General features: G+C 43.6%; 1 protein-coding gene across 1 annotated transcript; it reads left to right on the forward strand.

Annotated features, from left to right (window-relative positions):
- Positions 1-6,187: 6,187 nt before the first annotated feature.
- On the forward strand, positions 6,188-73,689 carry ttll12 (tubulin tyrosine ligase-like family, member 12). The gene is made up of 14 exons (XM_060839913.1): positions 6,188-6,351; positions 15,778-15,926; positions 21,943-22,141; positions 23,844-24,003; positions 25,474-25,607; positions 26,266-26,342; positions 28,935-29,051; positions 39,660-39,854; positions 43,077-43,188; positions 44,919-45,073; positions 53,569-53,650; positions 61,335-61,403; positions 66,890-67,028; positions 70,783-73,689. Exons 1-14 carry the CDS (start codon positions 6,232-6,234, stop codon positions 70,932-70,934), a joined length of 1,860 nt encoding a protein of 619 aa, XP_060695896.1. The 5' UTR covers positions 6,188-6,231; the 3' UTR covers positions 70,935-73,689.
- The last annotated feature ends 70,490 nt before the right edge of the window (positions 73,690-144,179 follow it).

The following is a 144,179-nucleotide window of genomic DNA, read 5'->3' on the forward strand; positions in this document are numbered from 1 at the left end:
CCCAACAAGTCCACACCAACCCGCCGAAGCACAGCCCACCCCCCTACATTTACCCCTTCACCTAACACTACGGGCAATTTAGCATGGCCAATTCACATTTTTGGACTGTGGGAGACACGGGGAGAATATGCAAACTCCACACAGTCAGTCGCCTGAGGTGGGAAATGAACCTGGGTCTCTGGAGCTGTGAGGCCGCACTGTGCCACCGTGCCGTGCTGTTCTGGCCTACATGTGACTCCAAAACCACACCAATGTGGCTGCCTCTTAACTGCCCTCTGAACAATTAGGGATAGGTCATAAATGCTGGTCTAGCCAGCGATGCCCTCATTCCCATGAACGAATAAAATAAGGTGAGGGCAACTCAGCTGTTTGATAACAAGGGACCTGGGAACAGCAGTGTAGAAGTCGGAGATTAGAATCGGACCACTCCATAGGAGCAAATGCAGTGTGAGGTGAATCAAGCAGGAAGTGCAGGCAGAAGATAAAGAGCCAGTGAGAACTGGGAATCTGACAAGTCATCTTAGTGATTTGTAAGAAAGAAAATTTCGAACTTTAGCTCTTTTATTATATTTTAACAAAGAAATGAAACAGGAATTCTAATAACCAATTTGTTTTTATCACTGTTGTGTTCAAGCAGATAGATCCAGAAAGCAATGTGACTATACTGTAGAAACTAGAAATATAGTTTTACATATTGGGAACATTAGAATACCACTAACCTGAACCTCAATGGCTGTGTTTTATTTCTGAGGTGCAACTGAGTCTAAGTAGACATGTGTCTGTGCAAGATCTTTGACAGAGCCCACTCCTTTCTCAATCACATCTCTGTGTGAAAGTTGTTCTTGACTCTGCTTCAGTTGTCTTTCATGTAGTGTTTTCTACTCACTTTGTGAACAAATTTCTTCTCATATCTCCACCCATCACATTTTTTTTTTGCCAGTGTCGAATCCTTGTACTAATAGGAATTTAGAATTGAATCAGTTGTGTCTTGTATGTTATAAATAGTACCCTCTCTAGAATAATGTCAACCCAAAACAGAACAGCTGCAGTTAACCCGTCACCTTGTCCCACGTGCACAGCCAACCAATTTTCGGCTTTCCTTTCTCCCTGGTATATCATCATCTATCTCTGTGTCTGCCGAACAGTTGCACTCTCTTTCTGGGCTCCATCCTCACTTATCTGCTTCCTCCTTTGTCCCGTCCCCACCCCCAAACAATGCTCTGTCAACATAGCATATATTCTTTATTCATTCACAGGATGTGGGCATCACTAGATGGGCAGCATTTGTTGTCCATAGGGCAGTTAAGAGTCAACCACATTGCTGTGGGTCTGGAGTCACATGTCGACCAGACCAGGTAAAGATGGCTGCTTCCTTCCCTAAGGGACCTGAGTGAGGTAGGTGGGTTTTTACAACAACCGACTCTTTATTCCAGATTTTTATTGGATTCAAACTTCACCATGTGCCATGACAGGATTTGAACCAAGGTACCCAGATCATTACCTGGGTCTCTGCATTAACAGTCCAGCAATAACACCACTGGGCCATCACTTCCCATCTTTCCCTGGCTACCAACAATTCTGAACAAGGGTCATTGGACTCGAAATGTTAACTCTGCTTCGCCTCCTCAGATGCTGAGTTTCTCTGTGTGTCATTTTTGTTTCATCTGTTGTTGTTTCAGATTTCCAGTTTCCATTGTTCTTTGTTTTAATATACAATTAGTTAGCTCATTGGTCTGAATGGTATAGAATGCAGATGAAACGGGAGAGTCTCCCAGCAGTTCAACAATTCCCCTGTAAAATTAATAGTGCAGTTGTTATAGGGCTTGACAGAGTAGATCATCATAGAAAACTCATAAAACCACTCCAATGTGGAAGCAGGCCATTCGGCCCTTCGTGTCCACACCACCCCTCTGAAGAGCATCCCACCAACCCAACCCCCTACTGTATCCCTATTGCTAATCCACCTAACCGACAGATCCCTGGACACATGAGGTCATAGTGTTACGATAAGGGTTAGCAAATTTAAAACAGAATGGAGGAGAAATTACTCCTCGCAAAGGGTTGTGAATCTGTGGAATTTGCTACCCTAAAGTGCAGGGGATGCTGGGACAGTGGGTAGATTTAAGAAGTTCGATCGATTTTGAATTGGTAATGGGTTGAAGAGTTATGGGGAGAAGGTAGCAACGTAGGGGTGGGGAGCATATCAGAGCTGAAAATGTATTGCTGGAAAAGCGCATCAGGAATTCCTGATGAAGGGCTTATGCCCAAAACGTCGAATTTCCTGTTCCTTGGATGCTGCCTGGCCTGCTGCGCTTTTCCAGCAACACATTTTCAGCTCTGAAACTCCAGCATCTGCAGACCTCACTTTCTCCTCCGTGAGGAGCATATCAGCCATGATCGAATGGTGGAGCAGACTCGATGGGCCAAATGGCCTAATTCCTCTATCTTATGAACTTATGAACGTCGGACAGTTTAGCACAACCAATCCACCTAACCTGCACATCTATGGACTGTGGGAAGGGACCAGATCACCTGAAGGAAACCCACGCAGACACAGGGAGAATGTGCAAACTCCACACAAACAGTTGCCCGTGTCACTGGTGCTGTGAGGCAGCAGTGCTAACCAGGGAGTGTGTGATGCATGTTGAGAAGATGTTTGTATTCTTGTGGGGAGTCTCAAACTAGGGGACATGGTTATAGAGTAACAGGGTGCACCTTTTAAACTGAGGTGTGAAGGAATTTTTTCTTCCAGACACTGGTGAATGTCTGCTATTCTCTATCCCAAACAATTGTGGAAGCTAGATTACTGAAAGCATTTAAAGAGGAGGTAGTTAGATTTTTGAGGTAAAAACAATGACTGCAGATGCTGGAAACCAGATTCTGGATTAGTGGTGCTGGAAGAGCACAGCAGTTCAGGCAGCATCCGAAAAGCAGCAAAATCGACATTTCGGGCAAAAGCCCTTCATCAGAAATACAGGCCGAGAGCCTGAAGCGTGGAGAGATAAGCTAGAGGAGGGTGGGGGTGGGGAAAAAGTAGCATAGAGTACAATAGATGAGTGGGAGAGGGGATGAAGGTGATAGGTCAGGGAGGAGGGTGGAGTGGATAGGTGGAAAAGAAGTTAGGCAGGTAGGACAAGTCATGGGGACAGTGCTGAGCTGGAAGTTTGGAACTAGGGTGAGATGGGGGAAGGGGAAATGAGGAAACTGTTGAAGTCCATATTGATGCCCTGGGGTTGAAGTGTTCCGAGACGGAAGATGAGGCGTTCTTCCTCCAGGCGTCTGGTGGTGAGGGAGCTGCGGTGAAGGAGGCCCAGGTCCTCCATATCCTCAGCAGAGTGGGATGGTGAGTTGAAATGTTGGGCCATAGGGCAGTGTGGTTGATTGGTGCAGGTGTCCCGGAGGTGTTCCCTAAAGCACTCTGCTAGGAGGCGTCCAGTCTCCCCAATGTAGAGGAGACCGCATCGGGAACAACGGATACAATAAATGATATTGGTGGATATGCAGGTAAAACTTTGATGGATGTGGAAGGCTCCTTCAGGGCCTTGGATGGAGGTGAGGGAGGAGGTGTGGGTGCAGATTTTGCAATTCCTGCTGGTGGCAGGGGAAGGTGCCAGGATGGGAGGGTGGGTTATAGGGGGGCGTGGACCTGACCACGTAGTAACAGAGGGAACGGTTTTTGCGAAAGGCGGAAAGGGGTGGGGAGGGAAATATATCCCTGGTGGTGGGGTCCATTTGGAGGTGGCAGAAATGTTGGCGGATGATTTGGTTTATGCGAAGGTTGGTAGGATGGAAGGTGAGTACCAGGGCATTGTTACGGTTGGAGGGGTGGGGTCTGAGGGCGGAGGTGCGGGATGTGGACGAAATGGGTTGGAGGGCATCTTTAACCATGTGGGAAGGGAAATTGCAGTCTCTAAAGAAGGAGGCCATCTGGTGTGTTCTGTGGTGGAACTGGTCCTCCTGGGAGTGGATACGGCGGAGGTGGAGGAATTGGGAATACGGGATGGCATTTTTGCAGGAGGTAGGGTGGGAAGAGATGTAATACAGGTAGCTGTGGGAGTCGGTGGGTTTGTAAAAAAATGTCGGTGTCAAGTTGGTTGTTATTAATGGAGATGGAGAGGTCCAGGAAGAGGAGGGAGGTGTCAGAGATGGTCCAGGTAAAGTTAAGGTCAGGGTGGAATATGTTGGTAAAGTTGATGAATTGCTCAACCTCCTCGCGGGAGCACAAGATGGCGCCAATGCAGTCATCAATGTAGCGGAGGAAGAGGTGGGGAGTGGTGCCGATGTAATTATGGAAGATCGACTGTTCTACGTAGCCAACAAAGACACAGGCATAGCTGGGGCCCATACGGGTGCCCATGGCTACTCCTTTGGTCTGGAGGAAGTGGGAGGATTCAAAGGAGAAATTGTTAAGGGTGAGGACCAGTTCGGCCAAACGAATGAGGGCGTTGGTGGAAGGGTACTGTTGGGGACGTCGGGAGAGGAAGAAACGGAGGGCTTGGAGGCCCTGGTCGTGGCGGATGGAGGTGTAGAGGGATTGGATATCCATGGTGAAGATGAGGCATTGGGGGCCAGGGAAACGGAAATCTTAGAGGGCATGGCTGGTGTCTCGAACGTATGTGGGGAGTTCCTGGATTAGGGGGGATAGGATAGGGTCGAGGTAGGTAGAAATGAGTTAGGTGGAGCAGGAGCATGCTGAGACAATGGGTCAGCCAGGGTGGTCAGGCTTGTGGATCTTGGGAACCGGGCAGTGAGGGGTTCCCGGACTATGAGGTTGGAAGCTGTGGGTGGGAGATCTCCTAAGGTGATGAAGTTCTGTATGGTCTGGGAGATGATGGTTTGGTGATGTGGGGTGGGGTCATGGTCAAGGGTTCAGTAGGAAGAGGTGTCCTCGAGTTGGTGTTTGGCTTCAGCGGTGTAGAGGTCAGTGCGCCAGACTACCACTGCGCCGCCTTTATCTGCTGGCTTGATGGTGAGGTCAGGATTTTTGAAATGTGTTGAGGGCTATGAGGAACGAGGAGTCACAGAGATGTACAGCACAGAAACACACCCTTTGGTCCCACTCATCCATGCCGACCAGATATCCTCAATAAATCTAGTCCCATTTGCCAGCACTTGGCCTATTTCCATCTAAACCCTTCCTATTCATGTACCCATCCAGATGCCTTTTAAATATTCTAATTGTACCAGCCTCCACCACATCCTCTGTTAGAGCTAAAAAAAAAGCAGATGCTGGAATTCAAGATAGACAGGCAGGAGGCTTGAAGAACAGAGCAAGCCAGGCAGCATCAGGAGTTGGAGAAGTCAACATATCAAGTGTAACCCTTCTTCAGGACTGGGGGTGGGTGTGGGGGTAGCTGCAGATACTTTCTCCCATTGACCAACCAGGTCGTACCGTCTACCAGTCTTCACCTACCCCACTTCACCATCCTGGACACCCTTTATTCGCAGCTCCCCCTCCACCCATCCCCAGTCCTGTAGAAGGGTTACACCCAAAATGTCGACTTCTCCACCTCCTGATGCTGCTTGGCTTGCTGTGCTCTTCCTTCCTCCTGCTTTGTCCACTGGCAGCTCATTCCACACACGCTCCACTCTCTGTGTGAAAAAAGTTGCCCCTTAAAATCTTTCTCACCTTAAACCTATGCCCTATGGATGGCATGGTGGCTCAATGGTTAGTACTGCTGTCTCACAGCGCGAGGAACCTGGGTTCGATTCCTGTCTCAGGTGACTGCACATTCTCTCTGTGTGAGTTTCCTCGCACAGACCAAAGATGTTAGGTGAACTGGCCATGCTAAAATTGCCTATAGTGTTCAGGGAAGTGCAGGTTAGGTGAACTGGCCATGCTAAAATTGCCCATAGTGTTCAGGGATGTGCAGGTTAGGTGCATTAGTCAGAGGCAAATATGGGCTAGGGGAATGGGTCTGGGTGGGGTACTTTTTGGAAGGGCTGACTTGTTGTGATGAGTGGCCTGTTTCCAGACTGTTGGGATTCAATGGTTCTGGATTCCCCCACCCCAGGGTGGCTATGCTCTTGTGAAAGGTTTGGGGTCAGGCTTGGGGGGGGGGGGCTGAATGTTTCTGCTAAGCTGATGATAGCAGTGCAAGTATTTGGTTGCGGGTGGTGGTTGACGTGTAGGGGAATCCTGCAGGCGGCGCCTGGACTCTGTCTTTACCCCCGGGAGGCTGGGCTGTGTGAGTGTGGGTAGTGGGTAGTGGAGCTGCTGGGGCTGTGAGGATGGAAGCGGACAGAGCTGCAGACCTGCAGCGTTTCACAGAGATTCACCGAGCGGCGCTGGAAACCTCGGGAGTGCCGCCGCTTTACTGGAAGAGTTTGCACCACAAACTCACCCACGAGGTCGGTGCCGTTCATTGCAGATGACAGATGTGGAGGGGGAGGGTGGATTATGTTTTACAAACTCTTCCGGTGCAATGTGCAAAAAAATGCTGAAAAAAAGCACTCAGCTGGAGGACCTGCCTTAAAACAAAAAAATATTTCAGTTCGTTTACATTGCTAAAACGTCAGTTCTCTGCGAGAGATTCTTAATGCATGGATTAGGAACAGTTGCATTTCATGTTAAAGAAAATACAAATCCAGTTTGTGTTTGATATCTCAGGCCGTTTGCAACAAACACTCCTGTTTCCGAGGAGGCCACTGCAGCTAGAAACTTAGCCCGGGCAAGAAAATTAACCTAGAATTTCAGAAGACATTAGCTTTCGGGGAGTACCAGCCTTTTTATGTATGTGTGTGTGTGTGTTGGGGGGGGGGGGGGCGCCTCTGAATGAATGGAGGACTTGCATTGATGTAGCGCCTGCCACATGTGCAGTAGTCCCCAAGGGTCCCATCTTCGGTTAGGAACCTTTCGAAATGCCGTTTATTTGTTCGGTGGCTTATGAGCACTATGAGATAAACGATTGTTTCATCAGCTGTTGGTGTTGGCAGCTGAGGGATAAATGTGGGCTGGAATACCGGGCATAGTGTTTGTGTCGTCCAACCGATTAACGTGCATTTGTATAGCGCCTTGATGTGTGTAAGACACTGAAAGGAACGAAGCAGGCTGACTGAGTTTTTATTTAAAAATGACACCCGCGCAACTTTGGGGTTCTAGAAGGCTAGAATTGCAAGAATGGGAGAAAACTTTTAAGTTGTACAGAAACTTGGTTAGACCACATGTTGGAGTACTTTAACAGCCTGGTCCCCATATTATAAAAAGCCACCAGAGTAATGGAAAAAAGATTTAACAATGATACATGACCTCTCAATTCTATCAGGCCAGAATATAAAGACTGGTGGAGATTAAATAAAAGGCTGGAGATAAAATAAAAAATAAAATAATTCAAGATTATGGCAGAGTTTAATGGGGTTACTATGTAGATGATTAGAATTAAGTCTCTGAATAAACTCACAGTGGTTCCCAAAGTAGGAACTCCTTTGTTAGGATGGTGTTTTCCTCTTAGGCAATGGCAGATTTTCTGGAATAAAAGCAAAAATTGACTTTCGCTCCTCCGCCCCCATAGTCCATGGGTTTCCACAGTCAAGTGGCTCTGGTGTTTGGGCTCATATGCCACTCATCTTTCTGCTGCTGCTCTAAATTGTGGTGGAACAATTTCACGACAGTGAAAAGGAGGGACAGGGTTTGGGAAGAGGGAACGGAGAGTGAGTGAGGGGAGGAAAGTTTGAGAAAATAGGACGTTCAGAGAGTGGAGGGGGTGTAGGGATTCGGAGGTGCTGAGAGATGGAGGCTGAGGGTTGGAAAGAGAGCTGAATGCATGGGGGTGAGGACTTGGAACGGGGTTGATGAGTGAGTTAGGGATTCAGGGAAAAGTTGGTTTATTGAGGACGGTGCAGTAGTTAGGGTAGCACGGTGGCTCAATGGTTAGCACCGCTGCCTTACAATGCCAGGAACCTAGGTTCGATTCTGTCCTTGGGTGGGGGGTTTGCACATTCTCCCCATGTCTGCTTGGTGTGTTGGTTTCCTCCCACAATCCAAAGATGTGCAGGTCAGGTGGAGTAGCCATGTTTTAAAAAAAAGTGTTACAGGGATGAATTGAATCTGGGTGGGATGCTCTTCAGCGTGTTGGTGCAGAGTGGATGGGCCAAATGGCCTCTTTCTGCACTGCAGGGATTCTATGGTATGGAGGGGATTTGGAAAAAGGTTCTGACTGACTGTGGGTTGGAGCAGTTGATATGTGAATTGGTGGGAAGGGGGTTAGGAAGTGGGGTTGGTGAATGAATGGGGGTGGATGTTGGAAAAGGGGGCTAATAAGTGATTCACTGGTGGGGTAGTGAAGAGTTCGTTGATGTATTTGAAGCTCGGAGAAATATTTGCCTCCAACAAACTGTTTATTACTGTAACCTGATTATACCGATTTGCAAAATGTGTAGTCTTTGGAGGGGTAGTTAAAAATAAAACTGCCTTTAATGGTAAGGAAAGTCGTCAATCTGAATGTGGTGCACAGCCTAAAAAGAAGGGAACTTTTGCCGTAATAAATTCAGAAGGAAATTTAGGAGAAGATTCTTCACCCAGAACCTGTATCCAAGTCACCGCAGGGAATGGTTGAGGTGAGTAGTGAATATCTGTTTAAAATGCTCACAAAGGAAAAAGGGATAGGAGGAGAGATTGGTAAATTTCAATGAAAAGGAATGGAACGAGGTTTGTGAAGCAAAAATACCAATATTGAATTGTTGGTCGGTTTCAGTGCTGTAAATGCTTTGCAATAACTTACTGCAATACAGGCCTGAGGGGCAACCAGATAGGAATATATAAATCTATTGAGAGGCATGGACAGGGTGGATAATCAGAATCTTGTTTCCAGAGTGGAAATGTCAAGTAATGGGGACATAGGTTTAACCTGAGAGGGGCAAAGACTTAAAAGGAGATGTGTGAAGATATACAAAGAGTGGTAGGTTCCTGGAGCTAGGGGAGGTGGTAGAAGCAACTAGACAGACATTGGAACAGGCAGTGAATAGAGGGATACAGTCCACATTGAGGCAGATGAATTTATTCAGAATGATCGGCACAGACATGATGAGCTGAAGGGCTGGTTCCTGTGTTGTTATGTTCGAAAACCTTACATGCACCTCATCAAAATGAAAAAGTACTGAACTAATTAAGGACCTGGAAGGGCAAGTGGCAGAAGATTTGTGAGGAATGGTTTTCAGCAACATCTTAAGGAGAAGAGGGGGCAGTTACTGAATCTTAGAACTGAGAGTCAAGATTGATGCGTGCAGAAATCTCAGGGTTTAAGAGTTGAAGGATGTTACTAATACATGGAGAGGTGAGGTCATGGAGGGATTTCAAAATGAGGGCATGTTTTAAAATTGGCGGGTTGTCTCCATTTGAGTTTTTTTAATACCATGTTTTCTGATTAATTGGGGACTTTGCCCTGAAATTCTCAAACATGTTTAATTTGAACTGAACACTTAATGATTCATATTGGAGTTATTTCCAGTAGTATTCTTTTGACAACAATTTCTTGCTATTTGGTCAAATGTATATTACAGTAAACAAATTATACCACAATCTAATTTCCATTTGGATCTTCACCCTTCTCCCTGTTGTCACATTATAAGTTGGTGACTTGCTGCATGGTGCATCCCTGCCTCATGGTAGTGGGACAACTGTTTGTGTGTGCGTAGTGCAGAATGATAGTTCAATTCTAGGACGTGAATGTTGTAGTTTAAAAAGATCTAATGTTACAACAGTATTTTTCAGAATTACTTTAAGATTATATAAAGCTGGTAGCTAGCAAAAAAAAAGTGACCATGAAACGTTTGGATCATTGTTATCCTTGATTTCTTATGTTTTCTAAATGTAATGTAAATGGGGTTGGGTTGGGAGATACCCAAGTTTGAGATACCAGCAATGCCATTAAGATAACTGCCATTCAAGGAATGTCCACATTTACTTAAAGGGGTGCAACAATAAACCACACATGATCTGCTCTTAGCTTTGCAATGGACCAAAGAATCCGATAAGATTGTAAACCTGATTGGAGGTATATTGAATTGAATTTATTGTCACATGTACCGAGTCACAGTGAAAGCTTTGTGTTGCGAGGAATACAGGCAGATGGCATAGTTAAATAGCATAGCTAATTAAATAATAGATACAGTGGCAATAACAAAAACACAGGTACAGGCCAATGCTAAGAGTTTGAGAGTCCATTCAGTATTCTAACTGCAGTAGGGTAGAAACTGTTTTGAAACCAGCTGGTTCGGGCTTCTGTACGTTTTCCCCAATGGTAGAGGTTATAGAAAAGCATTGCCAGGGTGGGATGGATCTTTAAGGCTGCTATCGGTCTTTCCTTGACAGTGGGCCTGGTAGATGGATTCTATAGATGGGAGGTTGGCCTTTGTGATTGTCCAGGCCGAGTTCATCACTCTCTGTAACCGTCTCCGATCTTGAATGGTACAGTTGCCATGCCAGGTAATGTTACTTCCAGACAGAATGCTCTCGATGGCGCACCTATAAAAGTTGGCAAGGGTATTCACCGTTATGTCAAATTTCCTCAGCTGCCTGAGGAAGAAGGGATGTTGTTGGGCCATTGTAACCAGTGCATCCACATGAAGAGTCCAAGAAAGTTTGTTGTGATTGACCACTCCCAGGAGCTTGACACTCTCCACTCATACCACCTCTGTGCTGTTAATGTGTAGGGGAGCATGAGTAACATCCCACCGAAAGTCAATAATGAGTTCCTTGGTTTTGCCGGCATTGAGAGCTAGGTGTTCTCAGCGCACAATTTTCCCAGATCTTCAACCTCCCATCTGTAGTCTGTTTTGTTACCATCTGAGATTTGACCAACGATGATGTTGTCATCAGCGAACTTGTAAGTGGCATTAGTCTGGCATTTGGCGATGCAGTCATGGGTATACAGTGAATACAGTAGGGGGCTGAGTATGCACCCCTTGGAGTTCCGGTGTTGAGTGTTAATGAGGATGAAATATTATCCCCAATCTTTACTGATTATGGCCTATGGATCAGGAGACTTAGGATCCAGTTGCAGAGAGTGGGGCTTAGTCCAAGATCAGTAAGTTTAGTAATCAGTCTTGCGGGGATAACAGTGTTGAAGGCTGATGAGTAGTCTGTAGTCAATGAGTAGGATTCTTACATAGCTGTTCTTGGTCTCAAGATGTTCTGGGGAGGAGTATGTAGGGCAAGTAATATGACATCTGTCGTGGATCTGTTTGTCCGATAGGCAAATTGGAGTGGGTCAAGAGTAGTGGGGAGGCTGGAATTGATTAATGTCATGACCAACCTTTCAAAGCACTTCACGACCACCGATGTTAGGGCCACTGGGCAGTAGTCATTGAGACAGGCTGCATGAGCCTTCTTAGGCACAGGGATGATGTTGGCCATCTTGAAACAGGCAGGGACAGTGGCCTGCTGCAGGAAGAGGTTGACGATGTTCAAGAAGACCTCTGCCAGTTGATCTGCGCATGGTCTGAGTGCACGGCCTGGTACTCCGTCTGGTCCCATCGTGTTCCTTGAATTCACACGAATGAAAATTGATCTGACCTCTGATGCAGTGGCTGTTGGGATAGGTTTGTCAGGACTTGTCGAAATAGGTGTTACCTTTCTGCCGAAATTCTGCTCAACGTGAGCATAGAAGGCATTGAGACGATGTGGGAGGGATGTGTCATCATCTGCTATTTTGCCCTATCTCTTTTTAGAACTTGTGATGTCTTTCAGTCCTTGTCATAGTTGCCGGGTGTCTGTCTGGGTCTCTAGTTTGGATCGGTATTGGTCCTTTGATGTTTTAATGGCTTTGCGAAGGTCATACTTGAAATCCTTATATTTGAGTGGGTCGCCTGATCTGAAGGCCTCATGCCTGGTTTTTAGCAGGCTCTGTATGTCCTGATTCATCCGGGTTTCCGGTTGGGGAACACCCGGATTGATTTCCTCAGTATGCCGTCCTCCACACACTTGCTGATAAAGTCTGTGACAGTGTTGTGCTTGTCCAAGATACCTGCAGAGTGTTTGAACATGGCCCAATCAGCCGATTCCAGACAGCACTGGAGTTGATCCTCTGCCTCCTCCGACCAACACTGGACCTGTATCCGTGAGGGCTTTTGCCTGTAAGCTGGAAGAAGGAACACAGCATTGTGGTTGGAGTTCCTGAAATGAGGTCAGGGGATATATTTTTAATCTCTTTCCTCGCCATCAAAAAGGTTGTAAACCAGGTTAACCAGGTAAATTTTTAAAGTATGATGTTAAAATTCCCGCCTCCTCTCATTGAGACTCACTATTGGATTATCCTCTACATACATTAATCCTCCTGCAGAAAGGTGGCTGCATTCCAATCATTAGCAGGTAGTGGTTGGTTTCACAACACATAGGAAACATTGCTGTGATTAATTCTGTCAAGCACAGAGGACAAACACGGCCATGGGCTTTTACAATGTTTATTTGCTCAGATGGATGGGTATCCCCCAATTCAATCACCATTTGTGGTTTAAACCTACTTTGATAAATATGTTGCCTAACTGATTTTTAAATTATCAATTTGAGATGAGAAGCCAAGCAAATTTTGAACAAACACACTCTGGGGCTTGTTTAAATAATGGAGCTGCCAGTTAGATTTGAGTCTGAATGTCAGTTATAAAAATCCAGATAAGCCATGGGAATTGATGGCTGAACAGATAATAAATAGAATAATAAAGATATAATTGTATGCGACATTGTAATATGAATAACTAATTTATTACTTGGGAAATTGAATGTAAAAGCAGGGACCTCCATGATACAGGACATTGGTGAGACTGTATTGGTCTCCTTTATTAAGGAAAGATGTAAATGTGATGGAGGCAGCTCAGAGGAGCTTTATCAGAATAATGCCTGGAATGAGTGACTTGTCTTATGAGGAAAGGTTTTGCAGATAGGCTTGTACCCACTGGAGTTTTGTGGTGACTTGATTGAAACATATAAAATCTTAATGGTGTTCATAAGATTGGTGAAGAGAGGATGCTGCCTGTTTTGGGAGCAGCTAGAACTGGGACTCATTATTTAGAAATCAGGAATCGCCCATTTGTAACTGGCATTAAGAGATTTTCTATCTCCAGAGGGTCATCTATGTGTGGAACTCCTTGAACTGCGTGGGTTTCCTCCGGGTGCTCCGGTTTCCTCCCACAATCCAAAGATGTGTGGGTCAGGTAAATTGGCAATACTAAATTGCCCGTAGTGTTAGGTAAGGGGTAAATGTGGGGGTATGGGTGGGTTGTGCTTCGGCAGGTTGGTGTGGACTTGTTGGGCCTGTTTCCACACTGTAAGTAATCTAAAAAAGTGGTGGAAGCGAAGTATTGAATGTTTTTAAGGTAGAGGTAGATAGATTCTTGTTAGCATGGGGGGTGAAAAGTGATCAAAGGTAGGTAGGAATGTGGATTTGAGGTTACGATTAGATCAGGTATGATCTCACTGAATGGCTGAGCAGACTTGAGGGCTGAAAGGCCTTCTCCTGCTCTTGATTCAAATGTAAATTAAGTTCGTGAAGGAATCAAATGTTTTCCATTTATTTTGTGCCATTTCCAGCCTTGAGTCACCCCAAAGCCCTTTCTAGCCAATGAAGTGATAGAAGAGGATAAGCCAGATCTAAAAGTTGAAGTTCTAAATTGGAGAAAGGCCAATTTTGACAGTATTAGGCCAAAACTTTCAAAAGCTGATTGGGGACAGATGTTCGCAGGTAAAGGGACGGCTGGAAAATGGGAAGCCTTCAGAAATGAGATAGCGAGAATCGAGAGAAAGTATATTGCTGTTAGGGTGAAAGGGAAGGCTGGTAGGTATAGGGAATGCTGGATGACTAAAGAAATTGAGAGTTTGGTTCAGAAAAAGAAGGAAGCATATGTCAGGTATAGACAGGATAGATCGAGTGAATCCTTAGAAGAGTATAAAGGAAGTAGGAGTATACTTAAGAGGGAAATCAGGAGGGCAAAAGAGGGCATGAGATAGTTTTGGCAAATAGAATTAAGGACAATCCAAAGGGTTTTTACAAATACATTAAGGACAAAAGGGTAACTAGGGAGAGAATAGGGCCCCTCAAAAATCAGCAAGGTGGCCTTTGTGTGGAGCAGCAGAAAATGGAGGAGGTACTAAACGTGTATTTTGCATCAGTATTTACTGTGGAAATGGACATGGAAGATATAGAATGTGGGTAAATAGATGGTGACATCTTTAAATATGTCCATATTACAGAGGAGGAAGTGCTGGCTGTCTTGAAACGCATAAAGGTAGATAAATCCCCAGGACCTGATCAGGTGTACCCTAGAACTCTGTGGGAAGCTAGGGAAGTGATTGCTGGGCCATCTGCTCAAATCATCAGTCGTCACAGGTGAGGTGCCGGAAGACTGGAGGTTGGCTAACTTGGTGCCACTCTTTAAACAGGGTAGTAAGGACTAGCCAGGGAACTATAGACCAGTAAACGTGACATCGGTGGTGGGCAAATTGTTGGAGGGAACCTTGAGGGACAGGATGTACATGTATTTGGAAAGGCAAGGACTGATTAGGGATAGTCAATAAGACTTTGTGCATGGGGAACCTTGTCGAATGCCTTACTGAAGTCCATATGGATCACCTCTACTGCTCTGCCCTCATTAATCCTCTTTGTTACTTCTTCAAATAACTCAATTAAGTTTGTGAGATATGATTCTCAAAGTTAGGTCTCACAGAGTACAGGGGGAACTAGCCATTTGGATACAGAACTGGCTCAAAGTTAGAAGACAGAGGGTGGTGGTGGAGGGTTGTTTTTCAGACTGGAGGCCTGTGACCAGTGGAGTGCCACAAGGATCGGTGCTGAGTCCTCTACTTTTTGTCATTTACATAAATGATTTGGGTACGAGCATAAGAGGTACAGTTAGTAAGTTTGCAGATGACACGAAAATTGGAGGTGTCGTGGACAGCAAAGAGGGTTACGTCAGATTACAACAGGATCTCGACCAGATGGGCTAATGGGCTGAGAAGTGGCAGGTGGAGTTTAATTCAGATAAATGCAAGGTGCTGCATTTTGGAAAAGCAAATCTTAGCAGGACTTAATGGTAAGGTCCGAGGGAGTGTTGCTGAACAAAGAGACCTTTGGAGTGCAGGTTGATAGCTCCTTGAAAGTGGAGTTGCAGGTACATAGGATAGTGAAGAAGGCATTTGGTATGTTTTCTTTTATTGGTCAGAATATTGAGTACAGGAGTTGGGAGGTCATGTTGCGGCTGTACAGGATATTGATTAGGCCACTGGTGGAATATTGCATGCAGTTCTGGTCTCCTTCCTATTGGAAAGTTGTTGTAAAACTTGAAAGGGTTCAGAAAAGATTTACAAGCATGTTGCCAGGGTTGGAGGAATTGAGCTATAAGGAGAGGCTGAACAGGCTGGGGCTGTTTTCCCTGGAGTGTCGGAGGCTGAGGGATGACTTTATAGAGATTTACAAAATTATGAGGGGCATGGATAGGGGGCCGGGTGCTGACAGGTGGGACTAGATTGGGTTGGAATTACTGGTCAAGTTGGACTGTTAGATGGGTTGGACTGAAGAGTCTGTTTCTGTGCTGTACACCCCTCTGACTCTATGACTCATAAGTACTTTTGAATTGCTCTTACTGTTGTAATATAGGAAATTTGCAGTAACCTGCAAACAACAATTGGATATATGACCAGATACTCTACTTCAATAATGTTCATTTTGGAGAATTGAAATGGAAAATAAAGCCAATCTCCCAGAATTTGATCAGAATAGCAACAGTCCCTTGGAAGTTTTACACCTGTGTACTTCTTTCTGCAGTGTTAATATAATGTTTTGTCTTTAGGTGTTCGATGCGGGTGATGTGTTTGGGATTATGCAGTTGGAAAATGAGGATGTTGATGATGCAGAGATAACACATAACCCTGGCACACCACCTGTTTACAAAGTCATTATCACCAAGGATGATGGCCTTCAGGTTGCAGATGCTAATAGGTAAGGGACTATTTCAAAGTACAGTGCATTGCATGAAAACCTGGCTTCATCCACACAAAACATCTACCATATCATGACTATTAAGGATTTTATATGTTTCAATCAAGTGACCTTTTACTCCTCTAAACTCCAGTCGATCGAAGCCTAGTCTGTGCAATCTTCCTCAAATCACCCATTCCAGGTCTTATTCTGATAACGTTCCTCTGACCTGCCCCCAATGTATTTACATCCTCCCTGCACTTCCCACACTGACCGCTGCTAAGAATGAAGTCACCTGTTTGGAGTAGTCTTAAAAGCAATCCAACTCAATCTTGTTACGATAAATGAAACAATAAATGCGTAAATAAAAAGTAATCTGTAAATTGCATCAAAGATCAATTACTTCGCATGACAAAATATCTTTCTGAGGAAAGAATCTGTCAGGTTGAAGTTTTACTGTATGTTTTGTCAGCATGTTGTTGAAAGGGCTCCTGCGAGACATCCTGCCCCTCTGTGCTTTCATGCCTTTCACTGTTACCACATTGTGATCATGTTGACTCAGCACTTGTTTACCTCGGTTTGAAGTACCAATTTTACTGCACTTTGTTTTAGGTCAGTTTGTTTCTATTCTTTTACTGAGATGGATGAGAGAAATTCCTCAATGTCGTGGTTTTGCTTGCTTTCTGTTTTTTGGCAGTATTTCCATCTGTAGTGAATTGTAATCCTAGCCCCATTTTTGAGACTATCCTGGATTAGGTGTAATTCTCCCTCAGATATTCACTCTGTTTAAGATTAAGAAAGCCAAATGCAAAAGACACAGAATTGCTCTAAACCTCTGGTCCAACTCTCCCTCGAGGTAAGGATAAGCTGTGAATATTACCTTCCTGCAGATGACATTCTGAAAAGATTTCAGACTGATTATAATGTGGATAACTCTAATGATCCTGGGATCTCTCATCAATAATGTGCTGTCCCCAAAGTATGTGTGGAGAAGGGACTCATGGGTTAGTAATACAGAAGTCTGTGTGAGACAATATAAATTCTCAACTACATGTAGAATTGGCAGCATCCGAGGAGCAGGAAAATTGATGCTTTGGGCAAAAACCCTTCATCAGGAATCTCTCTTTTGCGCGAAACGTTGATTTTCCTGCTCCTCGGATGCTGTCTGACCTTCTGTGCATTTCCAGAAACACTCTAATCTTGACTCTAGTCTCCAGCATTTGCAGTACCCACTTTCGCCTACATGTAGAATTCACTGCATGTAGTTGGTGAGGCAATCAGTTGTAACATCAATAGTTCGAGGAAAAGTTTTCTTCTAGTAATGAATCCAATTATTAAATCCAAATGTTACAGTAAAATATTTAAGTAGGATAGCCATCAACTACTTAAGTAACATTTGCCTTAAATGCCCAAATTAGTAGAAAATCATAGAGTTGTACAGGTGCCTGTGAACTAATTAAGGGAGCTTCATCATTTGACTACTTTAATACCTTTTAGCTTGAAAGACTCTGAAGCAAGAAAAGGGAATCTAAATTTCCAATGTGTCCTTACTTTTGATTTCTAAGCATGACCATGTCAGGAGAGGTGAACCCACTTTTCTCTTCTGAGCTGGTGACAACAGATTGTAAATCTGAAAAGAATTTGATTTGCCCAATTAATACAAAATTCACAATGTGTCACCGAGTGTGAGAAACTTGGCTGACTTATTTCTTAAGTTAACAAGGGCTATTATGATACAGTAGTATTGCTTCTACCAATGAGCTAGGAGACCAGGATTGGAGTCTGGGGTGTGTAATAATGTCTCTGAACAGATTGATTAGAAAATAGGTTTCAAAAATTGTCTTACATTAAAAAGTAAAAAGTGAGTTCTATTTTAAACTTGAACAATGTTGGAGAAGTTAACAAATGCTTTAAAAATCTAGATATTTCTCTAAGTACCCATGAATGCAAAAAAGAAACACGTGCACGCACGCATACTCAACGCCAGGCATACAAAAACGACAACGGAACTCTACAGAGTTTCAGATCTTAAAAACGTGGCCAAGTAAAGTTTAATGTCAGCAGTAATAATTCACAGATTGTCTGGAAACTATTTACATCTGATGGATCACTTAACACAGTAACTTCTCTGTCTTGAGACTTCCCACTGATCGTTATGTGGCAATTTAATTTCTTCCTTTTCTTTACCCTGGAGACAGTGGTGTTGGTTAAGAGTTATCCCTTTAAAAACTCTCAGCTTGCAGCAACGAAGGCTCCTCACGGGTTTTCAACTCACAGACTTAGAGAGATACTTCTGATAAAGAGAGGACAAATCTGTTGTTCCTGTGGTAGTCTGGCTTGGCCACTTCTTGCTTCAAATTCAGTATAATTTGACACATCCAAAATGGTTCATATACCCCAAGTCTCTAAATCATCACTTCCCAGCGGCCACTATGGACATTTTGTGGGTCTTGAATCGTCTTCCCTTGGATCCTGGTCAATTCCTAACTATCCCAGATTTTTTTTAATGTCTAGAAATTGTTACACTCATCTGAACGCTTTGTTAAAGCTCAAAGCTTTATTGACTCTAGGCCTCCATCAAAGCTGATGTTCTTCACATATGCAACATCTTAGTTGCTATTGGCAATATTATTTATTTTTTTCATTTTACATTGTTGAGGATATTTTAGAATCATCATAGAATCCCTATAGTGTGGAAACAGGCCAGTAGGCCCAACAAGTCCACACCGACCCTCTGAAGAGTAACCCACCCAGACCCAATCCCTAACCTATTCTACATTTACCCCTGACTAAATGCACCTAACCCACACATTCCTGAACACTATGGGCAATTTAGCATGGCCCATTCACCTAACCTGCACATCTTTGGATTGTGGGAGGAAACCGGAGCACCCGGAGGAAACCCACCCAGACACGGGGAGAATGTGGCAACTCCACACAGGCAGTGGTATGAGATGGGAATCGAACCTGAGTCCCTGGCACTATGAGGCAGCAGTGCTACCAGTGAACCACTGTGTTGCCCTAAATATGTACGTAAAAAATGAGGTCTGCAGATGCTGGAGATCACAGCTGAAAATGTGTTGCTGGTTAAAGCACAGCAGGTTAGGCAGCATCCAAGGAATAGGAAATTCGACGTTCCTGATGAAGGGCTTATGCCCGAAACGTCGAATTTCCTATTCCTTGGATGCTGCCTAACCTGCTGTGCTTTAACCAGCAACACATTTTCAGCTAAATATGTACGTACCCAGCTAATGACATGACAAATTAATATTTCAAATACACACCTTCATAACACAGTAAATGTACCAGTGAACTGCGAGCACTCATGGGTAGTTTTCATGATTCATCTAACTCAACTTCAGGATCGAGGAGTTGGTTATAAATTCAGTTTGAACTTCAATACTTTTGTCACAAATTCAGTTGACTGGTTTAGGGGGGACTGTTACAAAATGATTTTATCGTGTATTGTAGAGTTGTTGCCTTTATGGAAGTTTTGCAGAAATTGTTTTATTGTGGTAAGCCTCACGACTTTTGGAGTGAGACCATCTTTTCAGGAGTTACTCATTTAATTTTAAGATGTAGTAAAATTTTCCACTTAGGAGCCCATGTTCATTCAATATTGGAGTGATGGACTAGCTTAACTATCCAGGAAAATGATCTATTTTTAACAATTCAAATCCACATTCATTGGAATTATAGATCTTTTAATCTGATAAGCAGTCATTGTGGCCGTTTTCATTCACACATTCACGCTGATTCCTTGGCTTCACTCTCGTTTAACTTCTTGATCATCTTTGTTCTTCATTCTTGGGATTCAGTCCCATTGCTGCCTTGATTTTGTGCAAGACCAGAGACTCCATTACTGCAAATCATCACTTCCCAGAGGCCACTATTTATGGACCCTGAATCATCTTCCCTTGGATACTGGTCAATTTCCAACGATCCCAGTTTTTTTTATGTCTAGAAATTGTTACACGCATCTGAATGCTTTGTTTCCCCTTCACCAAATCACCCATGGTACATTTTCATCTATTAACCACCACCAGTAAATCACCATTTTTCTCCAATTCATTAATTTACACGCAAAGCCCATTAAAGGCAATGCAGATGATCAACTGTGAGGAGGAAAGTACTTAATCAAAATGGAGTTAGAAAAGTAGATAGAGAACTGTAAGCCCTACAGTGTCCACCTCTTTCAAAGCAGCAAATGTATTAGTGGATACCACATGGTCCTTCTCTAAGGACACTCAGTCATTATTCCAGATTTTTGAATCACCTGGGGAACCAACACCACCTGAATTCATATCTTGTGACACCAGTCCTGCTTCTGCCCGAAACGTCAATTCTCCTGCTCCTTGGATGCTGCCTGACCTGCTGTGCTTTTCCAGTGCTACACTTTTCGACCCTGACTTTCCAGCATCTGCAATCCTCACATTCTCCCAGTCTTGAACAGTGGCTGCTCCAAACTGACTCCACACTATCTACAAGATAGTGTCAGCATCTACAAGATTGTCTTCAATGCACCAGGATCTTGCATTCCATGTACAGTCCTTTTGGACTGATTCATACTGTTCCCTTTCTGTTTTCTGTGAGCACTACATGGTTCAGTTCATCTGTACTATGGCTGTAAAAAGCTGAATTTCCTTTGTGTCTATATACTTGTGCACCTGGGATCTGAACCTCTTGCTTTTAAGTCCATTTTAAATTTTAATCTCCACTTATACCTTTATGTTCTTCCCTTTCTCTCACTTCAGTCGGTCAGTTCTCAACTCTCCCCTCTCAGAAACTTTGCCATCACTGGTTATTTACTTTCTCTCCTGTCACACTCACTATTTTGAACTTGCTTTGTGAAATTACAGCATTTTGTTTGGAATTCTTTGTCTGACTCACTACCTCTTCTTCTCCTCTTTTTACAGTCTGCCTCCCTGGTTCAGCCTTTGGGCAGGACTTATCCCTTTGGTCCCCTTGTTGGTTGCTGGCACATCTCAGTCCAATTACCTTTGGTCTTGTTTCCTATTTTAAAGGCAGTATACAAATACATATTGCTGCTATCACAATGATGAGCAACAATCAGTTGACTACTATTCAGTTCATGTTACTTATTTGCACTATAGGTGTTCATTTAGTGCACTAATTTTGGGCTTGCTTGAAGGATTTAACCACAACTTGCAGTTGTAGAAACACCTTTCGCACAGTAAAATGTAACACGGTAGTTTCCAGGAGTTTTGTTGACATCAAGATACATTGGATGATGGTGGAATAGCTGACCAAATGTTTGGTCAAAGAATGAAGTTTTAAGGGGAATCTTAAGGTACTAGGGAGAAGGGAAGGTTCATGAAGAGAATTCCAGAGTTAGAAGACAATTGTTGAAGGCACGGTCACTAATGGTGGAACCATTAAAATCAGGATGTGCAAGGGGCCCGGAACAGCAAAGTATGGAGGTCTTGTGGAGTTGTAGGGCTGAAGCAAATTAGACACTTGGAGAGGTATAAGGCCATGGAAGGGTTTGAAAACAAATTGAGGTCTTCATAACTGAGCAGTTGTCAAGCTGGGAGTCAGTAGAGGTCATTGTATGTAGGAGTGATGGGTGAACAGGATTCGGTCTGAGTTACGATGCAGACAGTAGAGTTCTGGATGAGCTCAGGTTTCTAGTGGTTGCACAGTGACAAACTGAGGACAGTAGAACAATCAAGTCTAGAGTCAACAGTAGTGTTGATAGCATATTCATTGATGCTGGAGTGGATCATTTAAGAAAGAAATGAATATGCTCTTTATTTTGCTGTAAGTGGAAAGCCATTGCATTGAGACAAATTAATTTTACTTTGCGGGAACACAATGAATGAAATAAATATGTCAGGACAAGATCTTTATCAGTGAATTCCTTTCGGTGCCTCATTATAGATGTAAGCAAGTAGTCCATAACCTGTATATTAAACTGTTGTGGTTTTTTTGGCATGTTGGAAATTGATTTTACAAGGATAGTCTGTATTTTGCTGTATTACATTAAGTGTTTTCAATATTAATTTCTGTACTGCAGCATTTTCTTAATCGATCATGCATGGACATACCGAGTGGATCAAGCACGCCGGCAGTTATGGGAGATTCCTGGCTTACTCCACAGGATGGCCAACCTCACTGGCATCGAATTCCATGGTGAGGTTCCTGATGATGATATAATTGATGAGGTGATGGCAGAGTTGTGGAGGTTCAGCCACACATACCAGCTGTCCCAGGGGGTAAGTTTTGCCAGTGGCTTACAGAAATTATTTGTGTTGTAATTTATTTAATATAAGACCAGTCTGCTAAAGAAGCTGTGCGGCTGACTGACTGACTTCCTGTAGAGAACATTTTTGAACAATATGAGTTTTACCAGTGCACAGTGACCCTGAATTATGACACGAGAAGCTAATGGAGCAGAATGATATATGATAATACTCCTTTAACAATGCTCCTTTAGCAAGGTTATATTGTCCTTGGCTTTTCTTTCAGAGAGGTTATAAAAGACACCGGAAAATCTAGTTTTGAAGGGTTTTACGGTCAATTTGATAATAGCTAACAGATACTGCCTCAGGCAACAGGCTTTTAAGTTTAAAAACAACACTTGTCCAAAGAAAGGGGAGTGGCCAGTGCTCCCAGCTCAGCTCTTCTCTGGTTTGGTTTGGTTTTAGTACAGTAGAGTTGGAAAAGCTACCGGACCAAAGAAGCAAGTCCATGCTGATCTCTCTCTGACTTCTCTCCTGTGAGACTTTGTGTTTGATTTTACCGTTTGTGCCAAGGGGTATTTATGGGGATTGTTGCACTGCTGCCTCACAGTGCAAGAGACCTGGGTTCAATTCCTGCCTCAGGCGACTGACTGTGTGGAGTTTGCACATTCTCCCCGTGTCTGTGTGGGTTTCCTCCGGGTGCTCCGGTTTCCTCCCACAGTCCAAAAATAAAAATGTGTGGGTTAGGTAAATTGGCCATGCTAAATTGCCTGTAGTGTTAGGTGAAGCGGTAAATGTAGGGGAATGGGTCTGAGTGGGTTGCGCTTCGGCGGGTTGGTGTTGGGCCGAACGGCCCGTTTCCACACTGTAAGTAATCTAAATTGGGAACAGCATTATTAAGTTGGTATAATTTGTTGGATTTTTGGATAGTTTAAGTTATTTGGTATTCTGTTCTTTTTTGTTTGTGCTTCATTCGGTAATCTTGTAAATAAATTCTATTTTGTTTAAAACTACATGGTTTGACCAGCTGCATCTCTCCTGGACTATCTGTGTTACATCTGCTTAAAGCAACTAGTAAAGCTAGGGTCTATGTCTTTTCTTGAACTTTTTTTGAGGAGTTCTGGCCTGGTCCATAACAGATATTAAGCCCCATTGAACTAGTGAAGTCAAGAGTCAAGATTGATCTAAAGGTAAACCGTTCAGTTTGTTCACTTTGAAGGTTCTGATGGTCACAAGGTTCTTGCTGTTGAATTATTAAGACTGCTTCTTTGTTGAAAGGAGAACTGTCACGTATCATTTTATCACATCGATAATTCAGGAATAAGACATTTAGGATTTTAAGTGTTGTAGATTGATTTGCCATCTTTAGAGGGAGAAAGTCAGGCTTTTGTGATGCAATGGTAATGTCCCATCTGTTAGCCTGGGAGGCTTGGATTCAAGCCTCACCTGCACCAGAGCTGTGTCATAGCATCCTTGAACAAGTTGTTTAAAAATATCCAGAGAAAGTGGGGAATTAATGTCCCAATTGCAGATGAGTAGGAGTGCAATTTACTGTTAAAACACCGAAAGATCTGCGGTTGCTGTAAATCAGAACTCCAAGGAAGGGTCACTGGACCCAAATGTTAACTCTGATCTCTCTTCACAGATGCTGCCAGGCCTGCTGAGCTTTTCCAGCAGCTCCTGCTTTCGTCTGTAATTTACTGTTGTTCTTCTTCTCTCTGCGTTTTGTCTATAGTCTGCTGAAGAACAAGTGCCAATTTGGTACGTCATGGATGAATTTGGATCTCAAATCCAACACTCAGATGAACCAACTTTTCGGACTGTGCCATTCTTTTATGGACCAGGACAGACTGCCTTCAATTTGTTATGGCCATTGAGAGATCTTGAACACGGCGGTAAGTGACCAGGCTGACTATTGGTCATGGAAATGATTTGCGCCCACTTGCTGCTACATTGATGGGGTGACGTATGCAGTGGCTAGTCAGGAAGTGTACTAATTGAATTAAAATCCCCAGGTACTACTAATATAGTCACCAGGCTACAAGTAAGTTGTAATTCCTCATTATGAACTTATGCAAATTCTTCTGAGAAGTTTACTCACTGCAGAATTTTTTTGCTGGTCTTGGCTGGCCCATTTTCACTTGCAGTTTTGCCTCATTTGCCTACCTGATTTCTGGATTCCCTTAAGTGAGGTTGGACTACATTGTTACTGTGTCTATATCTGTACTAGCAGGGATCCATCTGAACAATGCCATACTTTGTTCGTCACCAAGAGTTTCTGAGGTTACTCCTGAACTTGTGACAGTATGCTTCAGGTGCCTTGGGAACACCGCCACCACCAGATTACCCTCCAGGCCACTCATTACCCTGTCTTGGAAAAGGTTTGCCATTCCTTTAGTGTCGCTGGATCAAAATGTTGGACCTTGCTCTCTAACAGCACTGTGGATGTGTCTACAGAAAACAGACTGCAACGACTCAAGAAGGCAGCTCACCGCCATCTTCTCAAGGGCAATTAGGGACAAATACTGGCTCAACCAGCCATGATCGAATCCCATCCCATGAATAAAAAGGATTAAAAGGATGAGGACTAGCTATTCCCTTCCCTCCCCTCCCCTCCGCCCCCCAAGTTATCAAACAATTTATTAACCAAATTGACCCATATAAGGTTTTTGGCCAGCCTCTATTTGCACTTCACATTACAAGAACCACACTCAGAAGAAGGCGGGGACAATATATTAGATTAGATTACTTACAGTGTGGAAACTGGCCCTTCGACCCAACAAATCCACACCGACCCGCCGAAGCGCAACCCACCCATACCCCTACATTTACCCCTTACCTAACACTACGGGCAATTTAACATGGCCAATTCACCTGACCCACACATCTTTGGACTGTGGGAGGAAACCGGAGCAAACCCACGCAGACACGGGGAGAGCGTGCAAACTCCACACAGTCAGTCGCCTGAGTCGGGAATTGAACCCGGGTGTCAGGCGCTGTGAGACAGCAGTGCTAACCATTGTGCCACCGTGCCACCCACAAATGACACCGGACATAGTCAAAAGTGAGGTTGAGGCTGTCAGAATCCACTATCAAGTCTTATACTGTTTTCTTGCCTATTGTTTGTCATCGTGTAAACTATGAGGGGACTTGGATAGGACTGTTAATGTAATTCAATTCCCCATTCAGTGTAAGTGTACAGCACATCTTGTGTCTATATTGTCCTTACTTGGTAAATAAGTATTTACATTGTGATGTTCTTTAAAAAGTCTGACAAACGTGTTGAAAATGAGATGTAAAAGGGATGGGTTGTATGTGACTCGGGTTGTGTCGCATTTGAATCCTTCTTTGAATATTTCTTGTAGAAGAGGTAACATGGGATCATGCCCATGGCGAACAAAATCCCCTCATCAGAAAATGCAGGCTCTTGCCATGGGAGCCAGCAAATTTGAGAGAAGTTAATGCCAGTATCAGTGAACCTCCAGATGCCTATTACACGGTAAGCATTGAATTAGTATGATTAACTGATCAATCAGTAAATCGAGAAATTATTCCTTTGGTATTTTGCTTCTTGGCAATCTGAACGCAGCGTCGTTGTGACACTGCATTTAATCTTTTACATATCGACTTCTCCAGGTTTTGCTGTGCTATTTAGCTGTTAGCAAACATATTATTGAATGTGATGGAAATCTTTGTCTCATATTTCCTCCCATTTCTGAAGTATTGGCCTCTTGCAGAGTATACTTTGCTCTTGTACCTTATCTACCGAGCCAAACCTGAGCCCTAAGAGTGACGTTTGAAGCTTATTTATTCACTCACTGGCTTGAAGAATCTATGATGTGGAGGTGCTGGTGTTTAAACGGGGTGGGTAAAGTCAGAAGTCACATGACACCAGGTTATGGTCCAGCAGGTTTACTTGAAATCACAAGCACTTCACCTGACAAAACTTGTGTTTTCAAATAAACCTGTTGGACTTTAAACTCGTGTTGTGTGGCTTCTAACTTTGAAAATTCTAACCATCCCAATTACTGTAGATTTAGCCTACTTCTGCTGAAGTATAACAGTTGATTCTTTGTAAATTGACTTTCAATATATTGTCAGTGGTGTTCACTGTTTATATTTCCAAAGCATAACATGGTGCACTTCCTGAATTTCAGACTGTTCTCGCGGACAATAAAGAAATTTTGCCACTTCCAATAGAACCTTCAGTTTATCAGAAAGATAAAATTTTCAAGTATGTATAAATATTTTTGTAGTTCTAAATTTTGCTGCAAGTTGATAATAACATTGTGATCCTATAGGTAACTTACTGAGATGATCTTGTGTGTTTTTTTTAACAACAGCAAGAACCTCCCTTCAGGGTGTTGGAAACTCCTCTATATTAATCCCTGCAGATAGCAAGACTCACTTATTCCATGTCCTTGACAGTTCTGTGTTCAGGTAGCTTGAGCCCATAATTGGAAATTGCTGCTAGTTCTAAGACCCTTGTTTATCTCTTGTCTGAGCTTTCCATTTTTAGTTTCCCGCACTCCAGTTGAGAAGCCACTTGAGAGATCACTTTATGGTCACCTGTTTTGAAAACGCCCTTTCTATCCCCAGGTGTAAGTGACACTACCCTTCATAAATGAGTTGGAGATGCTGGTGTGGCACTGGTGTGTACAAACTTTAAAATCACACAACACCAGGTTATAGTCCAACAGGTTTAATTGGAAGCACACTAGCTTTCGTAGCGCCGCTCCTTCATCAGGTGGTTGTGGAGTGCACGATTGTAAGACACAGAATTTATAGCAAAAGTTTACTGTGTGATGTATTTGAAATTATACATTGAAAAATACCTTGATTGTTTGTTAAGTTTCTTATCTGTGAGAATGACCGTGTTAGTTTCACTTGACAATGTAACTTTTAGAAAAAATATTTTGCAATTTACACATGAAAGAAATGAAACTAACACGGTCATTCTCACAGATGAGAAACTTAAACAATCAAAGTATTTCCAATGTATGATTTCAGTTACATCTCACTGTAAACTTTTGCTATAAATTCTGTGTCTTACAATTGTGTACTCCACAACAATCTATTGAAGGAGCAGTGCTCCGAAAGCTAGTGCTTGCAATTCAACCTGTTGGACTATAACCTGGTGTTGTGTGATTTGTACCTTCATAATTGAGAACAGAGTGCTTGGCAAAGCTGCAGATAATTGCAAGGCATCCCCTTCCCCTTCACCAATCAGACTCTTAGACTGGAGATACAGTGGTAGGCCATTTGGCCCTTTGAGCCTGCTCTGTCATTCAAAATGAACATGGCTGATTACCCTACTCAGTACCCTATTCCTGCTTTCTCCTCATACTCTTTGATCCCTGCAGTGCTAACAACTATACATAATGGTTTGAAAACCCTCAATGTTTCAGCATCCCCAATCCTGTAGAAGGGTTACACCCGAAATGTCGACTTCTCCACCTCCTGATGCTGCCTGGCTTGCTGTGTTCTTCCAGCTTCCTGCTTGTCAACCGCTTTGTGGCAGAGAATTAATTTCTCTCTGGGTGAAGGAAAAGAACCTCCAGTGTTAATGTTGTCTGCATGCTTTGGCTTCAATTACTTATCTATTAAACATGTCCCAGTGGTTGTAGTGACACACCTTTAAAGTAGTTTCTTAACCATTTGATTTTTCCTCAGACTATAGTATTGAGGGTTATGGAGTCGAGGTAGATGAAGTTGTGATACAGATCAACCTGAACTTACTGAATGGTGGAACAGGCTCATGTTGGATGACCTAGAGTCACAGAAACAGACCCTTCAGTCCAACCAGTCTATGCTGACCATAATTCCAAGCTAAACTAGTCCCACCTGCCTGCATTTGGCCCCTATCCCTCCCAACATTTCTTATTCTTATACCAGCCTAATGTCTTTTAAATGTTGTAACTGTACTCACATCCTCCATTTCCTCTGGAAATTCATTCCACTGTGTTTAATAAAAAAAGTTGCCACGCGTGGCCTTTTCAAATCCTTCTCCTTTCACCTTAAAATATGCCCCCTAGTCTGAAAATCCTCCTCCTTCAGGAAAAGGCATCTGCCATTCACCTCATCCATATCCCTCATGATTTTATAAACTTAGATAAGGTCACCCCTTAAGCTACTACACTCCAGTGGAAAAAGGTCCCAGCCTAACCAGCCTCTCCCCATAATTCAACCCTCCATTCCCAGCATCATTCCTGGTAAATCTCATCTGAGCCCTCTCCAGCTTAATAATAACAAAAGGTTCCACAGTGTGGAAACAGGCCCTTTGGCCCAACAAGTCCACATTGACCCTCCGAAGAGTAACCCACCCAGACCCATTTCCGTCTGACTAATGCACCCAACACGATGGGTAATTTAGCATGGTCGATTCACCTGGCCTACTCCTCTTTGGACTGTGGGAGGAAACCGGAGCACCCGGAGGAAACCTACGCAGACACGGGGAGAATGTGCAAACTCCACACAGACAGTCACCAGAGGCTAGAATCGAACCAGGGTCCCTGGTGCTGTGAGGTAGCATTGCTACCATTGTGCCACCCCACAAGTTATAGGAAGAATATTATTATAACGTCTTGAATTCCTAAGGATATGATAATGGGATTGATAGTTTGCAGGTAACAAATCAGGATCAAGTACATTAGGCCCTATACATGTTTCTTTTATCTTGATTTCAAATTTGTTAACCCTATCAAACATGTACATGGAAGTTGATTAGATTGATTCTCTTGTCTCAGTTTGAAACACATCGATCAGAGTCATTGAATCATTTCTGGTTTATATGTTTATGATATCTTTTCCACTTTTTTTTGTGCAGAGTGTATACAGAATTAAAGCAAGTGTTGGACAACTTGAATTCCCCAAGTTTTGTCTTCACAGAAAATGAAAGTGAGGCAGACATTCTTTACTTGTACCGCCACTTCAAAGATTACAGGTCAGTGTAATGTTCAAACAGAGGAGCATTTTCAACTAATGTCTTCCCAGTTTGTTTTTAGTTGCATGCTAAAACTAGCTTGGGTTTCCACATAATGGAGTAAGAAGACTAGTGTACTGGATTGTCTCACCTCTATATTAGCTGAAGGTTTGAATCCATCTCAGGTTGTTAGAGTGCAAATCTCCATTTACATCCTCGATTCTTCCATGAACGTTTGCAGAAAGACTGGGCTGAAATAAAGTTAACCATCTCCGGTACTCATCTTCACCTTTGCTGGAAGGGAGAATTCCTCCGCATGTTGTTAGAACAACCTCATATTGTGTGTTCTTGAGGGGTGGGATGGGGGAGGCAGGGAAAGAATCTCTTAAAGAAGTATGCGGTTCTGGTGTCCACATGATAGGAGGGATGTGATAGCACTGGAGAGAGTGCCGAGGAGATTTACCAGTTGTTCCCTGGTCTGGAGAGTTTTAGTTACAAAGAGAGGTTGAAGGGATTGGGTAAAAGCAAATTACTGCAGATGCTGGAATCTGAAACCAAAAGAGAAAATGCTGGAAAATCTCAGCAGGTCTGGCAGCATCTGTAAGGAGAGAAAAGAGCTAATGTTTCGAGTCTAACTGACCCCTTGTCAAAGCTTGCAGATTGAGATGTGTTACTTCAAGGAATCATAGAGTGTAAACAGGAAATAACATTTCTCCTTGGTGGAACGATCAGTGCCCAAGGGACACAGCTTTAAGGATAGGGGCATAAGATTTAGAAGAGATGAGAGATGACATTTTATTACCCAGAGACTAGTGGGAATCTAGACCTCTCTGCCTGTGAAGGTAATGGAGACAGAAAGTAGTATTTGCAAGTGGACTTGTGACTCCAAAGTATACAAGGTTACAGCCAAATGCTAGAAAATGAGATTTAAATAGTTATGTAGTTGTTTTTGACTGGTCATGGAGTCATAGAGATGTACAGTGCGGAAGCAGACTCTTTGGTCCAACTGGTCTATGCTGACCAGATATCCGAACCTAATTTAGTCCCATTTGCCAGCACCTGGCCCATACCTTCTAAATCCTTCCAATTCATATACCCATCCAGATGCCTTTTAAATTTTGTAATTGTACAAGTCTCCACCACTTCCATACATACACCACCTTCTACATGAAAAAGATGTCCCTTGGGTCCCTTTTAATTCTTTCCCCTCTACCCTAAACCTATGCTCTCTATTTCTGGACTCCCCACCCCAGGGAAAAGACCTTGACTATTTATCCTATCCAAGCCCCTCATGATTTTATAAACCTCTATAAGGTCATCTCTCAACCTCTAATGGTCCAGGGATAACAGCTCCAGTCTATTCAACATCTCCCTGTAGCTCAAATCCTCCAACCATGTAAATCTTTTCTGAACCCTTTCAAGTTTCACAACATCCTTCCAATAGGAAGGAGACCAGAATTGCACGCAATATTCCAACAGTGGCCTGACCAACGTCCTTTGCGGCCACAACATGACCTCCCAACTCCTGTACTCAATACTCTGACCAATAAAGGAAAGCATACCAAATGCCACCTTCATTAGCCTATCTACCTGTGACTCTACTTTCAAGGAGCTATGAACCTGCACTCCAAGGTCTCTTTGTTTAGCAACACTCCCTAGGATCTTACCATTAAGTGTATAAGTCCTGCTAAGATTTGCTTTCCCAAAATGCAGCACTTCGCATTTATCTAAACTAAACTCTATCTGCCAATCCTCAGCTCGTTGGCCCACCTGATCAAGATCCCATTGTAATCTGAGGTAACCCTCTTCGCTGGCCACTGCACCTCCAATTTTGGTGTCATCTGCAAACTTACTAACTGCACCTTCTATGTTCACATTCAAATCATTTCAATAAATGGCAAAAAGCAGTGAACCCAGCACTGATCCTTGTAGTACACCACTGGTCACAGGCCTCCAGTCTGAAAAACAACCCTCCACCACCACCCTCTGTCTTCTACCTTTCGATCCAGTTCTGTATTCCTGTATTCCATGAGATCTAACTGAAGCCCATATAGACCATGGCCACTGCTCTGCCCTCATCAAATCATAGTTGTTACTTGTTCAAGAAATTCAAGAAAATTTATGAGACATGACCTCCCATGCACAAAGCCACGTTGACTATCCCTAATCAGTCCTTGCCTTTCCAAATACATGTACGTCCTGTCCCTCAAGATTCCATCCAACAATTTGCCCACCACCGATGTCAGGGTCACTGGTCTATAGTTCCCTGGCTTTTCCTTACCACCTTTCTTAAATAGGGGCACCATGTTAGCCACACTCCAGTCTTCTGGCACCTCACCTGTGACTATCGATGATACAAATATCTCAGCAAAAGGCCCAGCAATCACTTCCCTAGTTTCCCATAGAATTCCAGGGTGCACGTGATCAGGTCCTGGGGGTTTATCTGCTTTTGTGCGTTTCAAGACATCCAGCACTACCTTCTCTGTAATATGGACATTTTTCAAGATGTCACCATCTATTTACCCACATTCTACACCTCCCATATCCTTCTCCACAGTAAACACTGATCTAAAATACTCATTTAGTATCTCCCACATCTCCTGTGACTCCACACACAGGCTGCCTTACTGATCTTTGAAGGGCCTTATTCTCTCTCTGGTTACCCTTTTGTCCTTAATATATTTATAAAAACCATTTGGATTCTCCTTAACTCTGTTTGCTAAAGCTATCTCATGTCCCTTTTTGCCCTCCTGATTTCCCTCTTAAGTACACTCCTACTTCCTTTATACTCTTCTAAGGATTCATTTGATCTATCCTGTCTATACCTGACATATGCTTCCTTCTTTTTCTTAACCAAACCTCAATTTCCCGAGTCAACCAGCATTCCCTATACCTACCAGCCTTTCCTTTTACCCTAACAGGAGCATACTGTCTCTGGCCTCTCGTTATTTCATTTCTGAAGGCTTCCCATTTTCCAACTGCCCCTTTACCTGCAAACATCTGCCCCCAATCAGCTTCTGAAAGATCTTAAACAATGTCAAAATTAGCCATCCTCCAATTCAGAACTTCAACTGTTAGATCTGGTTTATTTTTCTCCATCACTATTTTAAAACTAATAGAATTATGGTCGCTTGCCCCAAAGTGCGCCCCCACTGACACCTCAGTCACCTGCCCTGCCTTATTTCCCAAGAGTAGGTCAAGTTTTGCACCTTCTCTAGTAGGTACATCCACATACTGAATCAGAAAATTTTCTAGTATACAACTGAACAAATTCCTCTCCAGCTAAACCCTAAACACTATGTCAGTCCCAGTCTATGTTTGGAAAGTTAAAATCCCCTACCATAACTATCCTATTATTCTTACAGATAACTGAGATCTCCTTACAAGTTTGTTTCTCAATTTCCCACTGACTATTAGTGGGTCTGTAATACAATCCCGATAAGATGATCATCCCTTTTCTTATTTCTCATTTCCCCCCAAATAACTTCCCTGGATGTATTTCCAGGAATATCCTCCCTCAGCACATCTGTAATGCTATCCCTTATCAAAAACTCCACTTCCCCGCCTCTCTCGCCTCCCTTTCTATCTTTCCTGTAACATTTGTATCCTAGAACATTAGGCTGCCAGTCCTGTCCATCCCTGAGCCATGTTTCTGTAATTGCTTTGATATCCCAATCCCATGTTCCTAATCATGCCCTGAGTTCATCTGCCTTCTGTGTCAGGCCTCTTGCATTGAAATAAAAGGACTCGCTATTATCCCTCTTCGTCCACGCATCAATGAATTTAATACACGCCGTGACGTCGAACACTTCTTCTGCCGCCTCCGCCTCCGAGCTTACTTTCATAGTCAGGACTCCCGCCCACCTTCCGAGGACCCCTTCGCCCACCTCCAACACACTGCATCCACCTGGACACCCTGTGCTGGCCTATTACCCGACCTCGACCTCTTCATTTCCAACTGTCGCCGGGACATTAACCGTCTCAACCTGTCTACCCCCCTACCCCATTCCAACCTCTCACCCTCACAACGCGCAGCCCTCCAATCCCTCAGCTCCAATCCCAACCTCACCATCAAGCCAGCAGATAAAGGGGGCGCAGTGGTAATCTGGCGCACTGACCTCTACACCGCTGAAGCCAAATGCCAACTCAAGGACACCTTTTCCTACCGCCGCCTCGACCATGACCCCACCCCCCATCACCAAACCATCATCTCCCAGACCATACACAACCTCATCACTTCAGGAGATCTCCCACCCACAGCTTCCAACCTCATAGACCGGGAACCCCGCACTGCCCGGTTCTACCTCCTTCCTAAGATCTACAAGCCTGACCACCCTGGCCGACCCATTGTCTCAGCATGCTCCTGCTCCACTGAACTCATCTCTACCTACCTCGACACTGTCCTATCCCCCCTAGTCCAGGAACTCCCCACATACGTTCAAGACACCACCCACACCCTCCATCTCCTCCAAGACTTCCGTTTCCCCGGCCCCCAATGCCTCACCTTCACCATGGATATCCAATCCCTCTACACCTCCATCCGCCATGACCAGGCCTCCAAGCCCTCTGTTTTTTCCTCTCCCGACGTCCCCAATGGTGCCCTTCCACCGACACTATCATTCGTTTGGCTGAACTGGTCCTCACCCTTAACAATTTCTCCTTTGAATCTTCCCACTTCCTCCAGACCAAAGGGGTAGCCGTGGGCACACGTATGGGCCCCAGCTATGCCTGTCTCTTTATTGGAATTACACCGGCACCACTCCTCACCTCTTCCTCTGCTACATTGATGACTGCATTGGCGCCACCTCGTGCTCCCGCGAGGAGGTTGAGTAATTCATCAACTTCACCAACACATTCCACCCTGACCTTAAATTTACCTGGACCATCTCTGACACCTCCCTCCCCTTCCTGGACCTCTCCATCTCCATTAATGACGACCGACTTGACACTAACATTTTTTACAAACCCACCGACTCCCACAGCTACGTAGATTACACCTCTTCCCACCCTACCTCCTGCAAAAATGCCATCCCGCTTTCCCAATTCCTCCGCCTCTGCCGTTTCTGCTCCCAGAAGGACCAGTTCCACCACAGAACACACCAGATGGCCTTCTTCTTTAGAGACCGCACTTTCCCTTCCCACGTGGTTAAAGATGCCCTCCAATGCATCTCGTCCACATCCCGCACCTCCACCCTCAGACCCCATCCCTCCAACCGTAACAAGGACAGAATGCCCCTGGTACTCTCACCTTCCACCCTACCAACCTTCACATAAACCAAATCATCCGCCAACATTTCTGCCACCTCCAAACGGACCCCACCACCAGGGATATATTTCCCTCCCCACTCCTTTCCGCCTTCCGCAAAGACCGTTCCCTCCGTGACTACCTGGTCAGGTTCACGCCCCCCTACAACCCACCTTCCCATCCTGGCACCTTCCCCTGCCACCGCAGGAATTGCAAAACCTGCACCCACACCTCCTCCCTCACCTCCACCCAAGGCCCTAAAGGAGCCTTCCACATCCATCAAAGTTTTACTTGCACATCCACCAATATCATTTATTGTATCCGTTGCTCCCGATGCGGTCTCCTCTACATTGGGGAGACTGGGCGCCTCCTAGCAGAGCGCTTTAGGGAACATCTCCGGGACACCCACACCAATCAACCACACCGCCCTGTGGCCCAGCATTTCAACTCCCCCTCCCACTGTGCCAAGTACATGGAGGTCCTGGGCCGCCTTCACCACTGCTCCCTCACCACCAGACGCCTGGAGGAAGAACGCCTCATTTTCCACCTCGGAACATTTCAACCCAGGGCATCAATGTGGACTTCAACAGTTTCCTCAATTCCCCTTCCCTCACCTCACCCCAGTCCCAAACTTCCAGCTCAGCACTGTCCCCATGACTTGTCCGACCTGCCTATCTTCTTTTCCACCTATCCACTCCACCCTCCCCCCACCCCCGACCTATCACCTTCATCCCCTCCCCCACTCACCTATTGTACTCTATGCTACGTTCTCCCCACCCCCACCACCAATAATCTCACTTATCTCTCCACCCTTCAGGCTCTCTGCCTGTATTCCTGATGAAGGGCTTTTGCCCAAAACGTCGATTTTACAGCTCCTCGGATGCTGCCTGAACTGCTGTGCACTTATAGCACCACTAATCCAGAATCTGGTTTCCAGCATCTGCAGTCATTGTTTTTACCTAGTTTAATTTATCAGTCCTACCTTGTTCTCTGCTTTGGCCCTGCCTGCCTTGAATTTTAATACTCGCTTCTTTTTCCAACTGTACTTTCCTCACTATTTCCCTGGGTTCCTTCCCCCCACCTTACTCGTTTAAATCCTTCCAAGCAGCTCGAGCAAATCTCCCTGCCAGTATATTAGTCCCCTTCCAAATCAGGTGCAATCCATCTTTCTTGTACTGGTCAGTTCTACCCCAGAAGAGATTTCAATGATCCAAAAATGTGAAACCATCGCCCATAGGCCAGCTCCTCAGCCATGCATTTATCTGCTCTATCCTCCTATTCCTGTTCGTAGCATTAGCACCAGGAGTAATCCAAATATTACTCACCTCGAGGACCTCCTTTTTAAACTCCTGTTTAACTTTCTATGTTCTCCATTCAGAATCTCATCTATTTCCCTTCCTATGTCACTTGTTCCAATGTGTACAATGACCTCCTACTGGTCCCTCTTCCCCCTTGAGAACATTCTGCACCCTCTCTGAGATATCCTTCATCCTGGCACCAGGGAGGCAACACACCATTCTGGTTTTTCACTGCTGGCCACAGAAATGTCTGTCTGTGCCTCTGACTGGAGAGTAGCCTGTCACAATTAAGCGCTTGAGACCCAACATACCCCTCATTGCATTGGAGTGTGTCTTGATACCAGAAACTTGGCTGTTCATGCTACATTCCCCTGAGAGTCCATCACCCCCTACAATTTCCAAAACAGCATTCTTGTTTGAAATGGGGATAGCCACACAAGACTCCTGCACCACCTGCCTACCTCTCCTACCTTTCCTGGAGTTATCTTATCTACCTGACTGTATCTGCAGCTTTTCTCCGTTCCTATAACTACCATCCATCACACCCCCTCGCTCTTGTAAATTCCTCATTGCCTCCAACTGCGACTCCAACTGATCCATGCAATCTGAGAGGATTCATAACCAAAGATACTTCCTGCAGACATAATCATTGGTAACATGGAAACTCTCCCTAAACTCCTACATTCGACAGGACTAGTACACCACTCTACTGAAGGCCATCTTAGCTCCTTCACAATCCACAGACCCAGAAAATAACACCGTCTTATTGCCCTCAAAAACAGTGCTCCAGGCTAACCTAGTACCTACGGTTTATATTTTAAACATGTAATCAAAAGACAGATTTCAGTAAAACATATAATCAAGAAAGAAACGTGATGGATCAAAGGGCTTTTTCTGAATTCTACACTTCTATGACTCTGTAAGATTTGAGATGTCAGTGACCTGTTTGGGAGCAGCAGGTGACCTTTTATTTTCTCAACTGCAAGTTGTGTGCTGAACCTCATTGCTTCAGTTTCTCTGACAAGTAACGAAAAGTAGAAGACGGTGCAAGGAGTGAAAGGTTGGGAAGGAATCTGTTTTGGAGTAAGCGTCAAAGAAGAAAATTGAAGATTAGACTGCACACAGGTTTCTTCATCTTTCTGAGCATGCGTATTCCAGCTATTGTTGGAGATTGTCCAAGGAGCATTGAAGTTGGAAGGGAGAGAGGCTCTAGCAAGTGGAAAATTATCCTGACATTGATTATGAGCAAGCATGCCGAGTTCTAAACGATATATTTGATGATGTTGAGTGGATTCCCTAACGCTCACTTATTAACTGTTATTAATATGCATAGCTTAGCAAGCCCTAGGTACAACCCAAGTGAGTATTGCCGTTAAAATGGTAATTATTTTTAATAAGCCTATTTGGACATTTTATGGCATATGTTCGTGTGGGTGGGACTTGAATCTGGACTTTCTAGGGACACTGTCACTGTGCCAAAAGAGCCTAACTGACCGATTTGTTTGGTACAACTTGGCCACTGATTACGTGGAGTACTGTCACCCAACAAAACTTTTCAGAGACATAATATTGTTCATGAATGTTTTAAGGTACCGTGAGCATCTTGTGAAATGCACTTGACTAAAAGATTACAGATGCTTGTTTCTTCTATTTAAATAATTAGGAAATATTTGGCAACCATTTCAATTGGATCTTGTGTTGCATGGAAAGTCACTCCACACAAATTCACTGCAAATTGAATAAAGCAGCAGTTCATTGATCAGTCCAGGCATGTTTGCAGGGGAAAGTGCACTCTGATTGTTCCAAGAGGCATGTTGAAGTGGCACAGTTTCTCTCATAAATGTATACCATTCGTGTGATGTTATATCACGAGTCATATGCCCTTGTCTTTACTTTTAGTACTGCGTGTACAAAAATAAACCACACCCTGTCCTTATTGTTTCATCACTCTCTTCCTCACATCAAAACATCCTGTCTCGAACTTTACCTTGGCTTTTTCAACTTTCCATTTCCTTCTTGCAGCCCTTTTTGCTGTTTATCGAGGATTGTAAATTATCAAAAATAGCAAAGTCGTAATCCATCTAACCTTATACTTTGATTTCCAAAGCCACAATCTATCAAACCTGGTACTTTGGTTATCAGCAGAACTATCCCTCCTCAAATCACCATTGTTACTCTTACAGCTGCCTCTGGTCATCCACACCAAAAATTTTTTGTTGGTCTGAAATAGTTTCTGCAAGTTCAAGCACAATATGTAATCTCTCTGATCTGCAGGACCACACGGCCTATTCGTTCACATGAAGGATATTCGATTTGTCACCAAAGCTGGAATCTTACTTTGTAACCCAAATCAAAATTCTTAGTAGCCTGAATTTCCAGCTGAGAACATTGTGCACACAGGCCCAAGGAATTAGAATGAGAAAGTGAGAATCTGGGTTTCTTTACTCAGCGGGTTGTGAGTTCATGGAATGCCCTGCCAGTAGCAGTGGTGAACTCTCCCTCTTTATGGTCATTTAACCGGGCATTGGATAAGCATATGGAGATTATTGGGCTAGTGTAGGTTAGGTAGACTTTGGTCAGCGCAACATCGAGGGCCGAAGGGCCTGTACTGCACTGTATTTTTCTATGTTCTATGTTCTATGTTCTATGGACAGAATGAAAATCCTCTGAATTTTGAAACTGTGGGTTTTGTGGTTGTATTTCACACAAGAAAGTTGATTAAGGAAAGGCTGTTTTTTTTTAATGAGTCATGGGAACTGGATGACACTGGCCAGACCAGAATCCTGAGTGTCCCTTAATGGCTGATTTGTCACTGCATTAAATCATTAAACTCCTTGTGTACTGGTATACCCACAATGTTGTTAGAGTTCCAGGATCTTAACATACTGATGAGGTCGGAATCATAGAAGCCCTTGAATGTGGAAACAGGCTTTTTGGCCTATTAAGTCTGTACTGACCCTCTGAGGAGCATCCCATCCAGACCCAGCTCCCTACCCCATCTTTGTAACCCTGCATTTCCCATGGCTAATCCATCTACCTGTGCATCCGGGGCACTGTGGGCAATTTACCATGGCCAATCCACATAACCTGCACATCTTCTGGTTTGTGGGAGGAAACCGAAGCACTCTGAGGAAATCCACACAAACACTGGGAGAATGTGGAAATGTCACCCAGATAGTCGCCCGAGGATGGAATCGAACCCAGGTCCCTGGCCCTGTGAGGCAGCAATGCTAACCACTGAGCCACCGTACCACCTTGATTTCTGGATCTCTAACAATGAATAAAATTGGCTGAAGACTGGCATCTAGGGGAATCTTTGCCCTCCCGTTGGTTTGTACCACATTCTCCACAGAAAGAAATCAACTCAGGCTTATGATTTCTGATCGCCATCCCCTAATAGGAATGTGCTGGTGTGAGTATAAGTGAAGCCAGAGGCATGGAGATGTACAGCATGGAAACAAACCCTTTGATCCAACTCATCTATGCTGACTGGGTATCTTAACCACAGGTGCAAATGTGTTGCTGGTCAAAGCACAGCAGGCCAGGCAGCATCTCAGGAATGCTGCCTGGCCTGCTGTGCTTTGACCAGCAACACATTTGCAGCTGTGATCTCCAGCATCTGCAGACCTCATTTTTTACTATCTTAACCACAGGACTGTGTTTTAGTGTGATGGCCCCCATTCAGACAGCCTGACAAAACTGACCATGAGGCCATCACTTGGAAGTGATAGCCAATCAAAGTGCTATCAGTTGACGTGTTTTCCAATAACGGAGTCACAAAATAAAGCAGGGAAGGTACAAGAGGAGATGGAGAAATTAAAACAGTTTTACCAATAATCTAACCATAACACAGGATTTATTGCAAAGGAGAACAATTAATAAGACTCCAATAAATTGGCAACTGAAGTTTTTTTTGAAAGCTACAAATGTTTGTGTTTTTGTTTCTTCAGTGGTTATGACCTGGGAGTATGTCCAAGCTCAGGTACCAGCCTTAGAGTGGAACACTTCTGGATGAAATAGGTGATTTGCTGCTTATCTACCAACTCATCTATAATCTCTTTTATACATTTGTGTTGAAATTTGTAGGACTTTGAGTGAGCAGAGGCCCCATGTTATAGTGAATCAGTTTCCTTGTGAGAATCTGGTGACAGTGAAGGATTGCTTGGCTGCTGTTTCGAGGCGAGCTGGAGGAGCGAATGGCCCAAGATGGCTGCCCCTTACCTATAACCTTTGCACAGAGCTACCTCAATTTATTAGCTGCTACCAACAACGCAAAGACAGGTAAGAAATGCGGAGAACTTTGTTTTGTTGAATATACAACAATACTGGTAAGAATGTGGATGAGTCAGTGTTTACAGCCAATTACGTGAGACTTAGGATCCTTGGATTCACAGTTAAATTGTGACATAAAGGAAAAACAACTTATTGTTAAATTAAAACTTTTTCAGTAAGTTTCTTATTTTGTTTGCTTAGACTCTTAAGTCCTAGAGGTAAAAAGGGGAAACAGGACATCTACTCACAGAGCGCTTCAGAGAACCTCTCTAGGACATCCACACCAACCAGCCCTACCACCCTGTGACCAAACACTTCAACTCCCCCGCCCACTGCACCGAGGACATGCAGGTCCTGGGCTGCCTCCATCGCCGCTCCCTTACCACCCAACGCCTCATCTTCTGCCTCGGGTCCCTTCAACCCCATGGCACCAATGTGGATTTCACCAGTTTCCTCATTTCCCCTCCCCTGACCTTATCCTAGTTCCAGACTTCCAGCTCAGCACCGCTCTCATGACCTGTCCTACCTGTCCATCTTCCTTCCCACCTATCCGCTCCACCCTCCTCTCCAACCTATCACCATCACCCCCACCTCCAAACACCTATTGCACACTCAGCTACCGTTCCCCCCCCCCATAGCCCCTCCCCATTCCCCTCCCATTTATCTCTCCACCCCCGAGGCTCCCAGCCTCATTCCTTTTGCCCGAAATGTCGATTCTCCTGCTCCTCGGATGCTGTCTGACCTGCTGTGCTTTTCCAGTACCCCACACTCGACTCTAAATCCTAGAGGCGATGACTCTTCACAATCATTTGTTGTCATTTTGATATCTGTTGGCCATTTATTTCTATCTTAGACATTTGGGAAGGTGGATGTCTTCCATTTCTACCCTTTATGCGATCTTTAAACGCAGGCAAAATGCTTAAGGTTTCATTTTTGATATACGCTGTGACTGATGGGCTTCACATTTCTTCCGTTCCTGACCCAGAATCGTCACAGCTGGTTGTTGCAATCTGTGGGTTGCTGCATCAATTATCTCCATAAGCTTATCACATTGTATCTAGGACTTTTGTTATGACCAAATGCTTTGATGTGGATTTATTGATTAGTGTGTTGGAAGAGTGATTGCAAACTCTAAGCTACTATTATGATTCCAGTTGATATTGCTGCTGTACAAGTTGGATCTCAGAATGAATTCTAGCCTGACGGATCATATTCTCTTTCAACGTCAATGTGATGGTCTTTCACTGAAATATAAGCATACCAGGCTGCCGATTTGGTTTTAATGATAAAACAGAAATTTATTACACAAAATATATTTTTAAAAATAAACAAAGCTAAATAAAGCTTTTGGGTCCTGTCATCTATGTATAATACAGTTAAAGATTTCAAAATGCACAGCAAACTCAAAAATCCCATCAATTCTCCAACCCCATTAATTTACAGTTAACCAAAATCCAGACAGACACTCCTTTCCTGTAAGTCTGGGGTTTTATAGCATTTGCTCTGCTGTCAGCCATTAAGCCTTTCTTTAAATATTCACACAACTGACAGTTTTGATTTTCTCACTTTTTATAATCCACAGAGTTCTAAACAAACACTCTTGTTCTGGAAGGTATAATAACTATAAAAGTGTCTGCTGGATATTTAAAGTACAGGATTTAGTCAGTGCTAAAAGCAAGTCTCATTTCGGTGGTGATTTTCTGTGATGCTGGATTTGTGGGTTTCAAAACACATTTGTAAACAGGAGGTTCCTCCCCAGAAATAATTTCCGACTTTGATTATCAAGTTTGAGCCAAAATTTCTCTCATGCATTTATATGATCACAGACTTACTTTCTGACTATGGATTGTATGATTAAGATGCTCCCCATGCATCCAACGGACTGGTTGTCCCATTGCCTGTGGATGACCCAACTCAGTATCAAGTGGTGATGCTGAATATATTCAGTGAGGAATGAATATGTTCAAGAACATGGTAGAGAAGGCATCGAGAGATATGGGGAGACAGTGGGATATATGATATTGAGGTAGAGGATCAGCCATGATCATATTGGATAGTAGAGCAGGTTCAAACGCAGAGTAGTCTACTTTTCCGCTTCCTCATTTCTGTACTGAGTATCTAAAGATGCTCAATACTGTAAATTGAATCATGCTTCAGTTTACTGACCAAAGTAACTATGTCTACAAGGGAGAGCACCATCAGGTTGCTTGAAGATGCATCTTAGCACTACAAAGTATGCCATATACATTTAAAACATTCTTGTGACATCTCAATACTGGCCATAATTATATCATGTGTTCTTGCTTTCACTTCTGCGTTTAACATGGACATGTATAAATAAACCACACCCATTCCTTGCTCCTCCTCCCTCCTCCTCCTGTGTCCCACTTTTTTTCAACTTTCCATTTGCCTCCTTCAGTGCTCTTTCAATCAAGAATAGTAATTTATCAGAATTGCAGTGTCCCAATCCAATTAACATAATGCGTGTCAGGAAAACTAAGCTCATTAATATAACCCACCTCCACACCTTGAGTTGTGTCCAGTTACTTACACCCTAATTATTCTATTTTCCTAAAATGTTTCTGCAAATCCAGCAAGAAAATGCAAAATCTGGAATCTCGTGCTTTAACCCCTTCAGATCATGAGGGATTTGACAATTATAATTTTATGAAAACAGCTGTTTAGCTGAGAACATGAATAGCATCTTGGAATAATACCATGACCGGCATTACTTCTCTGAAGCACCTTAATGAATATCACTTATATATTACACATCACTACAAAAATCTAGTTGTTCATACCGTTGCAGTTTGTGTGTGTTTTTTTTAATTCATTCATGAGATGACTGTGTCACTGGATAGGCCAGCATTTGTTGCCCATCTCTAATTGCCCAGAGGCCAGTTGAGAGTCAACAATATTGGTGTAGGTCTGGAGTCACATGTAGGCCAGAATAGGTGAGGTCAGCAGTTTACTTGCCTTGAAGACATTAGTGAGCCAGAGGCTTTTTCCAATAATCAGCAACGGATTCATGGTCATTATTAGACTCTTAATTCCACATTGTTATTGAATTAAAATTCCATAATCTGTTGTGGTGGGACTCGAACCTGAGTCTCTGGATTAACAGAGGTCATTGCCTCCCCAATACCTGTACCTGACGTTGCTGCTATATTTTGCTCAAAAAAACTGAAAACTGGAAGATGTTTCTTCCATTTCCTGCATCTTGTTTCTTAGGGGAGAGGACAACCACTGGATATGCAAGCCTTGGAATCTTGCTCGAGGTCTCGACACACACATTACTGACAACCTCAACTACATCATTCGTCAAAGAGAGAGTACGCCAAAGGTATGCTCAGTTTTGGAACTGTGAGGTTATTTACACAACGTGAGCCTGCTTGAAAGGTCTAGATCAAGTTGGGTGATGCTCTGTCAAACACACCAAGCCATCATTTTGTTTCTGTGCTGTTTAAAATAGGGTAAGGATAGGAGTGTTGTGGTGGCCTCTGTTGACTGGGCAGGAGACGGGAAAAGTCAACATTGTACGTGCTGTTTCCTCATTATTTAATTATGGATGTGTTGACCAAGGGTAAGGTTTCAGCCATTGTTACAATCTCCATTCCTAACTCCATTGGGCAGCACGGTGGCACAGTGGTTAGCACTGCTGCCTGACAGCACCAGAGACCCCAATTCAATTCCTGCCTCAGGCAACTGTCTGTGTGGAGTTTGCACATTCTCGTCGTGGGTTTCCTCCGGGTGCTCTGCTTTCCTCCCACAGTCCAAACAAAATGTGCATTGTTAGGTGAATTGGCCATGCTAAATTGCCCGTAGTATTAGGTGAAGAGGTAAATGTAGGAGAATGTGTCTGGGTGGGTTGCTCTTCGGAGGGTCGGTGTGGACTTGTTGGGCTGAAGGGCCTGTTTCCACACTGTAAGAAATCTAAATCTAATCATGGACTCAATCCTTCTCCAAGCTCAAAGGTTATTGCAGAAAATAATAGGGTCACCTAGTAGGGTCAGACTAGGTTGGTTCCTGGGATGAGAGGGCAGACTAACAAGGAGAGGTTGGACAGACTGGGCTTATTTTCATTGGAGTTGAGAAAAGTGCGGGGTGACTACACTGAAGTGTGCAAGATCCTGAAGAGTCTTGACAAAGTGGACATGAAAGCGACATTTCCTATAGTGGGTGAGTCCAGGACTCGGGGCACTGTTTTAAAATTAGGGTTCGCCCTTTAAGATAACATGGAAGAGATTTATTTTCTTTGAGGGTTGTGCAATTTTGGAACTCTCTGCTTCAGAAGCTATGGAAAGGGGTCATTGATTATTTTTAAAGCAGGCGTAGATAGATTCTTGTTCGACAGGGAAATCAAAGGTTAGTGGGGTAGACAGGAACATATGAGCAGTTTCCCTGGTTACGATGGATAGCTTTTCTGAGGTTGTTTGTAAGTTGATTTGAGAGCAGGTTGGAACACAGTATTATACAATATAAAATATCCATTTGTAAGAACTGGCAAACGTTCACATGTCTGTTCCTTAAAATTAGTAGTACTATGTGACTTTGTTCGGAAGTGTAAGCATCCGTAAGTTGGACGTTCATAAGTTGGGGACCCCTGTAGAATTTAAAGCACAAACTGATCGACCATGAAGTTATGGGAAAAGTCAAACAGGCTCACAGGGTTGAATGGCTTAGTTATACTCCTGTTTTGTGTGTAGGCTCATATGTTCCCTCAGGTCATTTCTTCTAACCTATCTCTTGGTTTGTCACCTGTCCCAATATTCCTACATCTGCCCAGTGTCAGTTTTGTTTGAAGCATCTTGGGACGTCTCGTGACATTAAAATGAGTATCTAAAAGTAAGTTGACGTTGGATCACCAATCATTGGTTTGTCCTGGATAGTGCCTTTATGATATGCTTTGCAGTTCTCAGTTCATCAGTCAGCACTTGACCCCACTGGTTTCATGTATGGCCATTTCGGGAGATACTGAAGTGTGTGTGTTTCAGATTGAGCTAGCCAATTCCAAGATGGGAGAAGGAAACTGTTTTGGTAGTTTTACAGTAATGCAATATTCATTGTTCACAGGTGGTATGCAAGTACATTGAGAATCCAGTGCTGTTTGACAGAGAAGATTTGGAAGGATCGGTTAAATTTGACATCCGATACATTGTCCTACTTCGTTCAGTCCAGCCTCTGCAGCTGTATGCGTACAACGTATTCTGGCTTCGCTTTGCCAATAGGTATGAAAAGATGAAAGTACCTGTTCAATGTCTGAAAATTTTAAAAATTGAGGCAGTATTTCTTTTCCTATTTGTTTGTTAACTGTGGGCATTGTTCATAATACCAAGACATGTAGGCCTTGAGAAATATTGTAGTGAATTGTTTTCTTGAACCTGTGCAGTATATATGGCATGGGTCCATCTATTGTACTATTAGCGAGGGAGTTTCAGGAGTCCAGTCAAATACCAGTGGAGAAGCAGGGATGTATTCATCTGTAGGTTAACACTCACTTCCCTCCCTTGCGCCCACACCTCCACACTCACTTCCCTCCCTTGCGCCCACACCTCCACACTCACTTCCCTCCGAGGCCCCAAGGGATCCTTCCATATCCGCCACAAGTTCACCTGTACCTCCACACACATCATCTATTGCATCCGCTGCACCCGATGTGGCCTCCTCTATATTGGTGAGACAGGCCGCTTACTTGCGGAACGCTTCAGAGAACACCTCAGGGACGCCCGGACCAACCAACCCAACCACCCCGTGGCTCCCTCAACTCAGCACCGCCCTCCTAACCTGCAATCTTCTTCCTGACCTCTCCGCCCCCACCCCACTCCGGCCTATCACCCTCACCTTGACCTCCTTCCACCTATCCCACCTCCATCGCCCCTCCCACAAGTCCCTCCTCCCTACCTTTTATCTTAGCCTGCTTGGCTACTCTCTCTCATTCCTGATGAAGGGCTTATGCTCGAAATGTCGAATTCTCTATTCCTGAGATGCTGCCTGGCCTGCTGTGCTTTGACCAGCAACACATTTTCAGATGTATTCATCTGTGGCTAAAAAGTGGCAACTAACATTCATCTTGCACGAATGCCAAGCAATGACCATGTCCAATAAGAGACTATCTAACCACCACTCTTTGATATTCAATGGTGTTACCATCACTGAATCCCCCCACTATCGGCATCCTGGGACTTACCATTGACCAACAACTAATTGGACTGGCCACATGAACACAGTGGCTACAAGAGCAGGTCAGAGGCTCAGAATACTGTGGTGACTAACTTGCTTTCTGACTCCCCAAAGCCAGTTCAGAAGGCACAAGTCAGGACTCTGATAGAATACTCCCCACTTGCCTGGACAAGTGCAACTCCAACACTACTCGAGAAGCCAGACACCATCCCGGACAATGCATCCTGCTTGAGTGGCACCACATCCACAAACATCCATTCCCTCCACCACTGACGTTCAGTAGCAGCAGTGAAGACTATCTACAAGATGCACTGCAGAAATTCACCAAAGATCCTTAGACAGTACTTTCCAAACCCAAGACCACTTGCATCTAGAAGGACAAGGTCAGTAGATACATAGAAGATCACCCCCTGCAAGTTCCTCTCCAAGCCATTCATCGTCCTGACTTGGAAATATATCCCCGTTCCTTCACTGTCACTGGGTCAGAATTCTGATTTCCCTCCCTAATGGTTTTATGGGTCAACCTATAGTACACGGTCTGCAACAGTTCAACAAGGCAACTCACTACCAGCCTCTCAAGGGCACTAAATGCTGGTCACCCAGCCAACTTTCCACAACGGAATTAAAAACATTTCTAAGACAGGATGGTATCTGATTTGGAGAGGAGTGTGCAATTGATGGTGTGCTTGTGTTGTTGCTGCCTGTATCCTTCTAGCTGGTGGAGATCATGATTTGGGGATGTGCTGTCAAAGGAGCTAAGAGTATTACTGCAATGCATTTTGCTGCCACTGTGTCAGTTGTGGAGAGAGTGATTGTTGAGCTATTGGGTAAGGTGCAATCCAATGGGCTGCTTTATCCTTTATAGTGTTGATCTTATTGACAGTTGCTGGAGCTGCACCCATCTAAGTGAGTTCCGAGGAAGGGTCACCGTTCCCGAAGCGTTAACTCTGACTTCTCTGCACAGGTGCTGCCAGACCTGCTGAGCTTTTCCGGCAACTTCTGCCTTTATAAAAAGCTCTAACTTGATTCCCATTAACTTCCATTTTACTTGGGTTCCTTGATGCCACACTCACTCAAGGCCACCATACCTTTGGAATTCAGCTTTTGTCCATCTTTGGACTCAGGCTGTCACAGATCTGGAGCTGAGTGGTCCTGGTGGAACCCAAACTGCGAATCCGGACGCAGGCTGTTGTTCAGTAAATGCAACTTAGTTGCAGTAGTGACAACACTGTCCATCATTTTGTTGATGATGAAGGTGAGACCAATTGGGTGCAGTGGACAAGACATACCTTTCAGGTAGGGTTGTTGCTGTCCTGGAGCTGCACTGTACTAAATGATTCCTGTTTAGAGAGGCCATGAAAACTCTTCTTTTTCAATTGCTTTCCTTCTCACAACTGCATTTTCTTCAAAATGCACGAACAGACATGTTTCCGAATGAATTCACTACTTGTTAAACCTTAGCTTCTTACTGGCATGTTATTTTCATCCAAATTGAGTAAGACATTTAGGACAAAATATAATTTTACTTAACTTGTAGTTCTGTAATGTTTTCACTTGAATGGAATATTACTGACAAGTCACTAACTCAACATTACACAGTCTTAATACCTTAGCATGATGGAAAGTGGTGGGATGTGAATGGAAGCCAGGTGTTTTGGAGGGGATTGTTATGGACATTAAGACTAATATCCGAAATCTCGGAGCAGTGTTGCTGTCAGTAGTTGATCTACAATTAGCATCGGCACACGCATGTTCATAGACATTTTTGAGGAAGGGAGTGTGAATGGCAGGAAAGAATTAAGAAAGTGCAGGACCATGACTAGCACCAAAGTATGAAAGATGAGAGCAAAAGGAACAAAAATAAAATTAGTGTCATTTTACATGTTCAGTTTGACAAAATTGCAAATGGTGATCTTGACCTGAGCAATGCAATTCATCATAGAATCCCTACAGTGAGGACGCAGGCCATTCAGCACGCACGGATCCTTCAGAGAGCATCCCACCCTCCCCTACCCTAACCCTGGTACCCCTGCATTTCCCAGGGCCAATCCACCTAGCCTGCACATCTCTAGACTGTGGGAGGAAACCAGAGCACCTGGAGGAAACTCTCGCAGACACTGGGAGGATGTGCAGACCCCACACAGAGAGTCACCTGAGGACAGAATCGCGCTAGGGTCCCTGGTGCTGTGAGGCAGCAGTGCAACCACTGTGCCCCCATTTACAATTGAAATTTTCTGGGCTACTTACTGACCTTTATAAAAACATTAAACTGCCTGCTTGGTTACACCAGTAGCAGTTTGCGTTATAACCCTATTCTCCTGAGAGTTATCCTGTTTTAATTTGTGTAAGTATTTCTGCTCAAGTCCAATTTACCCCATGCGTAGCTGCCTGGAATCATCCTTGATTTTGATTGACCATTTGGTGGCATTATGCCATTAAATGCGTAAGGTGTGCACTATCCAGTTTTCAGTGTTACGTTGCTACTAAGTAAATAACAGGTTAATATTTGGTCAATTTTGCTGCTGTAATTTGAGAGGTGGTTGAGGTAATATAGAAGTCAATGAAAAGACCTCTCATTCCCTGGCTGTTATTTTTAGAGCTATAAATTCCTTTGTACTTCTGTTTGAAGCAGGTTATAAATTTATGTGTGATGCTTGAATTGTGGCATTTAGTTCTACTTTAATAATTTTTATACAGCTGTATTTCCTAGGTTTCTGAATAATGATATTTTTTAAATGGTTCAAATTTGTAAACCAATCATGCTGTGTAATCACGATATTATTCTGATGATACAGTTTTAATGTGTACTCCATTAAGGCTACAAATTTTAATGGATCAATCGCTCATTGAGTTGATGTAAAGGTCAAATAAAAATTGCAGACTGTCTGGCTATGGAGCATTATGTTACTGGAGAGTTTGTGCCTTTCAGTTTATTGTCTTTATACTTTTCCCTATCTCGGTTTCCAGATTTGCATGTCTGTGCCATGCAAATTGGTAAACCCAAGATATGAAAATATGTAAAGTGTTAATAGAAAAATGATTTATTACACTATTATGCATCAAACATGAGCATCTGATGCTACTCTGTCTTACAATGGCTGCCCCTCTCATTCCTCTTCTCATCTTTTTCCCTTCCTGCCTTTTCTTTGCTCCTCTTTTTTTATTTGGGTGGGAGGTGGTGACATCTTGATAGGAAAGGGAACCATCACAGGGTGAAAAGAACTCAGAGGATCCAACCAGCCTGAAAGCAGCAGAGGCAACAGACTGAGCAAGAACAGTAGTGCAGGTTGAATGGATATTGCTAAAGAGACCTTGGAATGCAGGTTCATAGTTCCTTGAAAGTGGATTTGCAGATAGATAGGATAGTGAAGAAGGTGTTTGGTATGCTTGCCTTTCAGTTATTGAGTATAGGAGTTGGGAGGTCATGTTTCAGCTGAACAGGACATTGGTAATGCCACTTTTGGAATATTGCGTGAAGTTCTGGTCTCCCTCCTGTCAGAAGGATGTTGTGAAACCTGAAAGGGTTCAGAAAAGCTTTACAAGATGTCGCTAGGGTTGGAGGATTTGAACTACAGGGAGAGGTTGAATAGGCTGGGACTGTTTTCCCTGGAGCGTCGGAGGCTGAGGGGTGACCTTTCTGATATTTATAAAATCATGAGGGTGTGGATAGGGTAAATAGACAAGGTCTTTCCCCTGGGGTGGGAGAGTCCAGTGCAAACGGGTGTATGTTCAGGATGAATGGGGAAAGATATAAAAAGGACCTCAGGGGCAATGTTTTCAAGCAGAGGGTGGTGCGTATATGGAATGAGCTGCCAGAAGAAGTGGTGGAGGCTCGTACAATTACAACATTTAAAAGGCATCTGGATGGATATATGAATATGAAGGGCTTAGAGAGATATGGGCCAAGTGCTGGCAGGTGGGACTAGATTTATTTAGGCTATATGGTCGGCATGGAAAAGTTGAACTGAAGGGTCTGTTTCTATACTGTAAACTTCTATGATTCTGTGTGCTTATGGAAGGTGACTACCTGTTTTCCTATACTCCCATTTCTTTCATTCCCCTTTCGTGTTCCAGCAAGTTCTACACTGCTTTGTCTTTATCAGTCTTCTTTGTCACTTCTTCAAAAGCTCATTCAAGTTATTGAGACAGGATTTCCCATGCACAAAGCTATGTTGACTATCCCTAATCAATTCTTACCTTTCCAAATGCATGTAAATCCTGATCCTCAGGATTCCTTCCAACATGTCGCCCACCACTGAGGTCAGGCTCACCAGTCTGTACTTCCTTGGTTTTTCCTTACCACCTTTCTTAAATAGTGGCACCACGTTAGCCAACCTCCAGTCTTCCGACACCTCACCTGTGGCTATCAATAATGCAAATATCTCAGCAAGGGGCCTAGCGATCACCTCCCCACCTTCCCACAGACTTCTAGGATACACCTGATCAGGTCCTGGGGATTTATCTACCTTTATACATTTTAAGACACTCAATACCATCTCTTCTGTAAATGTACACTTCTCAAGATGATGCAATTTATTTCCCCAAGTTGTCTAGCTTCCATACCCTTCTCCACTATAAACACTGATGTAAAACATTCATTTAGTATCTCACCATTCTCCTGTATTTCCACAAATAGGTGGCCTTGCTGATCTTCAAGGGGCCCTATTCTCTCCTTCGTTACCCTTTTGTCCTTAATGTATTTGTAGAAGCTCTTTGGATTCTCCTTAACCCTACTTACATGTCCCCTTTTTGTCCTCCTGTTTTCCCTCTTCAGTATACTCCTTTTGCCCTTATACTTTTCTAGGGATTAACCTCAATCCATGTAACCTATACGTGACATATACTTTTTTGCGTTTCTTGATCAGAGCCTCAATTTGTCTAGTCATTCGGCATTCCCTACACATATCAGTCTTGCTTTTCATACTAACAGCTACGTAGTGTCTCTGGGTTCTTGTTACCTCATTTTTGAAGGTTCCCAATTTCCATTTATCCCTTTGCCTGCAAATATCTGGTCACAATCAACTATCTTACCTAATACCATCAAAATTGGTCTTCCTCCAATTTAGAACTTTAACTTTTAGATCAGGTCTACCCTTTTCCATATCTTGCTTAAAAGTGAACTGAATTATGATCACTGATCCCAAAGTACTCCCCACTGACACCTCAGTCACCTGCCCTGCCATCTATCTAAGAGAAGCTCAGGGTTTGCTCCTTCTCTGGTAGGTACATGCACTTACTTAAGTGTTAGCCTGATCACACCTGTATGAAGGCTAACCTTTCACTTAGAGAAGCAATAACACTAGGGGTGTGAGAAGGGGTGAAAATGTGATGCTGGAAGATAAGAGGCAGCAAGGCATCATTAAGGTAATAATCCAGCCAGTTTTAATAGGCTGTGATGAAGAAAGTACAATGTTTTTTTAATGCATTTATAGGATGTGGGCATTAGTGGTAAGATCAACTTTATTGCCCACATGTAAATGCTGTCAGGAAGTTGGCGGTGAGCTGCCACTTTGAACTGCTGCAGTCCTTATAGGTAACACCCATAGTGCTGTTATGGAGGGAATGCTTCCAGGATTTTAACCAGCAACTCTGAAGAACAGCATTGTATTTTCAAGTCAGAGCGACCTGTGCTTTCGAAGGGTACTGGCTGGTGATACTGTTCTGATGTGCCTGATGCCTTTGTTCTTTTTCACAATTCGGGTTCAAAGTTTCAATGATGCTGTTGAAAACACTTTGGCAAGTTGCTACCATGCATCTTGTAAATGATGGACACCCGTCAAGGGAGTGAATGTTTACGGTGATGGTTGAGGTCCCAATTAAGCAGGTTGCTTTATCATAGATGGCGTTGAGTTCTAGAGTTCTGATGATGCTACACTCAGCCCTAAGCAAGTGACTTGAAGGGAGATCTGGTGAGGCACATTGAACTGGCATAGTAATAATGTTAGATGACAGACTGATGTGAAAAAGCATTTTGGATTTTTCACTGTTGATACAAATGTGAGACTTTGAGGTTTTTGTTTCTAGCTTGTTTCCTCTAATTTATGGTGAAATACAATGTCCTGAATAAGGGTTATTGAAATCATGCAAGACTGTACCAGGAGACAGGTCCATGTGATCTGGTTGCCATGGGGCAACAGATCCAGGTGGAACACTGTGGAAAATCAAGTGCCAATTTTCATACCTTGACACAAAAGAGATACAGCTGGAGAAGGAGATATAAACAACTGCAGCTCTGAAAAGAAAAGGTTTCTGTCTCTGAAACTTTTGCATTAGCTACCAAGCAGCATGTTGCTGAGAATGACTTTCTGTTCCTAAAGACAGGACTTGTGGAGATTTAAGGAGTTTGAGTATCAGACAGTATTATGTTGCTGGAAGCCAACTTGGTGATAGTCTGAAGACTGGGCAGAGTGACTTTAAAAGTACAGAAGAGTCACCCTGGAGGAGACAGGAACTTGCTAAAAAGTAAGGAGGAGTTGGGAGTTTAATCTTAAATTGAAGGAGCCAATTACTAAGGTTATTCAAGTGAAAGAAGAATTTTATTGCCTGTTAACCTAAGGAAAACAAAAATAACACAATGTCAGACAAATGCAGGTAATAAATGTAAATGAATTTTACAGACAAGGAGAAAAGAACCACGAAGTTTAAATGTTTGTGTATATTTCAAGAGTAAGAGTAAAATCCGAGTCCACAACTGTTTAGCAGGTAGAGTGGCCTGACCAAGGAGCCGTGCCCTGAAACCTTGTAATTTCAAATAAACCTATTGGACTAAAAGCTTGTGTCATGTGACTTTTGACTGCGTCCACTCCAGTCCAACACCAGCACCTCTACATCATTGCTGCTGAAAGGCAGTGAATGAAAAAGTCTATTCGCATATTCCTGAGTCTAGCTTCATTGTCCTTACTAGTTGAACATTTGCTGGCATATTTTCATCCAATATCCTGCACATGTGAATTAAAGCAGGAGATGCAAATTTCTAATACTGTCTTGTTTATATGATTTTGGATGAAAGGATAATTTCAATGCAGCAACTTTAGTGCATGTTTCAATCTAGAGCCAAGTGAACACATCATTTGATGAGTATTTATCCTTTCTTGTGTAATTGCTTCAGTCAGGAAAGACTTCAGTATTAATGTTAGATGATGGAAACTGCTCATTGAAACAGTCCATGCTTACTATTATCATAACAGGATTTTCTTTACTTAACATGCAACTAATACAAAACTAATATTTAGCAAATGTTGATTTTTTTTGTGTGTGAAAACTTGAAATGTGAAATTCCATCCTGATATTCTTTGATGTTTGCTGCAAAATTCATATCTATTCAAAAATTAATGGTTTTCACGAGGACTGCAGCAATGTTCAGTGTTATGGTGTAAATATAATGGACCGGTTCATTTTGAAGTACATGTCCATAGATAGCAGCACACAGTTTAAGACCTTACAGGCTGCACTTCAGTCACTGCTTGCAGCACAATTGAGCAATATGAAACCTATGAATTGTGTGAGATATTTTAATTATAAACAATCGTTTGTTAATTTCCAGGCCTTTCTCACTGCATCATTTTGATGATTATCAGAAGCACTTTACTGTGATGAACTATGTTGATGAAACTAAACTTAAACAGGCAAGTAAAACTCTTTTTTTGTATTTGATTATTCTATAGTTTTGATAATAAACACTAGCTTTGAGAATTTCTATGTTTCTCCCTCCCTGTCTTGTCGATGTTCTCCCTACTCATTGGAATTCTTCCCTTCTGGATTGAGAGGAGTCAGATCTACAAGGGAGTATGTCTCAGGAAGTTAGACTGAGCTTGAGAAAAAGGTCCAAGTTACCTTGCAGGAAAGTCAAGGATTGGTTGTTTTTGGGGACTGCATTTTAATTCTAGTAATTTTGAAACATGTAAATTTCTAAACAAAAGCAGTGAAAGTAAGAATTTCTAGTCACAAAAGAAGGAGCTGATTCTATGGACAAGGAATACAAGGCAACCTCAATTATCTGACCGACATGGGCAGGGCATATTTTGTTCGGATAATCGAATATTCGGTTAATACAGTTTACCCAAGCATCGGGACCTTGAGATCTTCTTCGGATAATCAAAGTTCGGATAATCGAGGTTGCCCTTCTACTTTAAAGTAGAACCTGAGAGTTAGTGCAAAATACAGGAATAATTTTAAAGTTACTTCAAAGGGTAAGGTCTGGCATGATAGCTCAGCCAAGTGGAATGCTTTCTTGTGGCATATAGGGAGTTATATAGACACTCATAAATTATATATAGACACTCACAGGCACTCATAATCCCCATCCCTGCACACACCCACATGTAAGTTTTTGGGGTGAATTTGTACTTGTAGAATTACGTTTTATTTTGCTCAAAAACTGCATAAATCCATGTAAGATTCTGTAAATCTGTTTTTTAGGTTATGATCAGTCTGAACACTGTGGCACAGACAGTCTCACAGAGGGAACCTCGCACCTTAAGTGCACTATCTGGGCCGACATGACATTAATTGTTAAAGTTCACTTGAGAATGTAACTTTAAAGAAGTTCTGCTATTTACATATGAAAGAACCAAAACTAACATGTTCATTCTAAAAGATGAGAGACTAAACAAACAATGCAGGTCTTTTTCATTTATATAATTTCAGTTACATCACACTGTAAACTTTTGCTATGAATTCTGTGTCTTATGATCATATACTCCACAACCACCTGATGAAGGAGCAGCGCTCTGAAAGCTAGTGCTTCCAATTAAACCTGTTAGACTATAACCTGGTGTTGTGTGATTTTTAGCTTCAAAGGGTAAGGTTTGGCAGGATAGCACAGCCAAACGAAATGCTTTCTTGTGGCATGTAGGAGTTGTGGGAACTTAGCATGACCAAGGGGAGCCGCTGTACATTAACTGTCAATAGTTGTACAAGACTGAACTCTGGATTTCAGATCTCAAGTCGTGGCAGGAGTCACTGAGGTCCATACATCTGTTAAAAAACTATGTGGACAGCATGTTTGAAGAGCTAATCACACCACAAGTTCAGGGCAAGCAAGCAGGCAGATAGGGAGAGTGATGGCCAGGCACACCAAGATGTTTCCCCAAAGACCGTAAGGTATAGGAACCGAATTAGATTATTCGTTCCATTGTGTCTGCTCCGCCATTCAGTCGTGCCTGATATGTTTCTCAACTGCATTAAACCTGCCTTCTCCCCATAATCCTTGATCCCCTGATTAATCAAGAACCTACCTAATGTACTCAATGACTTGGCCTCCACAGCCCTCTGCGGCAATGAGTTCCACAGATTAACCAGGTATCTGGCTGAAGGAATTCCTCCTCATCTCAGGTCTAATGAGTTGTCTCTTCACTCTAAGGCTGTGCCCTCAGGTCCTAGTCTCTCCTACTGGTGGAAACATCTTCTCCACCTCCACTCTATCTAGGCCTCTCAGTATTCTGTAAGTTTTAGTGAGATCCCCACTCAACGTCCTAAAGTCTTGTTCACTAACTGGATATCAATGAGGGCAACCAGTCTTGGGTGGCATGCGGCAAGAGCAAAGGCAAACTATGGGTGACCTGACTGCACAGCCAGGCGAAGAGTGGAAGGTCAATACTGATGAGGGATCCTTCAGTTAGGGGAACAATGGCCACAGTGTAACTCCAGGATGGTTTGTTGTCTGCCTGGTGCTGCAGTCAGGGATGTCACAGGCTGCTGGGCATTCTTCTGGGGAGAGTGAAACAGCCAGAATTCAAGGTGCACATTGATAGCCATGACATGGGTAGGAAAGGGGATTTGGTCCTGCAGTTGGAATTTAGGGAGCTAGGTAGAAATTAGCAAGCAGCATCTCCAAAACTGTAATGTCTGGATTACTCCCAGTGCCACATGCATGTGATGACAGAATTAGGACGATGAGACTGATGAATGCATGGCTTTAAAGTCAGTGCATGAGGGAGACGTTTAGATTCTTTGGATGCTGAGACTGGCTCTGGGAGTGATAGCTCCTGTACAGAACAAATTAAATCCATCTGAACAGAGCTAGAACTAAGTTTCTTGCAGAGTGTTTTGCTAATGCTGTGGGGAAGGATAAACTAACTCAGCAGAAATGTGGGAATCTGGTGGGAATGTTCGAAAGTAGTACAGGAGCGCACAAAATGCTGCAAGGGGTAGGTGGAGTCAGTATAAGGGGAAAGAAATTACCCTAAATCACCTGGGAGTACGTAGTGTTCAGTTCATAAAATTGGAGAGTTAACACAGGCCCAGATTGTGGGATTGTCATGTTGTGGTGACACTAAATACCAGGTTTACACATGGCAAGTCAGGGTGTTAAAGGTTCCTGGCCACAAGGTGTTCTGAAAAGATAGGGAGTGGCTCAGTGGTTAGCACTGCTGCCTCACAGCACCAGGGTCCCAGAATCGATTCCAACCTTGGACGACTGTGTGTGGAGTTTGCACATTCTCCCAGTGTCTGCGTGGGTTTCCTCCGGGTGCTCCGGTTTCCACGCACAGTCCAAAGATGTGCAGATCAGGTGAATTGGCTGTGCTAAATTGTCCATAATATTAGGTGCATTTGTCAGAGGGAAATCAGTCTGGGTAGGTTACCCTTCGGAGGGTCGGTGTGGACTGGTTGGGCTGAAAGGCCTGTTTCCACACTGTAAGGAATCTAATTTAATCTGATCTAAAAGGAATACAAGGAGGGGGTGATGTTTTTGTTATTGAAAGTGATTGCTTGACAAAAAGGATACTTCAGAGGGTTCAAGCACAGAATCAACTTGGCTAGGGATAAGCAATATCTCAGTGCAATCTATAGACCAATTAGACCATCCAGTAAATAAGAACAAATCTGCAAGGAAATTAGAGCGGTGTAAATATCATAGAGTAGTTATAATGGTGGGGGGGATCTTTAATTTCCTGACAGAAGAGGAAATGCCATCACCAGTAAACTTTCAAAGTGGCAAAGAGAACATATCGGAGAAGCTTCGGTATGTAAAATTGACAAGGAATGGGACTGGTATCTGCGGATATTAAAGGAAATAAGTGTGGAAATTGTGGAGGTGCTGGCAATCTTTCGACCTTCCCTGGATTTACGGGCTGGCAGATTGGAGCACTGTAAGCAATACGCCAGTATTCCAAAGAGATTGTATATAATGTCCCAGCAATTACTGAGCAGTCAGTTTAACTTCAGTGGTGGGGGATCTGCTAGAAACAATTATTTGGGATGGGATTAATATTTGCATGGAAAAATATGGATAGATTCAAATGGATTTGCTAAGGGACAATCATGTTTCACCAACATGGAGTTTTTTTGAATTGGTAAAAGTGAGTTGAAGGGGGGAAGGTTACCTTGTGGTGTACATAGCCTTCCAAAAGGTGTTTGATACAGGGCCACATAACAGACCTATGAGGGAGATTAGAAGTCATAGGGGAGAATAGTATTGTGAACACAAAATTGGCTGAGGGAAGGAAACAGAGAAAATTACTGGTTATTTTGCAGATAGGGAGAAATTTCTCCTGCTCATCAAAAAGTCTAAAACACGAGGGCATGGTTTTGTACAAGAAGCAAATACAAGGCGCGAAAAACGTTTTCATACAACAAGTGTGGGCCTCCATCCGATTGGAAAGGATGTTGTGAAACTTGAAAGGGTTCAGAAAAGATTTACAAGAATATTGTTAGGATTGGAGGGTTTGAGGTACAGGGAGAGGCTAAATAGGCTGGGACTGTTTCCCTGGAGTGTCTGAGGCTGAGGGGTGACCTTAACGGGGTTTATAAAATCATGAGGCACGTGGATAGGATAAATAGATAAGGTCTTTTCCCTGGGGTGGAAGAGTATGGAATGAGAGGGCATAGGTTTAGGGTGAGAAGGAAAAAATATAAAAGATATATAAGAAAGATATAACAGAGGGTGGAATGGGCTGCAAGAGGAAGTGTTGGGGCTGGTACAATTACAACATTTAAAAGGCATCTGAATGGGCATATGAATAGAAAGGGTTTAGAGGGATATAGGCCAAGTGCTGGCAAATGGAACTAGATTAATTTAGGATATCTGGTCAGCATGGACGAGTTGGAGCGAAGGGTCTGTTTCCATGCTACATCTTCATGACTTTGTGACACTAAATGGTTAGGGTCTGGAATGCAATGCATGGAAGTTTGGTGGAGCCAGGTTCAGTTGAAACATTCACAAGGTAATTGGATAATTATGTAAATATGCATAATTACAAGGAAGAGGGCGGAGATTAGTTGTAAATCAAAATGCTCGGAGAGCTAGTGCAGATACAACAGGCTGAGTGGCCTCCTCCAGCTCCGTGACAATTCATTCATTCGGAATATGGTTCCTGGTGTATGGGTTCTCAGTGTTCCGAATTTGGATTCAGGTTGGGTCTTGGCCCATAGGATCATTAATGTGAAATTTGACCTTCACAGTGAAGAAGCTATGTGACATTTATAAACTGCATCTGTTCCTATCGGTGCTGTAATACCACATCCTCTGCAACAAGTCAAGCAAGGACTGCAAGATGGCAGTGCTGAGCAGAAAACAGAATACCTGTACTTTTTTTTGCTGAACAATCACAGCCATCTTCTTTAGACTTGTTGTTTAGTTGAGTGTTGATTTGTAAAAAAAAAATACACCTTTTAATATTCTTTATTCTTTGCATAATCCAAGCAAATTTCTTTTAGTGGTGAATACTTTTTGTTGATCAAATACACTTCTGTTGCAACAATCATATCTTGTTTGACAATATGGATAATTGTTGCTTCATGAACTCTTGCCTCTGCTTATCCAAAATATCTTTATTATCATTTAATCTTCCTAAAGCATCAAAAGTAAGTCCAGTTTTTAATTTGATTTCTTAATCACACTTTGGGTTCTCTGATGTTCACTCACCAAGAAACACACATGTGCCCAGCTGTTAAACTGCATCCCTTCAACAGTGATATGTATGTCTTCCTGATGCTTCCAAAATTACATAATCGCTGCTGTCATTATGCTAATGTACACTTCAAAGGTTCTTCTTTCTGCATATTACCATGTCAGGCAGTCTTTGCAAATCTGTTGGATGTTCAATGCCATCAACAAATCTGAGATTGTTTAAAATCTTGCTATTTGCCTAACATATAATATCCTTTGGTGCAAGATTAATTACTAATTTCTATAATAAATAAATTAGGAAACAATCCTTCACTCACTGCATTAATATTTCAGCAATAAATTGAAAAGTGAAACTACTACTGCTGGTTGCTACAAACAATGATAAAGGAAACCACCAGTTTTCAAGTGATGTCTCGACCAATAGTATTCTGTACATGACTTCTCATGGAAGGTTCTGGAAAATTTCTGAATTAGCGACCTGACTGTTCCAGCCAAAATAGACAGCAAGTCTCCGTTTTACAGTTCACCTTACGAATTCATCAGAGAGTTGTGAGGGGATACAACGTGTTTGTGACTCGCATAAGGCTTTTATTTCTCCTGCATCTAAATGGTTTTATGTTGCCAGGAGTGAATACCTTGTTTCTACATAAAACTTTTATGTTTCAATCAGCTCAGATGCACTACATCTTAATTAGCTTGAAAGCTTGTGGTTTAACATAACATGTAAGCTATGCTTTTTCCATTATTCAGTTCAATGCCTGATCTTGAATGGTCAACTTTCAAGTTAAAACCCTATTTGCATACATTTAGGCAGTTTATGCAGTGTTTACCTTAAAGAATCTTGAAGGACCTGTCTGGTGATTTATGATGCACTTCTCCACCTGAGTACCTTGAACATCTTTCTTGGGACAGTCCCTCAATCCATCCCCCTTATCCCTACACCATGTTTCTCCATCTTTCTAACCTTTTCCTTGGATTCCATTTCCTTTCCAAATCAGTCCTGTTACTACTCACACTCAGATATACCAGTCTTCATAAGTTTATTCATCTTGTGCTTATTTCACTTAGGTCTTTTCCTGGACTTCTGTTTACTTCCACTGATTTTTGCGGTATTGCTTGTTTCAACTCTGTTTCTGAGAATCTCATTAAATTTACTTCCACTGCCTGTTGCTCTTTGACCTTCCTGAACTGTTGCTGTCCAAGACTGAAAGGTAGGCCTTCCACTAACATCTGCTGCAAATCCCGACCGCCAACTGACCCCTTCTTCACGTGCTCCCATGCACAATTTCTGCGCAGTCATCACCTTAAGCACCAGTCGTTCTGTGTGACACAGCAATTTATGTGGGTCATTTTTCACTTGCTGTACTACACTGGCTGTTTGTAGTGCAATTGCCTTTCAATTGAAAAACCAAACGTGCATTGGATGATTTGTAAAACACATGTACTGAAACGTCGATTCTGCCTGACCTGCTGCGCTTATCTAGCAACACATTTTTCAGCTCTGATCTCTAGCATCTGCAGTCCTCACTTTCTCCTACATGTACTGTGTTCGCTAGTACAGCCCTGAAGTCCCTATTAATTCATCAAACCCCTTTCTGTTTTCCACGCAAACATTCTTTTGTTCCAACAAAGTTCAACGTAGGAAATAATAATATATTTCTTTCTCCCACTCAATCTTGAAACCTGTGGATTGAAGACTGATTTCAGAAACATCCAGACTTTAACTACATTTTCTTGTTAAAAACTGGTATTACTCCACAACACATCACATTTTGTTGCCTTTTCCTAAGCCTCCTACACTTGGCTATTTGCATACCATTTATCTTTATCGGAATTATTTTTCAATTCTCAAGAAGAGACTGCGCTTTAAACCTTAACTTATCTGTTCTCTGTATAACTGTTGACTCAACTACTACATATTCCCAGCATTTCTGCTTTTGTTTTACATTTCTTGATGACCTAAAGTGATGCCTATGATCTTTTTTATGTGATGTGATCCGGTACATTTTAGGTTTGCGAGCTAATGGGGTGATAATGGGATTCAGAATTGCTTAACAACAGAATATGTGCAGTGCTCTGACAGCAGCAGGTTCTGTTGCAAAAATCATTGAGGATTTGGTCAAGCTGGTAGCTGTTGTTGACTACCAACGTTACTTTGTTGCTCTTATTACGAGACAAGAGGAGCTTTGAGGGGAAAGAAGTGAAACAAAAACAAGGTTTCTCATCAGTTGTTGATACTGCTATGCTGACAATGCTTCAATCTCCATAACGTCATGGTCAGAAAGTAGAAATATCGGAGACAAATTAACAATTATCTTTACATGTTTTCATTGGTTTTAAAGTGACACAATTCAGTAGAGGTTTCTACACACAAGTGTGATGCTGCCTTTACCTTTATTGCGTTAACACACTGCTTTTGAGTTGTTGGCTTTATTTACTGAATTGTTAATTATTCACAGGTCCACTATGATGAATTTATTCCAATGTTTGAGAAGCAATACCCCAACTATTCCTGGAAAAAAACAGAGGTGGGCTCCAGTGATTGCATTTGCTGTTGTTTTGATTACGGTTACACATTTTAAAAATGTATTCATTGGGATTTTTCAGGGAGCTTGTCAATAAAGTAGTCATCGCCATAGGGGTTTTGAACTTGTATATTGACTGGAAAATTCAGATAAGCAGAAAGAGCCAAGTGGAAGAATTCAGAAAATGTTTCCGAGATGGTTTCTTAGAATGGCATGTTCTTGAGTCAGCCAGAGAGTACTCTATACCAGATATCTATTGTACGTGAGACATAGTTAATGAATGACCTAATACCAAAGCTGCCTCTGGGTGGCAGCAATCATACCATGAATAAACTGTTTATTCCATTTCAACAAGAGAAGAGTGTTTGTAAGACTATCCTTTTAAACATAAATAAGGGCACTTACCAGGTCACGACATAAAGCTAGCTAAAGAGACTGGCAAGTTAAGTTAACCGAGGCTGGGACTTTTTTCACTGGAGCATAGGAAGTTGAGAGATGAGGAGTTTATAAAATAATGAGAGGTATAAATAGACGATGCTCGTTGTCTTTTCCCTAAAATGGGGAATTTCAAGCTTAGGGGGACGTTTTCAAGGTGAGAGAAGAGAGACCTTATAAAAAAAAGACATAAGAGCCACAGTTTTGTTTACACAGAGGGTGGTTCATGGGTGGAATGAACTTCCTGAGGAAGTTGTGGAATGGATACATTTACAATGTTTAAAAGACATTTGGATGGATACATGAATAGGAAAAAGTTAAAAATCACACCACACCAGGTTATAGTGAAGGTGCGTTGTTCCGAAAGCTAGTGTGCTTCCCATTAAACCTGTTGGACTATAACCTGGCGTTGTTTGATTTTTAACTTTGTACACCCCAGTCCAACACCGGCATCTCCAAATCATGAATAGGAAAGGATTGGAAGGATATGGGCCAGGAGCAGGCAGGTGAGGCTAGTTCACTTTTGGATTATGTTCGGCGTGGAACTGGTTGGACCAAAGGGTCTGTTTCCATGCTGTATGACTCTATGATAGGTCATTTGCTCTGCAGCAGCAGACATTTAACGGGATATTGCAGAAAAATACAGAATAGACAATTCCAACAAGAAATAAAAATTCCAAGAGGATTGCCCCCTTTTCGTGGATAACTTAAGAAAATTAAAAATTGTGTCCACTTAAAAAAACACGTTATTGCACAAAGATGGGTGCAGAAGATTTCCAGATGATTGGATCATGGTATTTTTAACAAAACATAGAATGACTTAAAGATTAATAAGAAGGCAAGGAATATGAGAGAAGATTAAAAACAGCTAGTCAGAGTTTCTGTGGACACACAGAATTAACAAAGTAAGTGATGATCCTATGGGAAGTTTGTCTGAGGCATTAATAGTGGAAAAAAAAGGAGGTGGCAAATGAATAGTTATTTTACCCACAAGCAAGAATTTTGCATTTGTACTCACTGTACAGGATATAATTGACATTCTGTATTACTGTGCACTGTACTTCTGTTGGTCTCCTTATTTATGGATAGATGTAAATTCAGAGAAGGTTCACTAGACCCTAGGTATCTGGAGTGGGTAGTTTGACTGATTACACAGGCTTGGCTTGTACCTGCTGGAGTTCAGAAAAAAAGGCAAGGTCATTAAAACATAAGACCATAAGATAAAGAAGCAGAAATTAGGCTATTCAGCCCATCAATTTTGCTCTGCCATTCAATCATGGCTAATAGGTTTTTCAACTCTATTTTCCTGCTTTCTCCCAGTAACCTTTGACCCCCTTGGCAATCAAGAACTTATCTGTTTCTGTTTTAAATATACTCAATGACCTGGCCTCCACTGCCTTCTGTGGCAATGAATTCCCCCCATAGATTCACCACTCTCTGGCTGTGGAAGTTTCACCTTCTAAAGGGTGTTCCCTTTACTCTACGGCTGTACCCTTGGGTCCTAATCTGCCCTAGTAATGGAAACATCTTCCCAACATCCACTCTGTCCAGGCCATTCAATATTCTGTAAGTTTCAATCAGATCCCACCCCCCCCCCCCACCCCCATCCTTCTAAACTTCATCAAGTGTAGTCCCAAAGTCTTCAAACGTTCCCCATATGTTAAGCCTTTCATTCCTGGGATCATTCTTGTGAACTTCGTCTGGACCCACTCCAGGGTTAGCACATCCTTCCTGAGGTATGGGGCCCAAATTGCTCACAATACTCTGAATGTGGTCTGACCAGAGCCTAATAAAGCCTCAGAAGTATATCCCTGCTTTTATATTCTAGTCCTCTTGAGATGAATGATAACATTGTATTTGCCTTCCTAACTACAGACTCAACCTGCAAGTTTACTTTGAGAGAAACCTGGACTAGGTTTCCCAAGTCTCTTTACGCTTGAGATTTCTGAATTTTCTCCCCATTTAGAAAATAGTCCATGCCTCTATTCTTTCTACCAAAATGCACGTGACCTCACACTTCATGTCTAAATCTTTCTGCAGCCTCCCTGCCTCCTAATAAGACCTGCCCCCTCCACCCACCTTTGTATCATCTACATTTAGGTACTGAGTGGACTTGATGGAAACATATAAGATACTGAAGGGTGTTGATAGGGTGGATGTGGATTCACAGTCCCTAGTGACATTGTGATTTTGCCTTCATCAAATGGATTGCAGCAGTAATGGATTGCAGCAGTTCAAGAAGATAGTTCACCATCTTCTCAAGAGCAACTTGAGATGATCAAAAAATGGTGGATAGACCAACATCTACATCCAAGAGTGATTTTTTTTTTAAAAAAGGATGTTTGTTCTTGTGGGAGATTTCAAAATGAAGTGGGGGGGGGGGGTGGGGGGGGCATCCACCATTTAAGGATTAGGGCTTGCCCATTTACGACCAGGATGGGAAGAAATTCTTTCCTCCAGAGGGAGTCTTGAGTCTTTGGAACATTCTTCCTGAAAAGTCGAAGCAAGGCAGAAGTGGATACATTCTTGGTAAGCAAGAGTGTGAGAAGTTATTGGCAGTAGAGAGGAATGTGGATTTAAGGTTAAAATCAGAGCCTGTATTTGTTTCAGAGCAGTTAATTCGACTACAGAAACAAAAGCAGGAGTGCTGGAAAGACTCAGCAGGCCTGGCGGCATCGGAGAGAAATCAGGGTTAACACTTTGGATCCAGTGACCCCTTCCTCAGAATTCCAGTATCTGTAGTTCTTTTAGTTTTTAATGCGACTAATAGGTTCAGTTAGTTCAGAAACCTCACCAACAAAGAGGTGAAAAGCTGTTTGTATCAGGACAGAAGACTTCAGATTCATGTGTTATTGGGACTAGCCCTGTATTAGCTGAAAAGGTCTGTCCCTTTTATCCTCACCTTTCATCAGTTTAGTGTCGGTTGAGGTATTGGGGGACCGGGACGTACGAGAAGAGGGGGCAGAGATTGGAGACAGGATGCACTGTAAACAAGGAGGGACAAGCAACAGAACAGAGAATAATGCATCCAGTGCAGGACTTAGTCTCAGGGATAAAACTAAGCCAACCAGCATGGCATTGGAAATATGTTTGTTAAGGGGAGAAATGTCACAGATAAAATTGACAATTTAGGTGCAAGATCCCACATGTGGGGCTGTGATATAATTGCTGAAATGGAGACCTGGTTTAAACACGACCTGGAATGAGAACTCAACATTCCCACCCACAAAATGTTTAGGTGGGATAGGCTGGTATTAATAAGGATAACTCAGGTCTACCAAGGAAGGCTATAACAGACAATTCAGAGATTAAACCTTGTTCGTTGCAAGGAAGAAACAGGAAAATATAACACTTGCTGATTGTCACCATAACCCTGCTCTCGCCTAACACACCCCCCTCCCCCCAAAAAAAGGTAGTGAGGCAGAGGAATATATCTGTAGGCAAATTTCAGAAATATGTAAAAATAAATATCATAGAACAATGATGGTTGGGGATTTCAATAGCTGAATATAGACAGGGGAAAATTGCACAAAACCAGCACTGCGACTCATGTAAAATGTCACATTTGTGTAATTGGCAGAACATGCTTTTGACTTGACAACAACATCCTGTTGGTGGAGGAAATCACTTGGGGGTTTGTTGCAAAGAAGCAACGTGATACAGCTAGCCACACCTGCTGTTCAAAATTATGAAACCCCGTCCCCTTGAAATAACTTAAATTGAGTTTGTTTTATTGTCATGTCTTTTCCTTGGGGTGGAGGAGTCCAGTTGGAGATTGTATGTGGGCTTGGTTTAGGGTGAGAGGGGAAAGATATGAAAGAGTCCTAAGTGGCAACTTTTTCACGCAGAGGGTGGTGTGTGTATGGAATGAGCTCCCAGAAGAATTGGTGGAGGCTGGTACAAATACAACATTTAAAAGGCATCTGGATGGGTATATGAATAGGAAGGGTTTAGAGGGTTATGGGCCAAGTGCTGGCAAGTGGGACTAGATTGGGTTGGGATATCTGGTCGGCATGGGATGAGTTCAACCGAAGGGTCTGTTTCCATGCTGTACATCTCTATGACTCTATGTACTCACTGGAAAATCTACAAGCAGCCACTTGGGGTGCTATCTTAGGTTCCGAGGTATAGATTCTTGAGTATAGAACCTTAGAGGGGAAAAAAACATTATAACAAAAGAAATAAAAAGCCCAGCATTACAGGACCTTCAAAAGTACAAAATTATCTTCATGAATCAGAAAAATAAAGAAATTAAAAGTTAAGATTAACAGTCGTTCCACGATAATATAACAAAGAAAAATAAAGAAATTAAAGAAAAAGAGAATTGAAGACAAGTCCACGTGGTCCATTTCATGGCTCTGAGCTCAAGGACCTGACCGGCCCCATGTTGAAATCCCAGACCAGACCCACCATGATGCCAAAGAAAACACCGGTTAGGACCAGAGATTTACAGAGTAGTCTGAGGTAGATTTGGTGCTTCTTAGAGCTGAAAGTGACAGCCTTGAAAGAGTCTGGCTTTATTTCTTCAGGCTAGAAATTTTAAACAAGTTACATTAGATTTTTAAAATTTTGGAATTTTTTTCCTTTGAACCCTCACCGTATTCCCCATCTTGTATCTGATTGATATTGAATGCAGCTATTCTCAATCACAGACCTATTTTCATTTTTTTTCTCTCTCGATCCTGTAAATTCATTAGTTAAGGTGGTATATACTGTTGACTGCATTATTCAGCATAGGTCACATACGATCTCTTATCTTTAACTCCCCCCTCCTCCCACCACCACCACCAACAGCAGGACAAAAATATTCCAGGCTGAAAGCTGAAGAAGAAACATCTTGCCAAGTGGGCACATCATGACAGTCTGAACTCCATCAAATTGTAACTCATTAAAATCTAACTGGTAATGCCCTTGTCATAAATTCAGGTAGCCTTTCACTTAGTATAGGCAAAATCATGGGAAATGCACTGTGATCCAGAAAATGTTTAGGCTTATTTTAAAGTTGAATTACTTTCCTTGTAGTTTTTACTTTGTGCATTTCATTTTGGTTACAGGAAGAAATACATAAATCGTTTGTTGAACTGTTTCAAGTGGCTACAGCCAAAGATGCCCCCTTTGGTATCTGCAATTATCCATCATCCCGGGCAATATATGCTATTGATCTCATGTTGAAATGGGACACAGATAGTGATGGTAAGTGTTTTATTCCTTTGAATTTCAACGGTCAGGATATATACAGCAACCAAGCCAGTTGTAAATCCACGGTGTGAATAAACATTATTTTTCATTGGAAGTCTTGATGTTGGCTAAAATTTGTTCCAGTGAGCAAAGGTTTCCAGAGAGACGACTGAGAACTTCACACAAGTGTTATGGACCAGGCCAGACTGTTTCAAAACATTGCAAGAAAGTAGGCGAGACCCTTACATTGCTCACTGCTTAATGCAGGTGTAAAGTGGATATTCCAGGAGAATTTATTTACAAGATTACCGAATGAAATACAAACAAAAGAAAACAGAATACAGAATAACTTAACCTATCCGAAAACCAAACAGGCTATCCAATCTTCATGATGCTGTTCCAAATACTTGCGATAATCCCCATAAACACCCCTTTGCAAAAAGAAAAATCCAACCCAAGGTCTTACTAGAGAGAAGTCAGAGAGAGGGAGGACCTGCATGGACCTGCTTCTTTGGGTCCAGCAGCTTCACAACTGACTGATTGCTTTCAGTGAACGGCCAGCCTGCTTATAACCAAACCAAACCGAACCAGAGAAAAGCTGAGCTGGGAGAACTGGCCACTTGCCTATTATTGTACAAATTTTTTCTATAAAGCTCGAAAGCCTATTGCCTGAGGCAGTATCTGTTAGCTCTAATCAATTTGGTCCTGAAAAACCCTTCCAATCTAGATTTTTCCAAATCGCTGCTTTTACAATCTCGCTGGAAAAAAATCGCCAAGCACAAGCAGAATCCTGTTAAAAGAGCAGCATCATCACACTAGTAAAGATGATTTTTTTTTTGTCCTGCACGCGAAAAGCAGATCGAAGGAAGTAGTGGATAAGGATGTCAGAAAAAGTGGAAGTTTGAAGATTGGAAGCAACTTAGAACCCAGTAAAGGAAAAACCAAAGAACTGATAAAGGGAAAAGAGAAAATGAATGTAAACTAGTAGGAGCTATAAGGATGGTTTGTAAAGGCTTCCTTAGATATGTGAAAGGAAAAGATTAACTGGGAAAAATATGAGCTCACTGCAAGTGGGAACAATAGAATTTGTAATAGAGAATGGGGAAAGGGCAGAGAAACTAAACAATTACTTTGTTCCTTTATTCATCCAAAAGATACAGAAAATCTCCCATAAGTACTAAATGATTGAGAGACTTAGGAAACTGAGGTACATCAAGAAGTTATTATTAGTAAAGATGTGGTAATTAAAACATTAACTGGATGAAACTTGGCACACTCTCTGGACCAGATGAGCTCTAGCCCAGAATGTTGAAGGAAGAAGCTGTAGATAGTGAATAAGTTGGTGGTTATCTTTCAAAATTCTTTAGGTTCTGTATACAGCCTGTGGATTCAGCATCCCTCTGGAAACGTGCTGCCTTGTTACCTTAAATTATGTGTTCCAGTTTCTCAGTTAGACCATGAACCCCACAACAGACACTGTAACCCCCATGCAGATCATGATGACACTTGACCACCACCATCCCCACCCCATCCAAGGGTTAAAATTCAAACCCACGTGTGGCCGTTTGCAAAGGTGAGTTAAAGCTGGTAATTAGTGAGCAGGCACTGGGGAACAGAATGACCGTGCGAGATTGTGGTAAAGTCACAAACTAGTATATACATGCCTCTGAAGATGCGATTAACGAAGAGAGAAGACTTTGGTGGAGAGCAGTGAGAAGTGCAAGTTATTCAGCAAAGCCGAGAATGATGAGCCTTGGTTTAATGGGAGTTATGAATATTATTGGCAGTTATGAATTTAAAATGTGATCATTTCTCTGTCAGGGAAGTTTTGAGAATGCAGAGAAAACGGGTGCAGTCTTGATGGAGTACATGTTCTGTTTCCATGATGTACTGTCCTATGATTTCACTTTCACATGTTTTCTTCCTCTGTGAAAGTACTTGAAAATCATCTTGCACAATGTTTGATGAATGCCAATTGTTTGTTAGAAATCGCACACAATGTCAAGAGGAAAGCTGCATGCAAATTTGGAAATGGAAGGTAGATTAGAGACCAAGTTACAATGATCCAGAAAGGGAAGAAAGGTCTGGGGAGTGGGGCGACATGGTAGCTCAGTGGTTAGCACTGCTGCCTCACAGCGCCAAGGACCTGGGTTCAATTCCCGACTTGGGTGGCGGTTTGTGTAGAGTTTGCATATTCTCCCCATGTCTGCCTGGGTTCCACCAGGTGCTCCGGTTTCCTCCTCCAATCCAGAGATGTGCAGAGTAAGTGAATTGGCCAAGCTAAATTGCCCATAATGTTCTGGGTTGTGTAGGGTAAATGAGTCAGGGGAAATGCAGAGTAATAAGGTAGCGGAAAGAGTCTGGGCAGGATACTCTTCAGAGAGTTGGTGTAGACTTTTTGAGTCAAATGGACTGTTTCCACACTAAGGATTCTGTGAATAGGTAGTCTCAGGGCCAGCAACCTGGATAGCAAGTAACATTTAAAAGTGGAGTCTCTTAGGAAGTGCAGTGCTGTTACTGAAATATCAATGATCATGATAAAGAAGGCAGAAGTTTCAACATTTGATACAGTATACGTTTTTTTAAAACGATTGAACCATCTCCATAAGTACAATTTGGTTTAATCAGTCAAGATTGAGAAACACAGTCATTCAGGACCCCTGTTTGGCAGCCTTCGATTAACTCAGTGCAAACCCATTTTGTCCCAAGCCATCTACTAAAACACACTGAATCCACCCCATTGTTACTCAGCTGAGTTCTGCCAGGTCTGTAAGATTATAGTGACAATTTGTGACAAGGAATTCCTTGTGTGATAAGCATAGGCACTGTAACGCTGCCCCTCACTGTAACTCAGGAGAAGATCTAAGCAAATGTACACCTGAGAAATGCTCCTTGGTACCTGAGGCTATGCTGCAATATTATCTTAGTTTTTGGAATGCAAACATCAAATTGTGGCATTTCACGATCAGCATCACTGGATCAAATAATGATAATATGCAGTTCTTGTCTGTATATTTCTGATTGGCCACTAAGTTGATTTGGAGCCTGGCTTATGTCTGATAACAGTTGCTTAATTAGATATTTTAAAACTTTATTGTAAGATTCAGATACCAAGTGTGATGGTTTTCTGATCTATCTTACACAAGGCAATGCAGCATTTTGTAAAGTGCTTCTGTTGAGGTGGATTGCTTGATGGTAGGGGAATGGAGGCAGAGGTAATGCTCTTGTAGTTGAACATAAGACTGTTGGTAGTGATGGCGGGCTGGGTACCAAAGAACAGAAAAAGTCATTGGTGTGGGACAAGATTCTTGAAAAGGGTTGCATTTATTACCTTTGACTTGTTTATGGAGTGGCTGATTTGGAGCAACTAGAATTTTTATTCCTCATGTAAAGTGACTTGCAGAATTATATTTCTCTTTTTGGTTCTGGGTTGGGCGAACAATTCCAATGAGGCTTTTGCATTCCATGGCTTTAAACAGGCCACACCTGCAATAAAATTTGTATTCACATTTCTTTTACACATGACAAATTTTATGCAGCTTTCCTTCCGAATGGGAAAGTTTGATTCTGTTCAAATCTTTGGGAGGAAGAAGAACTCTGTATTCAAAGAAGTACTTTTGCAATAATTCAACTAATTATGCCATAAATTTATTACGTGTCTCTGGTGTAAATCTAATAGCATCTCAAAATGGAGTGAGTTTTGAGTTGTACTCTAATCTGTACTCAAGCGTTTAAAATACTGCATCAATGTTTTTTTTTTTTTAAACAGGAAAACCAATCATGCAGCCCCAAATTTTGGAGGTGAATTTTAGCCCTGACTGTGCCAGAGCCTGCAAATATCACCCCAGCTTCTTTAATGACGTTTTCAGTGTACTTATCCTGGATGATGTGGCTGGATGCCCTGTCACTCGTTTGGTCTAATGCTGAGGAGTCTCATCTGTAAACATCTGGATTATTTGCAAAGGTTTTTGCAAATCTTGCAGGTGGAGAAAGATGGTCAAATTACTGAGAAAACTTGGAATATCTTGAGACATTAGCGTACAGATCTTTGAACAATTAAAGATATTCTGAATGCTACAATCCATCTGAGGTATCATGTTTTTGTTTCAAGTCTTGTTGAAAGGAAGACTTTCTCTTGGTTATTTTCTTTGACTTGCCTGGGAATGGTAGGTTTTTCAGTTGAGGTTGACTTGGGGTGGCTCAGTGGTTAGTACTGCTCCCTCACAGTGCCAGTTTGAGGAACAAAGCCCACATATCAATAAATTTCAATCCAAGTCAAATTCTGATGCAGCAAATTTTATTGAGATGGACGTCTAATGAGTAGGCACCTCGATCAGAGGGTCACATTCTGATTTACACAGTTCAGCTACGTCTCTCGGTCCTCCCCTTTCACCCCATTGGTTACTTTTGCTGTAGCTTATAGCTTATCACAAGCTCTAGCTTTCACTCTGCCTCTGTTTACTACTGTCATTACTCTAAGCCTGAGGCCCCTTACTCTTATTTATCTCATTCCTTATATGTGACTATCCTGGCATAGTTTGCTGTCTTCGTGCGATCATCCTGCCAAACTAAATTCCGTCCATTAGCCACATCCCTCCTGCGACTAGCACACTATTCTCCTGTTAATGGTTCATCCTACTCCACGGTTGCTCTGCCCTATTAGTCATAAATAATTCTACTTGTTTTTGCTTCTCCTACGCTCCTACACCTGGTACATCCTGCTCCATGATTGCTCTGCCTTATTAGTCATAGATAATTCTGTCTGTATTTGCTTCTCACCATTTAGCATTTGCATGCGCAGCCTAATTCTATCATGTAAGCTTTTGCAGAAACAACACCTATTCCCTTATTCTGCACAATTTTAACCCTCTACCTTAAACTAGGGACACTGGTTCGATTCCAGCCTCAGGTAACCGGTCTGTCTGGAAGTTGCACGTTCTCCCCATCGGTTTCCTCCAGGTGCTCCAATTTCCTCACACACGCCAAAGATGTGCAGGTTAGGTGGATTGACCAAGCTAAATTGCCCATAGTGTCCAGGGATGTGTAGGTTAGATGGATTAGCCATGGAAATACAAGGTTACAGGGATAGGAGTAAGGTTGAGGGTCAGAGTGGGATGCTCTTCGGAGAGTCGGTGTGGACTCAAGGCGCCAAGTGGCCTGCTTTCCCGCTGTAGGGATTCTACGATCATTGTTGCTTTTTTTGAAGTAGGATGTTGTAACATTGACTGTATTCAATTGGCCTTGAGTCGTCACAGCCATGATTGTGAGGACTGATCAGATTCTGTATGCAAGAGTGCCACATTTGAGGACTATGAGAAGTGACAGGAAGGTGGCCCAAAACTAGACACGAGCCACCAACACCAAATCCTGAAACAAGGGGAGGTGGAAATCACTTTTTCTCATGTTTGTGTTCCTCTTAATGCATTGGAAATGTAGTGGTGCAGATTATCTGCACACTAACCTTTCATATATGGGACCTATATTCAAATGCAACCAATATGGATTTGAATTCACTCTTTTAAATTTAAGGACATATATGAAAATAATCCTTGATGCACCTGAGGGCAGATTATTTAACGCTCCTTGATCTTCCATGGTCAGTTCAATTTCTCGAGTTTCATCCCTTTTTTTTGTTGGATGGTTAGTGTTGAAAATATTAGAAAGAGCTGTCACCTGTAATCAGGCAGCAGTGCTCTCTAACTATATTCAGGGTTAAGAACAGAGAACAGGAACAAGCCCCTTGGCCCACCAAGCCTGCTCCGACCCCTCATGCCTTTCTAAACCAAACATCTTTTCCCTTTATGCTGTCCGTATCCGTAAAGATGTCTCTTAAATCTTGCTGTTGTGTCTGCTTCTACCACCTCCTCTGCTGTACATTCCAAGCACTTACCACCCATTGCTCTTAAAAAACAACTTGTATCTCTCATCCCTTCTAAATGTACCCCCTTTTACCTTAAACCTATATCCCTTAGTAGTTTCTGCCCTGAGAAAACGCCTCTGACTATCCATGCCTCACATAATTTTGTAAACTTTTTAATCAGGTTGCTCCTATGGAAAATAAAGAGCATGAAAGCATGGGAAGGGTTAAAGCATGAAGATCACTGCCAACCTGTGTTCTGTAGAAGGCAGGATGGGATAACCATAGTGGAATATTCTTACACCAATTAGCAGCGTAAGGTTAAGGCTGAAAGGTCACTATGGCGAGATGAGATAACACAAGTAATAAAACAAGTTTCTCTGTTAAGTGTTATTATGACAGGATTACGACAATAAATATTTGGGACATGACATTAAAATATCTAATTAATAGTAGAGTCAGCTTGAGACAGGAGGCTATTGTAACAGATGGAATAGCTAAAAATCTATCATGACAGGTTCGTCTGCAATGGAAGATCACTGTAGCATAGTTAGCAATAAATATCTAACTGTGACATTACAATAATATTAAGTAGAATGTACAACTAAAAAGATAATGGGAACAAACATCACTGGTTTATTGTGTAGCTAGAGTGAGGTATTTTGATTAATATAGTTGGACATGCTGATAAGCTAACATGAAACATGATTAAAAAGATATAAACATCCACACACCCTGAGGTTCGGGGGCATTCGAGAATCTGCTTTCTCAGTGTCACGGTTTTTTTGTTTGCAAATAAAAGACCTACTTCTTGAAGAACTCTCTGCGTCTCCTGGTGATTCTCTCTATTTTCTCCACAACATTCCTTGGTTCCTGCTGCTTGTCCAATCTCTCCTCATGGCCAGTACACTCCAAACTAGGCAACATTGTGGGAAGCCATTTCTGTACCCTCTCTCAAGCCTCCATACTATTCTAGGATTGGCGACCAGAACTGCACGCAATATTCCAAATGTGGCCCAAGTAAAGTTCGAGACAGCTGCATCATGACTTGCCAATGTTTATACTCTGTGTCCCAACTGATGACGGCAGTATGCTATTACGCCTTCTGGACCATCTAATCCACGTGTGTTGCCAGTTTCAGGAAACTGTGGACCCTATGCCTGGATCCTGCTGTATATTAATAATTCTAAGGGTTCTGCCATTTACTGTATACTTCTCCCCTGCATTAACTCTTCCAAAATGTTTCATCTCTCATTTGTTTAGATTAACTCCATTACTAACTGAAGAAACAGCTAATGTTTGAATCCAGTTTGTAAATATGAAAATGTTTTGATGTAACTGGAAAAAAATGTGTCCAATTGTCAACTTTTTCACTGATTTTATAGCCATTTTTATTTGCTAATCCAATTTTCTCCTCTGAAGGCAGACTCTTGTGAGTCCTGATGGTGTCTTCTGCCTTCTGAGATTGCCCCTAAGTGGCCATCATTTTAGTTATGACCGAGGGAAAAGTGCTCACAAAGTGACTCTGCAGGTTATGGTGCAATGAAGGCAAAAGCAAATCCTCCCTTCAATTGTGTATGAACTTCCAGAGAAGATCCGGTTGCAAATCATGGGTCACTGCTTTGACAAGTATTCAATAGAGTCAAAGAGATCTTGTTGCCATGGTGGCACTCTTGCTTGAAACCAAAGCAAACAAAGGGCAGTCTGAGCTGTAATTGTTGAAGTACCTTACGGAACTGTGCAGCTCAGTTATCACGTGAGAAAATAATGTCTGACACAAAGAACTGAGATAGCATAGAGTTGGAAGGGGAGCTATGGTTGCCTGAAGCATAGCTGCAAGACACGTGTTGAGGGAAGAAACTAAACTCCCAAATCATAAAGAATAAATATTCACAGTGGCTATCTTCAAAGTACAACCCAAACCTCTCAAAGTTAATACAACTGCTCACAAACTGATTGCATTAACAGAGTGTGAACTTTCTGTGACCTCCCTGGCTAAGTCAACAGAAGAATGTTGTAAAACTGGAAAGGGTTCAGAAAAGAATTACAAGGATATTGCCAGGGTTGGAGGATTTGAACTATAAGTAGTGGATGAATAGGCTGAGGCTTTTTGCCCTGGAGTTTGGAGGCTGAGGAGTGACCTTATAGAGGTTTATAAAATCATGAGGGGCATGGATATGGTAAATAGATAAGGTCTTTTCCCTGGGGTAGGGGATGCCAGAACTAGAAGGTATAGGTTTAGGGTGAGAGGGGAAAAATTTAAAAAGGATCTAGTGGGGGATCTTTCCACAGAGGGTGGTGCAGGTATGGAATGAGCTGCTAGAGGAAGTGGTGGAGACTGGTACAGCATTAAAAAGGCATCTGGATGGATAAAGAGGAAGGGTTTAGAGGGCTATGGGCCAAGTGTTGGCAAATGGGACTAGATTAGGTTAGGGTATCTGGTCAGCTTGAACGAGTTGGACCGAAAGATCTGTTTCCGTGCTGTACATCTCTATGACTGTATACCTTGACAAAGACCTGGTGGTTGTGGTAACAAAGTGTGAGAAACAAAAATCACTGCCAAATAATTTTAGTCTGAATCAAATTCCGAAGCAGTCTTTATTCATACATTCTTGTAAGAGCGGGTGTCACACAAAAGTAGGCACACACCTGAATAATATTAGTGCACATTTATACAGTTTCTATGAGTGTCTCTCTACTTGCCCTTTTACCTCATGCGTGACAGTTGCATTGCTCTGTGCAGCTGCTAATCTAATCGGTTTATTATATCTGTCTGTGGCCTGTTGTTAGCGTGCAACTCCCCCTGAGTCTTATTACTTTTGCTGACGCAACACTGAGTCTTATCACTTCTGCACACCGAGTCTTTGTGAATTCTGAGTATGTGACTTCTGCAAAAGCAACACTTACACACGTTTTCCACAAAAGGTCCTGACAAATAATTGAATTTACTACCAAGGGGCCAGAATAAGATGCATAGAAAGTCTTTCTTAATTATATTAATGATTGATGTGCAAAATATGCTTCTTTACAAAACAAAGCTTGTCACACATGGTCCTGAAGGAATTATAAAACATCTGAATCCAGTCAGATGTATGTAGCAAAGTTTTTGCTCTGTTTGAACCTTAAAGTCTTTTTTTTCTCTTCTCCTGAACCATTATGGTGTGAATGATTTTGTAGGTGTGAAAGTGGGTCAACCTGTATGAAGTACTCAAGAGCAGCTAAAGTTCACAATTCTAATTCCCACTTCCTAGTCAATGCATCGAATCAGATGGGTAAAGCTTTGTCCCTTCATAGCCAGAACACCCTTCCTCTGAGCAGGAGACCAAAACTGCACAGAATACTCCAGGTGTGCTCTCAGCAAGACCTGTCCAATTGGAACAAGACATCCCTCCTCCTGTCATTGAATCATGTCATAGTGAAGGCCAACATTTCCACTTGCTACCTACACTACCCGTTGCACCTAAAGGTTTACTTTCAGCGATTCATTTACAAGCTCACCCAGGTCTCATTACATTTCCCCTTTTCCCAAATTATCGCCATTCTGGTAATAATCTGCCTTCCTGTTTCCGCTATCAAAATGGATGCCCTCACATTTATCCATTTATTCACTCACTCAACTTGTCCAAACCATCTGAAACATCTCTACATGCTGTTATGGACCAGGCCAGACCCCCTCAAAATGTATTAAGAAGATAACCTAAACCTTAATTTTTTTTTGCAGTTGTTTTAGGCAGATGTAAAGTAGATATTCCAGGAGTGATGCAGCTCGTCAGACCATCCAGTTTTAAACAAAATAGAATTTATTTACAGACTAATGAATGAGACATGAAGAAAAGAGAACAGAATATAGAATAACGTATCCTATCTGAAAAGCCAACTGGCTCAATCTCAACTTAATGATGCTGTTCCAATTTCCTGCAATATTCCCATAAACACATCCCTTAGCAAAAAAAAAGGTAAATCCAAACCCAGGTTCTTACAGGAGAGATATCAGAGAGAGGCCCAGCCAGGGATCATCTGCTGAAGCATGGAAACTCTTTTCACTATATCCCCAGCAATTTCTAACTGCTAAAACTAAACTAAACCAAAGAAAATCCCTGAACTGGGAGAACCGTCCACTCTCCTTTCATTATAGGTGGCTCAGTGCTTATCACTGCTGCCTCTCAGTGCCAGGGACCCGGGTTCAATCCCTGCCTCGGGTAACTGTCTGTGTGGAAGTTACACATTCTTCCCGTGTCTGCATGGGTTTCCTCCGGGTACTCTGGTTTCCTCCCACAGTCCAAAGATGTGCAGGTTAGGTGAATTGGCCAGGCTAAATTGCCCATAGTGTTAGGTGCATTAGTTAGGGGTAAATATAGGAGAGTGGGTGTGGGTGGGTTACTCTTTGGAGGGTTGGTGTGGGCCTGTTTCCATACTGTAGGGAATCTAATCTAATACAACTGTTTTAAAAGAAAAACCTAAAGGCGTTCTCTGATTGTTGACTTAGGCAGTCTCTGGTTTACACCTCTGCCTTGACCCCTCTCAAAAGAAAGGACAGAATAACCTTATTAAAGATGTAGCATCATCACAATACTCCTTGCGGTTCACCCTCCCACCCATTGGCAAACTTGGAGATGTTTCATCTAGTTCCCTCATCTAAATCATTATTTGACATTGTTGTTATTAATGTTCTTGCTTCCGAAGTTGCTGGAGCATTCTTCCTCTTCCAGTATTCTGTTGACCATCATCTACCTATGTCTTTGATGAGGTCTCTAATTCTCCTTCTTTATCTTTCTTAGTAGGCCCGCACCCTGCCATATTCAGCCGTAATTCACCTTAATACGATTGCAGTGAATTGGTGCCATGTTTAACATTGGGTGGAAACTCACAGGGATTTGATTCTGATGTGGATGATGGGAGGAAATGTGCCTGAATTGTGTGAGAAGCCCAGTAAAGCCAACTGGACAACACAGACAACTCCTACCTTTTAAGCATCAAGGTTAAATCATTACCAGGCAACAATTGCCTATTAAGGGGGACTATTGCTTCTTAATTAACTTCATATTCTGCCTCATAAATATGCAGCTTTCTATTGTACAACCCACTACAAGCAAACTGGACAATGAGAATTCTCGGCATGGAAGTCAGAACGAGCACCTGACAACTACAGCTTGTTGCTTGCTCTGAAGGTTCTCCATTTTGGACACCAGGCACCAACATCTCTGGGCATGCTCCATGGGCACCGGCCACATGCTAACCTGGGCAGCACGTTGGCTCAGTCGTTAGCACTACTCCCTCACGGCGCCAGGGATTCCGGTTCGATTCTATCCTTGGGCGACCGTGTGGAGTTTGCACGATTTCCCCGTGTCTGCGTGGATTTTCTCCGTGTACTCCCACAGTCCAAAGATCTGTAGGTTAGGTGGATTAGCCATGATAAATTGCTCATAGTGCCCATGGATATGCAGGTTAGGTGGTTTAGCCAAAGGAAATGCAGGGCTACAGGGATAAGGTAGGGAGATGGGTTTGGATGGGATTATCTTCAGAGGATTGTTATGAATTGATGGGCTGAATGGCCTGCATCCACAATGTAGGGATTCTATGATTCTTTATCCGTGGACATTGGCATCTGACATTTGGGAGGTTCTGAGAAACTTAGAGACACATCTCTGATCCACTGATAGGTTGCTATACCTTGGGGAACAATGGTGACTGTTATTTTGTGCTCAGGGACATGCACCCAGCGCATAGGCTAGACTAAGTCTCATCTCTGGCCTGTTTGCTTGCTCGCTTAGCGCTCGCTCACTTTGATTCTACTTGGATGCAAACAGCATTGCCTTGACTTACCTTGCGTTGCTTGGCCATTTCGTGCTGATGCAAAGGAGTGAAGCTTGTCATGCTGGTCAGCAGCCATCAGCCATGGCCAGGGAGGTGGCCTTTGCTTAGGGACTACCAGCACAGTAAGTGCAGGGCTGCCTTTAATATTAGGTCATTGGCTCAGGATCCAACCCTTGTAAAGGCTGAGGAGCTGAGCTTGAGGTACCATCCCCACTCTCCCCACACCACCACCACCCCCCCCCCCCACCTCCCCATGATGACTCTTTCTACCCAATTGGGGAGTGTGTTCCTCCTGGAATGAGCGAGAGCAGCGGGTATTATGGGAGATAAAGAGGATGGTACTTTTCCAGGACATGCTTGCAATGACAATGTTCTCCTGGTTTGGCAACTGGGCTAGAATCGGAGTGCCACAAGGAACAGGGTTAGTATGTAATGAGGCGAGTTCACTAAGATCTGTGGTGAAAGAACCTGGTAAGCCTGGTGGAGAAAAACACAACACTTGACTGAAAATAACAGTCGATAAATTGTAACATTCAGCCCACAGTCTCTTTCTCTCCCAACACGCACGTTGATCCTGTTTACCTCAACAAAGTTTTTGCAAAAGTCCCCTTTCAAATGTCTTACTTCAGACTTTGCTCACGGGGACCCAGTTACTGTAACCTTGTGGTTTTACCATTCCATTCTTTCTCATTTTGTAGATGTCAACGAACATCCCACCATTCACAATCTCTTGCAACAAAGTATGTTCATTTTATGAAAACCATAATTCATATAAGAGGTAGGGAGATTTAGAAAAATGCTTGGCATCAAATGTATAATAAAAGATGAAAATATTCACAAGCATAATTAAAACTTGTCTTAAAAACACCTCATCACATTCAGCAAGAAGCATTGTTTAAATTCTCTGTTCCCAAGGCTCTGACAGTCAGGCACTTGCTATACTCTGTCTGCCAACTACCTTCCACAGATGCTCCGGGATCAGTCCTGATGAAGGGTTATGCCCGAAATGTCAAGTCTGTTGTTCCTTGGATGCTACCTGACCTGCTGTGTTTTTTCCAGGCCAGAAATTTTAACATTACTTAATTTTAACAGGCTTCTGCCCTTATAGGCTAGCAGTCTCGATATGTTTTCTTCCTTTTATGGCTTCATGACCAATTTGAGTTATACACTGTATTGGTACATTTTAAGCAAGAGTAACCATTACACTTTGCAGCCAGACCTTAACACTAATACTATTACCATAATAAACGGTGACTGTTTTTATTCATTGATGGGATGTGGGTGTCACCCACATCTTGTGAACAAATTAAAAAAAAGCTTCTGTTTCTTACTGTTGTGGTGAAAATGTCCACTATTGTGTATATATGAGACAAAGAAGCAAAGCTTTTAGTTGAGCATATGAAGAGGAGAAGGTCTCAGTCACCAAAATAACTTGTGTATAATTCAGAAGATTCAGCTCATATTTATGATTCTCAATTTTACACAGTGCCCCACCCCCCGTTATCTCAACCTTCAGCCTTGGGTTTGCAAGTTTGCACAGTTACTGCCCGGCCTTCAGTTTCCTTTAAGCAATAAATAATATGCTTACATGGCAGGTCTTTTTTGGAACTGCAGAACTGATATTCCTAAAACCACCTTTGGAAAGTATTTATTATATCTTGAAAGAAAAATAGAGTATAATTGCAGTACTTAGTTCAAGATTAACATGCATTGTAATGTTAACTCTAATACAATTTGTCCCCTTATCCCTACATTGCTTACAGAAAGAATATTAAGTTATTCAAAATAGCAATCCATTAAAGTGCACTAACATCTACATATTTTCGATTTGTACATCCTGATTTAACCATTCTTGTGTTCTATAATATGGGTGGCACAGTGGTTAGTACTACTGCCTTATAGTGCTAGAGACCTGGGTTCAATTCCTCCCTCAGGCAACTGTCTGTGTGGAGTTTGCACATTCTCCCCGTGTCTGTGTGGGTTTCCTCCCACAGTCCAAAAATGTGCAGGTTAGGTGAATTGGCCAATGCTAAATTGCCTGTAGTGTTAGGGGAGTGGGTTGCTCTTTGGAGGGTTGATGTGCACTTGTTGGGCCAAAGGGCCTGTTTCCACACTGTAAATAATGTAATCTCATAATAAACAACGAGAAACAGTTGGCATTTATGTAAAGTATTTTAGCTCTGAATGTCTCACCGGCTTCAAAAACAATGAGGTGTTCTTGAATCATACTGACTCTTATAATGTCGACAAACATGTCAGCTGAGACTTATCTTTCTCTGACTGATAAATGTCAACTTGCTATCTGAATTCTTATCATTTTGGTCTCTTATGCATCTTCGATTGTAATAGTTTGACCACATGCAGCTGGAACTTCAGCTGCCAAAGTTCTAAGGTGTGGACTTTGCTTATCTGCTCCTCACATCTCCTTTCAGACACTTCTTAAAGCACACATCATTGGCCAAGCTTCTTTTATGGCTCAATGTGAAATTCTGAGTGATAACACTTTTTTCTGATAGCTTATTGCATTGAAAGTGCTATATAAATGCAAATCGTATTGTTACATACTTTTATCAATCATCGATTCACACTTGAAATCCATTGCTGATCTGTTTCCCCTCTTACATGAAGTTTTATATGAAGAATTTAACCAGATTATGAGTTGAAATCTCGGGAGTAGGACTTGAACGCAGCTCTGTCTTGACTCCTTATTTGCAAATTCATGTGAGTTCAACCAATATCCTGTTGAACAATCCATGCTGCATGCACTTCCTGCCTATATAAATATACTTCCTGTCCTTGCTTGGTTGTTTTGTTTATAAAAATAAAAACTGTATGAGAACCTGCATCCTGTCATTCTGTAATGGAAAGCCTTAGCCACCAGGTGGCACTGTGTTCACTCTTGCCTTCCTTTCAATACCGATGTTGGTACCTGAACAATTTGAGATGCCACTTTTTCACAGTAACTGAAATTTCTAAAATATAAAGTATCAGCATTCGAAATTCCCATTTCACAGCAACTTGTTAATTTTGTTTTAAAGTCTTCCTGCCATGATGAGGTTAGGATGTAGTTTGGATTTGGAGGTATTGGACTCAGGTGTACAAAGTTAAAAATCACACAACGAGGTAAAAACAATGACTGCAGATGCTGGAAACCAGATTCTGGATCAGTGGTGCTGGAAGAGCACAACAGTTCAGACAGCATCCAAGGAGCAGTAAAATCGATGTTTTGGGCAAAAGCCCTTCATCAGGAATAAAGGCAATGAGCCTGAAGTGTGGAGAGATAAGATAGAGGAGGGTGGGGGTGGGGAGAGAGTAGCATAGAGTACAATGGGTGAGTAGGGGAGGGGATGAAGGTGATAGGTCGGGGAGGAGAGGGTAGAGTGGATAGGTGGAAAAGGAGTCAGGCAGATAGGGCAAGTCATGGGGACGGTGCTGAGCTGGAAGTTAGGAACTGGGGTGAGGTGGGGGAAGGGGAAATGAGGAAACTGTTGAAGTCCACATTGATGCCCTGGGGTTGAAGTGTTCTGAGGCAGAAGATGAGGTGTTCTTCCTCCAGGCGTCTGGTGGTGAGGGAGCGGCGGTGAAGGAGGCCCAGGACCTCCATGTCCTCGGCAGAGTGGGAGGGGGAGTTGAAATGTTATCCCATGGGGCAGTGTGGCTGATTGGTGCGGGTGTCCCAGAGACTGTTCCCTAAAGCACTCTGCTAGGAGGCGTCCAGTCTCCCCAATGTAGAGGAGACCGCATCGGGAGCAACGGATACAATAAATGATATTAGTGGATGTGCAGGTAAAACTTTGATAGATGTGGAAGGCTCCTTTAGGGCCTTGGATAGAGGTGAGGGAGGAGGTGTGGGCACAGGTTTTAAAGTTCCTGCGGTGGCAGGGGAAAGTGCCAGGATGGGAGGGTGGGTTGCAGGGGGGCGTGGACCTGACCAGGTAGTCATGGAGGGAACAGTCTTTCCGGAAGGCGGAAAGGGGTGGGGATGGAAATATATCCCTGGTGGTGGGGTCTTTTTGGAGGTGGCAAAAATGTCGGCAGATGATTTGGTTTATGCCAAAGTTTGTCGGGTGGAAGGTGAGAACCAGGGACGTTCTGTCCTTGTTACAGTTGGAGGGCTGGGGTCTGAGGGCAGACGTGCGGGATGTGGACGAGATGCATTGGAGGGCATGTTCAACCACGTAGGAAGGGAAATTGCGGTCTCTAAAGAAGGAGGCATCTGGTGTGTTCTGTGGTGGAACTGGTCCTCCTGGGAGCAGATAAGGCGGAGGCGGAGGAATTGGGAATGCGGGATGGCATTTTTGCAAGAGCTAGGGTGGGAAGAGGTGTAATCCAGGTAGCTGTGGGAGTAGATGGGTTTGTAAAAAATGTTAGTGTCAAGTCAGTCGTCATTAATGGAGATGGAGAGGTCCAAGAAGGGGAGGGAGGTGTCAGAGATGGTCCAGGTAAATTTAAGGTCAGGGTGGAATGTGTTGGTGAAGTTGATGAATTGCTCAACCTCCTCGCGGGAGCACGAGGTGGCGCCAATGCAGTCATCAATGTAGCGGAGGAAGAGGTGGGGAGTGGTGCCGGTGCAATTACGGAAGATCAACTGTTCTACGTAGCCAACAACGAGACAGGCATAGCTGGGGCCCATATGTGTGCCCATGGCTACCCCTTTGGTCTGGAGGAAGTGGGAGAAATTGCTAAGGGTGAGGACCAGTTCGGCCAAACGAATGAGAGTGTCGGTGGAAGGGTACTGTTGGGGACGTCTGGAGAGGAAAAAATGGAGGGCTTGGAGGCCCTGGTCATGGCAGATGGAGGTGTAGAGGGATTGGATATCCATGGTGAAGATGAAGCATTGGGGGCCAGGGAAACGGAGGTCTTGGAGGAGGTGGAGGGCATGGGTGGTGTCTCGAACGTATGTGGGGAATTCCTGGACTAGGGGGGATAAGACAGTGTCGAGATAGGTAGAGATGAGTTCAGTGGGGCAGGAGCATGCTGAGACAATGGGTCGGCCAGGGTGGTCAGGTTTGTGGATCTTGAGAAGGAGGTAGAACCGGGCAGTGAGGGGTTCCCGGACTATGAGGTTGGAAGCTGTGGGTGGGAGATCTCCTGAGGTGATAAGGTTGTGTATGGTCTGGGAGATGATGGTTTGGTGATGGGGGGTAGGGTCATGGTCGAGGGGGTAGTAGGAAGAGGTGTCCTCGAGTTGGCGTTTGGATTCAGTGGTGTAGTTCGCCAGACTACCACTGCACCCCCTTTATCCACTGGCTTGACGGTGAGGTTGGGATTGGAGCAGAGGGATTGGAGGGCTGCGCGTTGTGAGGGTGAGAGGTTGGACTGGGGGAGGGGTAGACAGGTTGAGCAGTTAATGTCCCGGCGGCAGTTGGAAATAAAGAGGTCGAGGGTGGGTAATAGGCCTGTGCAAGGTGTCCAGGTGGATGCAGTGTGTTGGAGGTGGGCGAAGGGGTCCTCGGAAGGTGGGTGGGAATCCTGATTGTGAAAGTAAGCTCGGAGGCAGAGGCGGCGGAAGAATTGTTCAACATCACGGCGTGTATTAAATTCATTGATGCATGGACGGAGGGGGATCATTCGTCCTCAGTGAGAGGGAGGTCTGGAGGGATGGTGAAAACTCAGCAGGGCTGGGAGCTGGGATCTTGTGTGGGTATGGAGCTGGGATTGGGGGCGGAACCTGTAACTGGAGTGGGTGTGATGGTGGGGGGAATGGGGGTGGAGTCATGAGCAGGGGTAGTGTTCCCCTCGGGATTCTGGGGGGTGGGGATAGTGACAGTGGGGTCTGTGGGGGGGCGTGTCAGCAGAATGCAGGTGAGTGGCGCTGGGGGGGGGAGGAAGTGGTGGTGACCACAGCATTAGGGCTCGCGGAAGTCACTGAGCGTGTGGCATCAGTGATGATGTGAGGGACGGACGTGATGTCACGTGTGATGCATGAGGAATTGTGAGGGGTGGAGGTGATTGTGGGAGTGGCCATGATGGGGGCAGAAGTGACATCATCAATCAGCGTGGGGGTGGCAGCTGTATCAGCCACATGGCTAATGGTGTCTGAGTCGTTTCCAAGGCCAGGGGAATCTTCTGGAATGTTTGAGGAGCGCTGGTTATGGAGGTGGGTAGATAAAAGTTTGTTGTACTTACAGTTTTTGATGTTTGAGATGGAATTGAGATACTGTTTGTTGAGAATATGAATTCTCCTGAGGATGTAGTACAGAGTGGGTCCTTTGCAATTCTGAGACAGTGTGGTCCTCAGCTGAGGCAGGTCTGACTGTAGCGAGGTTAGGTGCCGGTGCATTACTGCCAGCATGGACAACACCAGGTTATAGTCCAACAGGTTTATTTGGAAGCACGAGCAATCGGAGCGCTGCTCCTTCATCAGGTGGTTGGGGAGTATAAGATTGTAAGACACAGAAATTAAAGCAAAAATTTACAGTGTGATGTAACTGAAATGATATATTGTAAAAGACCTGGATAGTTTGTTAAGTCTCTCCATCTTTTAGAATGAACATGTTGGTTTCAGTTCTTTCATATGTAAATTGCAGAACTTTTTAAAAGTTACATTCTCAAGTGAACTTTAACAATTGGTATCATGTCAGCCCAGATAATGCATTTAAGGTGTGAGGAGCCCTCTGTAAGACTGTCTGTACCATAATAGGCAGAAGTGAGGACTGCAGATGCTGTAAACCAGAGTTTAGATTAGAGTGGTGCTGGAAAAGCACAGTGGGCCAGGCAGCATCCGAGGAGCAGGAAAATTGACATTTCAGGCAAAAGCCCTTCATCAGGAATGGAGGCAAGAAGCCTCCAGGGTGGAGAGATAAATGGGGGGGGGGTTGCTGTGGAGAAGGTAGCAAAGAGTACAATAGGTAAATGGGGATGGGGATGGAGGTGATAGGTCAGAGGGGAGGGTGGAATGGATAGGTGGGAAAGGAGATTGGCAGGTAGGACAAGTCATGAGGACAGTGCTGAGCTGGAAGGTTGGAACTGGGATGAGATGGGGGAAGGGGAAATGAGGAAACTGGTGAAATCCACATTGATGCCCTGGGGTTGAAGTGTTCTGAGGCGGAAGGTGAGGCATTTTTCCTCGGGTGGTGAGGGAGCGGCGGTGGAGGAGGCCAGGACCTGCATGTCCTTGACAGAGTGGGAGGACGACTTGAAATGTTGGGCCACAGGGCTGTGGGGTTGATTGGTGCGGGTGTCCTGGAGATGTTCCCCGAAGGGAGGCGTCCAGCCTCCCCAGTGTAGAGGAGACCGCATCAGGAGCAACGGATACAATAAATGACATTGGTGGATGTGCAGGTGAAACTTTGATGGATGTGGAAAGCTCCTTTGGGGCCTTGGATGGAGGTGAGGGAGGAGGTGTGGGCATAGGTTTTACAGTTCCTGCGGTGGCAGGGGAAGGTGCCAGGATGGGAGGGTGGGTTGTAGGGGGGCATGGACCTGACCAGGTAGTCACGGAGGGAACGATCTTTGCGGAAGGTGGAAAGGGATGGGGAGGGAAATATATCCCTGGTGGTGGGGTCAGTTTGGAGGTGGCGGATATGTCGACAGATGATACGGTTTATGCGAAGGTTGGTAGGGTGAAGGTGAGGACCAGGGGGGTTCTGTCCTTGTTACGGTTGGAGGGGTGGGCTCTGAGGGTGGAGATGTGAGATGTGGATGAGATGTGTTGGAGGGCATCTTCAACCATGTGAGAAGGGAAATTGCAATCTCTAAAGAAGGAGTTCTGTGGTGGAACTGGTCCTCCTGGGAGCAAATATGGCGGAGGCAGAGGAATTAGGAATACTGGATGGCATTTTTCCAGGAGGTAGGGTGGGAAGAGGTGTAATCCAGGTAGCTGTGGGAGTCAGTGGGTTTGTAAAAAATGGCAGTGTCAAGTTGCTCGTCATTGATGGAGAGATCCAGGAAGGGGAGGGAGGTGTCAGAGATGGTCCAGGTGAATTTAAAGTCAGGGTGGAATGAGTTGGTGAAGTTGATGATCTGCTCAACCTCCTTGTGGGAGCACGAGGTGGTGCTGATGCAGTCATCAATGTAGCGGAGGAAAAGGTGGGGAGTGGTGCAGGTGTAATTATGGAAGATCGACTGTTCTACATAGCCGACAAAGAGACAGGCATAGCTGGGGCCCATATGGGTGCTCATGGCTACCCCTTTGGTCTGGAGGAAGTGAGAGGATTTGAAGGAGAAATTGTTAAGGGTGAGGATCAGTTCAGCCAAACGAATGAGAGTGTCAGTGGTAGGGTACTGTTGGGGACGTTGGGAGAGGAGGAAATGGAGGGCTTAGAGGCCCTGGTCATGGCGGATGGAGGTGTAGAGGGCTTGGATATCCATGGTGAAGATGAGGCATTGGGGGCCGGGGAAACGGAAGTCTTGGAGGAGATGGAGGGTGTGGGTGGTGTCTCGACGTGTGTGGGGAGTTCCTGGACTATGTGGGATAGGACAGTGTTGAGGTAGGTGGAGATGAGTTCGCTGGAGCATGCTGAGACAATGGGTCAGCCAGGGTGATATTGGGAAGGAGGTAGAATTGGGTGGTGCGGTGTTCCTGGACTATGAGGTTGGAAGCTGTGGGTAAGAGATCACCTGAGATTCTGTATGGTCTGGGAGATGACAGTTTGGTGATGGGGGTGGTAGGAGGAGGTGACTGTGAGTTGGCGTCTGGCTTCAGCGGTGTAGATTCTGGATTAGTGGTGTTGGAAGAGCACAGCAGTTCAGGCAGCATCCGAGGAGCAGTAAAATCGAAGTTTCGGGCAAAAGCCCTTCATCAAGAATAAAGGCAGAGAGCCTGAAGTGTGGAGAGATAAGCTAGAGAAGGGTGGGGGTGGGGAGAAAATAGCATAGAGTACAATGGGTGAGTGGGGGAGGGGATGAAGGTGATAGGTCAGGGAGGAGAGGGTGGAGTGGATAGTTGGTGAGTGTGAGCAGAGGATCTTGAAGGAGAACTGTTGCTGATGTTTTTGAATCTGTACAGTACAGATAAGCAGTACAGACTAAAAACAGATTCAAAAACATCAGCAACAGTTCTCCTTCAAGATCCTCCACTCCACACTCGCCAACTATCCACTCCACCCTCTCCTCCCTGACCTATCACCTTCATCCCCTCCCCCACTCACCTATTGTACTCTATGCTACTTTCTCCTCACCCCCACCCTCCTTTAACTTATCTCTTCACACTTCAGGCTCACTGCCTTTATTCCTGATGAAGGGCCTTTGCCCGAAACATCGATTTTGCTGCTCCTCGGATGCTGCCTGAACTGCTGTGCTCTTCCAGCACCACTGATCCAGAATCTGGTTTCCAGCATCTGCAGTCATTGTTTTTACCTTCAGCAGTGTAGAGATCAGTGCGCCGAGCTACCACTGCACACCCTTTAGCTGCTGGTCTGATAGTGAGGTCGGGATTGGAACAGAGGGATTGGAGGGCTGCGCGTTGTGAGGGCGAGAGGTTGGAGTGGGGCAGGGGGGTAGACAGGTTGAGGCAGTTAATGTCTCAGCAGCAGTTGGAAATGAAACGATTGAGGGCAGGTAATAGGCCAGTACGGGGTGTCCCGGTGGATGAGGTGTGTTGGAGGCGGGCAAAGGGGTCCTCGGAAGGTGGGTTGGAGTCTTGATTGTGAAAGTAAACTCGGAGGCGGAGGCAGCAAGGTCTGTGCCATAATGTTCAGACTAATTCTAACCTAAAAAACAGATTTACAGAATTTTACGTGGATTCATGTAGTTTTTGAGCTAAATACCAGGTAATTCTACAAGTACAAATGCACCCCACAAACTTATGTGCGTGTGTGTGCGTGCGTGTGTGTGTGGTGGGGGCGGCATGGAGGGTTAAGAGTGTCTGTAGGAGAATGTGTGTGAGTGTAAAGGGTTATAAATCTGAGAGAGTGCGTATGTGTGAGTGTATGGGAGAGTCATAGAGATGAACAGCACGGAAACAGACCCTGCAGTCCAACTTGTCCATGCTGAACAGATATCCCAACCCAATCTTGTCCCACCTGCCAGCACCCAGCCCATATCTCTCCAAACCCTTCCAATTCATATACTCAACCAGGTGCCTTTTAATTGTTGCAATTGTGCTAGCCTCCACTATACTTACTCCCCTCTGCATGAAAACGTTGCCCCTTAGGTCTCTTTTATATCTTTCCCCTCTCACCCTAAACCTAAGCCCTCGAGTTCTGGACTCCCCGACCCAAGAGAGACTTTGACTATTTATCCTATCCATGCCCCTCATGAATTTATAAACCTCTATAAGTCACCCGTCAGTCTCCGATGCTCCGGGAAAACAGCCCCAGTCTATTCAACTTCTCCCTATAGCACCCTGGCAACATCCTTGTAAATCTTTTCTGAACCCTTTCAAGTTTCACAACGTCCTTCCGACAGGAAGGAGATCAGAATTGCACACAATATTCCAGCAGTGGTCTAACCAATGTATTGGACAGCCACAACATGACCTCCCAACTCCTATACTCAATACTCTGACCAATAAAAGAAAGCATATCAAATGCCTTCTTCACTATCCTAACTACTTGCGACTCCACTTTCAAGGAGCTATGAACCCGCACTCCAAGGTGTCTTTGTTCAGTAACACCCCCGACTTCCTTACCATTAAGTGTACATATCCAGCTAAGATTTTCTTTCTCAAAATGCAACACCTCACATTTATCTGAATTAAAATCCATCTGCCACTTCTCAGCCTATTGGTCCATCTGATCAAGATCCCATTGTAATCTGAGGTAACGTTCTTCCATGTCCACTACACCTCCGATTTTGGTATCGTCTGCAAACTTAAGAACTATGCCTGTTATGCTCATAGCCAAATCATTTATATAAATGAAGGAAGGTAGTGGACCCAGGATCGATCCTTGTGGCACTCCACTGGACACAGACCTCCAGTCTGAAAAACAACCCTCTACCACACCCTCTGTCTTCTACCTTTGAGCCAGATGGCTAGTTCTTTCTGTATTCCATGAGACCTAACTTTGCTAACCAGTCTCACATGGGGAATCTTGTCGAACGCCTTACTGAAATCCATGTAAATCATGTCTACTGTTCTGTCATCATCAATCGTCTTTGTTATTTCTTCAAAAAGTTTGTCAGACATGATTTCCCTCCAACAGCTTGCCCACCACCGATGTCAGGCTCACTGGTGTATAGTTCCCTGGCTTGTCCTTACCACCTTTCTTAAACAGTGGCACCACGTTTGCCAACCTCCAGACTTCTGGCACTTCACCTATTGATGATACAATCATCTCAGCAAGAGGCCAAGCAAGCACTTCTCGAGCTTCCTACGGGGTTCTAGGGTACACCTAATCAGGTCCTGAGAATTTATTCACTTTCAGGTGTTTCAAGTAATCCAGTACTTCCTCCTCCGCAATATGGGCATTTTTCAAGATGTCACCATCTATTTCCCTACATCCTATATCTTACATGTCCTTTTGCACAGTAAGTACTGATGCAAAATATTCATTTAGTATCTCCCCCATCTCCTGCGGCTCCACACAAAAGTCGCCTTGCTGATCTTTGAGGGGCCCGATTCTCTCCCTAGTTACTTTTTGTCCTTAATGTATGGTAAAACAAACCCTTTGGATTCTCCTTAATTCTACTTGCCAAAGCTATCTCATGTCCCCATTTTGCCCTCCTGATTTCCCTCTTAAGTACACTCCTACTGCCTTTATACTCTTCTAAGGATTCATTTGATCGAGCTTGTCTGTACCTGACATATGCTTCCTTCTTTTTCTTCACCAAACCCTCAATTTCTTTAGTCATCCAGCATTCCCTATACCTACCAGCCTTTCCTTTCACATTAACAGGAATATACTGTCTCTGGACTCTCATTATCACATTTCTGAAGGCTTCCCATTTTCCAGCCATCCCTTTACCTGTGAACATCTGTCCCCAATCAGTTTTTGAAAGTTCTTGCCTAACGCCATCAAAATTAGCCTTCCTCCGATTTAGAATTTCAACTTTTAGAATTGGTCTATCCTTTTCCATCATGTTTTAAATTTAATAGAATTCTGGTTGCTGGTCCCAAAGTGCTCCCCCACTGATACCTCAGTCACCTGCCCTGCCTTATTTCTCAAGAGTAGGTCAGGTTTTGCACCTTCTCTAGTGGGTACATCCACATACTGAATCAGAAAATGTCCTTGTACACACTTAACAAATGCCTCTCCATCTAAACCCTTAACACTATGTCAGTCCCAGTCCATGATTAGAAAGTTAAAATCCCCTACCATAACCACCCTATTATTCTTACAGATAACTGAGATCTCCTTACAAGTTTGTTTCTCAATTTCCCACTGGCCATTAGTGGGTCTATAAAACAATTCTAATCAGGTGATCATCCCTTTCTTATTTGTCAGTTCCACCCAAATAACTTGCCTGGATATATTTCCGGGAATATTACAGCTGTAATGCTTTATCTTATCACTTCCCCCTCCTCTCTTGCCTCCCTTTCTATCCTTCCTGTAGCATTTGTTTCCTGGAACATTAAGCTACCAGTCCTGTCCATCCCTGAGCCACATTTCTGTGGTTGCTATGATATCCCAGTCTCATGTTCCTAACCATGCCCTGAGTTCATCTGCTTTCCGTGTTAGGCCCCTTGCATTGAAATAAATGCAATTTAATTTGCCAGTCCTACCTTGTTCTCTGCTTTGTCCCTGCCTGCTCTGATTGACTTTCTTTTCTCATTGTACCAGTCTCAGACTGATCTCTTTCCTCACTATTTCACTGGGCCCCATCATCCCCCCTCCCCCCACAACCGCCCCCCCCCCAGCGCCAACACCCCCCACCACCACCACCACCACCACCACCACCACTTTAATAGTTTTATCCTCCTGAGCATTTTGCATTCATGAAGCAGCATCTTGGAGCTAAATGGCTAAAGCCTGTTCATACTTAGTCATAGAGATGTACAGCACAGAAACAGTCCCTTCAGTACAACTTGTTCATGCCACCAGATATCCTAACCTAATCTAGTCCCAGTTGCCAGCACTTGGCCAATATCCCTTTAAACCCTTCCTATCCATATACCCATCCAGATGCTTTTTAAATGTTGTAATTGTATCAGCCTCCAACACTTCCTCCAACAGTTCATTCCATACATGCACCACCTTCTGCATCCCTTGGGTCTTTTTTAAATCTTTCCCCTTAACCTTAAACCTATGCCCTTTACTTTTTGGACTCCCTTACCCTGCAGAAAAGACCTTGGCTATTCACCCTCACCAAGCCCCTCATGATTTTATAAACTTTATAAGGTCACCCCTCAAACTTTGACAGTCCAGATAAAATAGCCCCATCTGATTCAGCCTCTTCCACTAGCTCAAACCCTTCGATCCTGGCAACATCCTTGTAAATCTTTTCTGAACCCTTTCAAGTTTCATAACATTTTTCCTATAGCAGGGAGACCAGAATTGAATGCAGTGTTCCAAAAGTGACCTAACCAATGTCCTGTACAGCTGCAACATCATCTTCCAATGACTTCTGTTCGAGATTTTACCCAGTCTCATCTCCAAGCTGCACTAACTGCTTCTAAGTTCAGTTTTGGCTAAATTGCTTTCTCAAAATTATGTGAACAAGAGCTGGAGGGACAACTTTCAAAAACTGTTCAGATAACGTTATGATGTGCAGGAGGCTGGTGTTGGACTCAGCTGAACAAAGTTAAAAATCACACAACACCGGGTTATCGTCCAACAGGTTTATTTGGAAGTACTAGCTTCTGAAGCGCCATTCTTTCATCAAATAAAGTTAATGCTTTTATTAAACAAACATCGAGAGCATGAGAGACAGAGGAGAAAAGATTCACTTTACTGATCAACTACCTGATGTATTTTGTGAGTCCCCTTTCTTCAACGTTTTGCTGCAAGGCAGTCCTCTGCTAATTGTGCCTCGATTTTCCACTGACACAGTCTTACCCTTTCTCCATCCATATGTTACTTCCTATTTTATTAACATTTCTAAAGATCCAGACATTACCTCATACAGGATCAGCATGTGACCAGTTCATGCTGGGCTGAATCCCTTCACGTGTGAGTGTTAACTTTTTCAGCTTGATTTCTTAGTTCACATTTTAGTTTCAATAGTATTCAATTTCACGATATCTAAAACCCAACTACAACAGACATATCCAGTGCCATGCATACTACATTCAGTGTCCAAAGTCCCAGCTGAAGAGGACACTTTGTTGGTTCAGAAAGAGCAGGTGGGCAGAAATGCCAACCTTATTCATTACATTAATCTGAAATGCTGTCTGGATTGACCAATATTTGAAGGGCAACGTTACTATATCTCAGTAAGAGAATCACAGCATGTTCAGGAGTTGGAAAAATGTTAAGAATTTCTACAATAATGTGACAAAAAAAATTGCGAAGCATTATATCAAACACATAGCGATGTCTCTCCAGTCTACGCAAACATAAACTTGGCCCTTCCTCGCTCCTGATAGACCAGTTGTTTTATAGGTGGAAACTAGTGTTCTCAATAATTTATTTCCAACTGTTTTGAACTCCAGTGCAGAGAGATTCTCAAATTCCAATGTCTGACGTATATGTTCATCTCCTTCCAGATTCTTCAGAAATTTCCCATTTCAGCAAAATCTTTCTTCACATTGCCAACTACACATCACCATCTGGTAACAATTTGTCCTCTATTCCAGAATTTTGACTATTGCATTTTTAATCTTAATCCAGAATCTCCTTTGCAAGCATCTTCAGTTAATCTAAAAACAACAAATGCTGGAGATCACAGCAGGTCAGGCAAAATCCGTGGAGAGAGAGCACATGAAGTGTGCAGGGGCCAGCATTAATGCAACACTGGGTGGGGGTGAGGTGGGGCGTTGGAGTGCTGGAGCAGAAAGGGTGGTGATAGAGCAGATTAAGTGATCAGAAGGTGAGAATGGCAGAACAATGGTGTGCCTAACTGCTAGTCTTCAAAGAACAGACAGTCCCACTGAGGAGAGAGAGGACATTGTGACAAAGAATGTAACAAGTAAAGCTAAAAGAAAGGAAAGGAATGTGAATGGATTCACAATCTGAATGTGTTGAACTCAATATGAAATTCAGAATAGTAATTTCTTCCTACTTTATTTAAACTAACATGGAAATTCAACCATTTCTAATTTAAACTTAGTTTTAATTTACATAGCACATCAATGCACAAAAATATTAAAACTTTCTAGTCAGAACAGACACATGAATTCAAATTAAATGTGAGAAAACTAAAAGCTTTTTTGTTGAAAGATATAATGGCCTTGAAGCATAAAGAGCAAACTCTCAGTCTGTGAGCCAACTTAACTCAGCTTGGCTCTTGATAGTGAAACTATAATTGCTGTCCTTGACTTGAATTCCTTTCCATTTCTATCTGATTTATGTACAGCAGTCCTTGCTGGATTTGACTGGAGACTGTAGATAAGGAAAGGATCATGCTTGGCTGTCAGTCAGCAAGCCTGCTGAAATCTCCTGTTAAATCTAACATTAATTACGGTTACCTTATATAACTGTCGGGTCTCACAGCAACCTGTTGCAGTGACTTTGGCTATTTATCCTATCCATGCCCCTCATGATTTTGTAAACTTCTATAAGGTCACCCCTCAACTTCCGATGCTGCAGGGAAAACAGCCTCAGCCTGTTCAACCTCTCCCTGTAGCTCAGATCCTCTAATCCTGGCAACATCCTTGTAAATCTTTTCTGAACCCTTTCAAGTTTCACAGCATCTTTCCGATAGGAAGGAGACCAGAATTGCACACACTATTCCTGTACAGCCACAACATGACCTCACAATTCCTGTACTCAATACTCTGACTAATAAAGGAAAGCATACCAAACGCCTTCTTCACTATCCTATCTACCTGCGACTCCACTTTCAAGGAGGTATGAACCTGCACTCCAAGGTCTCTTTGTTTAGCAACACACCCTAGGACCTTACCATTAAGTCCTGCTAAGATTTGCTTTCCTAAAATGCAACACCTCGCATTTATCTGAATTAAACTCCATCTGCCATTTCTTAGCCCATTGGTCCATCTGGTCCAGTTCCTGTTGTAATCTAAGGTAACCCACTTCACTGTCCACTACACCTCCAATTTTGGTGTCATCTGCAAACTTACTAACTGTACGTATTATGCTCGCCTCCAAATCATTTATGTAAATGACAAAAAGTAGAGGGCCCAGCACCGATCCTTGTGGCACTCCACTGGTCACAGGCCTCCAGTCTGAAAAACAATGCTCCACCATCACCCTCTGTCTTCTACCTTTGAGCCAGTATCCAAATGGCTAGTTCTCCCTGTACTCCGTGAGATCTAACCTTGCTACTGAGTCTCCCATGGGGAACTTTGTCGAACGCCTTACTGAAGTCCATATAGATCATATCTACTGCTTTGCCCTCATCAATCCTCTTTGTTCCTTGCTCAAAAAAAACTCAATCAAGTTTGTGAGACATGATTTCTCACGCATGAAGCCATGTTGACTATCCCTAATCAGTCCTTGCCTTTCCAAATACATGTACATCCTGTTCCTCAGGATTCCCTCCAACAATTTGCCCACCACCGATGTCAGGCTCACTGGTCTATAGTTCCCTTAGTTGTCCTTATCACCCTTCTTAAACAGTTGCACCATGTTCTAGAGGGCATAGGTTCAGGGTGAGAAGGGAAAGATATAAAAGAGACCTAAGGGGCAACTTTTTCACGCAGAGGGTGGTACGTGTATGGAATGAGCTACCAGAGGAAGTGGTGGAGGCTAGTACAATTGCAACATTTAAAAGGCATTTGGATGGGTGTATGAATAGAAAGAGTTTGAAGGGATATGGACCAGGTGCTGGCAAGTGGGACTAGATTGGGTTGGGATAACTGGTCGGCATGGACGGGTTGGACTGAAGAGTCTGTTTCCATCCTGTACATCTTTGTGACTATGACTCTATAATCCTCTCACTTCCTCCAAAACAACTTCTCTTTCCAATCCTCCCACTTCCTCCAAACCAAAGGAGAAGCCATGGGCACCCGCATGGGCCCAAGCTGTGCCTGCCTCTTCGTACGATATGTGGAACAGTCCATCTTCCATAGCTACACTGACACCACCCCCCACCTTTTCCTCTACTACATTGATGACTGTATGGCACTGCCTCGTGCTCCCATGAGGAGGTTGAACAATTCATCCACTTTACCAACACCTTCCACCCCAACCTCAAATTTACCTGGTCCATCTCAGATTCCTCCCTCCCCTTCCTAGACCTCTCCATTTCTATCTCGGGCGACTGACTCAACACGGATACTTACTATAAACCGACCGACTCCCACAGCTACCTAGATTACACCTCCTCCCACCCTGCCCCCTGTAAAAACGCCATCCCATATTCCCAAATCCTTCGTCTCCACCGCATCTGCTCCCAGGAGGACCAGTTCCAATACCGAACAACCCAGATGGCCTCCTTCTTCAAAGACCGCAATTTCCCCTCAGATGCTCTCCACCGCATCTCCTCCACTTCCCGTTCCTCCACCCTTGAGCCCCACCCCTCCAATCGCCACCAGGACAGAACCCCACTAGTCCTCACCTACCACCCCACCAACCTCCATATACATCATATCATCCGTCATCATTTCCACCACCTCCCAACAGACCCCACCACCAGGGATATATTTCCCTCCGCTCACCTATCACAGTTCCAAAAAGACCACTCCCTCTGACTCCCTTGTCAGGTCCACACCCCCCACCAACCCAACCTCCACTCCCAGCACCTTCCCCTGCAACCGCAAGAAATGCAAAACTTGCGCCCACACCTCCCCCCTTACTTCCCTCCAAGGCCTCAAGAGATCCTTCCATAACCACTACAAATTCACCTGCACCTCCACACACATCATTTACTGCATCCGCTGCACCCGATGTGGCCTTCTCTATATTGGGGAGACAGGCCGCCTACTTGCGGAACGTTTCAGAGAACACCTCTGGGACACCCGGACCAACCAACCCAACCACCACGTGGCTCAACACTTCAACTCCCCCTCCCACTCCACCAAGGACTTGCAGGTCCTTGGACTCCTCCATCGTCAGACCTTATCGACGGCTGGAGGAAGAGCGCCTCATCTTCCGCCTCCAACCACAAGGGATGAACTCAGATTTCTCCAGTTTCCTCATTTCTCCTCCCCCCACCTTGTCTCAGTCCCAACCCTCAAACTCAGCACCACCTTCCTAACCTGCAATCTTCTTCCTGACCTCTCCGCCCCCACCCCACTCCGGCCTATCACCCTCACCTTAACCTCCTTCCACCTATCGCATTTCCAACGCCCCTCCCCCAATTCCTTCCTCCCTACCTTTTATCTTAGCCTGCTTGGCACACTCTCCTCATTCCTGAAGAAGGGCTCATGCCCGAAACATCGATTCTCCTGCTCCTTGGATACTGCCTGACCTGCTGCACTTTTCCAGCAACACATTTTCAGCTCTGATTTCCAGCATCTGCAGTCCTCACTTTCTCCTGTGACTCTATAATCGCAACGTGTTCAGGATGTGGGAAAGTGGTAAATAATACCCACAGCAGAGTGACAAAAGAGATTTATGTAGCATCTTATCAGAAACGTAGGTGCAATAGTACTTACTGTGAAGGTACAATGAGCAACCATTTTGCACAGAGCATAATCCCATACGCAACAATAAAATAAATGATTGGTTAATCTGAATTTATTATAGAATCTTGATGGAAAACTTTCAGCTTTTTGAATAACATCCATAGAGACGTTAGTAATTGTAAGGGTCTAATACACTTCAATTTCACATTGTTTATGTAATAGTGCAAGCCATTGAATGGGGTTTGAATCCACACCTGCCTCACTAAGGTATGATGAGCTGAACCAAACTGATGTATGGAAAAAAAAATAGCCTTTTGCAGAAACACTGGTCATACACATGTTTGCACATTCTCCCCATGTCTGCATGGGTTTCCTCCAGGTACTCCGGTTTCCTCACAGAATCCAAAGATGTGCAGGTTAGGTGAACTGACCATACTTAATTGCCCATAGTGTACAGGGATGTGTAGGTTAGGTGCATTAGTCAGGGTAAATGTTGATAAGCTAGGAGAATGGGTCTGGGCAGGTTATTCTTCAGGGGGTCAGCGTGGACTTGTTGGGCCGAAGGGCCTGATTCCACATTGTAGGGATTCTATATATCTATGATGTGTGACAATCTCAGTCAGGACAATAACATATTTGAAAAGTAAGACATCTGAAATTCCAGTTACTTAGTCAATGAATGAAGCCACAAGAGCCAATGATTTAAAACAAAGGAACTTGCCCATACCTGTACTCGGCAAACAAAAGCAAATATCCTTATGTAAACGTTTACCCTCTAAGAGCTGTAGTCAACAGAATTTAAATAGGCAAATTGTAAATTACGCATTAAAAACCAGGAACAATATATCTTATGAATGTGTTCAGCAGTTCACTCAGCATTTAGAATCATAGAGTTGTAAAGATAGGCAACACGGAAACAGAGCCTTTGGTCCAACTCATCCACACTGACAAGATATCCTAATCTAATTTAGGCCCGGTTGCCAGCACTTGGCCCATATCCCTCTCAACCCTTCCTATTCATATACCCATCCAGATGCCTCTTAAATGTTGTAATTGTACCAGCCCCAACACTTCCTCTGGCAATTCATTCCATGCACGCACCACCCTCTGCCTGAAAAATTGGCCCCTTAGGACCCTTTTAAAGTTTTTCCCTCTCACCCTAAACAATGCTCTCTAGTTTTGGACTCCCCCACTCTTAAGACCACCCTTGACACTGCCGGCTCCCACACTCTCTCTCCCTCACACTGCCGGCTCCCAGTCTCTCTCCCTCACACTGCCAGCTCCCAGTCTCTCTCCCCTCACACTGCCCGCTCCCAGTCTCTCTCCCTCACACTGCCAGATCCCACTCTCTCTCCCTCACACTGCCGGCTCCCAGTCTCTCTCCCTCACACTGCCCGCTCCCACTTTCTCTCTCTCCCTCACACTGCCCGCTCCCATTCTCCCTCCCTCACACTGCCTTCACCCACTCTCTCTCCCTCACACTGCCCACTCCCACTCTCTCTCTCTCACTCACACTGCCCGCTCCCACTCTCTCTCTCTCCCTCACACAACTGGATCCCACTCTCTCTCCCTCACACTGCCCGCTCCCACTCTCTCTCCCTCACACTGCCCGCTCCCATTCTCTCTCCCTCACACTGCCCTCACCCACTCTCTCTCTCTCACACTGCCGGCTCCCACTCTCTCTCCCTCACACTGCCTGCTCCCACTCTCTCTCTCCCTCACACTGCCCGCTCCCACTCTCTCTCTCTCACACTGCCGGCTCCCAGTCTCTCTCCCTCACACTGCCGGCTCCCACTCTCTCTCCCTCACACTGCCCGCTCCCATTCTCTCTCCCTCACACTGCCCTCACCCACTCTCTCTCTCTCACACTGCCGGCTCCCACTCTCTCTCCCTCACACTGCCTGCTCCTACTCTTTCTCCCTCACACTGCCCGCTCCCACGCTCTCTCTCCCTCACACTGCCCGCTCCCACTCTCTCTCTCCCTCACATTGCCCGCTCCCACTCTCTCTCCCTCACACTGCCCGCTCCCACTCTCTCTCCCTCACACTGCCCGCTCCCACTCTCTCTCCCTCACACTCCAGGGAAAAAAGCCCCAGTCTATTCACCACTACCTATAGCTCAAACCCTCCAACCCTGGCAATGTCCTTTTAAATCTTTTCTGAACCATTTGAAGCTTCCCAAAATCCTTTCAAAAGGAAAGGCCACTATTTCAAAAGTGGCCTAACTAATGTCTTGTACAACAGCAACATGACTTCCCAACTCCTATTCTCAATGCTCTGACGAATAAAAGAAAACATATCAAATACATTCTTCATTATCCTATCAACATGCAACTCCAATTTTAAGGAACAGTGAACCTGCACCCCAAGGTCTCTTTGTTCAGCAACACTCCCCAGGACCTTACCATTAAGTGTATAAGTCCTGCCCTGATTTGCCTTCCAAAATGCAGCACCTCAGACTTTTATGTTAAAAATCTCTCTCAAAATGTCTTTCAAAAGTCTGTCTTCCTCACAAAATCTTTCAGATGTCCTTGTATGATTTAGTCTGATAGGAGAAAGTGAGGACTGCAGATGCTGGAGAGTCAGAGTTGCTCCTCGAATGCTGCTTGACTTGCTGTGCTTTTCCAGCATCACACTCTTGAATCTGATTTAGTCTGATCCCCAGCTGACAACAATGGGAAGCCAACATAAATTTAACATTTCACTTAAGATGATAATTGTCTACAGAAACACCCCAAATCTGTTTCTGACAGTCTGGCTGATATAAATCCACCGAAGTTATCTTCAAGTAATTGAAATCATCCGCAGAGACTGTATGTTTCCTTGTTTTCAACTTCTGAATCTAGCCTCTATCTTCATTAGTTTGCCTGCACTAGACCACAAGAGCTATGATGTCTGTGAGTACTCTTCCTAGTTTTAACCAGTTTCAGTCGGCCCAGAAATTTCAGTTTCTGATTGCTGTGTAAGTTTCCTTCGAAACTGAAAGGAAATTAGAATTGCATTGCACCATGCCAACATTACATCTGCAGCGTGTGCCAACAGCTTATGTGGCAAACACACTTCATGTACAATGACAATGTATGATTGCCAAAAATGGAGCAATCCTTAATGAGCTCAAGGAGGACTATGGTCAATCAAGGCGTGCTGCAGCAGTCAACAGAGAGGCTTATTCAAAAGCAATCCAGGGTTTTGACCACAGCCTACCAGAGTCCAGGGATTTGTGTCCGTTCATTCCAGAGATTGGGCCATGCTCAGACTGGGAGGTCAAGTACAACTAGTACAGGGTTTGCAGATAGTCGTAGTTCTCTGGAGTTATCATCTATCGGGTCGGCCAGCAGGTCAGTTGGAGAAGTGACGGAGTATGGGGTGTAGAGTGATCAATCCTGGGGATAACAATAATCAAGGGGTTTAACAATGTGGAGGCCATGGTATCCTTAGGAAACTGGATAATTCAATTCTGAGGTGGCCTCCTTTGTACTATGTTGATGAGGGAGTGGTGACAGTAGAAAATATAGGAAGTAGTAGAGTGGGTCTTTACAGTGAAAAAGAGGGAATGAGGACCTCCAGAAATAATGGGAAGAGGTGTTCAAGCAAATCACAATAACTCCAGCCTTTATGTTAGGCAGAGTGGGGGTCCAACAATGTCTTGTGGGATTCCAAACTCATGGGCTCTATGGATAAAGTGGGCTCATTATTAATTCCTGATGAAGGGCTTATGCTCCTGCTCCTCGGATGCTGCCTGACCTGCTGTGTTTATCTAGAACCAGACTGTCGACTCTGATCTCCAGCATCGGCAGTTTTCACTTTCTCCTCATTATTAATTATGCAAAGGGGCTTAATGGAAATGAGAGAAGTCTGAAAAGTCCGAGGAGCATCAAGGTGGTACTACTAAAAAGAATGAGAGAAATATCTTGCAGCATAGGCAGAGCCTGCAAGTCATTCACACCAGAAAGATGTTGGAATTTTGTGAAACTCAACTGCATACAGAAAATGGCTGCCATCGTATGCAAAGCAAGCTGGGTAAGTAACTAATTTTTTTCTTATGGGGTGAGTAAACCTCTTGGGGCCAATTTTAATAATCATTCCTTCACTGATTCAGTAATTGTCTCAATTTGTACTTCATTGGCATGTAATTTAATCTCCAAAAATGTACATTAAAAATTATGGTCTCAACCAATCAACACCAACCTATTGTGCACATTAATTGTCTCCTTGTTACATCAGCTAGGCCAATGTAATGCTCCTGAAATTTCCAATTCACAGTTACATTTCAGTTAGGACTGGAAGACAATCTTTCATAGCTGCCACATTTGCTCCATGAACTGTAAGTATGATAGGACATGTTCTGTAATGCAAATGGCAGCCTTTCATTTTGACAGAGGTGGATTTGCTATTTCAGTGGCTTACTAGCAGAATTCTATTCCTAATGTAGCATGGTTATGATGCTTGTGCATCATATTGGATAAGTTGCTACAACTCTGAGTTTTCTTCTGTAGACATGACAGTGAAAGCCCCCATATCACACTGTGTGACAGCAAAGTATGAGGGTTGATTGGATAGATGTGAAGGCTGAGGAATTCCTTCAATGAAAAATTGTGTCATCCTTTGCCACAGCTCATTGACTTCAATGGGCATCAGTGTGCTGGAGTCCTTGTAGTCTTAGTGCAACTGTGAATACATAGACAGTGATTACTACTTCACCAGCAAGCCCAGCAACCTCCAACAGCTACTACAACACCTCTAGGAGCAACAGGGAAAGATCCACCACCCTATAGTTACCCTGCCTAATACACCAACCTACACACCCCTGAATACTATGGGCAATTTAGCACAGCCAATTCACCTAACCTGCACACATTTGGATTATGGGAGGAAACTAGAGAACTTGGAGGAAACCCACGCAGACGTGGTGGGAATTGTCCACCAAGACAGTTACCCACAGCTAGAATTGAACCCAGGTCTCTGGTGCTGTGAGGCAGCAGTGCTAACCATTAAGCCACTGTGCCACCCCAATGGCAAAGTTAGAGTGAATGGTGAGGAGAAAGTGAGGACTGCAGATGCTGGAGATCAGAGCCGAAAATGTGTTGCTGGAAAAGCGCAGCAGGCCAGGCAGCATCCAAAGAGCAGGAGAATCGACGCCTTGGGCATGAGCCGAGGAAGCCTGAGGTGTCGATTCTCCTGCTCTTTGGATGCTACCTTGCCTGCTGCGCTTTTCCAGAACACATTTTCGGCCTAGAGTGAATGGTGGCCCTGTGAGTGTGTGGTACCAAGTGAAGATGGTGGTGTTGTATCCGTGTGGAACACAGAAGATCATTGACCTTCTTCCTTCAATGCTAGGTGCCCCACTTCACCTCTGTTGCAGCCCTGTCCTGGGCTGAAATATGGGTTGCTTGTGTTGGTTGTGTAGCCTCCAGTGGTGGTCAGCTGGAAAAAGGAATGTCCTCCTCATCCCCCACCTGATCCACCACCACCTCCTCATGTCGCTGTCGGTGAAGCTGGAGCGAGCTGTCCTTTCCTCTGGACATTGTCCTCAATGTGGAAGCTTGAGCAGCACAGAGTGTGGGGGGCCTAAACTGTAGCATTCGAAGTGGTGTGCAGCTGAGCTTTACTTCCTGCTGTGGTAGAGCGAACACTGTACACTCTGGGGCTGGCGAAAACTTCCCTCTGGCCACGTAATTCTCTAAGAAAGGTGCCAACAGCCCTATTGGATTACTGACAAGGTGAAGAGAGCAAAGCACATGAAAAAAAATCTTTCCAAGCCTTGAGGAATTTGGGTGCCATGAATCGCCTAACAACCTCTTCTAACTGCAAATGGAAAACTCTACCCTCAATTTCCCTTTTTAATTAGGGTCTGACTCACAAAATACAAGTGTCGACATCACAGAGTCTGTCACCAATGCTCCAAGATTTCTTCTTCATCTTGAACGTAAGAGTGAAAAGGAAGTATGAAGAAAATAAATGCAGACAACTAAAACTCAGTGATTTGGGACATCCTTCAGAACACTCACCTAGTCAATTAGAGTCATAGAGATGTACAGCATGGGAACAGATCCTTCAGTCCAACCCGTCCATGTCGACCAGATATCCCAACCCAATCTAGTCCTACCTGCCAGCACCCGGCCCATATCCCTCCAAACCCTTCCTATTCATATACCCATCCAAATGCCTCTAAAATCTTGCAATTGTACCAGCCTCCACAACTTCCTCTGGCAGCTCATTCCATACATGCACCATCCTCTGTGAGAAAAGGTTGCCCCTTAGGTCTCTTTTATATCTTTCCCCTCTCACCCTAAACCTATGCCCTCTAATTCTGGACTCCCCGACCCCAGGGAAAAGACTTTGTCTATTTATCCTATCCATGCCCCCCATAATTTTGTAAACCTCTTAAGGTCACCACTCAGCCTCCGACGCTCCAGGGAAAACAGCCCCAGCCTGTTCAGCCTCTCCCTATAGCTCAGATCCTCCAACCCTGGCAACATCCTTGTCAATCTCTTTTGAACCCTTTCAAGTTTCGCAACATCTTTCCGATGGGAAGGAGACCTGAATTGCACGCAATATTCTAACAGTGGCCTAACAAATATCCTGTACAGCTGCAACATGACCTCCAAACTCCTGTACTCAATACTCTGACCAATAAAGGAAAGCATACCAAACGCTTTCTTCACTATCCTATCTACCTGTGACTCCACTTTCAAGGAGCTATGAACCTGCACTCCAAGGTCTCTTTGTTCAGCAACACTTCCCAGGACCTTACCATTAAGTGTATAAGTCCTGCTAAGATTTGCTTTCCCAAAATGCAGCACCTTGCATTTATCTGAATTAAACTCCATCTGTCACTTCTCAGCCCATTGGCCCATCTGGTCAAGATCCTGTTAGAATCTGAGGAAGCCCTCTTTTCTGTCCATTACACCTCCAATTTTGGTGTTAGCTGCGAGCTTACTAACTGTACCACTTATGCTCGCATCACAAATCATTGCCAACTTTAATTTTAAAAAGATCTTCTTTTCAAATCTAGCCCAGATTTTAGAACCTGAAGTTAAATCTAGCCTGGCAGGTCTAGACATTGTATTTTATTTTAAGTATTTTAATAGACATTTTGAGTTTGTACTGAACTAATTCTTGAACCTTGCTCATTTTGTTGCTACAATTTTCGGTCATGCACAAGATAGTGATATTGTCAATAGTAAAACAATATTTAATCAGATTGCCCTTGAAATGGATGAAAACAACTATTATCTCAGGAACACAGTGAAGGAGTTTTAAATGGGAAATTTGAATAGTGGTTGGGAAGGGATGGTGGGAGGAGAAGCTGCAACTGGATTTCTGAACTTTGGAATAAATCCAAAATGTTGGTAACCGATGAAACCTTGAATGAAAAAATCCAATTTAGCAGCATCAGAGCAAAAGCTTCTTAAAGTGCATGAGATTAGGGGCATAGTGTATTGAGATTGTAGCCATATGGCTAAATAGCAAAATGTTTAAGAAATATGGACAACGATGAACTGCTGAAACAAGTCTGGGCATGTTTCTCTGCATGTGGCCCTAGCCTTCGAACAATGGAGCCAGGTAAATAATCAGGTGAATAGTGTCAGGAGAGGACTCATTATTTGGTCAGACATAGTTAATATCAGCAGCAGATGGGACTTTGTTTCACTGATAACTGATTAAATGCAATATATATCCTAAGAGGGCATCTAGGAAAGTGTACGAGGTAAAATCAATGACTGCAGATGCTGGAAACCAGATTCTGGATCAGTGGTGCTGGAAGTGCACAGCAGTTCAGGCAGCATCCAACGAGCAGCGAAATCAATGTTTCGGGCAAAAGTCCTTCATCAGGAATAAAGGCAGTGAGCCGGAAGCATGGAGAGATAAGCTAGGGGAGGGTGGGGGTGGGGAGAGAGTAACATAGAGTCCAGAATCTGGTTTCCAGCATCTGCAGTCATTGTTTTTACCTCGTTGATTTAATCCTACTGCGAATCCTCTTGCAAGGATGTCTGCCTTGAAGAAGTTTTCTTCCTCTCTCTACAAGAGTCTCAGGGAGTCCCTCTCCCACTGCAACTCCCAGTTCATTTCCTATCACCTGCATCTCCTCCCCCACTCACCCATTGTACTCTATGCTACTCTCTCCCTACACCCACCCTCCCCTAGCTTATCTCTCCACGCTTCCAGCTCACTGACTTTATTCCTGATGAAGGGCTTTTGCCCGAAACGCCGATTTCGCTGCTCGTTGGATGCTGCCTGAACTGCTGTGCTCTTCCAGCACCACTGATCCAGAATCTAGGAAAGTGTGCCATTGCAATGCAATGTTTTAACATATACTGCTGATTGCAGTGTGCTGTGGAGGAGCCGGTGTTGGACTGGGATGGATAAAGTTAAAAATCACAGAACACCAGGTAATAGTCCAACAGGTTTATTTGGAAGGAGAAAGTGAGGACTGCAGATGCTGGAGATCAGAGTCAAGAGTGTGGTGCTGGAAAAGCACAGCAGGTCAGGCAGCATCCAAGGAGCAGGAAAATTGACATTTCATGCATTCACTCCTGATGAAGGGCTTATGCCCGAAATGACAATTCTCCGGCTCCTTGGATGCTGCCTGACCTGTTGTGCTTTTCCAGCACCACTCTCAAGATTTATTTGGAAGTACTAGGTTTTGGAGCGCTGCTCTACCTGACGAAGGAGCTGTGCTCTGAATGTTAATATTTTCAAATAAACGTGTTGGACTATAATTGGTGTTGTGTGATTTTTAACTTTATATCTCTGTAACTGTAAGGCCAAGGGAAAAATAAGGTCTTTTTTCCTAATATACAATAAATCTTTCAGTGGGGTTAATCAGAGGAATTCTGGGTTTTGTTCACTGAACCATGGTTCTTACTGTGTGCCATTTACCCTGCCATTTTTTTATTGTGAAAGCTGGCTCCATGGCAATTCTCATTCCCCAGGCCAAATTGCCATCCTGCCATTCAGCTATCTAAAACAACCCCAGAAATGCTCTGCTGCTGAACTACTAGGTGTGTCTACTGCAATGGAATAGTTTGTATTTCACATTGTTTTTTGGAGTCCTGTGTTGTTAAACTTCACCTTGTTTCTCTCCTAGTTTCCAAACTGTTCCCCTTCTCCTGCTCCATCATGCTCAGAGGCTTATTCCCCTCAGTGCATGCTCTGCAATATTTTAAAAGACATTTTGAGTTTGTACTGAACTAATTCTTGAACCTTGCTCATTCTGATGCTACAATTCTTCACCGTGACATTTGTATTTTGCAAGTCCGGTATTTATCACTGTATACCCATGACTGTATACCCATGACAATACCAGACTAATGCCATTTACAAGTTTGCTGATGATACCACTGTGGGAAATAAAACCCACTTGCTTAAATAATTTCAGTCCGAGACAAGATCTGAAGCAGCAGTATCGTTTATAATGTGCTTGCAAGAGGGGTGTCTAGTAGATAGGCACACCAAGTTTAATAAGTACACAACTTTTATACAATTCATTTCCCCTTTCCTCCTCCCATTGCTCCTCCCTTGTTTACATGTCCCACTACTCTAAACCCAGCACCCAATAGTCTTGTTTATCTCTTATCCTATTTGGCCTTGTATGTGACAAATAGCAGGTTTTGCTTGGCCGTTTCACCACATCCCTCTGTGGTCTATTGTGAGCGTATATCCTCCTTCACTGCCATCTGCTTCCTTGCTTTCTAAAGCAACATTTCCTCCCTTTCCTCGTCCACACTGAGCCTTATGACCTCTTGATTGTGTTTTTTTTTGTTTTTGCAGAAGCAGGAAACAGATGCTTATAACTGTTTGTACAAGCAGACCTAGCTTAACCTACACCCCCCCTTCATAATTCAGCCTTGTGATTTTTGCAGACAACATTTGCAATTACCCCTTACAATACCCCCTTTTTGTTTTTACATTCAATTGTTGTTTCTGCAATTTTTTTCCTCTAAGCATCGCCCCCAAAATTCGCAAATGTCATTCCTGAGACTTCATCCATCTTGGTCTCACTCATCCCCTCATTATTTAATAGATAAAGTTCCTCTGCCTGATTCCCTTTTAGGGGCATCTGTTTCATCAAGGTTGTCTCAATCAGTCTTTGGGTGAGCCCTCGCATACAGGGTATGATGCAACAGCCAATGGCTACCAATAACCCAGCTACTACTATCAGGGACGTAAAGATGGAAACCACCACCCCCTTCCATTTTCCAAACCATGATTCAAGCCATCGCATGAGAGATGTGTCTACTCCTGAATTCTCAGCCAGTTCCTCTGCTAAGGTAGTCAATCCCCTTAAGGCCTGAGTAATTGAACCATCAGGCGCAATGTTATTAGGAATAAAGCTACAACAGCTTCCTCATAACATCACACCCCCACCCCCTTTTTCCACTAGAAACATATCAAGGGCCATTCTGTTTTCCCATGCCATCCTACTTGTCGCATCAAGCTGTTCTGATATTCCTTTAACCGCGTCTCTTGTATAATTTATAAATCGCTGTTGATTATAGAAAATGTAATTTATCCAATCTACATTTTTACTAACTGTTACCCACCAAAGGGGAGCTGACTCACAGCCTGCTGCAATCTGGTTGTGAGCCTTGAACTCATCAGGCACCCCCCTAGGGACTCCTACAGAATTGAGATAAATCCTGTCATCGAAAGAGGTGTCTAACAGTGATCTCTTACTCCTTCTCTTTTTCCCTACTATCTTTTCCTTCTCAAATGCCAGGGTAAATGGAATTGCCAATTGTACATATCCCTCCAATCTGGAGGTAGGGTGGGTCTCAATATTTTGCCTCCACAGTACCACCACAGATCCGCTCGGGGAACCTTTTTAGTGCTGAGTAGTTCCCTCCCTTGTCCGTTTCGGTGACATTCTTAATTTCTGTACATAATTTCAGCTCCCCCAAGTCTTTGGACCGATTTGTACCTTGTCTACGTACACATGATGTATGATTTCTGACTGCGGCTAAAAAGGTAGGGGGCCTTTTGCATCTTTCTTCTCCAAGGGAGGGAACATCAGAGATAGGGAGGTACAGTTCCTACCATTCCATGCAGCCTCATCCTGATACAGGGCTATCATACATTTCATGCCCTTCCTGTCTCGCTTCCACCGAGAGAAAAGGGGACCACTTGGGCCAATGGCCTACCGGAGGCACATGCATAGCAATTGCTTTTATTCAAGCTTTTTACTGTGTACTTTACCCAAACTACCCAGGCATTTGTATCTCCCTCGCCAGTTTCTATTTCGATGGTCTGTTTCAAGTCGTTTACCTCTATAATTTTTACCACTTTACGGTCATCGGGAGGGGTGAAAGGTTGTATCTTATTATCCAGTAGTTCTGCCCGTTTTCCCTTTCCTACGCTAATTTGAAAACAACAGCCCGAGAAATCCTTCCCGTTTGTTTTCATTTCTATCCCAAATGTTTCATTTAATTGTACCTTGTACCTGATAGGTGCCTCCCCCCCAACAGAATTGCTTTGTGCCATGTGGTTTTCTTTATCGTTAGGTATATTGAGTTACACTTTTTATTGGGACAGTCAAAAGCTGGTCGGAAGGGGGCCCGGTGTACTGTGACGAGACAATTATACCAAGTACCATCCCCGTAGTAATTAAGATGTATCTCTGAGCTGCTGTACTGTCTCTGACTATTTACATCCCCACAATTTACTAAGCTGCATGCATCGGCATCTATTACTTGCGGCTTATCAGACTCAGGGACTGTTAACACATATGAAGACGATGTTTGACAAAATCCCAATACCAAGAGAGCGAGCATCATAACCCTAAGCATCCCCAGCATTCTAAAATTCGTGCTGAAGCACCAAGAGACTTAATATACAATCTTACAGAAATAATCCCACGTCGTCACTGTATAATCAGTTACTCAAAGTCTCTTTAGCCACGGTTTCAGTGGTTCTTCTGTTGATTCGGTTGTCTTCTTTCTCAACCGGAGACTCCACTGGTCCCTTAATCCTGGTGGAGTGAGTCCGGCCTTTCTCCGCCGTCCTTATCGCCGTTTCGGTAGTCAAAAGAGCCTGGTGTGGCTCTTCCCAGTCCGGCTGCAATTTAATCTCCGTCCATGATTTAACCAATTTCCCGGTCGAATCGGATGAACAGTGAATTCAAGGGGCGAGTCTGTGCCAATCAACCCTGTTTCCTGAGGAAAGACAAAGAGGACGACAAGCCTAGTATATAGGTAAAAACAATGAGTGCAGATGCTGGAAACCAGATTCTGGATCAGTGGTGCTGGAAGAGCACATTGGTTCAGGCAGCATCCGAGGAGCAGTAAAATCGACGTTTCGGGCAGAAGCCCTTCATCAGGAATAAAGGCAGTGAGCCTGAAGGGTGGAGAGATAAGTGAGAGGAGGGTGGGTTGGGGAGAAACTAGCGTAGAGTACAATAGGTGAGTGAGGGAGGGGATGAAGGTGATAGGTCAGGGAGGAGGGTGGAGTGGATAGGTGGAAAAGAAGATAGGCAGGTAGGACAAGTCATGGGGACAGTGCTGAGCTGGAAGTTTGGAACTGGGGTGAGGTGGGGGAAGGGGAAACGAGGAAACTGTTGAAGTCCACATTGATGCCCTGGGGTTGAAGTGTTCTGAGGTGGAAGATGACGGCGTTCTTCCTCCAGGTGTCTGGTGGTGAGGGAGCGGCGGTGAAGGAGGCCCAGGACCTCCAATTCCTCATGCACCACATGTGACATCACTTCTGCCCCTCACATCATCGCTGATGTCACATGCTCAGTGACTTCCGCCGCCCCCCACTGCCATGTTTGCCACCACTTCCGCCCCCACCAATGCCACTCACCTGCATTCTGCTGACATGCCCCCCACAGATCCCACTGTCACCATCCCCACCCCCCAGAACCCTGAGGGAAACACTACCCCTGCTCATGTCTCCACCCCCATTCCCCCCACCATCACATCCACTCCAGTTACGGGCTCCACCCCCACTCCCAGCTACACACCCACACCAGGTCCCAGCTCCCAGCCCTGCCGGGTTTTCACCATCCCCCGAGACTTCCCCCTCACTGAGGACGAACGCTCAGTCCTCAGCAAAGGACTCACATTCATCCCCCTCAATCCACACATCAATGAATTTATTACACGCTGTGACGTCAAACACTTCTTCCGCCGCCTCCGCCTCCGAGCTTACTTTCGCAATTAGGATTCCCGCCCACCTTCCGAGGACCCCTTCGCCCACCTCCAACACACTGCATCCACCTGGACACCCCGTGCTGGCCTATTACCTGCCCTCGACTTCTTCATTTCCAATTGCTGCCGGGACATTAACCGCCTCAACCTGTCTACACCCTCCTCCCCGACTCCAACCTCTCACCCTCACAATGCTTAGCCCTCCAATCCCTCTGCTCCAATCCTGACCTCACCATCGAGCCAGCAGATAAAGGGGGCGCAGTGGTAGTCTGGCGCACTGACCTCCACACCGCTGAAGCCAAACGCCAACTCAAGGACACCTCTTCCCACTGCCCCTTCAACCATGATCCCATCTCCCATCACCAAACCATCATCTCCCACACCATACAGAACCTCATCACCTCAGGAGATCTCCGACCCACAGCTTCCAACCTCATAGTCTGGGAATCCTGCACTGCCCGCTTCTACCTCCTTCCCAAGATCCACAAGATTGACCACCCTGGCCGACCCATTGTCTCAGCATGCTCCTGCCCCACTGATCTCATCTCTACTTACCTCGACACTTGTCCTATCCCCCCCAGTCCAGGAACTCCCTACATACGTTCGAGACACCACCCACGCCCTCCACCTCCTCCAAGACATCCGTTTCCCCGGCCCCCAACGCCTCATCTTCACCATGGATATCCAATCCCTCTACATCTCCATCCGCCATGACCAGGGCCTCCAAGCCCTCCATTTTTTTCCTCTCCCGACGTTCCTAACAGTACCCTTCCACCGACACACTCATTCGTTTGGCCGAACTGATCCTCACCCTTAACAATTTCTCCTTTCAATCCTCCCACTTCCTCCAGACCAAAGGGGTAGCCATGGGCACACGTATGGGCCCCAGCTATGCCTGTCTCTTTGTTGGCTACATAGAACAGTCGATCTTCCGTAATTACACCAGCATCACTCCCCACCTCTTCGTCCGCTACATTGATGACTGCATTGGCGCCACCTCATGCTCCCACAAGGAGGTTGAGCAATTCATCAACTTCACTAACACATTCCATCCTGATCTTAAATTTACCTGGACCATCTCTGACACCTCCCTCCCCTTCCTGGACCTCTCCAGTTCCATTAATGATGACCGACTTGACACCAACATTTTTTACAAACCCACCGACTCCCACAGCTACCTGGATTACACACCCTTCCACCCCACCTCCTGCAAAAATGCCATTCCGTATTCCCAATTTCTCCACCTCTGCTGTATCTGCTCTCAGGAGGACCAGTTCCACCACAGAACACACCAGATGGCCTCCTTCTTTAGAGACCGCAGTTTCCCTTCCCACATGGTTAAAGATGCCCTCCAAGGCATCTCGTCCACATCCCGCACCTCCACCCTCAGACCCCACCCCTCCAACCATAACAGGGACAGAACGCCCCTGCTGCTCACCTTCCACCCTACCAACCTTCACATAAACCAAACCATCCACCGACATTTCCGCCACCTCCAAACAGACCCCACCACCAGGGATATATTTCCCTCCCCACCCCTTTCCGCCTTCCGCAAAGACCGTTCCCTCCATGACTACCTGGTCAGGTCCACGCTCCCCAACAACCCACACTCCCATCCTGGCACTTTCCCCTGCCACCGCAGGAACTGTAAAACCTGTGCCCACACCTCCTCCCTCACCTCCATCCAAGGTCCTAAAGGAGCCTTCCACATCCATCAAAGTTTTACCTGCACATCCACTAATATCATTTGTTGTATCCGTTGCTCTTGATGCGGTCTCAACTACATTGGGGAGACTGGACGCCTCCAGCAGAGCGCTTTAGGGAACATCTCTGGGACACCCGCACCAATCAACCACACCGCCCTGTGGCCCAATATTTCAACTCTCCCTCCCACTCTGCCGAGGACATGGAGGTCCTGGGCCTCCTTCACCGCCGTTCCCTCACTACCTGACGCCTGGAGGAAGAATGCCTCATCTTCCACCTTAGAACACTTCAACCCCAGGGCATCAATGTGGACTTCAACAGTTTCCTCATTTCCCCTTCCCTCACCTCACCCCAGTTCCAAACTTCCAGCTCAACACTGTCCTCATGACTTGTCCTACCTGCCTATCTTCTTTTCCACCTATCCAGTCCACCCTCTCCCCGCCCCTGACCTATCATCTTCATCCCCTCCCCCACTCACCCACTGTACTCTATGCTACTTTCTCCCCACCCCCACCCTCCTCTCACTATCTCTCCACACTTCAGGCTCTCTGCCTGTATTCCTGTTGATGGGCTTTTGCCCGAAACGTCGATTTTACTGCTCCTCGGATGCTGCCTGAACCAATGTGCTCTTCCAGCACCACTAATCCAGATGCCCAGTATATCCTTTTTTAAGAACAAATCTTTAGTTTCTGGGATTGGCAGTGGCCGGAGGATATGACTCTGCCCATCCGGATAAATGATCAACTATTACCAACGTATACCTCAGTCTTCCCACTCGGGACAATTCAGTATAATCTACCTGGATGCTCTGGAATGGTCTTAGCCCAGGTTCTCTCCCTCCTGGGACTTGTTTCCTTAACACTTTCTTGTTTACTTTTTTACATATTATGCATCCCTCACAAATCTGTTTGGCTATTGTATATATCCCTTTGCATCCATATTTCCTTAAGACTAAATCACACATTGCTTGCACTCCCCAGTGGTTCCCCTGATGTAAGCTTCTGACTCTCCTCTGCCAATAAGGCTGTTGCTGCCACTCCTGCACAAACTTCGGCCAGTAATGTAGCTTTCCATTTTTTAATTAACAATGAATTAATACAGTCATGTTTCAAATTAACCATGAATCAATATGACAGGTCACTGAGAATGTGTAAAGGAATGCTGCCAATTAATATCGATCAGGCCAACACACTCAATTTATTATAAATATTAATTATATATTATATAAATAAAATAATCATTATCTATAATTCAGGATGGAAACGCAACAAGTGACTCAAACATTTTTAGAACTGTAATGGTGCAGTTCTGGTTGGTTACCCGTCACTTGTGACTTCTCACTCTGTTTCCGTAATTGTTTTGCTCAAGTACATTCATTTTTAAGAGCCTCAACAGACTTCGTCGCACCATTTGCAGTTAATTCAATCCCCAATTTGGTGGCAGTATCTTGTCATGAGCGCAAAACTGATTCTTCGTGCCTCTCATCACAAAACTATCACCATAATCCAATTAACTCTTTCGTTCCCACTGGCCTGGGCTTCAAACTTAAGGACGATCTTGCTGCCCCCGTATCGACTAGGAAAACTATGTCTTCTTTGTAAGGTCCCACCTTTAAATTTATCAAGGGTTCCCGGTGGGTCCCTGAGGGCAGGAACCCCCAATACCCGTATTTTTCATCAAAGTTCATCAGCAATATTGCCCTCTCTTCCCTTTTCAGATCCGGACACTTCGCTTAAAGTGACCTGTCTTTCTACAGTAGTATCATCCCACCAGTGGGGATTTCCACCTCGATCTTTGTCCCTGTCCACCAAACCCCTTAACATCTCCTCCCTTTATTTTCAACATGCTGCCTGCCACCATTCCGGTTTCCTTCTCCTTTTAGTTTTGTCCTTTTTTTTATTATCTCGTCGACCGTGGCTATCATTGTTTTTGCTTTTTGTTTCTGCTTCTCATGTTACGTTGTCAGATGTTTGTTAAGACCTTGAATTTTTTAAAAAAGAAATATTGCAATATTTCTTGCTCCATATAACTTCAAATACCAATTCATCAATTTATGCTTATCTAACTTTAAAGCCTGTTCCTAACCATACATTTTGGAACCTTACTTATAAATATATATTTCTATATTATAAATTCATTTATTCAGTATTTAATATTTAAAATGTAAAATGCATACAGTTCCCAACTTTGAAATCCACTCTAATGACCCAGTTTTAGTCCCTTAATTTAAATCCAAAATTATGTTTCTTAAGTAGCCCTGACCAGTCATTGCTCAATTACAATGCTATAGGTCGTGAAATAACCTGAGCTGTATTAAAAGGATTTGTCTATTCAAGTTAACAAAAAACGTCTAATGCATACAATGGCCGAATCCAAGGTCACAGATATTAACCATAGGATTTTTTAAAATTACAATCTAATGTTGAACTGAAACTTCAAGTCTCCTCCATAAATTGCTTTCATGTAAGGATAAAAGAGATTAGTTAGAAACTGATAGTAAGGCAGTCATGACCTGTAAAAAGAACAGGAGTTAACATTTGTTTTTCGTAATCACTGTAAAATCCTTAACCTTAAAAGAAATCATGTTAAATTTCCATAGTAAAAATCAGATTTAAAACAGTTCTGGATCTCAAACTCCAGGGAACAAAGCACAAACATTCAAGCACCAACAAATAAATGTCCATTCAAACCAAATCACAAAGGGTTAAACTATCTACCGGCTGTACAGCTCTCTCTTCTCTCTCTCTTACTCTCTCTCTCTCTCACACACACACACACCATATCTCACAGACACTTTCTGAGCTTCCCCCAACAACACATCTCGGTGCTCCTCGCTTCATCCCTCTATCTTTTGAATATTTTTCTGGATGTCTGGCCATGATTTAGTTACAAAGTGTACCTTCAGTAGCCCTTCAGCTACTAGCCCTTCCGACACGAAGCATAATCTGATTCCTCCTGACTGTAAGGTTGTTTTGTGTTGACATATAAATTCAATTATTTACAAACCCAGTCTTCGTCCGACCCGTACTTTGGCCAGAAGATGACGGGACAAAGAATGGATTCCTTAGTCCATACAAAGCAACAATATTTAATCATCTTTTCTATCTTTTCCCCTTGTATTCTTTTTCCAATCCCACAACATCCTGCCCAACAAACTTTCAGGAGGTATGTTGTCAGGGACCCTACCGCCATTTCCATTTCCGTTTTTTTTCCCGGAGGCCTTTTCCTTACCTTTGGCACAGCACATATTGAGTTTCTTCATTAGTCCCTTATTAACTACTAAAACTCAATCCCAGCCACCAAGGCAGTATTTATAAGTCAATTTTTCTACCTTGGTCTGTGCACAGAGTTGCCTGGCCCTTCTCTGCATTCAGAGCTGGCTTTACTTTCCCCACTGCATCGTTCAGATGTCTCCATTCAAGGATTCTTACTGGTTGCCTAAGGGAGCGGACGAACCCAAGACACAAGACCACTCCTCAACCGTGATCTCAGTGTCCAGGGCCAGCCACTCCCTCCCGATAATGGAAGATATCCCGGACCAGCCCCCAAGTGTGAGAAATAGAAACCACTTGCTTGAATAATTTCAGTCCGGGACAAGATCTGAAGCAGCAGTATCATTTATTATGCTCCTGCAAGAGGGGTGTCCAGCACATCAAGTTTAATGAGTACACAACGTTTATACAATTCATTTCTCCTATTGTCCTCACATTGCACCTCCCTGTTTACATCTCCCACTTACTCTAAACCCAGTGCCCATTACTCTTGTTGATCTTGCCTTATGCTGCCTTGTGTGTGACAAAGTGTACGTTTTGCTTGGCCGTTTCAGCACATCCCTCTGTGGTCTATTATTAGCATATATTTTGACTTTTTTGAAGAAGTAACAAAGAAGATTGATGAGGGCAGAGCAGTAGATGTGATCTATATAGACTTCAGTAAGGCGTTCCCCATGGAAGACTCAGTAGCAAGGTTAGATCTCATGGAAAAAAGGGAGAACTAGTCATTTGGATACAGAACTGGCTCAACGGTAGAAGACAGAGGGTGATGGTGGAGGGTTGTTTTTCAGACTGGAGGCCTGTGACCAGTGGAGTGCCACAAGGATTGGGGCTGGGTCCTCAACTTTTTGTCATTTACATAAATGATTTGGATGCGAGCATAAGAGGTACAGTCAGTAAGTTTGCAGATGACACCAAAATTGGAGGTGTAGTGGACAGCGAAGAGGGTTACCTCAGATTACAAGAGGATCCGGACCAGATGGGGCAATGGGCTGAGAAGTGGCAGATGGAGTTTAATTCAGATAAATGCGCAGTGCTGCATTTTGGGAAAGCAAATCTTAGCAGGATTTATACACTTAATGGTAAGGTCCTAGGGAGTGTTGCTGAACAAATAGATCTTGGAGTGTAGGTTCATGGCTCCTTGAAAGTGGAATCGCAGGTACATAGGATAGTGAAGAAAGCGTTTGGTATGCTTTCCTTTATTAGTCAGAGTATTGAGTACAGGAGTTGGGAGATCATGTTGTGGCTGTACAGGATATTGGTTAGGCCACTGTTGGAATATTGCATGCAATTCTGGTCTCCTTCCCATCAGAAAGATGTTGTGAAACTTGAAAGGGTTCAGAAAAGATTTACTAGGATATTGCCAGGGTTGGAGGATCTGAGCCACAGGGAGAGGCTGAACAGGCTGGGGCTGTTTTCCCTGGAGTGTCGGATGCTGAGGGGTGACCTTGTAGAGGTGAACAAAGTTATGAGGGGCATTGATAGGATAAATAGACACAGTCTTTTCCTTGGGGTCAGGGAGTCCAGAACTAAAGGGCATAGGTTTAGGGTGAGAGGGGAAAGATATAAAAGAGACCTAAGGGGCAACCTTTTCACGCAGAGGGTGGTAGGTGTATGGAATGAGGATGTAGTGGAGGCTTGTACAATTGCAACATTTAAGAGGCATTTGGATGGGTATATGAGTAGGCAATGTTTAGAGAGATATGGGCCGGGTGCTGGCTGGTGGGACTAGATTGGGTTGGGATATCTGGTTGGCATAGACAGGTTGGACCGAAGGGTCTGTTTCCATGCTCTACATCTCTATGATTCTATGATATCCTCCTTCCTTGCCATCTGCTTCCTTGCTGGCTAAAGCAACATTTCCTCCCATACTTCGTCCACACTGAGCCTTATGACCTCTTGACTGTAGTTTTTATTTTTGTTTTTGCAGAAGCAGGAAACAGGTGCTTGTAACTGTTTGTACAAGCATATCTAGCTTAACCAACACCCCCACCCATAATTCAGCCTTGTGATTTTTGTAGACAACAACATTTGCAATTGCCCCTCACACCACCATAGTCAGTTGAATTTTAGATGGCGACGAAACAGACTACAGATGGGAGGTGGAAGACCTGCAAAAGTGGTGCACTGAGAACAACCTAGCTCTCAATGCCGGCAAAATCAAGGAACACATTATTGCCTTTCGGTGGGATGTTACTCATGCCCTCCTACACATTAATAGCACAGAAGTGGAATGCGTGAAGAGTGACAAACTCCTGAGAGTGATCATCAACAATAAGCTTTTTTGGACTCTTCATGTGGACACACTGGTTATCAAGGCCCAACAGCATCTCTTCTTCCTCAGGCAACTGAAGAAATTTGGCATGATGGTGAATACCCTTGCCAACTATTACAGGTGCGCCATCGAGATCATTCTGTCTGGATATATCACTACTTGGTATGGCAACTGTACCATTCAGATCAGAGACGGTTACAGAGAGTGGTGAACTCAGCCCGGATAATCACAAAGGCAAACTTCCCATCTGTAGAATCCATCTACCAGGCCCTCTGTCAAGGAAAGACCGCCAGCATTCTTAAAGATCTATCCTGTGAGAAAGGCCATTCACTCTTCAATAATTTCAGTCTGAGTCAAATTCCGAAGCAGGTATTTATTGGAACATTCTTATAAGAATGGGTGTCCGACAAGTAGGCACACTGATCAGAAGGTTACATTGCAAGTTATACAGTTCAGCTGAGTCTGTCGGTACTCCTCTTTTACATTATTGGCTTAGCATGCAAAGCGTCAAAACGTATCACAAGCTACTCACTTCACTCCGCCTCTGTTCTCCCACTACTCTAAGCCTGTCGCCCCTTACCCTTGTTTGTTTCTTGCCTTATTTGGCCTATCCAATTCCTTGTTCATGACAAATTCCAGGTGTTAACTTGACCACTTTACCACATAGCTTGACCATTTTGCCACATCCCTCTGTGGTCTATTGTTAGCGTGCATGACTTCTGCATTATGGCTTCTGCTAAAGCAACTCTTCCTCCCTGATAGGCCACACTGAATCTTACGACCGCTGATTATAGTTTCTGCAGCACTGAGCCCTATGACCGTTGATTGTGGTTTCTGCAGAAGCAATACTTACATTTTTCACAAACATATTTTCCACAACTCCACCCTGGCAATGCTTTTCTACAACCTCGTAAGACAAAACTTTTCACTGTGCCTTGCGTGACAATAAATTCAATTCAATTTAAATTAGACATTAATAATTTTGGTTTGGAACTCTCATCAAAGTTTCTATACAACTTATTTCTTTAACAGGCTTTATAGTAAATTATAGATTTAGCTCTGCTACTAACTGGGAAGTAATGAAAAGAGTAGATCAGAGAAAGAGGTAATACATTATCAAGCCGGAGGTGTAAATGTATGCTCATCTCAGTTAATTTCATGTTTTGGGATGTACTTAGAGAGATTTCAAAATGTTTCCTTTTATACTGTTGGGTGATTATTATCACATCTAACTATTACACAATTAATTAAACAAAGTGTTGAACACCAGCCTATATCAGATATGTAAATTAATATGCATCTGTCTTACCAGTGGCTTAGATTTTGAATACTGCTCCGTGTGCTGGTACGTACCAGGAATCTAATCACATAGAACATTCTTTCTGCATTTCATTATTGGCCAACTTTGGGAACCTGTCTGCTTTTAATCCTGAGATATTCCAGTATTTCAATCTCACATTCCATCATTAACCCTTTACATTCTTGGCATGTCAGTTTCATGTTTCATTATCAATAATGCATTAACTCTAACCTTAATTTACAGGCATGTACCTGATTACATGCAAACATTTTCCACTCTCTAGATTTCTCCACCTCTGCTCCCATTCAGCAATACAGTGCTTTTCCTGATTCCATTTCAGAATTGACAACATACCCAAAACGGCCTTCTCCCTTGCTATCACCTTGGCTTCAAGTCTCCGTCACTTACTATTTTGTCTCTTTTTACACCTCTCTGTGGAATCTACCATTGACTCTCCGAGAAGTATCACAAGATTCGTGCCAAGAACTGAGAATTTATATAGGGTATGAGCAGGTAGGGAAAGAGTTAAATTTTGAGTTTTGTGAAACAAGAGGTTCAGCTGAGTTTGACTCAGATCAGTTAAGAACTTGCAGTTAACAATGGGATGCTGGAGGCAAGGGGAATGGGTTAACAATGTAGAGCCATTTAACAATATTGGAAGCATTCAATATGCAAGGTCAGTTTAACAAGGTGAAAAGTATTCATTATGTGAAGCCAGTTAAAGTTAAGAAAATTCACTGTGCAACAGAAGATGGTTTAACCCTTACTATTGACACTCTCTGATTGTAATGGTCACCCAATCATTATGTATGTTGCCTTATCTGGATGCTCCTCCCTGTAAGTGACTATATAATTCCTTAAGAAACTGCTGTTCTGGAAAAGACTGAGAACTCATGTCTCTGTGCACACAGGCGATCGTTCTCTCTCCCTCAAGGGCCCAGAATAAAGTTGAAGGAGGTTAAACCATACTGTGTCCCTAAGCGTTTTGTTTTGACTGAGAGGGGAAAACAGGATAGCAGTACCATGCTAGCACCTGCCACCTTATTCCTTGGTACCTGTTCCCACTTGATCACTTCTAATCCACTCTGCTCTTACTTGTTCATAGAAACATGTCAAATAGGAATCAGAGTAGACCATTAGGCTGTTACAGCCTGCTCTGCTATTCAATATAATCATGGCTGATCATTCAACTCAGCACCCTGTTCCTGCTTTCCCGACATACCCTTTGATCCCTTTAGCCCTAAGAATGATGTCTAACTACTTCCTGAAGACATTCAATGTTTTGACTTCAATTCCTCTCTGTAACAGAGAATTCCACAGGCTCACCACTGTGCGTGAAGACATTTCTCCTCATCTCAGTCCCAACTGGCCTACCCAGTATCCTTAAGCTGAGACCCTTTGCTCTGGTGTTCCTGGTCATATACTACCATCGCATTGTTAATACTTGTTAACATTCTCACCAACTACCTCCACAATTGTATCAAGTGATTCTTCAGTAACTTAATTCTCCACTTCCCTTCTAATTTCTTCCCTCATTCAATCTCACAATTTGTATAAATTCTTCCTCAGACATGCAACTCTCAATTTGTTCTTGCACTATGACTTCTAGTCCTCAGAATTTGAACACACATAAGGCTATTTTTAACTCCTTTCCTGCCTCTCTAAAACAACTCATCAATTCTTGAAAGATTTCTGACAGAAGCTCCCTCTGTAATTCACTCATAAACTCCCTTAACCCCCATCCTGCCAGAATATATAACAAAGAACAAAGAAAATTTACAGCCCAGGAACAGGCCCTTTGGCCCTCCAAGCCTGAACCAGTCCAAATCTACAGTCTAAACCTGTCACCAACTTCTAAGCATCTGTATCCCTCTGCTCCCCACCTACTCATGCATGTGTTCAGATACATCTTAAATGAATCTACCGTGCCTGCCTCTACTACCTCTGCTGGCAATGCATTCCAGACACCCACTACCCTCTGTGTGAAGTACTTGCCGTGTGTATTCCCCTTAAACGTTTCACCTCTCACCTTGAAAGCGTGACCTCTCGTTATTGAATCCTTCACTCTGGGAAAAAGCTTATCTCTATCCACCATGTCTATACTCTTCATGATTTTGTAGACTTCAATCAGGTCCCCCATCAATCTCTTTTTCTCTAATGAAAACAAACCTAACCAACTCTCTTCATGACTAGCATCTTCCATACCAGGCAACATCCTCATAAACCTTCTCTGCACTCTCTCCAAAGTGTCCAAATCCTTTTGGTAATGTGGCACCCAGAACAGTACACAGTGTTCTAAATGCAGCCGAACCAATGTCTTGTACAATTTTAACATGACCTGCCAGCTTATTGTCAATACCCCGTCCAATGAAGGCAAGCATACTATATGCCTTCTTGACCACTCTATGCAACTGTGCAGCAACCTTCAGCGTACAATGGATCTGCAATCCCAAATCTCTCTGCCCACCAACTTTTCCCAAGGCTCTTCCATTCACTGTATAATTTTGTTCTGGAATTAGACTTGCCAAAATATTTGGTTTACTTGCACGGTTGTTCCATAACATTCTTCATCCAAAAGGTTTGTACATATCAATTCATCTAGTGTCTCCCACTACTTAAGATGTACTAGCACAGACTCTGCTGTTACTTTAAATCAATGACAGCAAATTCAATTAGACCTTTTGTCCAACTAGCTTTGTTACTAACAAATTTCACTCTCCACAGTAAAAGGTCTCCCACTATCCTTTCAGTATCCATATAAGTACTGTAGCCACAAGAGCATGTCAGAGCCTAGGAACACTGAAGCGATTAACTCCCCAAACCTTGTCCACCATCGACAAAGCACAAGTCAGGAGTGTGATGGAATACACCCCACTTGCCTGGATGAATGCAGCTCCATAATACTCAAGTAGTTCGACATCTTTCAGGGCACTATGTCCACAAACATTCACTCTCTCCACCACCGATGTTCAGTAGCAGCAGCATGTACCATCTACAAGATGTACTGCAGAAACTCAACATGGCACCTTAGACAGCACCTTCCAAACCCATGACTGCTTCCATCTAAAAGGACAGGGCAGCAGATATATGGGAACACCACCAACTGCAAGCTCCCATACAAGCCACTCACTCTCCTGATTGGAAATATATCGCTATTCCTTCACTGCCACTGGGTCACAATCCTGCAAATCCTTCGCTAAGGGCATTGTAGATCAACCCACAACACGTGGACTGCAGATGTTCAGCCAACCATTACCTTCACAAGGGATGGGCAGGAAATACTGTCCCAGTCAGTGATTTCCATATCCTGTGAAGGAATAAAAAGAGCAAAAACATAAACTCACTTTCGCCATTTTGAATCATGTCTTTAAACTTTATTTCCTTACTCTATCCATTCCCACAACAGGTGAAGACTGAGACTTTGCATCTTCTTGGTTTCTTACGAAAAAAGTGGAAGTTCCTTTAACATGTGTTGATATGATTCACCATTTAAAATGTAGTTAACTATTTTCACTGTCAATTCAGAGTCAATCACAAGATTTTCTTGAGTGAATAAAAGATCAGTTTTGTTTCCTGCTAACCACAAGACATACACAGATAGAGTCATAGAGTCATAGAGATGTACAGCATGGAAACAGACCCTTCAGCTCAACACGTCCATGCCGACCAGATATCCCAACCCAATCTAGTCCCGCCTGCCATCACCCAGCGCATATCCTTCCAAACCCTTCCTATTCATGTATTCATCCAGATGCCTTTTAAATGTTGCAATTGTACCAGCCTCCACCACTCCCTCTGGCAGCTCATTCCACATGTACCACCCCCTGCATGAAAAAGTTACCTGTTCGGTCTCTTTTATATCTTTCCCTTCTCACCCTAAACCTATGTCCTCTAGTTCTGGATTCCACCACCCCAGGGAAAAGGCTTTGTCTATTTATCCTATCCATCGCTCTCACGAATTTTTAAAACCTGTATAAGGTCACCCCTCAGCCTCTGATACTCCAGGGAAATCAGCCTCAGCCAATACAACTTCTCCTTGTAGCTCAAATCCTCCAACCCTGGCAACATCCTTGTAAGTCTTTTCTGAACCTTTCAAGTTTCATAATGTCCTTCCAATAGGAAGGAGACCAGAATTGCACACAATATTCCAAAAGTGGCCTGGCTAATGTCCTGTAAAGCCGCAACATGACCTCCCAACTCCTGTACTCAATACTCTGACCAATAAAGGCAAGTATACCAAATGCCTTCTTCACTATCCTATCTACCTGTGACTCCACTTTCAAGAAGCTATGAACCTGCACATGAAGATCTCTTTCTTCAGCAACACTCTCAAGGACCTTACCTTTATGTGTATAAGTCCTGCTAAGATTTGCTTTCCCAAAATATAGCACCTTGCAATTATCCAAATTAAACTCCATCAGCCACTCCTCAGCCCTTTGGCCCATCTGATTAAGATCCTGTTGTAATCAAAGGTAACCTTCTTCACTGGCCACTACATCTCCAATTTTGGTGTCATCTGCAAACTTATAAACTATACCTCTTATGCTCACATCCAAATCATTTATATAAAAGACAAAAAGTAGTGGACCCAGCACCGATCCTTGTGGCACTCCACTGGTCACAGGCCTCCAGTCTGAAAAACAACCCTCCACCACCACCCTCTGTCTTCTACCTTTGAGCCAGTTCTATATCCAAATGGCTAGTTCTCCCTGTGTTCCATGAGATCTAAGTTTGCTCACCAGCCTCGCATGGGGGATCCTTGTCAAACACCTTACTGAAGTCCATATAGATCACATCTACGACTCTGCCCTCATCAATCCTCTTTGTTACTTCTTCAAAAAACTCAATCAAATTTGTGAGACATGATTTCCCACACACAAAGCCATGTTGACTATCCCTAACCAATCCCTGCCTTTCCAAATACATGGACATCCTATCCCTTAGGATTCTCTTTGGGAAAGCAAATCTTAGGCGGACGTATACACTTAATGGTAAGGTCCTAGGGGGTGTTGCTGAACAAAGAGACATTTAACATCAGGCTCACTGGTCTATATATCCCTGGCTAGTCCTTATGACTTTTCTCGAACATTGGCACCACATTAGCCAACCTTGTTTTCCAGCACCTCACCTTTGACTATTGACAATACAAATATCTCAATAGGAGGTCCAGCAATCACTTTCCAAGCTTCCCACAGAGTACTAGGGTACATCTGATCAGGTCCTTGGGATTTATCCACTTTTATGTGTTTCAAGACATCCAGCACTTCCTCCTCTGTAATATGGACATTTTTCAAGATGTCACCACCTATTTCCCCAATTCTATATATATACCCTGTCCTTTTTCACAGAAAACACTGATGCAAAATACTCATTTAATAGCGTCGCCCATCTCCTGCAGCTCCATACAAAGGGCACCTTGCTGATTTTTGAGGAGCCATATTCTTTCCCTAGTTACCCTTTTGTCCTTGATGTTTTTGTAAAAACCTTTTGGATTTTCCTTAACTCTGTTTGCCAAAGCTATCTCATGTCCCCTTTTTGCCTTCCTGGTTTCCCTAAGTTTACTCGTATTATATTTATACTCTTCTAAGGATTCACTCGATCTATCCTGTGTATATCCTTCCTTCTTTTGCTTAACCAAACCCTCAATTACTTTTGTCATCCAGCATTCCCTATACCTACCAGTCTTTCCTTTCACCCTAAGAGGAATATACTGTCTCTGGATTCTTGTTATCTCATTTCTGAAGGCTTCCCATTTTCCAGCCGATACTTTATATGGAAACATCTGCCCCCAACCAGCTTCTGAAAGTTCTTGCCTAATACCGTCAAAATTAGCCTTTCTCCAATTTAGAACTTCAACTGTTAGATCTGGTCTAACCTTTTCCATCATTATTTTAAATCTAATAGAATTATGGTTGCTGGTCCCAAAGGGCTCCCCACTGACACCTGCCCTGCCTTATTTCTCAAGAGTAGGTCAAGTTTTGCACCTTCTCTAGTAGGTACACTCACATACTGAATGAAAAAATGTTCTTGTACACACTTAACAAATTCCACTCCATCTAAACCCTTAACACTATGTCAGTCCCAGTCTTTGTTTGGAAAGTTAAAATCCCCGATCATAACCATCCTATTATTCTTACAAATAACTGAGATCTTAGGAATTTGATTTTTAATTTCCCACTGACTAGTAGGGGGTCTATAATACAATCCCCATAAAGTGATCATCCCCTTTTTATTTCCACCCCAATAACTTCCCTGGAATATTCCTGGTATATCCAGGAATATCTTCCCTCAGCACAGCTGTGATGCTTTCCCTTATCATAAACCCCACTCCCCCTGCTCTCTTGCCTCCCTTTCTATCCTTCCTGTAGCATTTGTATCCTGGAACATTAAGCTGCCAGTCCTGCCCATCCCTGAGCCATGTTTCTATAATTGCTATGATATTCCAGTCCCGTGTTCCTAACCATGCCCTGAGTTCATCTGCCTTCCCTGTTAGGCCTCTTGCATTGAAATAAATACAGTTTAATTTATCAGTCCTACCTTGTTCTCTGCTTTGTCCCTGCCTGCCCTGACTGTTTTACTTGCTTCTTTTATCAACTGCAGCAGTCTCAGATTGATCTCTTTCCTCACTATCTCGCTGAGTCCCATCCCCCTTCCCCACCCCACCCTTTACCAGTTTAAATCCTCCCGAGCAGCTCTAGTAAATCCCCCTGCCAGTATATTAATCCAATTCCAATTCAGGTGCAATCCATCCTTCTTGTACAGGTCACATCTACCTCAAAAGAGCTTCCAATGATCCAAAAATGTGAATCATTCTCCCATACACCAGCTCCTCAGCCATGCATTCATCTGCTCTATCCTCCTATTCCTGCCCTCACTAGCTCATAGCACCAGGAGTAATCCAGATATTATTACTCTCGAGGGCCTCCTTTTTAAATTCCTGCCGACCTTTCTATATTCTCCCTTCAGAATCTCAACCCTTTCCCTTCCCACATTGTTGGTTCCAACGTGTACAATAATCTCCTGCTGGGTCCTCTCCTCCTTGAGAACATTCTGCACACTCTCTGAGCCATCCTTGATCCTGCCACCAGGTAGGCTATACACCATTTTGATTTTTTGCTGCTAGCCACAGAAACGTCTGTCTGTGTCTCAGAACAGAGAGTCCCCTAACACAATCGATCTCTTGGAACCCAACGTACTCCTCATTGCATTGGAGCCAGTCTTGATACCAGAAACTTGGCTCTCTGTGCTACACTCCCCTGAGAGTCCAGCACATCTAATATTTTTCAAAACGGGGCATATGTGTTTGCAATGGGGATAGCCACAGAAGACTCCTGCATTACCTTTCTACCCCTCCTACCTTTCCAGGAGATAACCCATCTACCTGACTGTATCTGTCACTTTTCTCCCTTCCTGTAAATGCCATCCATCACACCCTCTAGCTCTTGTAAGTTCTTCATTATCTCTAACTGTCACTCCAACTGATCCACTTGACCTGATCGGATTCACAACCAATGACATGTATTGCAGATAGTCCTCAGTAAACTCTCCATAATCTCCCACATCTGACAACAAGAGCATATCACTCTCATAAGGGCCATTTTTGCTTCTTCCAATCTGCAGACCCAGAAGGTAGCACTGTCATATTCCTCTACAAACACTGCTCCAGGCTAACTTAATACTTATGGTTTATATTTTTAAGTTTAATCAAGAGACAAATCTCTTGATATAATCAAGAAAGAACCCACTCTACTCACTACTGCAGACTTATAGAAAGACCACACTTAAAACTATTCATTTATCTGTTTCTGTGCTGCGACCTCTCCCAACCAGGTTCCTCCAAGATAAGTTGTGAATTTCACTGTTTGTTCAGTTTTCGTAGATGTCCAGCGTTACATGAATTCAAACAGCAAAGGCAGTAACTGTACAGCTTCACTGCTGTGTTAGTTAGCAGTGTGGGTTTCTTTCTTTCTCTCTCTCTCTCTCTCTCCTGCACTGACCTGACCATGTGCTGCCTTTATCTGTCCCTCTCCCTTTTAAAAATGTCATTGTTTTGACTTTTTTTTCTCCAAAGTTCCAAAACAATGCAGCAGCATATAAAACAGTCGTTGCTGCTCCTGGAATTCAAGGAAATCACCTCCAACACATAAAATACCCCAAAAAAGGAGTAGCTGTTACAGCCAGAAATGTTCCCATCCTCCATCGTGGATTACTGATACAAAGAGGGGTTGCTTTTAGTACAAAAGGAATGTTCACTGAGTGAGACTACAAATGGTTGATCAATATCTCGAACCATCTTTTTCCCTGATTTGGAGATGCTGGTGTGGAATTGGGGTGTACAAAGTTAAAACTTGCACAACACTAGGTTATAGTCCAACAGATTTATTTGGAGGCACTAGCTTTCAGAGCGCTGCTCTTTCACCAGGTGGTTGTGGAGTATAAGTTCATAAGACACAGAACTTATAGCAAAAGTTTACAGTGTGGTGTAATTGAAAAGATATATTGAAAAGGACCTGGATTGTTTGTTAAGTCCCTTATATTTTAGAATGACTATGTTGGTTTCAGTTCTTTCATATGTAAATTGCAGAACTTCTTTAAAATTACATTCTCAAGTGAACTTTAACAGTTGGTATCTTGTCAGCTGACATAATGCATTGAAGGTGTGAGCTGCCCTCTGTGAGGCTGTCTGTGCCATAATGGTCAGACTGATTCTAATCTAAAAAATGGATTTACAGCATCTTACATGAATTCATGCAGCTTTTGAGCAAAGTAAAATGTAAATCTGCAAGTACAAATTCACCCCGCAAACCTATATGTGTATGTGTGCATGTGGGTGTGTGTGCGCGGGTTGGTGATGAGTGTCTGTGAGAGAGTGTGTGTATATGTGTGAGGGTAAATGGGTTAAGTCTGTGCGAGAGTGCATGTGAGCATGGGAGTGTATGTGTGAGTGCATGAGAGAGGGTCTGTTTGACTCTATGGGTCTGTAGGAGAGTGCTTAGTATCTGTAGGGGTGTGTGTGTGTGAGTCTGTATGCATCTGTTTGTGTGTGTGTGTGTCTGTGTGTGTGTGTGTGTGTGTGTCTGTGTGTGTGTCTGTGTGTGCGCTTCTGTCTGCCTGTGTGCATTTATCTCTGTGTGTGTATATTGCAATGGGATCACCAGTAGTGTGACATGAACCATTCCCATGGGTACTGAGCTTGGCTATCAGCCTCTGCTTGGCTACTTTTCACTGTTGCCTGTCCCACAGTCCACCTTGGAGGATGGTCACCCAAAGGTCTGAGGTCCAATGTCCTGGTCTGCTGAAGAGTTCTCTGACTGGGATGGAAGACTCCTGCTTGTTGATTGTTGTGCGGTGTCCTTTCATATCTGAATGATGATGGCTCCTCCTTTGTCTGGTAGTTTGATGATAATGCTGTCTGAATGACGCAGGCTCCTCCTTTATCTGCTGGTTTGATGACAATTTTCTGTTAATGTTTTTCTCTTTACAGTTAATATTGTTAGTTTTACTTCTTGAGAAACGGAGAGATAATGAGAGTTTTCAGGCTGTGTTCATTTCTGCAATATCAATTTGAGTTCCCCTCATCTTTGTAAACAGGAATTTGTAGTGTATTCCATGTCTGCAGGCACTGTGCCCCAGCTTTTCGATCGTTACTTTGATAACTGCATCAGTGCAGTGTCCTGCACTCAGACTGAACTGAAGCAGTTCATCAACTTCACCTCCAACTTCTACCCTGCCCTCAAATTCACGTGGTCCATCTCGACACCACCATCCCCTTTCTTGACCTCTCCATTTCCATCTCCAGCAACAGTCTCCAGATGGACATTTATTATAAACCCACAGACTCTCACAACCACCTGGAATATACCTCCTCTCAGCCAGTATTCTGTAAGAACTCCATCCTGTTCTCTCAATTCTTCCTCCTACTTTGCATCTGCTCGGATGAGGAAACATTCCACTGCAGGCATTCCAGAGATCCACTTATTCTGAATGACGTGCTCTTCCCCACTTTGTCATCTAGACATCCCTCCATTGCTCTGCCTCCATTCCCTGTTCCATTGCTGTGAGCCCCCACCAAATACAATAAAGACAGGGTTCCCCTGGTCCTCAGCTACCACCCCACCAGTCTCCGCATCCAACACATCATCCTCAAACACTTCCACCAACTCTAACTAGACCCCGCCACCAAGAACATCTTCCTCTCCCCACTCCTCTCTGACTTCTGCAAGGACCATTATCTTCACAATCCTTGGTGTGCTTCACTCTCCCTGAGGATGTGGGCATCTGGGAAGTAGAACAAAATGTCTGAAGGAGCTGCACAAAATGGCTTCTGCAATGTTAAACTGCACTGAACAAGGCAGAAACAAGAAACCGCAGACTGATGTAGATCCGATTAATTGCAGAAGTAATGGTTTAGCCCTAACCACAAGGCAAGATAAAGATGATTCTAAGAACAGGTTGTTACAAGAAATCACGATAGGCTGAGGCAAAAATGCATGGGGGCCTCATGCATTTTGATTGATTGTTACTATGTGATCATGCTTCATGTCTGACTATGAACAATGTATATAAGCCCCATGCAAACTCTGTAAGTTTCCTGATTCTTTTGGTGGTTTATGAGTACTCATACTTCTAGGCTGATCAAAGTCTCCCGACCCAGCCGTATCAAAGAATAATTGACTGACAAAGTGTCATTTACAGGTGTGTTTATTGACTGATCACAGAACTGAGAGACCCCCTACCCCTCAGGATTCCAGATCTTCATCCCCACCACCCCCCCCCACCCCCCCACCCCAAACCCCCAGATACCTTCCCCGGCAACCAAAAAGATGCAAAACCTGGTGGTACACCACCACCCTCACCTCCATCCAGGGGCCCAAACAGTCTTCCTAGGTGAGACAGAGGTTGTCCTGTCTCTCTTCCAACCTAGTTTACTGCATCAGGTGCTCCCGACTGGAGGAACAACACCTCATCTTCCACCTGGGTAGCCAACAGCCCAGAGGGGTCAACATTGAGATCTTCAATTTCAAATAATCTCCCTTTCCATTACCTGACTCCTTTTCCAGCCCCTGCCCCTCCCTTCAATTCCTCTGACTGACCTTTCCTTCTAGCTACCAATTCCTCCCATCGACCAATCAGGTCATTCCCTCCAGCTGTGCTCACCTGTCCCTACCTCACCACCCTGAACTCCCCCAACCCCTTTAGCTGTAGCTCCCCCCACACCCACCCCTAGTCCTGAAGAACGTTTATACCTGAAACATTGGCTCCTCTACCTCCTGATGCTGCCTGGCTTGCTGTACTCTTCCAGCCTCCTGCTTGTCTACCTTGGATTCCAGCATCTGCAGTTTCTTTGTCTCTAACCTAGATTATGTTTTCAAGCAAGATAATTGTAGATGAGGCTTCCATATCCAACATTTGAAACTCCTCATTCTGGTGTAAATCCATGAGGAACTGAAAATGGTTTCCCACCTCCTGGGTTTCTAGCTAATTTAATAGCCATTGGGGAAAATACTAATTTTAGCTGAAGTGTCTGAATCCATATTGCTTCCATAAAATTTGGCCAATTGTGTTGGTAAGGTGATCCCTGGGACTATTTTAAGCCAGTGGTTTTGGTCCTTTGTGAAAGCCATTTCATCCTATGAAAATCCCTGCTATTAAAATGAATTTGAAATTCAATGACCAAGTGTCTACTTTTATATCATTGTAACATCATCAATACTATATATTCAGCAATGTCTTGATTTGTCACCTACATCATACTGAATTAATTAAATGTCATCAAACATTTAGGTCCTCAATTAGTGCTGTACCATTTTAATTCAAGACATTAAAAAAACATGCTCATAGAGAAAGATATATTTACTTTGGCACAGTTATTTATCTCTAACCTAGGTTATGTTTTCAGGCAAGATAATTGTAGATGATGTTTCCATCTCCAACTTGTGAAAACTCTCATGCTGGTGTAAATCCATGAGGAGATGAGGACCTTTTCACACCTCCTGGCTTTCTAGATGATTTCATAGCCGTTGGGGAAAATATTAATTTTAGCTGAAGTGTCTGAATCCATGTTGCTTCCATGGAACTTGGCCAATTGTATCGGCAAAGTCATCCCTGGGACCATTTTAAGTCAGTGCTTTTGTTCCCCTATTTTTACCAATTCTGTAGAGATGGTGGACAAACAATATATTGCAAGTTAATGCCAGATGTCTGAGAAGAACATATGATGCCTATGTTTAGTGACAGTCCACTGTACTTGGAAAATCCAAAGGCCCATTTTGAGACTGTATGATAAATACTAGGTTTAACATGTACAGGTTTAACTTAATCAGTCCTGATGTATTGTCAAACATCAGCATGAAAGTACCCTGAAGCACTTGTCAACTAGAATTGCTATCAGGTATATCACTGTGTTCACAACACAGAAAAAAAACACTCATCCGTTGCAGAGGTTTTAGCCTTACACTAGCAGCTAATGACCCATAGCAGCTGGAATGTGTGGTAGGTGTTAGAATGATATCTTGGTTTGCTGAAAGAGGGAGATGGCAAACTGAAGTCACTAGGAGTTATATCTCAATCTAAGCCACAATGGAAACCACCATCATGGAACTCCAACGTAAAAAAAGACAACTTAAACAAAAGAGACTCTTTGTCAGAACTGATAAACAAGCACCAGACTCAAAACATTAGTTCCACCTTCTCCCCAGACCTGCTGAGTTTTGCCAGCGATTTCTGTTTTTGTTGCAGATCTTTACTTATATATTCCATTCTCCTTGAAATCAATGGCAACATTCCATTTACCTTTCTAATCACTTTAAGTACATCCATACTAACTTCTTGTGATTTGTGTAGCAGGACACTCAGATCCCTCTGCAGTTCTCCAAGTCTGGCAGCATTTAGGGTGAGAGGATCTGAATTAATGTTTGGAGTCTGGCATGCCTCTTCTTCAGAACCTCCTTGAGCTCAACTTTACCCTAGTTGATTCTACATGCTGACACGCAAAACTAAGATAATTTCTCTTTTTATTGCATCAGTACAATGCTGAATAAACAGAACTCCCTCTCTACCTCCTCCTAGTTTCCTGCCTTTCTTAAATGTCCCATGCTTTTGAATATTCAGAGCCCAGTCTTTATAAGCTTACAGTGAAGTTTCTGTGATGCCTTTCAGTTCTTACAAATTTGCTTCTAGTCGATCAATCTGTTTTATTATAAATGCTAAATGATTCAAATACGGTTCCTTTAATTATTTTTAATTTTTTTATAATCTCTGGATCTATTAACTGTTTCATTCTTAGGATTTTACATTCTGTCCTAAGCTGTCATGCTCTGATCACCATTCGTTTGTTGTTACTTAGCTGTTTTGACTTGTCTTCTGTATTTAATTTACCAAATCTTTCCAAAGTTGAAAATCCCAGTCCAACATCGACATCTCCAAATCATTTCCAAAGTTGATTCTTCACCCCCACTATTTAAGTTAAAGCCCTCTCTGCCTCCCCCCCAGTTATACAACTCACCAGAATACAGATCCTAACACTATTCAGATCATCCCAATGGTACATCTTCCACTTCCACTGGCACTGATGCTAGTGCGCCAAGAATTGAAAATCATTTCTCCCACACCAATCTTTGCACCATCCATTTATCTTATTTCTCCAATGCCCATTTGCTTGTGGCTTAGGTAATAATCCAGGGACTATTCTTAATTTAGGCCCCAGCTGTGTATACTCCATCCATTAAACCTCTTTTCCAGTTCTGCCTAAGTCTTTGATTGCTATGTGGACCACACTACTGGATTCTTGCTGTCACACTACTAGTTCCCCTCCAGTTCTTGTCATTCAGCATGAACACAGCAGACTGGACTGGTACAGAGAACCATATCTAACCCCCCCACCCCATCCCAATTAAACTGTTCCTTCCTATCATTACATTCCTATTAACTCTCCCTCTGTTTGAATGGCTTCCATGCACCAAGGAGTTCTTATCTGTTTACTGATGCAGCCACACTTCATCCTTTGCCGTTGCAAAAACACGAATCTTGTTGAATAATTACAAAGACTGTGGTCCGTCCACTTGTCTGTTCTGATTCCCCATACCTGCCTTTCTTGCAGTCACGCTTTGCTGTCCCTGACCACTGATTAAATCAGAAGATCCTACTGTAAGAGGGGTGAATGCCTTGAGGGTTAAGATATACAGGTAAGTTCACCCTCCCTGATGCTTAGTGTTTACAGCTAGACCTCCAGTTCATAAACTCTGAGCCCAAAGCTCCTTGAGCTACTGATACTTAATTTAGAGTTGCTTATCCTGGAACATACTGACGCTCAGGATCTTTGATACCATGAAGTCACAACAAATGCTCTGCAATCTTTAGTGTCATACATAATTCATTTCTCCCTGCAGATTTCACTTTACACTTCTAATAAATTTCCTTGGCTTTAAAAGATAAATGAGCAAAATACTCACTAACCAACTAATTAACCATTCCCCTGTAGTATCATACATTATTTTTTGCCCAAATGTAGTTGAGGTTTTTATGGAATCGAGCTCCCCATAAGCTAGCAGCCTCCTCTCATGTAGCTTTTCAATTCCTATTCTCCTGAAGGCCTTGTCTCTTCTCTGAACTCCCTCATGCAACAAACTCTGTCACAAGCTGCAGTCTGTGACAAGTTTCATGTCAATCTACTTTATTTATGACATATAAGACTCTGATGAGTAAGATCTCTTGCATGATGCTGCAACTTCATTGTTCAGGATTAGAATCAGGAATCTTGATCAGTTTTCTTCTGGTGAGGAAAGCTGATGATGTTTATAGCATCATCCAATGAGATCCAGTCAAGGCTAACTTATTAATTCAGATAAATGAATGCACTGGGTCTGTTAACATAATATGGCTCAGTGTATGGAGAGATTTCGTCTTTGCTTTGGGAGCACTGATGTGTAAAATAGCTTTTCATACTTTACAATCTGACAGGGAAGTTACAATGGAATCAGCTTCTGATACTATCAACTGCATGAATTAAAGTATTTCCTGTGACTTTGCCAGCGATGGAGAGCTGCCAGCCTCTAATTGACTGGCAGTACTCAAGGACTCAAGTTTTGGCTGAATACTCAACGTTCGCCAATTAAGTTGGATCTGGCCTCCCCTTCATAAGCAATGCAGGGTTTAATCGACTCTCTGATTGGTTGGATTGACTGATGTCACTGGAACAAACTCCAGCTACTGGTTACTAGGTGCCCCCCATCTCCAGCACAGGAAACTGCTGTCATTTGCAGGACCCAATAACAACAAAATAACAAGTGCTACTATGACGTCATTTTGCACATATCTGAGAGGAACATGTCGTGTCCTCAGCCAAGCTAGGGTTTGGGTGTGTGGCATGAGTTGTTAGCCAATCAGTCAGCATGAACGGATAATTTATGATTGGAAGATCAGAACAGGGATCTGTCTATAGCGTCTATGGTAGTCAAATAGTGTAAGTGATAAAGCCTGTTCTGTCCCATTTATGTTAGAATTCTGTCCACAGACTAGGAAAGTAGAGTCAAATAGGCATCCTGGAACATCCAAACTGATCTTGCAGCCTTGGAAACACACGGTATCATTTATACGCCTTTATCTTGTTTGTTACAACTTGATTTTTGCTTTATACAAGTAATAAAAGTGTAACAGTTGTGCAATATTAGATTCAACATGACATATCAAAGCTTATTCATGCAAACCTTTTGAGTGAGGATCACATATCTGTAATCGTTGCAGAGCTAACAGGCTTTGGTTGCACAGTAACCATGATAGCAGCAACTTGCTTTCAGTAAGAATTGCAGTGCTGATAAATGTATAGCTGTTGAGAATTACATTGGAATACAATTACTCTTCTCCCTGCTAAAGTCACGTGTTGTTCTTCTGAAAATTCTGAGTGAGTTAGGGAAGCTGTTTAATCAAATGTCAAAGCCAGAATGATCCTTTTTATCTCCATTTCTGCTCAGTTGCAACTTGCATCTACCCCAGCTGGTCTTGCTGGACATTGTACATACAATGAGCTTCCAGCCAGGATCCCTGGTACCAAGATGAAATTTGACATCTGTCATAACAGTGGCACAACAGTGGTACCCAAAGAGGTATGGATGGATTTAAAGGGTCAGAATGGTTCTTCAGAGAGACAGAGCCTGGAGCCTTGGGGGAAAGTGGATACTGCAGGCGCTGGAGATCAGAGTCAAGATTAGAGTAGCGCTGGAAAAGCACAGCGGATCAGACAGCATCCGAGGAGAAGGAAAATCGATGCTTCGGAAAAGTTCGTCCTGAGGAAAGGCTTTTGCATGTCAATTTTCCTGCTCCTCGGATGCTGCCTGACCTGCTGTGCTTTTCTGGCACTACTCTAATCTTGATTTTGTTGACAGTGAAGTTGTCGATTGAGGTTGCTAACCTGGGCTAATCAGGAACACCTGAGATGACCAATAAAACCAGGTGATAGGCAACTGGTTTAGCTCAGTTGGCTGGATTACTGGTTTACAGAGTAGACTGTTGCTACCTGTGTAGATTCAGTTCCTATCACCGGTTTGAGGTTACCATAAAATGCTCTCTTTCTCATCCTCTCCCTTGGCCTGAGATCTGGTGGCCCTCAGGTTAAATCACTACCCTTTGGGAAGATAATGGCCTAGGGATATTGTCGCTGGACTGTTAATCCAGTGAACCAGGTAATGTTCTGGGCACTAAGATTAAAATCCTGTCATAGCAAATGGTGGAATTTGAATGCAATAAAAAACAGTTTGAAATTAAGAATCTAATGATGAAGAGAAACTCATTGCCAATTGTTAGGGGAAAAAGTAAAGCCAGGAGATTAGAATCTCCTCAGTTTGGGTGACTGACTCTGAGCTAGCTGGCCACATGTACATAAAGGGTAACTTGGTGACAGGATCCAGCCTCTGTGCAGTTATTTCATATAGTTAAAATTGCAAATAGACCAAATGACATATTATCCAATCCCTCATCTATTCTAATCAACCTGTAAAGATAAGCTATCGCACACATCTGTAGCAGGCAGCAAATGAATCTATACATTCTGACCAGAGGTAGACACAATACCACTGCACCACAATGTCCTCATTTATAGTTATGGATTTATTGAGTATCATTTACCTCAGGAGGCGATCCTTCTCAAATTGAAACCTGAGATGTCAACATTTAATTCCCAGCTAATTAGGCATAAGGAGTTAAAATCACCCTTTCAACGTGGATGAGAAGGATCTGAAGTGATATAATTTTGACAAATCTGTAATTGGCTCCTATCTCCCAGCTTCCCTGTCTCCACATCCTAAGCATCTCATTACCCTTTTCTATAGGGGATGAGCAGTCAGTTGTATCACACCGTCACCAATTAATGCTGTCTTATCACAGTGAACTCAGTATCAGGGTTAAAGCCGACATGAAGCTGAAGACTCAGCCTGTTTTACTGCACAGTATGGATAAAGGAACCAACAAATGCTGAACTGATATCCTTTACCCATGACAACGAAATGTTCAATTTTAATAATTTAATATATGTGAGAAACTAAGCTCACACACTTTAATAATTTCAGTCTGAGACAAAATCTGAATCAGTAGTGTCCTTTATTTTACTCTTGCAAGAGGGTGTGATGTCCACTGTCTACAAGGCAAGGGACACACACACTGAATTCAACGAATACTCGATATTTATATAATTTGGTTTCTATATTTTTTATTTCATTGCTCCTCCCCTGTTTACATCTTCCACTTCCCTAAGACCGGTACCCATTACTCCTGTTTATCTCTTGCCTTATCTGGCCTTGTCTGTGACAAAATGCTTATTTCTGGCCTCACAAGGCCGTTTGACCTCATCCTGCTGTGGGTCATTGTTAGGCATATCCTTTCCTTACCATTATCTACTCCTCCATCTGTGCCTCCCCTCTCAGCATCTTATCATTAAAATGCATTTAATTGGGGTTTGTTCCTGTGTTTCTGTAAAAGTGGGAAACAGATGATTATACGTACATAAGATGCCTCCCCTCACAGCATCTTATCTATTTGCCTGTAATATCTACCATTGTTTTGCAGTTCCGTTTCATTCTTGCATACACTTTTAGCTAATACAAAAACAATTATGCACTCCTCTACATAGTTTCCATTCTTGTTGACTCAGCTCTTGGCTGAAACAATTACACACTGGTGTGAGTTCATTTACTTTGTATAAGTAATTATAATTGCAGAAGTAACACTACTTTACCTATATCCTACAATGTGTCAAGTGATTCTTGTAGTCCTGATTAATTCCTTAATACCAATGACTAAAATGCCTAACTTAGAATTAATTCAAAACAGGATTAGACCCTTAATTGTAAAACAATGATCTGAAAGAATATATATAGAATTATGCATTCAGCAATGAGGTGGTGAGTTGAATGACCTCAATCTTGTAATAATTCTTGGAATGTAGTATCTGTGCCTTTTGTATAAAAAACATCTTAGCCCCTCACCTGTCCCTGCCTTTTTGTCTTCACCCTCTGCTACTATCTTTTCATTCTTGTGCCTATTTGCTGTGTTGCAGGTAACAGGGTCACAAGAATACAAATACAATCATAATCAACTGGTGGAGCAGACTTAGAGTCATAGAGTCATAGAAATGTACAGCACGGAAACAGAACCTTCAGTCCAACCCGTCCATACTGACCAGATATCGCAACCTAATCTAATCCCACCTGCCAGCACCCAGCCCATATCCCTCTAAACCCATCCTATACATATACACATCCAGATGCCTTTTAAATGTTGCAATCATACTAGCCTCCATCACTTCTTCTGGCAGCTCATTCCATACACGTAACGCCATTTGTGTGAGACAATTGTCCTTCAGGTCTCTTTTCTATCTTTCCCATCTCACCCTAAACCGATGTCCTTTAGTTCTGGACTCCACCACTCCAGGGAAGAGGTCTTATCTATTTAACCTGTCCATGCCCCCCATGATTTTAAAAACCTCTATAAGGTCACCCCTCCACCTCCAAAGCTCCAGGGAACACAGCCCTAGTCTATTCAACCTCACCCTATAGCTCAAATCCTCCAACCCTGGCAACATCCTTGTAAATCTTTTCTGAACCCTTTGAAGTTTCGCAATATCCTTCCAATACGAAGTAGACCAGAATTGCATGCAATATTCCAACAGTGGCCAATGTCCTGTACAGCTGCAACATGACCTCCCAACTACTGTACTCAATACTCTGACCAATAAAAAAAAGCATACCAAATGCCTTCTTCACTATCCTATCTACCTGCGACTCCACTTTCAAAGAGCTATGAACCTGCACTCCAAAGTCTCTTTTTTCAGCAACACTCCCTAGTACCTTACTATTACATGTACAAGTTCTGCTAAGATATACTTTTCCCAAAATGTAGCACCTCACATTTATCTGAATTAAACTCCATCTGTCACTTCTCAGCCCATTGACCTATCTGGTCCAGATCCTGCTGTAATCTGAGGTAACCTTCTTCACTGTCCACTACATCTCCAATTTTAGTGTCATCTGAAAACTTACTAACTATACCTCTTATGCTCACATCCAAATCATTTATGTAAATGACGAAAAGTAGGTAATCCAGCACCGAACCTTGTGGCACTCCACTGGTCACAGGCCTCCAGTTGAAAAACAACCATCCATCACCACACTCTGTCTTCTCCCTTTGAGCCAGTTCTGTATCCAAATGGCTAGTTCTTCCTATATTCCATGAGATCTAACCTTTCCAACCAGTCTCCCATGGGAAACCTTGTCGAACGCCTTACTGAAGTTCATGTAGATCACGTCCACTGCTCTGGCCTCATCAATTCTCTTTGTTACTTCTTCAAAAAGTCAGTCAAGTTTGTGAGACATGATTTCCCATGCACAAAGCTGGGTTTTCCTAATCAGTCCTTGCCTTTCCAAATATGTGCACATCCTGTCTGATACCTTTCTGTTTACAGACTAAGTAGGAGAGATGAGAAGAGGGAAACCTAAGTCCTGTGAAGATAATGAAACCTAGCTTAGGATCTTCTAGAACTCAGACAGCTGATTAGTTGCCAGTGGGCTTGCTACTGGAATGGGGCTCCAGACGAGAAAGGACACCTCCTCATCTTATATTCCCTCCTCCTGACCATTGCACCTTCCCACCCCCTCCCCAACTCCACATCCCCCTCAACTTGACCCTCTCCCCAGTCCTCTCCTAGCCCTCTGTACTCACCTACTTTTCCTGCTTCCTTGTCCCTTCCCCTACTCCTACCTTCCATTTCAAACACCAGTTGTAAATAATTGGTTAGACAATGTCCAGGCAGTTACTTAATGGAGATATTCTAATTTACACAAGACAAAACTTCAACCACACTGAATGCATGTCCTCCTCTCCCCTCTGTGTCTTTCCCAATCTCCTCCACTTCCTCTCAGCCCTTCTTCTCCATTGCTATCCTCTCCTACTAAACAGAAGTGTGTGTGCTGCCTCATAGCACCAGGGACCCGAATTCGATTCCACAACTATCTGTGTGGATTTTGTACATTCTCTCCATGTCTGCATGGGTTTCCTCCGGGTGCTCCAGTTTCCTCTTACAGATGTGAAGGTTGGATGGATTGGCCATGCTAAACTGCCCATAGTGTCCAAGGATGTGCCGGTTAGTTGCATTAACCATGGGAAATGCAGGATTAAGGGGATTGGTCTGGGTGGGATGCTCTCTGGAGGGTCGGTTTGAACCTGTTGGGCCGATTGGCCTGTTTCTACACTGTAGGACTTCTATTGTTCTATGTTACCACACACAACTGAGTAACGTTCCCACTATCAAAATCATGACCTTTTTTGTAAACTAACCGCCATCGGCAGTAATCACGATGTAGTCAATTAAATATTTACATGCAAAACTTATTAACAGCAATACAAACCATCAAAAGTGAGGGGGAGGTAGAAAAAGGTGGGGAAGAGACTAAGTTAATGGAGCTGGAGAGGGAAATAAAATACTGTATACCCAATGGTACCTAGCTCTCTTAAAGCCATTAAGAGCATTGGTAGACACATCTAAATGTGAGCATACCCATGGAAGAGGGGCAGACAGTTAGCAGGTATGACTCCCTCCACAGCCTGCTGTCTGGATCTGTTTATAGCTGGCCTGGTCAGGCCCAGGAGCAGACCCATGAGGAGGTCCTCCAATCTGACCACACCCCTCCTCACTAGGTTTTCAATTAACTAAAAAGGAAGTGCAAGTGCCCACAACCAATCTATACATTCTCCACAGTGCCACAAGAGAAACAGTTGGGCTGGGAGTCTCTGAGCTGCTGCAGTCTGTGGTTAAAGCAAGAAACTGGCAAGAAAGGGAACCCGAAATCAGCAGTGAATTGTTTGGGTTTTGCAATTTCTTTATGCAAATTGCAGTTGGTGATTTTATCACACAGGACACAGACAATTGAAATCTCATCTCTGCACATTCAATTGTGGCATCTTCTAAATCAGACTTAGATAAAAACACAAATAGCTTTTTAATTCACACTCTAATTGCTGACCCCGGTTTCTTTTACAAACAATGGACCATTTCTGTAATAATGGACTGGCAGAGTGTAGGACTGAGGAGATGAGACTCCAGTGCCTGATATACAGCGTGCTGACTTTTACCTGTTTATTGAACAAATTACCTCCAGTTAATGATTGGGATGGAATGCAGCTACCAGTCCTGCTTTCTAGTTATTTTAATCAACCTGTTCAGACTTGCAATGACACGTGATTGGAGCAGATGAGACTTGAACCTAGGCATCCTGACTCAGAGGTAGGGGCACTTCCACTGCACCACACAAGCTCACTAATCCTGCTTTCCACACATTTTAGGGATTGCTTGTACAGTAGTACAGAATGAATTGCCTGAGTCTTGTCAAAAAGAGACATTTGTCTTAAAAGTAAGAACTAGTTATTGCATAACAGTAATGAATGCACGTTGCATTGTTTCGTTATTATATCTAACTAGCTAATCAGGAATACAGGGTGACATTTCTCACCCCATCAGGAATCCTCCATGCTCCATTCAGGTATCATTAGATTTGATGGAACAAAATGCAGTTTCTAACATTAACCCATTTAGAACCAGATTCTGGATCAGTGGTGCTGGAAGAGCACAGCAGTTCAGGCAGCATCCAAAGTGCAGCGAAATCAACGTTTCATTAGGAATAAAGGCTTTTGCCCGAAACGTCGATTTCGCTGCACTTTGGATGCTGCCTGAACTGCTGTGCTTTTCCAGCACCACTAATCCAGAATCTGATTTCTAGCATCTGCAGTCATTGTTTTTACCCCATTTAGAACCATTGCCTAATTTCACACTTACTTCATTGACATTTGATCTCGTTTTGAAATTCTACCTGTGTGAGAGTCTCATTACAGGATTGAGGTGAATGCTGCATCTCTTGCTGAAGCCAGTGCTTCTTTTTAATTCATGTGGAAGCTGTTTTGCAGCTGCTCGCTCTGTTGATTTATTTTCTGCAGCTTTGTGACAAGTAAAACCACAGCTTGGGCAGTGGACCCTCTTGCTAGAACATTCTGCAGTCACACTGCACCTAGAATATTTTGTACCAACCACATAACTTCTGCCTTTCCACCTAACTTCTGCTTTTTCAAAATAACTTCTGCTTTTTATGTGCAGCCACCTGCTAAGTAAAATCACAACCCTTGTGATTTGACTTTGTATGGTGAACAGTCATGTGGACTTGGTTGTGTAATGATCTTGTGGTTTTGTACCTGATTGGCAATTACCAACTCAGTATCTGTAATGTTATATAACCTGTGACGATCTGGTGCGTTTTAGAGTAGCACCAGACAGTACTGAGGAAAGGTGTGCTCCCCATGATATCATACAGTAAAGTTTGTCAATGCTCAAGGTCTGGGTCTGGAGAATTCCTTTGACAATCTGGCATAGTCGGCAGGATCCTTTAATTAGGGGTTCGTGAGGGAACCTGAAGAATACAGCGGCTGCCTGTGTGATCCTAAGCTGAGTTGACTGGCTGACCCCAAGTTCGGGAAAGAAGCTGAGACAAGGCAAGATCGCTGCCGTAGAACAGTAATCATTTAAGATGACCTTGAGGAATAGACAACACCGGTGCAAGTCGTATTGTTTGTCTTTGTGTGTTTGTTGTTCATTTCTTCACTGATTGTACATTCGCGCTTTGGAACCGAGGAAGCGACAATGACTTCTAAATGTAAGAACGATGGGCCAGCCCGAGAGACAAGTGAACCATGTCCTGCTGAGAAGGACAGCCCATGTCCATTTGTCCCCTCGAAGGAAACACAGAAACGCCACGGTAAATACGTCTGATGCAAAAATAAAGTAGGAGACCCCCCCACCACCACCACAGAGACACCAGTCAATATTGTTTGGAAGGATACAGGTGACAGTAGATATGTTATTCCTTTCACTTCCGACCGAGGCAGGTGGTCCCTTATGGAGGCCCCTTTAAATTGGAAAAAATTGATTATTGGAGGACAAACATTGAGGGTGGGTACGGCGATCCCTCTTGGAATACTGATTACATGCTCTGGTGTTTAGATAAATTTAGAGAAGTTGCAAAAGGCCACCATCCCCCTAAAATTAAAGATCACCGACAACTGTCCGACAATCTTTCGTCTTCAGGGCCTCCACCTTCTGCCCTACCGTCCGACAGTCCTCAGTATCCAAAGATCTCCATCCCCACTCCAGGCCCTGATCCTTGTATGGATGAGATAATTGCTTATATTCCCACTCAATCTCCGGCCCCCTTAGGAACAGCCGAGACATAACCAGCCCCCTGAAGAACAACAACAACAACAACAGGGGCCTGACGAAGGTGCTGCTGGGGGACAGTACCAGGAAGAGCCTGACTCCACGGTGCCCTCCACAGGCTCTGAAAGACGTGTTACCTGCTCGACAATGAAACCTAACGATCAGTTACCCTGACTAATGATCGGTGACACGCCTCTTGATAAACCTTGGACTCACGTTGAAGTCCACGGCATGCTCCAAGACACCCCGACTCACTAAAGCACCCGACACCGTTTTAAAATTGGGTAGTACAAATCTGCAGTATTTATAATTGCTTGCCACAGGGTGTCCAGACTTTGATGCATCTGGTGTATGATTGGGCAGCCATAAAAGGCTCTCTGGCAGTCCCCCACGGCGCTGAGGGCTAATCCAGATGGACGAGCAAATTGGCTTGCGGCTACCATTAAGCCTGTCATTATGACAGCAGCTCAGCAATAGGTGGACTTTGGAGAGGTTACATGTTGCCTGCAAAAGGCAAATTGGACTATGCTTGATTTCCTTGCTCATGCTAAGGAAGCTTAAGAATGACCTGCTGGCATCCCTCTCTCAGACAGTGATCATTTAGTGGTCCAGACCCTTATCAATTATATGCCCTCCTATGCCCAGACCTTCAAATCCCATAACCTCAACTGGCAGGAGATGGACTGGGATACCCTCCTCACTGTCCTTACCAACATGGATCAACAGGGCCTTTTCGATTATAAAAAGGAAAAGGAGGCTTACCCCCGATTAATACAGGCATGGAATCAAAGCCAGGGACAGGGACAGGGACAGCAACATAGGGTGGCACGGTGGCTCAGTGGTTAGCACTGCTGCCTCACAACACCAGGGTCCCAGGTTCAATTTCAGCCTCGAGCGACTGTCTGTGTGGAGTTTGCACATTCTCCCTGTGTCTGCGTGGATTTCCTCTGGGTGCTCCGGTTTCCTTCCACAGTCCAAAGATGTGCAGGTTAGGTGGATTGGCCATGCTAAATTGCCCATAGTGTTAGGTGCATTAGTCAGAGGGAAATGGGTCTGGGTGGGTTACTCTTCGGAGGGTCGGTGTGGACTTGTTGGGCTGAAGGGCCTGTTTCCACACTGTAGGGAATCTAATCTATGTAAAAAAGTAGAGACAGATGCAGAGCATGTGGGAAATTAGGCCGCTGGGTGCAAGAATGCTGGTCCAGCCCCCCTCAACAGTTGCCGCAGCAGCAGCAACACCAACATCCCCCACATCACTCTTCACCACCTTTTCCCCACACCCTTAATGTCTAGGGGTTCCACATGAGGAAGGTTTTTCAGGCTGCCTCAAAACGACTCTCCTATTTTCTGTCAGAAAACCCTATGATGGACATTGAAAGAGGGGGGTCATGTTGTCTCGGTTCTGGTGGAGTGACTCCAGAGCCACCCAATCATCTGCACCTCCCTCAGTGGCCCTTCCTCTCAGCTCCGACACAGTTTCCACCGTGGGTGTCTCTGGAGTGCCCATGGTTGGACTTCTCTCTACCCCAGTTCCTATTGT

This window comes from Hemiscyllium ocellatum, chromosome 19 (genome assembly GCF_020745735.1).
Source record: "Hemiscyllium ocellatum isolate sHemOce1 chromosome 19, sHemOce1.pat.X.cur, whole genome shotgun sequence".
NCBI classification, from domain to species: domain Eukaryota; kingdom Metazoa; phylum Chordata; class Chondrichthyes; order Orectolobiformes; family Hemiscylliidae; genus Hemiscyllium; species Hemiscyllium ocellatum.

What these genes read in the sequence shown, in the direction of transcription:
- ttll12 (XM_060839913.1), top strand. Translation starts at nt 6,232, where the DNA reads ATGGAAGCGGACAGAGCTGCAGACCTGCAGCGTTTCACAGAGATTCAC. An exon ending in CTCCAGATGCCTATTACACG is followed by an intron (nt 25,608 to 26,265) that starts GTAAGCATTGAA and finishes CCTGAATTTCAG; the next exon opens with ACTGTTCTCGCGGACAATAA. An exon ending in ATGAAACTAAACTTAAACAG is followed by an intron (nt 53,651 to 61,334) that starts GCAAGTAAAACT and finishes AATTATTCACAG; the next exon opens with GTCCACTATGATGAATTTAT.